The sequence below is a fragment of the Lytechinus variegatus genome, chromosome 10, assembly GCF_018143015.1.
Source record: "Lytechinus variegatus isolate NC3 chromosome 10, Lvar_3.0, whole genome shotgun sequence".
In the NCBI taxonomy this organism is placed as follows: domain Eukaryota; kingdom Metazoa; phylum Echinodermata; class Echinoidea; order Temnopleuroida; family Toxopneustidae; genus Lytechinus; species Lytechinus variegatus.
In genome coordinates this window covers 34953515-35079169 of record NC_054749.1, presented here as the reverse complement: position 1 = coordinate 35079169, position 125655 = coordinate 34953515, and the positions used below count along the sequence as shown (strand labels likewise).

The 125655-nt window shown below is 35.7% G+C and overlaps 5 protein-coding genes and 1 long non-coding RNA gene across 9 annotated transcripts; 2 read left to right on the top strand and 4 right to left on the bottom strand.

Annotated features, from left to right (window-relative positions):
• Positions 1–680: 680 nt before the first annotated feature.
• LOC121422919 (clusterin-associated protein 1-like) lies at positions 681–13071 on the bottom strand. The gene is made up of 10 exons (XM_041618161.1): positions 12964–13071; positions 10587–10698; positions 9754–9838; positions 8859–9038; positions 7395–7490; positions 6817–6900; positions 5774–5965; positions 4379–4462; positions 2970–3183; positions 681–1864 (listed from the first exon to the last, which is right to left on the bottom strand). Exons 1-10 carry the CDS (start codon positions 12983–12985, stop codon positions 1659–1661), a joined length of 1275 nt encoding a protein of 424 aa, XP_041474095.1. The 5' UTR covers positions 12986–13071; the 3' UTR covers positions 681–1658.
• An 8194-nt stretch (positions 13072–21265) lies between these two features.
• LOC121422520 (formin-like protein 3) lies at positions 21266–74097 on the bottom strand. Of its 4 annotated transcripts, XM_041617647.1 has the most exons (26): positions 73640–74097; positions 72268–72667; positions 55908–55963; positions 41253–41336; positions 35757–35944; positions 34641–34839; positions 34071–34121; positions 33587–33685; positions 32963–33109; positions 32410–32526; positions 31588–31725; positions 30892–30963; positions 30597–30665; positions 30060–30243; positions 29180–29320; positions 28665–28756; positions 27760–27931; positions 26998–27125; positions 26577–26645; positions 25850–25936; positions 25279–25347; positions 24203–24283; positions 23554–23680; positions 23062–23162; positions 22513–22677; positions 21266–22119 (listed from the first exon to the last, which is right to left on the bottom strand). In XM_041617647.1, exons 2-26 carry the CDS (start codon positions 72305–72307, stop codon positions 21643–21645), a joined length of 3153 nt encoding a protein of 1050 aa, XP_041473581.1. In that variant the 5' UTR covers positions 72308–72667; positions 73640–74097; the 3' UTR covers positions 21266–21642. The 4 variants fall into 4 exon arrangements, with proteins under 4 accessions (XP_041473581.1, XP_041473582.1, XP_041473584.1 ...); XM_041617648.1 differs by lacking the exons at positions 72268–72667; positions 73640–74097 and adding an exon at positions 62736–63366; XM_041617650.1 differs by lacking the exons at positions 72268–72667; positions 73640–74097 and adding an exon at positions 57213–57683.
• Positions 74098–76965: 2868 nt separating this feature from the next.
• On the bottom strand, positions 76966–81501 carry LOC121423376. Its single transcript, XM_041618736.1, has 4 exons — positions 81131–81501; positions 80060–80311; positions 78703–79545; positions 76966–77334 (listed from the first exon to the last, which is right to left on the bottom strand). Exons 1-4 carry the CDS (start codon positions 81429–81431, stop codon positions 77051–77053), a joined length of 1680 nt encoding a protein of 559 aa, XP_041474670.1. The 5' UTR covers positions 81432–81501; the 3' UTR covers positions 76966–77050.
• A 6950-nt stretch (positions 81502–88451) lies between these two features.
• LOC121423101 (hornerin-like) lies at positions 88452–98642 on the bottom strand. The gene is made up of 10 exons (XM_041618390.1): positions 98484–98642; positions 96405–96643; positions 95463–95561; positions 93061–95085; positions 92129–92635; positions 91324–91569; positions 90980–91015; positions 90709–90894; positions 89271–89726; positions 88452–88786 (listed from the first exon to the last, which is right to left on the bottom strand). The coding sequence occupies exons 1-10, from the start codon at positions 98543–98545 to the stop codon at positions 88506–88508; spliced, it is 4137 nt and encodes a 1378-aa protein (XP_041474324.1). The 5' UTR covers positions 98546–98642; the 3' UTR covers positions 88452–88505.
• A 1869-nt stretch (positions 98643–100511) lies between these two features.
• On the top strand, positions 100512–105289 carry LOC121422902. Its single transcript, XM_041618141.1, has 3 exons — positions 100512–100581; positions 102535–102978; positions 104279–105289. The coding sequence occupies exons 1-3, from the start codon at positions 100518–100520 to the stop codon at positions 104485–104487; spliced, it is 717 nt and encodes a 238-aa protein (XP_041474075.1). The 5' UTR covers positions 100512–100517; the 3' UTR covers positions 104488–105289.
• A 10588-nt stretch (positions 105290–115877) lies between these two features.
• LOC121423119 lies at positions 115878–118670 on the top strand. Its single transcript, XR_005971237.1, has 2 exons — positions 115878–116497; positions 118485–118670. It is a non-coding gene; the product is annotated as an uncharacterized LOC121423119 (long non-coding RNA).
• The last annotated feature ends 6985 nt before the right edge of the window (positions 118671–125655 follow it).

Here is a 125655-nt window from a genome sequence, read left to right as displayed (position 1 = left end):
AGTTCCACTTCAGCTAGTCAACCCATGGCATTTTTAGTGATGGAAGGCAAGATGATAATGAATTAATCATATGTGAGGAATATACTGTGAATATGAGATTTGTTTGTTATGGAAGTATCCAAAGTCCTGGATGGAATACATACTTCCTATAAATGCATAATTGGGGTAAAAACAGTACATATGAGATGAGAAAAAGATGTGTTTCATCGTCATCTTTTACTCTCCTCATTGGCACTGCTACATACTGCTACTACATGGAAGAGCCATGGTGCAGTGGTTCTGACTCTCGCCTTGTAAACAGAGGGTCGTGTGTTTGAATCTCACAGCGGTCTAGCGTCCTTTGGCAAGGCATTAACCCACACTTTGCCTCTCTCGACCCAGGTGCTAAATGGGTACCCGGTAGGATGCGAAAGATATTGTATGTTTGATTTTGCCAGCGCCATAATGTGGCTGCGATGAATGCAAGGAATGCTCCCCAGGGAGTGGAAATTGTGCACTTTTCGTGCTTGATTGAAATGCATCCAATGACCGGGGTAATAATATGCTGTAACGCGCTTTGTGCCATTCTGGGAAAAGCGCTTTATAAAAATTGGCTATCATTATTATTATTACATATAAACACATAATCTGACACATTCCAAATACACTGTACTAAAAACAGAAATTTTGTTATAGTTTAGTACTCTGTTATATTTATCAAATCTAATATTTACATATACCATAAGCTGATAGGCTGATGAATACACACACATGGGAAACAGAAGAATATCTAACACTACATAGATATTCTTTATAACATTATTAATTTAGTGAGACAACGCAATCTGGGACAAAAGTAAAAGCAATTTTCAAGAAATTCTTCGAGAAAATATTTCTAAAAGAATTGTAAGGTCAACTGAGTCATTAGAAAATTACTTGATTGTAGTCAAGAGAAAGGTCGGTCAAGTCTTAACATTTAGTATATTAGGGACTGCTCGGAAAAGGTCTTCTAGTTACGACACCTTAGAGTAGCAACATCATTTTGCCTAGAAAGTGTTCTCTTCAGGAATAAGGAGACTGTTTTCAGACAATAGGAGATTGCCATCATTGCTATAATTTAAAATATGCAGCACATCCTGAGCTGTCCTCAAAACTTTCAAGATTTAAGATACAAGGTTTCACAACCCACAGAGGATGTGTTTGTTCAGCCCAAGTGTAGGAAATAGAGGCAATGTTATGTTAAACATACTATATACTCAAAACTTGTGGGAGGTCAAAACTACAAGCATGGAATTTTCCGATTGCTGAGGTGCTTGGACATCGATAAGTATCAAGCCACATGGTGAGTGAGCAGATTAACTGATCTGTTTAGCAAAGACTATGCTGGAAAAAAATAATCAATCCTATCTTCCCGGCACATGACATCTTGGCATTCCATAATCCAGTTTGTTATCATGAAACGAAGCCAACACCTTCAGGAAATAGGCCCTCCACAGCTATTGTGAGCCATAAGGCTGAGTGCACAAAAACATCCACGTTTGAAGAAGTGTCGTATCACAACTATGCGAACAGTCTTCAAGCACTCTTTCAGAATATCAAGAATCAGAGCTCAAAAAGATTCATGTTCAGGTGATCTGAGAGGATTGTCTTCAAGTCAATTAGTGATTTGAGAAGAATACCTAGAAGTCATCATCGCTATCTTCATCTTGTTGTTTCCCTGGAGGTCCGTCAACCTTCAGGTCATCGCTGTCGCCATCCTGATCATCGAGGAGATCATCATCGTCCACACTGATGCTGTCACCATCATCGCCGGAGGATCCACTGTCATCATCACTCAGACCGGCTCCCATGTTACCAAATACCCTAGGATTCTTCTGCTGTGGGGCTATAGAAAACAATTGAAAATGGAGTTAGAGGAGATCATTCACTCTGGCCGAATGTTGAAATGATTTTTAATCACTTGGTCTACTATCATTTTTTGTTTCAATTAAAAAGATCTAGAATGATATACAGTTTTGTGCAGTGATATGGGGATAAAACTCCAATGTTGAAAAATTGATTTAATGTTAAGAAGGTAGAAATTTAGTCACCAGGTGGGTGATTCATAAAGCTATTCATAAGTTGAGAGTGGCTTCAAAAACAACTGGTAAACTTTTCTTATACTCTAGATAATCCCAAATGAACATTTTAATGGTCAATATCATTTACCACAAGGAAGGATCACCAGTCATTCTTAAAGTCGCTCTTAACTTACAATCAGCTTTATGAAACAGCCCCCGGATCTAATTATACCCATCATTATAATATTCCAAACAGTTGATTGGTCTAAACCCCATCATAGTGAAAGAGAGTCCCAATAAACGTCACAAAATTTGGCAAGATGCCATGAGTCCTGACATCTGACATCACAAAAGAAAACTATTTACAGATTCATAGGTAGGGCTTGAATGAAACACATGGACAGAGAGTTTGTATTTGATAACAATGTGCGTACATGCAGTGATCAATCACCTTTATCAAATTCTATTAATAATTTCTCACTCAAAGACCGGCATTCCTTATAATTATTCATTCAATTACATTTCCAATCTGTTGTATTACTATTGATGGCTGTAATGGATATAAAACTAAATGTATACGGCCTTCAACCAGAAGTTTGGTGAAACGAAGGTCCCCTCAGTGATGCGAATGCGACCATTTCCTTTAGGGATGCGCCCCTTAAGAAAATAGTTGCATTCCGTCACTTCGGGAACCATAGTTCAAACCACCTTCTCTAGCGGCTGTACATATGTATTCACTATCTTTGCGAAGGAAAATCATATTGTGATCCTCGAGCTCTGACTTGGCCTTGAGATGGCACAAGGTCAATTATGTAGCTTTGGCACCATGGCCCCAGACAGTCTTGCCTTTACTTTAGGGTCTTGTACACAACAGTAAAGATCCTATGCACAATGAAATGTATTCATATTTAGTGACGTGAATCAACCTACCTTGTCTGAACTTTCCTTTTGGTCTTTGCGATGGACCCGACTCCTCTTCATCGTCATCCTCATCATCATCATCCTCGCTCTCGCTCTCCTCGGCATCCTCCACGACATCCAAACCGTTCATGTCCTCATCGCCAAGGATCTCATCTGACATCTTTATCCTGTCATCCTCTTGTCGTAATCTGTTCTGCATCTGTTTTAAGGTGTTCTCTGTCTCCTGCCGGGCGGAGAGTGATGAAATTATAATGTATATTAAGAGGAGAAAATCTCTGCATTACTGCAATCTCATAAAGGTTCCATGACATCAGGTCCAGCAACTATAAATTTCATAAGCTGCTCCAATGATTAACTTTAACCCTGGATTTAACATTATACACTAACCTAAACATAACCAATATATAAAACCCTATTGCAACCCTTACCTTACAACTTTATAGACAAAATAAAGACCGGAGTAATTGTCACACGAACAAATATTGTATCATTTTTAAAGCTGATGTAAAATACAATTAAAGAATGATGATACATGTATATTCGTCTACATAAATTACATTGTGGTCTCCTACCACAGTCGGGCTTTCCTAGTTCATCAGAATATTTCTGGAAGCAGCTAACAAATTAAGTTTTCTTGAAAATCATGTAAACAATGTCAGCAAAATCTGTGTAATGTAATCTGGATGTGCATACAATGCTATGCATGCAGTATTCCTTGCATACAAAGAATACAATGTGCTTTGTGTGCATTGTAAAATGTGACTCGAGTCAAAGTTGGGAGTATGCTGCATAATCTGCAAATCAAAACGGATTGGGAAAATGGTTAAAGGACTCTGCGCCAATCTCAAAGATGATAAACGTAACATGTTCGTTCGTGTTATGAGGATTGGGGGCTGTTAGCAGATTTTTTTCTACGAAGATTATGAAAATTTAAGTACCGGTACTGCACTGAAGATGGAATTCGTAAGTTTGCATGCTGCAACATATCGTTGGGTTAAGGCAATTTTTTTTTCATTTGTGAGTTCTTGATTCATACATTCAACAATAGTCTGTAGGTAAGTACGTCATAACATTCTGCTTTGTGTTGATGGTATACAAAGTCGGTGGAATGAACACTGCTCTACACAGAGCATGCACGAACAGTTAACATCTATTGCCAGAACACTATCCTAGTAAAAGAAATAATTTGAAGCAAATCCATACCTGGCAATGACAGTCAGATTTTGTCACGCTCAGAGTCGCACTTTTATTCACTCGACTGACTTTGTATCACAAAGCAGATTATTATAAAAAAGCAGATTATTATAATGTACTTGCATAGCAGTCAACTGGTGAGAGTTCCCTCTTTGGCAGCACTGGGACTGTAATAAGCATGGGTTTAGCACACAATGAGTTGACAAACACTCCCCTATTCTTACCTCAAACCTATCCTGTTCTGCTCTGCTGTATTCTTCAAGCTGCTGTTCTAAGTAGGTTAGATTTCTGTATCTCTCAATGAAAATCTGGAAAAATGAAATTAATAAAATATTTATAACTCAGACATAATATTCAAATGGAATATTAAAGAAGCGGCATCAATCAACTGCTGACTAATACCCTTTTCATAAACCTATCCTCCAATTAGCCGCCTAAGAGTAATGCGGATAATTCAATAAAAATTGCGTTCATAAACTCCGAAAATAAGCCGCATTATTTTTACGAGCGCCCGTCCTGAAAAAGGCGGATAATCACCATGAAAACTGGACACGCCCCCTCCGATGTGGTTGTGTTGGAAAAGGGTGACCTTGTAACCGCACCATGGCAATTATCCGCATTATTTGGAAATGCGTTCATAAACTCAAAATCTTATCCCGATGCCACTATTATGCGGATAATAGCAGCATCAGAGTAATGCGGATAACTCTTGTCCTCCTCCAATTTTACGACCAAATTATGCTGCTATTAGCCGCCTAATTCATTTTAATTTGGTTTATGAAAGGGGTATAAAGCTAAAGGCTTGCTGAAATGCGACATGAATACATGTTTGTTCAAACATAGGAAGTATACAAAGCCACAGGTGGGAAGAAAATGTTATGGCAATGGAAGAGGAATTTCTTCATCTTCAGGTTAGCAAAGCCCTAAAATTAAGTGTAAAATATGATGTTGATTTATGTCTCCTTTAGCGGCAAACTACAAGTTAATGTGAATAATAGAAGGGGAATCAAATCCCAATCAAGTCATCTTTAAAAGAAAAAGCAAAAATGAGATAGTATAAGCAGATGGGTGGAAGCTTTAACAATATTGGACAAACAATAAGACAGTTATGAAATTTTAAGCATAATCCCTATATCTTAGAGACTTCAAAATTTCTGGTATACTTACAGAGTTGCCATTATGAAATTTACATGGTCTTAGGGGGTGTTGCAAGAAAATATTTGCGATCAATTGCAAATATTCTGTTGCAATTTTACAACTGATCGATCAACGTTAGTTGATTAAATTTCTTGTTTCTAGGAGCAGATGGGTAATCAATCACTAATTTTCAATTACCTGCAAGACATTTGAGTGATTTAGGGACCAAAAATAGACTTGCAATTGATCGCAAGTTTCTAGCAACACCCCATTAGTGATCTCATTATAAAAAACAACTTTAACTTTATTATCACTTGTCTGATTTCATCTATATAAAACAATTATCAGCATATGTTAGTTTGTGCAAATTCAAAATCTTGCAAACAAAACAAATGATATATATGGCACAAGCCACACCAAGAATCAATTGTATTATCTTGATAACTGACAATAAAGAAAAGCATAATGTTTTTCTATGGTACCTCATACTGCTTTTGAAGATCACCCTCAAGCTTCTCGTATTCATCCATGAATGCTGGTCGGACCGACTGTAACGTCTGGAGACGTTTCTGGTTCCTTTCCATCTCCGATTTCTTTTTATCAATCTTAGCTTCAAGGTTAGCCTCATCTGATGCCACATTCTCCAGCATCTTCTGCGTTTTCTTCACATTTTGCTGTAAAATCAAAATCCATGACATTCGTTCAGCTGACAATTACTTCCTTAGATCATTAATCCAAACAAAAAAATCCTCACCTCAGATCTTATCTCAGAGTGATTTTTTAGGAATATTGTAAAATGCTACTGAAATCTGGGGAGCGTTTCATCAATATTTTCATCTGACAAGTTGTCAGATCTGACATCTTTCTATGATTTTGATTGGCTGAGAGGCACTGTTCCTATGGTAACTGTCGGATAAAATGGGACTTGTCGGATAAAACGTCCGACAAGTCGTTTCATGAAACGCCCCCCAGATTGACTCAGAACAAAATTGTTGGTGAAAATCCCTGGCAAGATGCTTCATAGAAAAAAACTCCGTCTATCTCCAAGTTATTCACATCTATATTACCTCTCACTACTCTAACTCACATGAAGTGTTGCAACAAACTTTCCTTACCTTTGGTAAGATACCGATTTTGAATTGACTTGCATTCAACTGCAACTACCAATTATGTATGATTGTGGGACTTGCATTTGATTTGCAATCAACATGAGTATATAGCAATGCATCATAAGTCTTCAGAGATATAAAGCAGAAGTGATTTAAAGGATAGAAATCAATAAGGTATACTTTGGAACCTTTTTTTAGCTGCAAGGCCTGTCATTAATTTTTTTTTTAAATATGGAGCCAACAATGTAAGATGTATGGTTTTGGATTGGTTATCAACAGCTGTGACAAAAACCACATCAAGATTAAGAAATACTCAGTCAATACAGAAAAAATCTTTAAATCACATGATAAAGAAATAAAATATACTTATGCAAAGAAAAATGAAATATTTTCTCAAATCTGAAAGGTGTTCTCACCTCCACAGCCTTGATGCTGTTCCGCAAACCTTTCTCAATCTCATTGATCTCTAAAGGTTTATTGATGGCCATCGTACGAATTTCCTGAGGGAAAAACAGAAAAATTGTGAATTTCAAATTTAAGTTATACAGACAAAAAATCTATGAAAATTGAAAATACAACCTAAAATAAAAAGATAAACTAAAATGTAAAATACATAACTATCAAATATCAACTACTTGCTTTTCAAGTAAAATGAAGCCTTTCATCAAATACTGGTCACAATATCTGCAACTTAGGGTATTAGGCTAAAAAAACCTTGATAAGTGTCCAACCCACGTCTTTCAGCAATAATCCCACTCAACAATCTTTCTCTGCCGGTCCTTAATTTTCATTATAGTCACAACTACGAGGCATGGTGGAAAGTATCTTTCAAAGAGGTTGAGGGGCAAAGACATGTGTTGAAGAATATTACACATGTATATATTTCAATAATTTCAATATGCTTATTTAATGCATTAAAGTATCTTCTATTTATTATTTTTTATTAATGGACTTCACCGAAACACGTAGTTCTTTAGAAGAGAAAACTTCTTACTCTAAGTTCAACTTCTTTGCCTAGTAAATCATATAAACTAGCCCCTTTAGATGTGATCTCTGATGCTAGTTGTCTGGAGGCTTTCAAATCTTGGATCTAGAAACACACAAGAAAAATACAAAATGAAAACAAGTTTACAAATTAATTTGCTGTGATATATGAGCTTTTTACTGATATAGCAAAATCAGTATGATCCCACACTCAAATTGTTTATCAGTTCAATCAAAAAGGAAGAAAGCCTGGCAATGAAAACAACATGTCCTGCAAGGAACTCATACTTTATTCAAAATGTCATCTCCTTTCTCTCTTACAGTGTACAAATTTATATGGTGCCAGACCATTTTAACAAGCTACATGTACTAAAGAGTTCTTGATAAAGCTACCTGTATGTCTTTAAACATGCTAGTTACAGCTAGGAGAATTTTCAAGGATCCTTTGAAGACATACTGTACTGTATCTCTCTTATTCTCTAAAATAGTGCATATTTGTGTTTTGTGTCAAAAGTATTCTTTTCCATATGAGATACTGCGCCATTTTACCTTTTTCTATAAGGACTCAAATTGATTTTGTTTTTTACATGCCTATACCTCTTCCTTCTGCCTATTACCTGTTTATTTCTGCCACATTCATTTTGCCCACTTTGTAAGCTTACACCAACCAATGCGAGAGCCTTTCAACAGATATGATAATAATTGTTTAGGTAATCGCCAGGCATTGGTTATTGTCAATTTTCGTTATATGGATATTGTTAAGTTTCCCATGCAGGGTTGGGCTCAATTACAATTACGTAAATGAAGAAATGTTCAATTACAATTACTTTTCAATTAAATTACATTTTTTCAATAACAATTACCAATTACTTTGGTCAATTACAATTACAATTATTTCTACAAATGTACTAGTACCACCTATTTCAACACAATTCTATTACAGAGAAACTGACAAGATGAAGGTTTAGGTCATAGAGAATTGATTTTGTTTCTGTTACTCTCTTTGATGCTAAAGCAGTTGACATGACAAATGAAATTAAATCATAAATTAAGTAAGTTTATTGCAAAGTAAAATTAAGTAATTGAATGTGATTAAAATTGACAGTAATTGAGGTCATTTACCTTTTTTTCAATTACAATTACTTTCCCTTTCAAAATTTCAAATACAATAACAACTGCAATAAGTCAAAGAAATGTAATTAATTACGTAAATAATCAATTGCCTTGTAATTGAGCCCAACCCTGTTCCCATGAAATTTGTAATCATTTCATTGTATTGTTAAATGCTGCTGGTAAATTGAATTAAGATAAATATGAACAAGAAAATAATGGTTCCTTACTATTAGTGTAAGGTAATCAGCTTGCTTCTGTACCAGTAACCCATGCAATAATCCTTATCAGAACTATGATTATATAGTTGCATTTTTACAAACACATCATGTTAAATACTGTAAACCCCTTCATTGTGACCTACCTTTGATGATATGTCAAACGACATTGCCGACGCCCCATCATCATCATCAGCATCTTGACCTCCGACCTTTGTCCTCATTGCATTGTAAAGCACTGACGTGACCTTCAGGAGCTCTTTGACTGCATACCCATCGGCCTGGTATAACTTCTTTGTATTCAGTTTGATATGTGCCTTGGTTGCCTTCCAAAGATAAATAATTTTTATTGAAAGGTTGAAATTGTTAAATTATCTCACCTGTGCCTCTTGATATGATCTTACTATCCTGAGTTGTATTAACTCAGGGAAAAGTATTTTTTCATTAAATTCTCTCTGACTACAAATTTTGTTCAAATTTGATAAACTTCATCCTATTCAATTTGATTGAAAAGGATGTAAAAGAATGTCCAGTTGATTTAATACATGAGATGCAAACAATCGACATTAAATGAACAACAATAAATCAAAATAATCATTTAACAATTCACATCAATGAAGAAAGAATAAATAAACAATGTTATATATTAAATGAATTTGTAAACAAGCAGAACAAACTGCGATGCAAAATCATATGTTAGACCCTGAAAAACAAGAATGGCTCTCAAAAACTGAAAATGGCTCTCATAAAATGAAAAATGGCTCCCTAAAATTGGAAAGAACTTTTAAACTGTATTTAAGTATATATACAAGATATCTAAGCAAATCAACAAATACCCGCCAAACGAAAATCACTCATTCAACAGATATTATTTTTCAAATGCTACCATGAAAGGGTATCCTATGAATTTAGTAAATGAATAGGCCTACTATTTACAACGCGTAATTCCTTCTTTTAAGAAAAATGATTGCATTTTTTATCATTCTCCTCCATTACAAGATCTCTGAAATTATGTTTGTAAAACATGATCCCCAGGCTTACCATAAACTGTGCAGCTGATTTGATGAAAATAACTCTGTCTTGTTCTGAGTCTGTGTCAGTAGGAATGTCAGCATTAGGATCATACCTACAGAGATTAAAATACAAAAACATGATCCAAAAAACTACATACTTCTTGTCTGGACAATCAAATCTATGACAATTTAAATATTTGCTTGGATTTAATATTGAAGTTTAATCAGTGTAAAATTTTCCGAAAATCAGTATCGAAGAAGAAAATTGCAAAAAAATTCCTAGATAACAAAGGAAAACTCTCCCATTTTTCCATACATATTTTTGTTTTGTCATTTGATTTGGAAGGGGTCCTAAAGGTTTGTACTAGATTTTTCATTAAAAGAAACAGCATTTCCTATGCCTCAATGTATAAGAACTATTCATATTATTGTACATGTAAGACAATACAACATTCAAGAATACAGAACTTCAACACCATAAATAGTTTTTTCTCTACATTTTGCAAATTATTGATGGCTCTGAGGAAATTTTTCATTGTACATGTAGAATATGAATCATTTGTCCCACAAAAGTTAAAATCCAAGACAAAGAGTATGCATTTTGCCATTGAAAAATTACTTGCAATAGGTACATGTAGTGCATTATGTGCATAGCTTCAGGACCTGCATAGAATTACAACTTAAAACTCTCATTATTTTCCTTCACTTTCAAAATGCTTTCTTCAACTGCTCAAGAAAAGCTGAACATAAAGTGAAGAAAAACATAGTAACAAATGACATAACATAATTCCAACATTGTATGAATGTTTTTAACAGAAATATGGTGCAATATAAATGCTTTGGATCATCTTAATGGCTTACCTCTTGACGAGCCATATGAGCACCTCAGCTACGAGAGCAAAGTTTGGGGTACGGAAGTTCTCCATGGATATGAGGCGAGGATAACCCAACGCCCTCATCATCTCAGTAAAATCTATAGGAAAAAAAATAGGGAGAATTCATGCGAAAATTATCAGTTTATTTTTAATATGAGACCTAATGTAGGAAGGGGCCAGGAGCTCTTTGGTAGGATGGGGTCCAGTGTTGGGACACTTTAAAATTTTGCGACCTTCTTTTTAGTCTATGGATTGAACAAAAAAAAAATCAATAGTGGTAACTTTGTTCAGTTTTGTTCTCTATAATAGTGCCTAAGACTTTGCATTAAAAATTTATGAAATATTGCTTAACTTTTTATGGCTGTGTGAAATGAATTGTTGGGCCACACAGCCTGTCCGGATACACAGCAATTGGGTATACAATTAGATTCTCAGAGCATGAGAAAAATGAAATCTAACCTGAAACAACTGAAAAACAAGAGGCGAATGAGGAGGAAGAAAGTCCTTTAAGTTATATATGATTTATGCTTGTATTAAGTTAGTGAAAAAGGTCAAAATATGAAATGTAAAATATTATGTTATGTGTTTTGAAATGTTATGTATTTTTGTTCATGGAATCAGAATAAAACAGTATGGAAAAAAAAAAAATCTGCGCGATTCTAGTAAAAGAAGATACGCAACGAGCACGAACTTTACACATGCAATATATAGACAGGTGGAAAAATAATGAATTCAGACAGGGCATTTCATGTGACGTCCTCAAAATGCAGCCTTTCTCATCAAAATCCCCGAATCGTGTGCAAAGTGAATGAGTGCGCAGACATGGGGTACCATTTTTTTTTCAATCTGAAAATGACTGCCCAAGTTTTTTTCAAGAAAATCTTTATTTTCTTTCATTTTTAATGAGAAATTTGGTAGGCACTTACTCTTAATAACATAAGGAACACTATTAACCAAAAGATTTTTTGAAATAAGAAGAAATTCATGTTAAATCTCAACTCAAATTGTTAGGTGCGCAGACTTGGGGCCCACCATCATAGTATACCCAGTTGTTGTGTATCCGGACGCCGGGTTGTGTGTCCGGATGATCAATTTTAGAGTGTCATTTGGAAAACTTTAGGCCAAAGCGAAGTTTTATTATTAGTACAAAATGTTAGGAAATATTATAAAGAACAAAATAGAAAATTATTACAAGTAATGAATTAATATTTTTAGTGTAATCCACGGCGCTAATGCAGTTTCGCACCGGTCGATTACTAGCACACCTAGGCCCTAATTACCAATACTTGTTCCCAAATGTCATGACAAGTCTCTCAGTCACATTTTGATGTCAATATATCCACCACTTTTCAAAATATTGTGATCGGGAATGGCTGTATTTCGGCTTCGATCTCAACGTCATTGATCGACACGGCGTACACATCGCTTCGCGGATCGCTTGGATCATTCACCGTGCATTCACCGTAATGTTGATATGAACTGAAGTTAGCAACCTAATCATGCGAAAATGTGGCGAACAAACTGCCAGCATGCCGCATGCGAATCTATGTTCGCATGATTTGGTTGCTAACTTTAGTTCATATCAACGGTGAATGCACGGTGAATCCAAGCGATCCGCGAAGCGATGTCTACGCCGTGTCGATCAACGACGTTGAGATCGAAGCCGAAATACAGCCATTCCCGATCACGATATTTTGAAAAGTGGTGGATATATTGACATCGAAATGTGACTGAGAGACTTGTCATGACATTTGGGAACAAATATTTGTGATGAGGTATGCTGGTAACCGACCGGTGCGAAACTGCATTAGCGCCGTATTCCACAGACAAAAAAGAAGGCTACAAAAAGTTGGGGACTATATCACGATTATGCCAAAGATAAAGTGTCCGGACACCCGACCCCCCATCCTACACAAAAACGACAGTGATCTCCGAACACACCCCAGCCTAGTCCAGATTGGACCTTGTTGCTTGGAAATGCCCTTTCCCAAAAGCTAACATAGAGGGCACACGTCTCCCAATCTCTCATCAGCGACAATCCACTCATCTGAGCTAAGATGAGTGGATTGTCGCTGATGAGAGATTGGGAGACGTGTGCCCTCTATGTTAGCTTTTGGGAAAGGGCATTTCCAAGCAACAAGGTCCAATCTGGACTCACCCCAGCCCCGTAGGTACGGGTAACACGCAACTCAATTTACGGTAAACAACATTCCACAACATACCCAACATGTCATTGCCCTCAACCTCAATCTAAAAGTCTTATTGTTGATTTATTGTATCAAAACAATCTCATGTCAATCACTACACAACATATTATCAAAAAATATATAATAACTTCACAATATCATGAAATTTTAGCTTACTTCTCAGATCTCTGTATGACATTTTGACTGATCTCGAATCACCGCTGAAAGAATGCTGCTATAGTTACCCTACGCTATCGTAGATGGCGCTCATCCAATGCTGAAGGCAGGTAGGTTAATGACGAAGAGAACTATTATCAGAGAGGCGGAGTCCATACACCTGCAAGGTTTTTTTATCACATACTCTGTTTGTTTGTTATTTACATTTAATATCAAAAGTGCTATATTTTCGTGCGATAAGACATTGACAAGATTTAATTCATCTTTTCAGGAGTATAGAAACTGCCCCCTCTCCAAGTTGTCCACTTTAGGGTTTATCAGCCTTCATCATTATCTTTCATGAATCATATTTTCATTTTCTTCATTTGCCTCTTTCCTTTTCATTCTCATTGCTGTAATAACTAACTTGATTTAATAAATTACTAGTAAAGATCTGAAGCGAAATATATTATGTACTCTCAGAACCTCTTCACGGCATAAAACATCGAAATGAATCACCAGGATAAGACAATAATCACCCTTTCCGAATTTGAAAGATTTTTGTTTTGTTATCACAAGTTCCATTTGTACTATCGTATATTTCTGACCTTGAAATATTCCTCATATGCCTGTAAATTCTACAACAAGTTCCCTTTGTTTGAGTTGTAAAACAACATAGAACACAAAATTTCCAAGATAATGAAAAGCAAACTATCTTGTGTTCTTCAGTAAGCTGAAAAAAATGATTAGAAAATAATGCGTGCCCTTGCTTGAATTGATATTAATTCAGCATCAATATGAAAATCACCAAGTAAATTCATATTTCACAGAGAAAGAGTCTTCGTTCATTAAGTATGAGAAAAGTTTAAGATTACATTATTTAATTTCTGAAATATCGAACTAATATTGGAATTCGCTTGTTAAATCTTTAGAGCAACATTGGTATATTGTCTTAAAGGACAAGTCCACCTCAACAAAATTTGATTTGAATAAAAATAGAAAAGTCCAACAAGCATAACGCTGAAAATTTCATCAAAATCGGATGTAAAATAAGAAAGTTACGACATTTTAAAGTTTCACCTATGATTTCACGAAACAGTTATATTCACATCTGTGTCGGTATGCAAAAGTGAGGAGACTGATTACATCACTCACTCACTATGTCTTTTGTATATATTTTATTATATGAAATATGAAATATTCAATTTTTTCCCTGTTGTCGTGTGAAACAACGATTAATTCCTCTGAACATGTGCAATTAGCATAGTTTAATACTATATAGTTCAATCAAGTTGGTCCATATTGTCAAATCTGTGAAAAATGAAATATTGTATAATTTAAACAATAAAAAACAAAAGAAATAGTGACTGAGAGACATCATCGACTGCCTCATTTGCATGTCACTGAGTTGTGCATATCACTGTTTTGTGAAAAATGAGCAAAACTTTAAAATGTCATAACTTTCTTATTTTGCATCCGATTTTGATGACATTTTCAGCATACTGCTTGTTTGATTTTTCTATATTTAAAGGAGAATGAAACCATTGGAACAAGATAGCTTGTGTGAAAACAGAAAAGTCAAAGAAACAGATCAATGAAAGTTTGAGAAAATTCGGATAAATAATGAGAAAGTTATGAGCATTTGAATATTGCGATCATAAATGCTATGGAGATAACAAATTGGCAATGCGACAAAGATGTGTGATGTCATCCGTGAACAACTCTACCCATTACTTTAGTATATATTTCACTTGATTTGCCTCTTTTATCACATCTATCCATAGATCATGTGTTCTTTCTACATGAGGGCATGTAATACATACAAATTTATCATTACCACCCAATATTTATTTGTTGTAGTTTTATAATGAAACTAAGTACAAGCTTTGCTTTTTTCGGCAAGTCCCTCCGTTTTACTTTCAAATACAAATGTCATTTCAGATAAATTTATTTACTCAATTGTGTTCTTTAAATTTATGATTATTTATATATACAAATTATATTTCGTAGTATTTTCGACCTTGTTTTGTTATGTTTATTATATTATTGTTATGTTCATTATATTACTGTGAAACGGAAATAAATAAATCAAATCAAATCAAATCAAATCTAATACATATTTTTTAAGAATACATCATGGATAGAGAGTTTGTATCATCATAAGAAAAAGCAAAAAGAGACATTTTGAGGGTATTTTATAGTCCACCAAAGGGAAAGTTGTTCATCAGTGACATCACACATCCTTGTCGCATTGCCAATGGGATGATCTCCATGGCATTAGTGATTGCAATATTCAAATGCTCATAACTTTCTCATTATTTGTCCGATTTTCCTCAAACTTTCTTTATTCTTATTCTTTGATTTTTCTGTTTCTACACAAGCCTATTTGTTCCAAAGGTTTCATTCCACTTTAATAAAATCAACATTTCTCTGGGGTGGACTTGTCCTTTAAGAATGAGATGAAAATACAATTAAATGCAGCATACGCTTGGGATATTCTCAGAATGGTATTTTTGGGGAGGGGGTTCTCTTTTTGTTCTAGCTTCCCTCAAATTCTCTCCATTCTCTATTCTATCCTTTATAAATGAACTTTGTAACTCCTTCAAAATTTTCTTCAGCCCCTTTGCCATTCGTTTATCTCTCCATGATGCGTTAGCTTCATTTACCTATTTACTTTTAACAACTACCTGTCGTTCTTTCCTTTGCAAATGCGTTTTCTCACTCAGTTCCAGTATATTCTAATTGCAAATAATTGCTTACGTTCTTTATTATTGTCATTTATCAAATTTAATGACGGAGTTGCCTTGGTGAAGTAGGGCCTAAACACACGACAGCCTTTCCTTGGAGTAGACTCACCATTCGTTCATTTATTCCTTCGTCAGTTCGTTCGTTTCATTCATTCATCCAGGCAGTCATTCGTTCATTAATTTATCCGCTCATTCATTCATTCATTCTTTCATCCACTCATCCATTCATTCATTCCTTCATTCACTTATTCTCATCTTGAGTTATGTGCAATGGCGGACCCAAGGTGGCACAACCGGCCCGCCCCCCCCCCCCTATAGATTCATAGTCAATATTTTCAATGAAAATATGCCGTTGATAATTAGTGTGCCCCTCCCCCCTTGAGAGTCACAACTTTTATATTTATTTGGAAAAAGGAGTTCATATAAAAGTTATGACCTTATTTTTTTTCTTGTCAAATTTTTTTAAAAGGAAAATTTGCCCCCCTCTTGGAAAATCCTGGATCCTCCCCTGGGTACGTTCTTATCGTTCTGGCTTCGGTTTCAACTTCCCTTACACCCCCTTCACCTCCCCCCCCCCTCTGTCTCTCTCTCCCTCTCTGGTATTAATCACATCTATATCATTAGCACGATTGGTCCTCGTCATATCTCTTCAGTCTTCGTAAAAAATCACTATCATGTAGGCTTCAGTATTGACATTACTGTTTATTTTGGCATTATCGTTATTGCCAAATCAGAACTCCTATAGGATGACAATATTTAGAACAGAATTACACTATCTTGATTGCTCTTTCTCTATGTAAGACCCCCTACTTCAGAGAGGTAAGATATGAAAATATCAACCACTCAGATTTGATTAATTTGCTCTCTCTTACAATAAGGAACAAAATCGTGTGAAATATTTTATTTTGATAAACGTGGAATCACGAGTTAAAGGAACGTCCGACCCTATATAAAGTTGCTTGATTTTTTTCTCTCTCTTTAATCACTTTTAATGAGGGTGTACTTGTATTTTGATACTTCATAGGACCTGTATAGATCAACCTATCAGAAAAAAATCTTCCTTTTTAACTGTGTCTTAATTGAATTACATCATCTTAAACTTCTTAAATTGATACAATTTTAGAAAGCATTTCTATTCAAGCCTTGTTAACTATTGATAAGGCCTGTGGACAAATGCAAAATAGTTTTATAAACAAGACTTCTTTTTCTACTTACAAAACACTAAATAATATCATTTTAAAAATGGATTACAAATATTACTTAGCTAAAGATTTCTAAGATTGTATTAAAATGATTGAAGTTTACTTACGATGACTTGATTTAAAGGGATGCTCCGGGCTGAAAATATTTATATCTAAATAAAGTAAAACTCACAGAACAAAATGCTGTAAATTTCATCAAAATCTGATAACAAATAGCGAAGTAAGTGAATCTCAACGTTTAGCAATATATTGTGAATAGAGTTATATGCACGTCGTCATGAATAGGCCTATTCATTAGATGTGGCTGATGATGTCATATCCCCATTTTCCTTTTTCTTTTGTTATTATATGAAATAATAGTTTTATTTTTTCATACATGTGTGAATGATGTCTCCCTTGTAATGAAATAAGCTGCGGCAGTGAATATCCAATGCACTTAATCAGTTGTTATTACAATATTTTGGGTTCTTGAAGGAAAAAATCAATAAACATAATTCCATATAACAAAATACAAAAGAACAAGTGGGGATGTGACATCATCAGTTTGCTCAATGCATATTCATGAAGACATGCCTAGAACTGTTTCACCGGAACAATGCAAATCTTTAAAATGCCATTACTTTCTTACTCCTTGTCCAATTTTGAACAAATTTTCAGTGTTTTGTTTGTCTAATGTTTAATTCTTAATCTGTTCAAACCATATTATTTCAGCCAGAAGAACTCCTTTAATGAATCACGTCGTTCTTATTAGAATTTGGTCATTAATAATGTACCATGCCAGTCATCCAGTACTGTATTCATGGTAACGAAATAAATATGTATAGAGTGACCGATTACGTTAATTTCACAACAAAAATTACCCATTTTCTGAAATATATCGGATGGGAATAGATGTATCATTGGAGTAATAACTGATACCGACTTGATTGTGTGGACGTACCATTGTCATTATGACTGATACCGAATAAATGCGTTTGAAGATTAAAATAGTCCATCCATCTTTTTTTTCTGATCAATCAATGTAGGCTTTCCTATATTTAGCTCCCAAATAATATTGAGTGTTTGCATGCTGATTGGTACATTACACGTATACACATGGGTGTCGATCACGGGGGGGGGGGGGGATATATCCCCCCAATATTTCAAGTGGGGGGGATGGCCTGTATTATCATCCCCCCAATAATTTAGGGTAGAAAAATTATAATAATGATGATGAAAAAATGAAAAGTTTGATCATGATGATTATAGTATGCCATCAATCAGTTTGTTTCCCTCGCAATTTGTGTATATTGTTATTAAATAAAAACATTCTTTTTCAGGACTATTAAACAGATGGGTGGAGGTTCAAGATGAAAAAGAATGAAAATTTTATGTATCTGATATTTTTTAACACATGACATAAAAGGACCCCAACGAAAATCAACTTTTGTTGATAGGGTGTTCCATCCCACCAGTGGTGAATAAATTAATTTAAATAAATCATTAACTCAAAAGGGTGGAAAAACAAACGGGAGTAAAAGGGTGGCAAGATAAATAAAGGAATGACGGTAAGCCCGATGGCGCACGAGAAGCCACACAGGTTGTAATTTGTGCTAGTCTTAATTGGTCCGAATCTGCATTTTATCATCATGCATTAAGAAGAATAAAGATATTGCCAGTCAGGCTAGATTTAAGAGAATAGTTGTATACACAGAGGCGTCGATCCTGGGTGGGGGGGGGGGGGGGCAGGGGGCGATCGCCCCACCAATGAAAATATTGGGGGGCAAACATATCGTTTTGCCCCACCCCCCAATAATTCCGCATGTGCAACTACAAAATAAAATAAGATTGTAATGCTACACTGAAATCAGCAAGCGAGATTGAGATACCAACTCGATTTTGATTTAAAATCGTGCTCAAAATGTCTGCTTTTCAGATTGGAATATAAAAATTTTCAGCTCGCGCTTCGCATCATGTACCAAAACCCATACTTTTCATGATTATATAGGTGAATATAATGTCCCGTTTTCAATTCTTAACCTCAAAAGAACTTTGATTTTGCAATAATCGTTTGTTGGATATATATCTTCCATTAAAGTGTCCTTTTTTCCAGATCAATATATCAAAATTTTCAGCTCGCGCTCGCATCTATTGTTCTTCTAGATACCCATCTTAATCATTGGTACCAAAAATGCTTAGAATATCAAGCTTTCAGGTCAGAATATAAAGAAATTTCAGCTCGCTCTCTAGTGAGATACATGTATCGACCCTCCTCATGAGTTACTACAAACAAACCTAAACAGGTACATTTTTCCTGTTTTCATGTCATACTAAAAAAATTTAGCTCGCGCTTCGCGCTCACATTGTTGGTGAAGGTGAGATATGTGTCTCTTTCTCATGAGTTTTATATATATATATATATATATATATATATATATATATATATATATTGTGATCGAGCGCCTTTGGAACGTTGATTCATAATTTTGCCCCACCCCATCTGAAAAATGGATCGACGCCCCTGTGTATACATCATGCTCAATAAACAGATCACTATGTACATGGTCCAGTCAATTTTTGTCATTTTTTTTCTCGGTATGAGTTGAGAATAGGCTTACTTGTAACACAAATTGAATTTTCAAAAAAAATTATACAAGTATAGTACACTACAACAATGAAGGAATTTCCAAGAACACAGTGCATATCAACCACTCCCAAATGTCCTAACTTGTGATTTTAGTGGGGGTAATGTTGAAATATCCCCATCCACAAGAACATTTGTGTCAATCATCCCCCAACCAAGAATACCGATCGACACCCATGCGTATACAACATTGAGGCCTGTAAATTTGCCTCAATATTCGGTGCTTAAAATAGCAGACCGATAATGTTGCAAGAAACACCAAATGCTTAATTTAGAATTTCAGAACAAAAATGTGAATACAATGCCCTTTGTCCCACAGCGAAGTGATAAGAATACATGAACTGTTGTATGTGTTTACACATCATATATCATTTACATCATCTTATATACAATAACCATTAGATTATCTTTTTGATATTATTTATAGTAATATTTATAATATCTCGAAAATACTGCGGAGCATGAAGAATAATATAATTCTATAAAAATCTATTCCCCTCTTTTTCATTATGTACATGGAGCAGCGTGCATTATAAATAGATCACAGACATAATATCGGATGAATTGCTTTTGCGAATATATAATCTTATATAATATCTTACTGTTTTGGATGAAAGGAAGACTTATATACAAAATGTTTCGTTCTTATTCAAACGGAACATAAGGTTGAAAATTAGGGTATTTAAATTTTAAATCCATCTAAACGAAATTCTGATATGAAAAAAGAGAAACAAGCATCAACATCGAATACATTTTTACACAATATAAAGAAAATGATATCATATTTCATTGCTTTCCCTTTCCTTTTCTCCTTTTTTCCCTTGGTAGTGAAAACTTTTTATATAGGTATTGCATCTATACGCTGACCTTGGCCAATGGATCCACGTACTGATACTGGAATATCCTTTTTATTCCTATCCTATTTTAGGGGATCATGGGGTGAAATTTTTGGGAGTGATGGCAAGTGCCCTTAGCCCCCATCGATACGCCAGTGATGCTGAGTACTGATAATGGAATAATTCCTTTCATTTTTCCCTTTTCGGCCTTCTAAGAAAGAATTTTTCTACATAATTACCCTTTTTAGGTACATTTCCAACTTTCAAAATTTCATCTTACATAATATAGTTTAGCTGTTCAAAAGAAAATGGTATACAAAATTAAAGGGCTCGGGGGCTTTTTCACTGAAAAAATATCCTGCTGCAGTCACGAATGAATACAAAATGATTAGTTGTTCATAAAGGTTTTAACTAATTTTTGTCAATCCATTCAAGTAACATGAGCCATAAATCACAAGCCATCACTATGTCTGGAAAATAAAATCCCTTTTTAATAACTAGGAGATTGCAATATCACAGATTTTGACTTATTGGTATATATTTTTTTTAAAGAATGATATCACTGGACATTTAATTCATAAGGAAACATTCTTAAAGGTAAACTTTTGTATTGTTGAAACATGTTCCCTCCCCATTATCAGTTTAACCCTCTTTGCATACACATAATTATACCCTCACACAAATGCATACACATAAAAAACTGTGGTGTTAACCGGTGTACATAGAGGACGACACCCGTTATTTTAGACCGGTGTTAAATTGGTGGTGTTAGTTTTACACCTATAGGTGTTATTACAACACCTATCTTTTGTGTTATGTTCAATCTCTAGGGTGTTATTTTAACACCTCAGGGTGTGGTCCTCTATTAACACCAATTGGTGTCAGTTTTAACACCACAGTTTTTACAGTGTACGAAAAGCCGCTGCACATAATTATCCACCCCCGCACACATTATCAACATGATCAACTGCTAAACCATAGCTATTACCCATTATGATACATAATCTTCCCTTGAAATACACTTATATTCAACAGTGCCCATCGTCTTAAATGTCGGAAATAGTCAGGTCCATAAAGAGCAGGGCCATCATGATGGAAAGTAGATCTGTTCGACATCACAGTGAATAATGCAACGTTACATCATAATCTTCCATATTAATTAATTGGCAATGTCAGAAGAAAGATGCACACATAATAGCTCTTCCAGCGAAGCTAATGTAAAATGAACCTTCTCAAAACATTAGACTGGGGTACAGGGTTAATGTCTTCAAAACGTTTCGCTGAAGATGATTTCACTTCAATGAGCTGAATATCCCCCAGAAATTTGAATTCCCATCTGCAGCCTTGTCCCCGCCACCACCCTCACCACCAGCCGTCTGCGCATTTCCATGTCCATTCGCTGTCATGACAACCCCTCCAGTCTTCGATGAATCCACTGACACGTACGGGATGCTCCGCGCCGAACCACTGTCGCCCGACGACGCCATCGACGCTATACCCGAGTCGGAGGACGACGGCGAATCCCTTCTCAAGTTCGTTACCGATTCGTCCGGTATCGTGGCTGACGATGGTGTTGCTTTACTCTTGACTTCATAAGAGCCTTTGTTCTGGGTTGACCGGCGGAAGAGCCCTAGACGACCAGTGATACCGGCAGAAGGCAGTTCTTGTGTTGGTAGTCCATATTGCTGGTTGTTTGATCCCTTTTTCTTTGCTGGTTTGCGTTTAGGAGCAACCTCAATTGGATTTTTACTGTTTGCTCTTTCAGCAGCCTTAAAATGAAAGAAGAGAAAGACAATAACCTTTTACCAATGCAAACCGGCAATGCCAAGCAAATGAACATTACAACAGGGTGAAAAGCTGAGAAGAATATTGGCCTATTATTAATACAACGAAATGGAATTTATCCCCCCCCCCTTTATCGAATTGCTGATGATAATATGAATTTAAAAGATAATTGACAATTGCATGTTTATTAAAAGGTAGTGCCTCCCATTTACATCACCTGGGTCGAGTGCAGCACAATTTGGTATTTTTCTTGCTGAAGGAAAACAGATGGTCTGGATTCAAACCCATCTCCATCCATTGTAAAGAAAAGGATCAGAACCACTTGACCACGACGCACCCGTTCCTTTAAATTCTGGATCAATACACAGGTGTCTTACCTGATACTGGCTGCTAAAGTCTTTAAAGAGCTTGAAGAAGTTGATTGGTTCGACATGGTCTCCGTTCTCACCAAACATCTTGGTAGTGTAGTGGTAGATCTCTTCCATCTTCTTGAAACCTTCAGAGAGTGCATGGATGGTGTCTGCAGCACCCACATAGAACTGGTGGACAGAGCTGTCAAGGATAAACGCTTCATGACAAGGATTTCACCGAAGATGGCTCAAGGGGGACGCAGAAACTTGATATGATTGTTATGATGACGATGATTACAAGAGGAAAGAAAGGGTATGATAAATTGCAGCTATTCATGCGTTTCTGACTTCCTTATATGCTGATTTATAAAGCTAAAAGAATATGATCTAAGACTTTGAAACAAATGGAAGAAATGGAAGAAATGGTCGTGGGTATCAAGCAGAGCAAATCAAATACATAACATCCACAAAACATCTATAGAGCAATGTGCTATGTCTTATTCATTTCAAAGTGATTGAATAACTTTAAGACTAAATAACTTAATGTATATAAGAGTCTGATTTAACAAAGGATATTCCAATAATAGGATTGTCCATCTGTCGTTCTCGTTCAAACTTGGCAAGTTCCAGGCCCTTACGTAATCCTTGGATATCCATAGTCAGCGCTTCAAGAGATCCTGTTAATGATGAACAGATAGGAATCATTGATCAGGGCCTTTTTCACAGAAATATACTTTGCGTCTCTATGTGACTCCAAATCGATTTTTTTTAAAATGAAGACCAAACCTAAGGAATCAAAATAATGTAGACATTTATCCCCTTCACATGGAATCCGTTTCGTAAAGACTTACAACATTACTAGTGTAACTTTGTCATTATTGTAACAACCTGATTGTGATTGGCTAAAGAGGCAAGAAACATGTGCAAGACTAGACTGGAAAATATCGATTGATCATTATTGTCTAACAAGTTGTTTAACTTCATTCTCCTCACAACATATTGCGATGAACATTCATATTTTCAAGGAATGTTCAAGAAAAAATGTATTCAACATGTAGAAAGATATACCTGACTTGAGATCGTCGAATTGGAGGTCGTTGTACCAATCCTTGATTTCTGGGTAGCATCGGTTGACCGCTTCAACAAGGTAATGAAGGAAGTTATGACTACGATCTGATGATTTCACGAACGTCAACTGGTCAAACACAGAAAAAGAATGCATGGTTTGTGAAGGTTAGACGAATAAAATAATTGTAGACAACACCGATTACATCGAGTATTCGATTATTAATAAGGAATTGGAAGATGATAATTGCTCGAAACTATTTGCCAGTATTCAAAGCAATTAACGAGTCCGTAACGATCGTTTCCGTGACGATGATGTTCGTCCTTCGCTTGAAAAACGATCACACTTTTAGAAATTCCTGTGGACTCGAAGATGGCTGAATAGCACATTTTTTGGCCGAAAGTGTCTATAGCAGGAGTATTCAAAGTCTAAATTATCGGACAAATCTTTATTCCATGAACAATTACATCGTTAAAAATTCTCCAGACGAATGTTACACTATAATTATTTTTAAAGACTCTTTGGTGTTTCTATTCTCTATGTGATAATTTTGGCAAGAAGACTTCACATTTTTTAAGGCAGGCTGATTCATCATCAACATCATCTGCCGAATTTATCTTATTAATCTACTGTATAAATAGTAATACTTACCCTTTGTAGAGATTCAAGTTTGAATCCTATGGCTGGTCCTCTCTTACTGCTGTTCATGTAGTTACCGAAAGCAAGAACAATCTGAGGGATAAATTCAACATAATCATTAATGAAGTACATGTATAATCATTAATGAAGATATTAGTTTGCCAGTTATTTTCCATGCACATTCAATCAATATGAGGATTCTGCAAACAAGATGAAGGCGAAAAGAACGAAAAAAAATCAGATAAAAAATGATCTGCCCTGGCATCAATCTGAAGACGCATTATCGAGCATTATTTTAACACTTTGCACGCTGAATTAATTTTTGGGGATAAAAATGACGATTGTTTCCATGTAATTTTCTTAAATTCAAGCAATCCATATTGCACCATTCATACTTAATATTATTATGTAGATGTTATCCAAGAGCTGTTGTATTTTATTAGCTTATCTAATTTGAAGTTAGGGGACAAAACTAATTATTACAATTGTTGATTGCAATTGTAAGAATGTGCAAAATTGCAACATCAGCGCGCGCAAATTCATTTATGTCATCCCATCTTTTATGTCACCCCCTAGGCCCTACCCGTCTCGCAAAATAACCCATCAGCTCTCCATGTGTTTCTCCCCCTCTAGGTGGGTGTTTCATAAAGCTGTTCGTAAGATACAAATGACTTTACGCACGACTGGTGATTCTTTCTTGTGCTGTGTGATATCCCTATGTAATTGAGCTATGACCTAAGAACATGTTCCAGTCGTGCGTAAAGCTGTTCGTAACTTTACGAACAGCTTTATGAAACACCCACCAGTGTCCATCCTCATTTCCATCCTTTCCACCTTACATTATCTCTCGTGTATTCTCCGATCATTCGTATATCTCTATGTCTTCAGTAATACAGATTTATATCAACCACACTGATTAGCTCTAGCAAGGAAATTATTTTTTTAAATATCTCCAAAGGACACAAAATTGTGAACTTTGTTGCACGATTTTATGTCATTTTGTTGTTGTTATGTTTGTGTGAATTTTTCAATAATCCACTAAAGAAAAATAGTCATGAAAAATAAGGAAGTATTTTTATCATTCTTACCTCGAGTAATTTCTTGAGTTTCCCGCTCGTGACGATTGAATCACAGGCTTTTACTATTGCTTCAATTTCCTGAAATATGAAACAGAATCACTTAAGGTAAACTGTTCTTGTTTCTGATATTAAACAGAAACTATATAGAACGTTGTAGATTATTGGATTGATAAATCTATCTTTATTTCAAAACAAAAATATGCAGGAATAATTATGCTTAAAATAAGGAAACGTATGTTACCATGATGATTGATCTAAATGGCAAAAGGATCGTGATAAACTCGCTATCACGTATGGCTATAACTCAATAATCTATGGGAGTGAAGGAGACAGATTATCTTAAAGAAGGTTATCTGAAATTAGAAATCATATTTTCATATTCAGCGAATGTAAAGCAAATAACGCCAGAAATTATGACATGTTTAATTTTCAATGAAAATATTTAAATTCATCCAAACAAAATGATAGACAATGCTGATAATACTGACGACAAATAAAACTGGTTTGATGCGATTTTTCTTGATTATTAAAGCTGGTGAACTTTTTAAACTCTTAACTAAATTTTGAAAAGATGACTTACTGGTTTGAGCGTGACGACTAAGTCACTGTAGATACCCATAAAGGTCATTAACCTCAACTTAGATTCGTATCGGTCCACTCTCGCCATCTATAGTGAGGAAAAAATGTAGCATTAGTACAGATTTGTGAATTTTCTGCATTCATATCCAAATTTGCACGCCCAACTCAAAATATAATGCAATTCATACTTTGAAGAGCAGAACCATACTATCTTTTCCAATGTAGATTGCATTATAACATAATCAGTCATGTCAGCAAATTATTTTTTAAACTAAATAAAGTTAGAATATAAATGGTTTTATAATTAGTTAAAGAGAATGGATTATTCTTCTGATTTATTTTCATGATAACAATTAAGGCGTATGCGTCATTTTATGAATAGAAACGAGATATATTTGATTTAGAAGTTAAAAAAAATGCAACAAGAGGCGTCAATCAACTGATTTTATCAATACAGGTGGGTGTTTCATAAAGCTGTTCGTAAAGTTACGCACTACTTTACGCACGACTGGTACATGTTCTTAGGTCATGACTCAATTACATAGGGATATCAGATAGCACAAGAAAGGATCACCAGTCGTGCGTAAATTCATTCGCATCTTACGAACAGCTTTATGAAACACCCACCAGAACATGCATCGAACAATGAATACTGAGCAGTATTTGACTATCATTTTGCTGCCTATGTATATGGAATTATAGATCGATAAATATGTTGATGACAATACCTGGAACATAAACTGTTCAGCCTCTCCCATATCTTCATAGTTATCTGCATTCTCTGCAAGTTTCTTCAGCTGGAGATAGAAACAATAAAAGTTTGTTTCTACATTTCAGTGCCAATTTCCAAGACGAGTGCGTGCATTCTAAAATTTATTTGCATACAATTACGGTAGTATTCATCTAACAATTTCTAGGGGTGAGTGTGGCAACATTCGGACCTATCGACCCTAAAAATCGTTAACATAACCTTAACTATGATCTTTGGATACTCAATGTTTGATTTATTCAAACCTCGTACAGTTTACCTCGGGTAACTATAATCATGAAAAAAAATCAGATAAGTCAATGAGGTCTCAGACATTATAACAGAAAATTTGAGATAATCAAAACAATGAAAACAGTATTTTGTAATAAATGGAAAGTTACCTCGTCCTTTGTTGGCACAAAGTTAAGAAGCAGTTCAGCGTATTCTCCAGGAACACCAGTGATGTCACACCGATCAACGAAACCACGGATATCCTTCGGGGATAGCGCTATCCGACGCTGGGTAATTACTGAAAACATATACAGAAATAATTATCAATTAATAGGACAAAAATATTGCCATGGTGATAATACTTAGCAGAGAATCGGAGGCATAGAGAAAGTAGAGGTATTGATATGGTCTCCTAATATCAATAAGGAAATAATTGCTCGAATAGATAAATCACAAAAGAAATAGTCCGTATATGGATGTTGCTTTTCTTATTTTGAGATATTATCTTTCAGCGCTACAGGGTCTTTCATGACTAGTTTGATTATTCTCTTTTTTTTTAGACAAAATACCACGTTATTGGGGTCTAATTAACTCCATAAGGAGAGTAACATTAACAACATTTGAACAACTATGTAAATTTGGAAGACCTGAGGATTATATCAAGAGAAACCGGACATGGTGGCTCAGTGGTAGAGCGTCCGCCTCATGAACGGGAGGTCGTGGGATCGATCATCGGCCGAGTTATACCAAAGACTTATAAAAATGGGACCTTCTGCCTTCTTGCTAGGTGCTCCGCATTTAGAATGTAGAATGCATAACATTATATAACATATAATGTTATGCAGGGCCCGCTGATAGAGCAGTTTCCTAACTGAAGTGGCTACCCTGGGTAAATAAAACGTTATTATTAGATAAGTAAGTTAATATCTTACTAAGATTCTTGGCGCGATTGTTGTCTACCACTCTGATCTTCTGGGCTTGTTTCTCTTGTAATCGTCGGAGTTTCTCCATCGTCGCTGTCGTTGCCGAGGTTTCCTTCAACCGGAAATGATTCTCAAAATCCTCAAAGTCCATCTCGTCGTAAACATTCTCGTCATCCAAAACCTTCACAGGAATGTATGGAGAAAACGCCAAATATGGTTAACTTCAAAACTTCCAAAAGACGCTATGACACGTTTGTAATTTCAGAGAGAATGATTGAATCTGGTCTGTGTCAGTTTGTGATGAAAACATTAAATCAGGAGATAAAAGAAAACTCGAAATATTCTTTTCAAAGGCATGGCAGCAATATTTACTGACAGGCTTCTTGTTAATATTATATAACAAAAAGTAATATTTTGTTTGATTACATTGGGGCCGTCATGTATTGGGTCCGTGCAGTGCGGTGTATTGTAATGAGATTTCCATACAATTTCGACGCTAAAGTATATCATGTTAATAAGAATTACGTAACCATTGTCATGGCATCTTTGAAAGACAAACTTGATATCAGAAGGGGAGTTGACTCTATAATGTTATAGTTTTATACTTGATTTTATTGAACGGCACTTTTCACGTGTTATAAAAATAATTCATATGCTACATATCTCATTATCATATAACCATGCGTTTTACAGCTTTTGTAAGTAAACATTTCATATTCATAGTTAAGAAATTTGACGTTGTACTTAATGTTTATAATAATTTGATATGAAGAATATTCAAAAGCCATAAGGATTTATGAATATTCAAAAGTCATTTAGGAGCTGGTAAAAAGTTAGCCACTAAAAAACTCGGCTGCATTTAGACGAATGACAGTTGACTATTATGAACTTTATTTTCTGTATTGTTCGATTACCTTAAAGATTGTGTTTCCCGGTGTAGTGATTGTATTCCAATTTAACATTGGCAGTGCATGTTTGGACATCAATCGGTTACGGTTCTTCCTCACTGAAATAAAATAGATATCACATTTTATTACATGACTCGGAACTTCAAGAATTTAAGCAAAGTTTCTTGAAGACATCAAAACAAAGTCAGAGGCGGGGCCACATTGGTACAAGGGACAAACGTCTCTATGATCTGATGATCATCATGATATTTCAAGAATAGAAGAAAAAATACATAAAAGAGTAGCAGGAGAAGTAGCGAGGGTGCAAAATTTTTAATTTTGGTCGCTGAAAATTAGAAATTAGATACATATAGTACCAACCAACAAATCAATCAATCAATCAAATAAACAATCAAAGAAAAATAGGGCCACATTGCCTCCCATATATCAATTTAACCGGGAGCCACCCTGTTCGATATGATTATACAAATACATCAATTCTCAATGTGTAAAACAAATTTGTAGACATGACTTATACTCACCTGTACCGATAAGAGGTGGAGGTAGGGGTACACCGGGGGCTCCTGGTACTGTACTAGGTGGTAGATCGGGAGGGGCAGGTGGGGGTGTAGGAGGGGGTGGGGCTTTGGCCTTCTTCGATGCGGCGGGCTTGGAAATGACAACTGAAAAGGTGTTTGAAGAAGTAAAAAATATTTTATTGAGGATTAAATAGAAATATAAAATCTTAAATGTCTTGTTTGATAATGCTCCATTATTTACACCCTTCGTGTAATGGTTTTTGTGCTTCGTTTCCTTAATTTTTGTTCAGACACATTTATTTTCAAAAGTTTTCCAAAGGAACTTTCCAAACCCAATATCACAATTGCCATTATATTCACAGTAAAACCACTGTTCAAAATTCATTCAACACTGTTATATGAATCGCATACTAGCTGTTTAACCCTTTAAACAACTGTGCTTAATTTTCTAAGAATTTAATATCAAATTTCATTTCTAAGGTCACTTCTTTAAACAGTTTAAACAACTACTGTAAGATTCAAATAGTAAACTGCATTATTATCATTTTTAAACTGCGATTTTACTTGAGATATTGAAATGTTAATCATATTATGCGTTATGACATGATACGATTTGTTTTAGTTTTAAAATTTTGTTCATTGGATGTGCATTTTTATTTTGTTTTGAGAAACATTTTGTCAATCGGCTATCAAGCTGCAATATATATATCTTATTTATTTATTTCTTTCTTTCTTTCAGTCATTCATTCAATTACTGATTAAATTTATATAGGAAACCTTTCACAATTTTTTTGAAAAAAAAAATATATATATTGTAAATTATGTAATTTATTTTTTCCAGAAGAGAAAATCCTCATTAAACAAAAGTAAACTTATAACTCACTTTCCTTCTTCTTTTCACCGATAACAGATTTCTTTCTTTCTAGTTTTCTTTCTCCTGTTTTCTGTGGTTCGATGATGACAGTCACTTCATCACCCTCCTGTTCGGGTTCTAGAGGTTTCATCAAATTATCAAAGTTACGAAATTGTTTCTCCGCATGCTGACCGGTCTTCTTCGTGTATTCCCGCTATACATGAACCAAACAGAGCATTTGAAGTAGTATTTATTATAAAAGTGATATTTATTTTGTTAGATCGTCACAGTGATCGTTCTATATATATCTTATCAATATGCCTCAATTTTCTTAAATTTATTCAACTTGTTTATTATTCAGGTTCTTAATTTTCTATTCCATATAATTGCGTACCGTCACACGGTGCAGCACATATTTTTGTGAATGTATTGGAAAAGAGCATATGGGTAAATACTGTTATACGGGGCTTGGTCACTTTGCAAAATCCTGAAATGTCCTCAACATTATTAATGACTAAATGAGAATATATTTCTAGTGGGAACATGGGGGAAAGAGCTTCATCTTACCGTCAATTTTTCAATAGTGTCTTGAAGTTCGTTGACCCTGTCTCTGTAATCATCTGACCTAGCAACGAGCTGCAATTCAGAGGAGCAAAATTATATCAAAGATCAATATATTTCATTTTGCTAATTATGGAGAAATGTTAAACAAGCATTGAGATATATATAAGAAACACCTCATTTAATTGTTACCCTACAACTTGTAAAGTTGAAATTAAAAAAAAAAATCAGTATCATTATACATAAATCATTTTGAGTTATTGATATTTACAATAAAGGTGGGAAAGAAGGTGAAACTTACATCTAGAATTTTGGTTTGTAATGCTTTGTTCTCAGCCTCGTAGTCTGTCATTCTAGACCCTTGTCTGTCAACCTGTACAATAAGATACAAAGATATAGGTTCACGTTTTGAACTCACACAACTTATGGCGTTCGCAGTGCTGAACATGATCAGCAGAATAATAGCAAATGTTTGATCGAGGACACTTGCCATAATGACTAGGAAATCAAATACAATTATGGACGGGAAGTGGGCAAACGTCCTATGTTCATTCCTATGGGACCATTATCAAAGCTGTATGGCATCGAATGTTGATCATTATTCTTCCGATCTGAAAAAAAATCTTTCTAGTTTATGTATCATCAAGAAACAATAATAAAGATAACAAAAAAGTATTTTGTATGTTTTATACACTCTTAAAAAGGATTGGTCAAAATGACCAATCTGTTGGTTAATATGTGTCCGACCGATAAAATTGGTCAATATAAACCAAAATTTTTGTCGATTTAAACCAATAATTTGGTTGATTTTGACCAATTTTATCGCACGGACACATATTAACCAACAGATTGGTCATTTTGACCAATCCTTTTTTAGAGTGTAGTTAATCTTACTATTTCATTTTTTTCTAGCAAGCGTAATTTTCAACTGAAGTTTAAACTGGAAAGCAATATCAATTTCACTATTTCATAGAGTTAAAATGCTAAAAAAACATACCTCTTTTCTGAGTAGAGCATTCCTTGTTTCTATGGTCGTTAGGTTCTCTTGAAGTCTCTGAATACTGACATAACGACTGTGCCACGCGTCTAATTCTAGTTTGATTGAAGGAGGTAGCTCACCTTCTAGACGATACAACTACAGACGAAAGATGATAAGGAGAGGATAAAGTAGAGTAAAAAAATAATAAGATTTCGATTTTTAGAAAGCTCTGAATAACATCATTCTAAATAATCAAGTCAATGGTTGCAAGAGGTACACAGCAAAAACTGTGGTGTTAACCGGTGTACATAGAGGACCACACCAGTTATTTTAAACCAGTGTAAAATTGGTGGTGTTAGTATTACACCTATAGGTGTTATTACAACACCTTTTGTTGTTACATTTACACTCTTTGGTGTTATGTTTAATCTCTAGGGTGTAATTTTAACACCTCAGGGTGTGGTCCTCTATTAACACCAATTTGTGTCAGTTTTAACACCGCAGTTATTACAGTGTACTGGCCATGAGAGTCTCAGCTTTTCTTCTTTTTGAGGGGGAGTCACACAAAACTCAAAAGTAAAATTTGATAAATGAAGAAAGAAATGATGGGGCGAATAATGAGACTACATATAACAGCAAATTGAATTTATCATAATAGGCTTACTCATTAACGTATATGAGATGCGAAACAAATTTATGTCATATTCATATTGAACCTTAATTACAATCGTTTACTTTAAATCAAGATGCAAATATAGACTGGAAAGAAGTTGTTTTTATACAGTTTGAATGAAATAAAGGAAGAAGAGTGATAAATATCAAAAGCAGAAGAATATTTACCCTTTCTAGTTTAATTGGATTAAATTCAGCCATCTCTAGCTCATACTGCAGGTAAACCCGTTTGTTCATGTCTGTTGTGGAGCTGAGCATTGTGTTGATAAACCGAAGACATATCGTCTAGAATATGAAGAGATAGATAAGAAAAAAGATTATACAGTTATAACCATCATGAGAATCGAGGAATATAAATGTACAAGGAAAATTGCAAACTATGATCACATTTGGAAAGTTTTGATTAAAACCTAAAAAAACGATATCAAAGTTCAATTTCAAGCATAATTCGTTTTTTTTATTCAAACATCAAAACGGCATTCAAAAATGCGATTTACAAAGTTGCATTGAAATATATGATGGTTCGATCCTGACGAAAGCAACATTTGTTTTCATGAAGTGTCATCAAACTTAATAAGACCTTCATAGCAGCTACAAGACATTACAGAAAGAATGAAATTCTTTTTTAGAAATGGAATCAGATTAAATTCATTTAAATTTGATTTGATTCAATTAAATCAAATTTATCCATATTGCATCAATTGAAGATGAGAATACTTACCACCAGTTCAACTCTTGATTTCTCAAGGAACATCATTTGTGTGATGGCATGAAATCGAACCTTCTCATTTAACTTCTTTCTGAAGGCACTCAAAGCTGTTAGCACTCGATTCAGACCGTCTCTGGATTCACAAACTGCGATCAAAACCTGAAACAAGAGGAAGAAACGCATCACAACCGAATGAATATAATTATTAGTGGACATGACTGCTGGGAGAGCATAAATGCTAGCTAGTTATCAACCAGAGGACCTTTGGATTAACATCCACTCCGAAGGACGAGGTAACAGATGTGTTAAAGGGCCAAATAAAAGTCCGGATTGGCCCGGGTCGTTGGATTGCGAGACCGCCAGGTCGGTAAAATGCCCAGTCAAAATGTTTAATATTTGTGATCACTCTTCTACATATTTTGAATTGCAATTTATTTTTTAATTATACATAAGCTGCGTGATACCAAAGACAAATTAAAATATATTTAGACCCCGTGATTTCCATTTTTGGGGGTCTACCTATAACCTCAATAATACATCGAATCAGTAGAAAAATTGAAATATGGCGAAATCATTCTCTTTTCAACTTCATTTGTGGTATGCATAAACTTCGTCAGCTGTGAATACTTAACTTACCATGAAAGCATAAAGTCTAGCTGATAATGACCTGCTGATTATACATGATGTAATGATTTCTAAGACATCATCTCCTTTTATTATGATAGAAAGCCCCTCCTGTTAACATGAATAAGGAAGGAAAGAAAACAATGCAACATGAAGTTTAATAATACTTTATGTTATTGCTGCTGAATGAATTAGATGGTCACATTTATGATTTCGTGTTAAAATTGAAGATCCAATATCCTTCTCAAATTAATGGGATTTGAATCAAATCAAGGTCGACTTAGTTTAATGGCCAGTCAAACTAAATTTAATTCAAATAACATACATTTGTTTTTTTAATATTGGATAATAATTTTTTTTTCAAGACATTGCATCATTTAGAATCCAATGCTCGGTTGGTCACTATAACAATGTTCTGCTTCGATCTGTATTTTATTGATAACAACAATAACAACAACAAAACAATAATAATGATGAGTAACGATAGAGGAATTACCTTGTCTTCGGATATTTTCCGCAGGCAGTTCATTGCGTCTGATTCTTCCATCTATAACACAGGTAAATTTAACAATAATCATCATAATAAAACAACATAAGATAATAATTATCCATTTCAGGCTCATGTCCACCGCGAAATAGGCTGGTTTAGACAAGAAAAATATGAACAAGCATTTGTTGTTTATCCCATACGATAAACTCAAATCAAGTCATTTCGTGAAGAAAATGAGATGTCAAAAAGTAACGGATGGGAACATAGGGCAAAAAGTAATGCACTTCAAAGTCACTATGCAATATGAATTTGAAGATCTTGAAGAAGAAAAAAAAAACAAGCCAAATCAAAGAATATGTTCTGACGTAAGTATTAAAGTAACTGCCCGGTTTAGCAAGATTCTGGCTAAAAAAAACCTTTATCTGTCAATATTTTGTTTTCTTCAAAATCAGGCATTGGTATTCTCTCGTGTAGAGATTTTAGTCCTTGCAAGAGAAAAGGGTACTCCCATTGAAAAGTCAACCCCCCTCTCTCCTTGTTCCTATACAACTATTATTAAATTCGTAATAAATTTACTGTTGTGCGTTTGATGTTTTCAAGGAGCTTGAGTTGTTTCTTATCGAGTGTTGATGTACGGCTTGGTGGCTGGATCGAAGCTGAGTTGTTAGCATTATGTTGACTCCTATCCCTCTCAATAAGGGTTTGGGTTTGACTCAAGAACTTGGCAAGAAGGAGGACACCACCTACTTTATCTGCGATAAAAGCTTTGAGGAAACTGCAGAAAGCGTGGGGCGGCAAATAAAAAAAAAGTGAAAATACAGTTATTTCGAAATTGCACACACAAAATAAATTCACAATATCTTTATTTTGGTCGTGCCAGCTTTCAGTGGGATACTTTTGGGTCTACGAGAGTATTTCCCCCTATTTTTGGAGCTATTTGACATTGTATAGCCCTCACCTTCAATACATATTTCCTTTCTCCATTGCCCTCATTATTCTCTTCTGTCATTAGCATTGTACTCATTATTATTTTATAATTTCACGAAATTATTCATTTATTATTACTTATATCTTTACATGCCGAGTTTGATATTAAATCAAATGCAAATGAAATATATCAATACACGACTGAGTAGAGACCAGGGATGGCTGAAAGAAACTCTTTAAGAAAACTTATGACGTAGAATACAGAAATTCAAATTTAATGAAGGTTAGACGAAAAACAATCAAACAAAGTGTACTATGAATACTTATTAAATCTTGCAGGCTTCTCTTCTTAATTCTCTTTTTCTTAAAAAAATCTTTGAAAATTTTATTTTCTCAAGAAAACTAAATTTCATTTCGACTTGTGCAATAATATATTACAGTATAATCCGACATGTATTTTGAAAAAAAGATATACAAACGCAATTGTACGGAAACAAAACCCTGAATAGTCATGAACCCTTGAAATAACATGAGAATTCATTGAAGGTAGTTTGGGGCTACTTGAAGTTATTACACGGTTGAAAAAACCCCACTTGTTCGTAGGTGGATTTCGCCTAAACTTCATGAATATCGTTCTCTCATTTCTGCTTTAATTAAAACCATAATCATAACAAAATATTTCCTTCATTATAACAGATTCTCCCACACTAGTCATTGTTTACCCATAATTAGAGGCAGTAGGAACCAACATTTTGTCGGACTCACTCTGTCTTGGCTGAATGCAGATCTTCTTTGAGGTCCTCGATGACCTCCTTGACGGGGGCAAGGGCCTTCACCATCTTCTTCCACGATGACTTCTTCATGGTTGCCTCTTGATGGATTGTCGGGTCGATGTGGCCTTCCAGCTGCGTCTTGTAATACTTTACATCGTGCAACGACGACTTCAACGACGGCTTCATCGTGGAGTTGGTGGAGAGAAGAGAAAAGGTTAATTGATGAGTTATCAAAGGGTGACGAGATGGCCTAATCCGATTTGAATGGATATCTACACAGCAAAAACCTTATGTTACATAGAGGAACGCACCAGTTATTTTACACCGGTGTTAAATTGGTGGTGTTAGTTTTACACCTATAGGTGTTATTACAACACCTATGGTTGTTACATTTACACTCTTTGGTGTTATGTTCAATCTCTAGGGTGTTATTTTAACACCTCAGGGTGTGGTCCTCTATTCACACCAATTGGTGTCAGTTTTAACACCACAGTTTTTACAGTGTAATAAGATATAGGCCTATTATAATAAAACTGAATAGTAGGAATGACAAGCAAGGCCCTGCGAACAATTTTTTTTTGACTGGAGTGCTGATGTAAATTTGACAAGCAAAAAAAGGGGGGGGTCTTACTACAAAATGAAGGTTATTCTGGCTCCGAGAAATTTGATAAGCAAAAAAAAGGGGGTGTCTCAATACAAAATGAAGGTTATTCTGGCTCCAAGAAATTTGATAAGCAAAAAAAAAGGGGGTGTCTCAATACAAAATGAAGGGTATTCTGGCTCCGAGAAATTTGATAAGCAAAAAAAAAGGGGGTGTCTCAATACAAAATGAAGGTTATTCTGGCTCCAAGAAATTTGATAAGCAACAAAAAAAAAACATACAAATCCAAAATATAGGTCATTATGGCTATATTTATCCACATTTAATACTTACATAATTCCAGGGGAACGGTTTTCAAAGTGGGGGGGGGGGCTGAGCCAAAAGTGTGGGGGGGGGGGCTGAACATGCTAAAAATCACAATTGTATGGTAATTTTTGCGTTTTTGTACACGGTTTTGGAAAAAAGTGGGGGGCTGAAGCCCCCCAGCCCCCCCCCCCCCCCCGGTTCCGCGGCCCCTGATGACAAGTATCTGTCATTTTCTTGTCAGGATCTATATAAAAATCATGTCAAGTGTTCCATCGGTATTGATGGGTGGGTGATTTTATCAAGTAAAACGGAGGTGAATTCCTTCGGAACTGTTCATTGTTTGCAATTATAAATGATAGCAATCTTTGTCGATTATGGTAAAATACTTTTCTACCATCATTAATCTACTGAATCAAGTTATAGATAGATCAATGAATTTCAAATAATGATCTTGAATTCGCTTATAGTGGATTTCGCTCTCACTGAAACATTGTTCATATTAATATAAAAAAAACAACTTATATTTACCATTTCTCATACGGTCTTAGCTTCTAATTCGGAGAAATAGCTCATGTTTGACATTAAGGTAAGAAGTTTGGGGGCCGCTTAAAATCGCAGTCCCAATCCAAATAATGTTATATTTTAAGTCCCACACGCCCGCCACAGGCCTAGCCATGTGGCGGATTTATGCGTTGTGTATTACTGACAGAGAAGGGTGCCAAGTACATGTATTTTGCAAAATTAATTTAAAAAATAGTTATTACAAAATTAATAGCCTAAAAGTTTTAACCAAGAGGTAAACATACTTCATGATTAATTAAAATGCATTAAAAAAATATCACATTATTAGTTTTGGGGTATTATCCAGAGAGTGCTCACCCCTATATATATATATATATATCATATTTCTCTAATATTTTATTATGTGTGTATTTTGCTGAAAATATATAGCAAAGTGTGTGTAATCGATACATTTTTGTTAATCGATTCCCTTAAATTTCTATTTTTTTTTAAAATTGTATCTGTACCGAATATATAACTTTTATCCTGCTTTTAATTGCAGTATTGTCACATTTTTATTTATAATATTGACGTTATCATTGCTATTATCATCATACTCATTCATTGCATTCGATCGTACTAAGCACATATAAAAAGATGATTTGCTCATAAACGTACCAAGCTTAATAAAATAGTGTAATTTGTATGTTCACCTTGTATCATGGATTCTAATGTGTAAGTAGCCTTGTTATATTGATTACATACCACAATTGAAAATGATTTATAATCAATAAACTTTTTTTTTCAAACGAAAGTATGACTAAATAACGATGTGCAAGAGGCAGTCACATACCTGGAGTAGGGAATATTTGCAAATGTAATCGATTATAATTACGGGGTACCTAAAAATGGCTGACTCTTTAATTTTCCTTCTGTTTATTCCCAAATCCAATCAAAAGGTCAATTGATATACCGCCTTTCTCTTTCGGTTACAAAGCGCTGAGCACCATGTTTGGGCCACTAAAACAATAATTAGACACCTCAGAATAGTTAGATAAGATACCTCAGAATAGGAAGCTTAGTTACGTTTTCAAAGTGTTTTTTCGAAATGGAAATTTCTAATTTTATGATTTCTATTTCTTTATTTTTTATTTCCGATTTATTACCTTGCATTTTGTAATCGTGCAATGTGTTTTGTATTTAAATTTTCAATTCTTCATTTTACTATCATCTCATATTAATAAAAAGGAAATCATACTTCAAATGTGATATTTTATATTAATAAATTGTTTAACTATATTCTTCACTAATTTTTTACAATATTTTTAATGCAATTCAATAATACGTTGCATTTTTGATTTGTAATGATTTATGAATCATTCAATTCAAAATCAAAGTGATGGAACATTGTAAAATATAATAATTCAATATCAACAAAACACTTCACAAAAACAAATAATTATTCATTTCAATAATACAAATAATCGTACAAAATGTCATGGTATTAACACATTCATATACAGTGGATTAATTCAGTAACAAAAATTAACCATTTATAACCAATATTAATTCACAAAATCATACAATAGTTATGCATAAATTTATTGCTCAACATTGATTACGCTGAATGAACTGTAACGGTTCTTATTTTTTTATTGTATATTTTTTGTATATTTCATCCAATCTTTCATTTTTTTTTTAGTCTTCCGCACAATTTAGTTATTTAAAGATCTTTATTTATTTTGTTCTCCGTCCTTGCAACACTAAGGCCCTACCAGCTGAGGAAGTCTGGTTTGACAGAAGCCATTGTCTACCAAGCTAATGCTAAAACAATAAAAGCCACCTCATCTGACGATTCTTTTTTTTTTTTAATTAGTAATCGATTACAAGTTATTGTTCATTAGTTGTAATAAAAAAGGTAGGTCCTGATTAATTTTCGTTTCATTATTGTCTTTATTATGACAATAAACATTAGATGTATAAGAAATAATGTCATGTTATTATCAACATATAAATTCATTTATTTTATTATTATTCTACATTTTTTAAACTTATCTATTAGCTCATCATCGTCCAATTAGTCACATTTGAGGGGGGGGGGGGGGTTACAGGGGAAATTTGTCAACCGAATTAGTGTTCATTACTAGTTGTTCAATATGCAAGCTTAACAGCTCACAAGATCTGGGGATATGGTTTCAATGCCTCGTCGTAGCATCTGTGTTCCTTTTTAAAAATATTTTAATAGCTATTTGTATCTACTGAGCATTGCTTTGACATTCTGTAAACTAAGTACGTGTCAGTATCCAGATCACTTTACAATATATTTAAGACAACACAAAAAATCAATTAATTTGATTTGAACAAAAAATAAATTAGCAGGTTCATAAATTCAAATGATGGCGACGAGTGCACAAAAAAATCTTACATGCGAAGTGAAGGATCCTCAGGCATACACGATCATGAGATGATTGCAATTTGAACTTCGTCATATATTGATATGTGATCAAAATATGTGCATGGTTGCAATAAAGCTGATATTTATTTACATTAGCATCCATTTCAATAATATGCATACATATAATTATTTTTTTTAATACTTAAAAGACGATGTGAAGGAGATCATACGTTTAAGGGGGAAAACGTAAGGGTAATCGCATGTATAATGATTCGGGTAACAAAATGTGATCGATTACAAAATGCATTCACACAAAAAATCTATGCTTGCTATTTATTTTATTACTATTTCGTTTTCTCTTCTTTTTTATTCTTAATCATAATAATTGTACAATATTTCATTCGATTATTGGTCGATACTGACACAATTTCTCTTAGTCTGTGTCACAAAGTTTTATATGTATACCTATTATACTAGTAGTGAATGTATCATTTTTCTAAAGAAAAAAAAAGTGTTAGGACAAAACTGCCCATTTCTAAGTATTGAAGAAGTAACCATTGTTGTAATTGTTAATTTTGTTACTCTTTAATAAGTATCAGGATACTCAATTTTATGAATATGTTATAATTATCATCATCTTAATTCACTGTACCAAAATTATCATCATTGTGATTGCTATTTTACAATTTATAAATTAAAACCTGTTGTAATCGATCTCAAGTAATCACCTTCACATTTATTATTCGGATTTATCTTGATAAGAATATGCTGCTTTTTTCTCAAGATTAAATTTTTGCACACTATGAACGAGCCAGTTACATCCAAATGAGAGAGTTGATGATGTCACTCACTCACTATTTCTTTTGTTTTTCATTGTTTGAATTAGACAATATTTCAATTTTTACGAATTTGACAATTAGGACCTCCTTGTCTGAGGCACAAAATGTTAAAATAATGGAATTCCACGTGTTTAGGGAGGAATGAAACTTCATTTTACATGACAATGACGAGAAAATAACAATATTTCATATTTCATATAATAAAATACAAAAGAAATAGTGAGTGAGTGATGTCATCAACTCTCTCATTTGGATGTAACTGGCTCGTTCATATAACTATTTTGTTGAAAATAAGCAAAACTTTAAAATGCCATAACTTTCTTATTTTACATCCGATTTTGATGAAATTTTCAGTGTTGTGCTTGTTAAATTTTTCTCTTTTTATTCAAATCAAGTTTTTGTTGGGGTGGACTTGTCTTTTAAGGAAAACATTGCTTTAATTACCATATCTATATCCTAACTACCAAGTACGATGTATTTTACATCTTAAATTATCTTTCCATTTCTGCTGTTTTGTCTTTTTTCCATTTATCTATATGCTACAGGCCTGCGCCTGTCATCCAAGCTGTGGGGAGGTTACAAATTGATGCAGAGGTTCGAGGTTCGAGCCATGGTCACGTCTTTCGGATGGTGACATTAAAGGTCGGTTCTGACGTAAATAATCATATCTGTTTGATACACGTCTGAGAAAACTCAAATACACACACACTTTGTGAATTATTTAGGAAGTTAGGTAACTCTATTATTCACAGGTATACATTTTATATATGTGTATCTATAGTAATTATATTATATAGCTCGCTATAAGAGCCCGCATATGAAATGAAAACTAATAATTCAGCATACCTCATCATTGATAATTCTCCATTTCTGTTCAATACTGAGACCGTCCATGTGGAGGATTTGATCTGGTCCACCCTGCATGTTGCTCTGTAAAGACAAAAATATAAGCTTCACATCAAATGCCAGTACACACTAAATACACTGAAAAAAATATTGGGTAAAATTTTAACCAGCACGAGGGTAATTGTGTGTCTAACCAATTTGGGGCAGTATTTTACCCAATGCGTATTGTCCAGTAAGGTTAAAGAAATAAGCAGAAATTACTTTAGAATAGGCAAAATTTTCATCACACTGGATAAACAAAAATGCCTCAAAAGAAATATCCAATGTTGTTTAGACAAATCATTACCCTCATGAAGCATTTTACCCAATATTTGTAGACTACGTCACTTTTCTCCCGAATGAATGACGAGGGTGTTGTTTAAAGAACCATTTTATAATCTTTTTTTTCCTCTTCCTTCTCCCTTTTTGTTTGTTTTTTCAGTCGCCTCTGTCTCATGTAGAACCATAACGATAATCCTGTCAGCCTATATATACAATCCTTAAATTGGCAACATTTCTATTCATTTTTCACACACACATATCAAAATTCAATTCAATTGAATAAAAAAGAACAGTTATATCATGTAAAATCTCAATTTAGATTGCTGTGTTGAGCTTAAAAATGTCAATGAGCACTTGTAAATGATTGGTTAATATTAGTCAACATTTTGCTTTGGGAATACATTTATTTGTTTTTTACCTCGAATTTATCACTTCATTAATTTACGGTCGTAATGCAGGGTTTTAAGGAGCTAAATTGATCCTGCTCAATTTATAACGAGTTCTGATTTCGAAAAATACTTTTAATACCCCCTCTCTAGGCCTACATATTCTCTCTGGAGTCATTTTATATAAGAAAAAATGTGACATCTTTCATTGTATTCAGAACATCAAAAATACCATGTAGATTATAGAACTCATTCTTTACCGCGAAGACAACCTGTGGACATTATGAATACTCTGTACAGCACACACTGTTCCCTTATAGCCTTGACCATAATATATACGCGATACATTTTTCAAATTTAATTAAGGGTGTTCTCAAGTGATTACACACGGCGACAAAATCGACCAGACGGCTGAGAGGAGGACACGAGTCTTTGTTAGACTTACTCACCAGCCTTTTCTCTGAATGTTATAAGCCAAGTATTCTTTATCAACAATTAAACTTCTCACTTCTATGTACTTTCCAAAATTAAGAAACAGATGATGATGATGATTATGATGATGATGATGGTGGTGGTGGTGGTGATGATGATGGTGGTGGTGTTGGTGGTGGTGATGATGATGATGATAATGATGATGATGATGATGATGATGATGATGATGGTGATGATAGTGTTAATGACTTTCTCTTAGCGTTTGGCGAACAAAGTTTACGTTGATAAGATATTCAGGCTTTCAGTAAAAGGTCTATTTACCTCAGAAGCAACTACGTCACGTAGGTACTATCAGATAACGCTGCAAACCTCTTTCTCATTGCATCTTCTTCGAATAAACTCGCTAATATCATTAAAGAGATACGATTTCAACTCGCATTTTGCTACTAGATAGATTTCAAAGTGTAATAAACCGACGTGCAAATAATAAATGTAATTATGTTTGAGAAAAGAAATCATCTAATACCATGAAAGAACTTAAAAAAAAATCTTTGCCGGGTATAATGCGAACCGACTACCGAATGAACGTTAAAAGGCACATAGCCTATGATTCAGCCATGCTCATTGACGACCTTATAGACCCAAGACCTATTAACGAGCTGATCCGAGACCGAACAAAACAAAACAGAGGAAACGAGTTACGTCGACCGATGTGACATGGTTTCCTCCAGAGTTCGATCTCATAATGTACATACACTCTAAAAAAATGGTCAAAATGATGTGTCCGACCGATAAAATTTGTTGGACACAGCCGTGAGAACGGTCGTATTGACCAATCCTTTGTAGGTCAGTAACATGACATTCGAGAATCAATCGTGAGAGAAGAAAGAAGAACCTTTTAAATACATTAAATTCTATCATTTCTATGTCTATAGAATAAAGAATTAATGAAAGTCTTATGTCTGAAATCTATCCAATCAAAATCTAGGGAATTACAATTATTTATGTACAGATCGTTCCTATATAATGTATTACATATATTTTTTTACCCTTCCCCATGTCCCCAGCTGGTGTGTATGCAATGCGATCAACCATACTTTTAACTATTGTAGAAATCGATAAAATCAGTGAAATATCCCTAGCAACCCTGGTTCTCATAACTTTAAAGGTCAGGTCCACCCTGAAATTAAAGTTCATATGGACAACTTTAATACTGAAAATCTCGTTGTAATTTGATGTAAAAAGTGTTGTTTTTACTGTATATTTCCCATAAGAACCTTTATTATGTATAACATTAGTGATTTATTTATTTATTTATTCATGCATTTATTTATCGATTTATCTATTTATTTATTCACTTATTCATTCATTAATTTATTCATTTATTCATTTATTTATTCATTCATTTTATAAATGAATAAATAACAGAAAATGGCACTGCATTATCCTACTGTAAAACACAGTAGGTGATATCATTGCGAGAGAGTTCTTTTACTTAAATGCCACCGATAACAATAATCGCGACCAAGTGTACTTTAACATAATTTATTGTTTAATAAATTGAAACATCGGCTTAGCATAATTAGGTCCCTTCATAAGAAATAAGAATAAAATCAGATTTGTTAATCGTACTGTATTTGTGTGGTTGACTTTTTTTTCAATAGTAGCTACATGCTTTATCTTTCCTCGCATAGCGACACGGTGTAATTACAATTGTCATGAATACCATATACAATGATAAAATTACATGTATAGGTAGCGGCTATGCGGAAGGCATACAAAATTATCTCCGTTAATCCTTGAAATTTGCATGTTAGAAAATGGCGCCCAGCAGGCAGATACATGGATTGAACCAACATGATCAACTCGAGTTCCGATGCGGTTGATGCGAGAAAAAAACATATTTTGTGACGTGATTAAAAATTTAGGGGAATTATAAGATGAGATAGGTAGCAGTGTTATGAATAAAGATAGAACAGATTGGGAGAGAGGCGGGATGGATATTAAAGGCTAAGTCCACCCCCAACAAAAAGTTGATTTGAATAAAAAGAGAAAAATCCAACAAGCATAACACTGAAATTTTCATCGAAATCGGATGTAAAATAAGTTTTGGGTAATTTCACTAAACAGTTATATGGTCTGTATGCAAATGAGGAGACTGATGACATCATCCACTTACTATTTCTTTTGTATCTAATCAAATGAAATATTCTAATTTTCTCCTCATTGTCAATAATTGAAACAATGAATAATTCCTCCCTGAACATGTGGAATTAGCATTGTTTGATTAATACTATATGGTTTAGTCAAGTTGATTGTCAAATCTGTAGAAAATGAAATATTGTTTAATTCAAACAAAGAAAAACAAAAGAAAAAAGAATGAGGGACATCATCGACTGTCTCATTTGCATGTCACCGAGTTGTGCATTTCACTGTTTTGTGAAAAATAAGGGAAACTTTTAGACGCTATAACTTTCTTATTTTACATCCGAATTTGATGAAATTTTCAGTGTATGCTAGTTTAATTTTCTCTATCTATTCAAATCAACATTTTTTCTGGGGTGAACTTGACCTTTAAAGAACGGAGATAGAATTGAGAAAGAGAGTGAGAGAGGGGGATGGGAGGGAGGGGGAGAGGGCGCAGGGAGGGGAGAGAGGGGGGGGGAGAGGAGGGGAGGGAAATATTTTATGATGATAATGTAGGCCTATATAGACATGATAAATGGGAGAAACACAAACCACCAACCAGTGGCGTAAATGAGGCAAGCATTTTGGAGGCCAGACATGGCGAACGGCAAATTTTCGATACAAAAACGCTTCTACAGAGCTAAGCGAGCGAGCACAAATGCTGATCTTTTCAATACAGAAAGTCAAACTTCGTGATATAATTTGACAGAATATAATATCATATTACACCAACTTTCCTTCCCTTTTCTCGGAGATACATGGACCCTAAGTCTTATATTGTTGAAATTAGAAACATTAGCCTACCTATACTGACAGATTTGTATTGATTTTCTATAAAAACACAATTTGGTAAATACATGAAATATAATCATGCAACATCGAAGTTTTTTTGGGGTGTTTTTTTTTGCTCACTCTGTCTGGCTATACACGTAAACATGAAAAAGGACGTTTTAATAGTGTAGAGGTTTCACGGTATACCAAGTAACGTTCTTGGGCAAGTGTTGGTCCTGAAAAGGAACACCTGAACTCGACGTTTCGACAAGTGTGTTCTCCTGAAGGACAAGAACACACTTGTCGAAACGTCGAGTTCACATGTTCCTTGTCAGGACCAACACTAGCCCAAGAAAGATACTTGGTATACCGTGAAACCTACTACACTATTCTTCATCGCCATGGAAACCTTCAGATTTTATATAAAAAGAGGTTATTAGGTGATTAGACAAATGACATATTTTTGGTGTTTTTCTTCTTAAAGGGGAAGTTCACCCTGACAAAAAGTTTATTGTAAAAATAGCAGAAAAAATAATAAAAAATATTGCCGAAGGTTTGAGAAAAATTCATCATGTAATTAAAATGTTATTAAAATTTCAGTTATTTTGATTTGTGACGTCATATGCGAGCAGAATTCCTACACTAGCGAATGGTAAAAAATCAATGAAATTATATATTTTTTTAAAATTGAAAATGGTTTTCACTGTACATTTTGTATATCAATAGACAAATCATTTCACACCCGACCATGAAAAGAAAACAAAATTAAGTCATCAGGAACCATACAAAATTTGAAATTCATGCATTTTATATTACATAACACATGGGGCAGCTGCTCGTTTATGACGTCACAAATCCAAAACTTTGAACTCTAATAACTTTCTTACTCTTTAACGGATTTTCCTCAAACCTTCACCAATATTTTTTACTATTTTTTCTGCTATTTTTACAACAAAGTTTTCTTCAGGGTGAACTTCCCTTTAAGTCTTTAAATTAGACTACTATAACGTTAAACATGTTAAAGAGGAGTTGAGGGGAAATTCTAAATACCTGTTAAATGAATCTTAACTGTATTAATCTACACTATCTTCCCTTAATACAACATGTAGAAATACCAATCCACCACTTAATTCGCTTTATTAGTGCTTACATTTAGACAAACGACCCTCTGTGGGAAATTAATTGCTTTAATAGGATCCCGAGTGTATAGCAAATTGATCAATGTATATAAAACAAAGCTTGCTTTGTTGATTAATGAATTGGTATTAAAAATAGCGCGTCGGTAATAGAGCCATGGTATGTGCAAACCTGTACGATTAACCTTAAAAGCTATTAAGCCATAGGACAATGTAAAGTTGTTGTTGGCTATTCTGGGATAACAATTTTATATTTTCTTTAAAAAATAGCAAACATTTGGATATCATCAGCTAAAGCACTAAACTTATATAAAATAGTTCTTTTTTTACTCAGAATGCATCGAGATATTCATGTATGGGGCGATTCCATGCTAGGAAAATCAGCCATTTTCACATTTTTCAACCTGCTGTCCAAACGAACGAAGAACTTCAATTTGCTTTGTGGTAATATCCCGGGGTAATATGAAAGTTCTACTAGGTAAACATGCAAACACTGACAACCAACAAAAATATGTTGTCCATAGGTGAATTAGAGCTTAAAATGTTGCGTGTCGCACGGGACATTTCTGCGTCAATTTACCCATAATCAATTTTTTGTGTGTTGGTTATTAGTTTTTCACATGACTACCCTCTATAGCTTTATCATTGACAAAAAAAGAATATTTCATTGCTCAAGCATTTGGCTATTAAAGTAGAAATCGTTGTCAAAATGTCATGTACGACAAGTAGTCGCCCAAAGACCTATAGGCCTGTAATCTGAACATACGTGCTCAACAATTAATATAATCATTAGGCCTATATTTCCACCATACTCTTTAACGATTCCAGAATATATTCATCATCATCAGTCTGCAATTATTTTGAAGAGCATCATGATTCAAATAAGCTTCAAAGTGACCCCGTTTAAATCTTAACAAAATTATACATTATGTCTTGTATTTTTTATGAAAAGGAATATCAAGAATAATCATTAAGGACATTATTTAAGGAGACATTTAATATTTCGTTGTTATGTATTTGTTAAAATATAAACTCACATTGTTAGTCTTCGGACTTTCTGATGAGTATTGTTTAAAAAAACCGAATCGAATTTGAATTTGATTACTGATTTGATATTTTATTATAAGTATAGTTGCATTAGCTGTGTCGTTTTCCCCTGCCTCATCTCTTTCTTTTCTTTTAATCCCAAGTATAAACCATAAACAGAACACAGTTCGCTTAGAAACACAAGTAGTAAGCGCCTTATAGATGTAATGTATTATAATTTAAATAATTATGTAAAACCTCATCATTCGAACAATGTTTATAGACAATAGACTAAATAAGAATCTCAATAGATTGTTGTTGGGGAAACTTCCGTGTCTAATCTAAGACAACGATTACTTATTTGTATTTTCTTAATAAAGAGATCCATCTGATCCTACATGTCCTACCTAACCGCAATCTTCGAGATTAATATCGTAACTATGATAAGATTTCTTTCCGGCACGATAATGCAAGATATAAATATATTTTATTTGGTATAGCCTAACCGATTTGATTTATTTCAGTGCATCCAAAGGAAATTTATCAGGTCTTTTTCAAAGATATTGCATCGCTGGAATACGTCAACATCGTTATTCGGCGGATGATTTTAATAAAATAGCTAAAATTTTTACCAAAATTAAAACAAAATTAAAGATAAATTGCAATTTTGCTTTTTGCTCTGTTATTATGGGATATTGAGGATTATAACGGCAGTCCATCTTACAAAGTACAATAAAATAAGCATATACTTACTCTGCTTCTAGATTTAAACATGGCGCCTTTTACTTCGATTCTAAATCAGGTTGATCAAAAGTGATAATCAGAAAATAACTTCCTAGAGTGGCACATCACAATATCAAGACAGGTCAATATAATATAGTGATAGCTAGAGGAGACTATGCAGAGAACAAACTTCTACAATGTCATATGTTTTTCTCCACAAAATAGTTCAGGATGGTCCGTGCTGTACTGCAGAACAGCGATACCTTTATTCTCAAAATATGACACATTTGCGCTCAAAATGATAGTAAAGCAACTCCTTGTAATTTAGGTCCTTCATCTTATCTTCTCGAGATAGCATAGCATCATAGCCGAGAAAATCGTTACAGGACTTATATGTATTGCGATGTCGTTGTACTCATGGCAGATACTGAGATGCTTTCTCCTTTGCTACCTGATTTGATGGGATCTAATATGATAAAAGACAGTGCACCGCTCCGCGATAATGTGCGTCCGTCGTATAAGATATCCTTTTTGAAACATCAGAGTTTTTACTCGACCAAAATGCAGGAGATTGAACAGTCCGTGGTCACTCCGTTTCAAGAAATGATGCGTGGTTATGCATGCTCTAAAGGACATAGTCGGGAGAGAAAACTATTCATTGTTAATGCCACAGTGGGCAATTATAGGCTCAGAAGACTAGTGTTAAACTATAACCGTTAAATATTCTAATCACATATCAATGAAGATAATTATTGGTTTGAAGTACTCTCGTTAATTGACATTGAATTCACAAATTAATTTTGACGGTGAAGGGAGCTCTCTATACTGCGTGCCGATTTGGCAATTTAATTTCATTATCATATCACTATTGCACTGAGTATAAACTTCTGTCCATCGTCTTTTATTTAATATTAATAGATTGTCAGAAGTTAACTTCGGAATAATAGCGCGTCATGCAAGTTAGTTGAACACGTTCTTGATTTGGAATAAGGAGACAGAAACATATTACATTTTCATTCATTAGTTATTAATGTTTTTTCAATGTTCTATTTTTTATGTTAAAATAACTACTTTAGAATAATTGTTTTAAATATAATAATCCGTTAAGTTTTATTCGTAAGCACTAATTTCACCTTTATAAATTATGAAGACGGTACTACAGAAAGCCAACGGTGCACCTGCTGTCTTGACAAAATAATGTTGGTACCTTTTTTCTTAAGCCTTGTACAATATTAATCATTACAAACAATTCAGGATTAACACTTTCTGAGATTTCGACCTGTGAACAGAATGCGGGCAAAACTTATGAGCGTTTTCTATCTTGGCGAATCTGCTGCTTTCCGCCATACTTTCGTCTAAGCATGGACATATTAAGTACATTTTAAAACGAAATAAAGTCGTGTGATAGTCATGCTATTGACTGCGTACGTGACGTATCGATACTTTCGATAGTTCATCCACTGTGATTTGATCGTGTAAGAGTACATTCGAGGACTCTTGATTTGTTCACAATGAAGTCACATAATCTTCACACGTTGCATTTCTACAAGACGTGATCAATGATTCACGTTGTAATCCCGTCCATATCTTCCTATTTACCATTTTAAGACTATTAAGTCACCTATTTGTAACTATGCAATGTCGTACGTCCGAGGACGGAGATGAAAAATCTATCGTGATGTTGTATTGCTCAATCCGATTAAAGAGACATTCCCTTGTTGATGACAATTAAAGATGACACATTTTTTGACAAATGATTTGTGACAGAAAAAGAAGTCATGAAAATCAGGCCATCCATTAAAATGGAACATGTTCCGGTGTAAAGGTATCGCCTTGATTTGCTTGGACGCCAAGCAAAGAGTATTATCAGCACTTACTAGACCACCTTCAAGATTTCTCACATAATGTTGTGAGATTGTTTGCCGCTGAAATACATTAACCTACATTGAAATACAACATCGACCAATATCCACTGAATCAAAATGATATAACCATAAAATGATATAACCACTCTCTGACTATATTACATTTCCGGGCTCAAGTCGCAAAAAAAAATCCTATCTATATGCCGAACACCCACAAAGCCGCCACTTTTATAAAGGAAAGAGACAAAACATATCCGAGAAAATGTAATAACCAAGAATACGCCGCGAGATTTGCTTTTTGGCATGAGTTGAGGTTGTGAGTGTGCACTTGGTGCTAACTACGACATATCAGTGTCGACGTGAGAGGGAGCTGATTTAATTTGTCTAGTCAATATGAGTTTGTTGACATAAATCCTTTGATTTCTCTGTTTACCTATCCTGTGGGATTTACTCTCACCTTTCTTCCATTTTTGTTTAACCTTTCCGGTCTTATTTTTTTAGATTCTTCTTTCTGCCCCGATTCAAGCACACACATTGGATGTTTGATTTCAAAGTTCATGAATGCTAACGTCTATTCGAATCATTACAGCCATCATTATAATAGTTTGTCTTCGGACACAACGCGAAAGTGAATTACAAGGTGGAAATCGCACTTCAATAGCAGAATAAAACAAATAAATGAGTCAGACTGCTCCGAGAAATCAGGTCAATGTGATGTAAATAATAACTGGTCTATAAAGTTTGTTCTATTTACTATTTGTCATCAAGCCACGCCCATAACCCCAAATCGACCACCACCACTACCACTACCAGTTTAATAACTCCCTTAATCTGCCCCTCCCATAACATGGTAGCGAGACACGCCCACTCTTTATTGTTATAGTCATAGTATGGGTATTTCCTCACCGCAGAGTATTGTGACGTCACCTGTCAAACAATCAAGAAAATAAACAGAATGTATATGCGTGTAAATTGATTCAATACACCTCCGCTCACGTATTTGTCATGGAAATTTAGTCATGGGTAATACATCTACACACCTAAGCAGTAGGCCCATCAGACCGTGGGGGTTGGAAGAAACCATATTTTAATAGCATTGTGATGATAACAACTCTAACTTATACCTTGGTCACATTTGTTCTAAGGCGGTCGTAAGGCGAGTCGAAAACAGCCGTTTTAACTTTTTTGACCAGCTACACATAAATGGTTTGTATAAAAATGAATAAAACGACTGTTTTCGACTCGCCGTACGGCCGCCGTAGAGCAAATGTGACCAAGGTATTAGGGAATTCAACAAAAGTTATTATTAAGCGTCTGTATTTTTGTTTAATATTGTGCGCAAAATAATCATGGTAAAATGGGAAATATTTTTGTAATTTGCAAAATATTATTAACGCTTTCTACCACTTGGTTATTGATTCAACGAGATCTTGAACAGCCGCGTGTGCTTTTCCGTATCCAGATTTGCGATTTTGCATGCTTTGAATGCACTGTTTTTCATTACGACGCGTGGCGACGTTTGGACTGTTATAACTATTTTGCAAATGGAAGAAAAAAAATCAAGTTAAAAGGGTACTATATTGTCTTCTGATGAGTCGAATCAAATACTAGCGAGAGAATGACATGCACGAATCCGTAATAAATTGAGGAATATTGAAGTCTTTTCATTCCATTCGACTGTCTCGGCTGAGAGGTGAAGTTAAGGTCAGAAAAGCATTATTGTCAATGATATCTCCGCGAGACAAGAATGACAGTATTCATGTTTATTATGACGTCAGATTACGTGGCAGCTACGGACATAATGGCAGTTTCGGAAAAAAACAAATACATTCATATTTGATTACTTTCTTGGGGATTTTTACTCATCTTTGGTATTATGTTATCATGTTCTAACTTGAATTATAATTATCTATCAATGAAGATGAAACTATTATCAAATGAAAATTCTTTGAACCATCGCGCCTCAAGGCCCCGAACTATAATTGATTTTTAATAGTTTTTAAATTCCTTCATTATAGATATAGACTCTATATATATAAATCTCGTTTAGGACAGTTGTTTTCGGAAAATTTTTTTTTGGCAAACCGACTTGTATTTAAAAAGGGAGCCGAGTCACCATCATGAAACATGAAACTACCGAGCTAAACGTTTCTGACACAACTTTTTGTGCAAACTTTATACCATTAATGATTATGTATTGACCTATATAGAGAAAGCATTTCGAACCCGAACACAGAATTCCCATAACAAGTCCAATTCCATGATGCATGATTTCTCTGCTAGCCCCTTTGATGTTACAGAATTATACAACAATCCCTGGTAAATTAAAGTTATCTTAACAATGTAGTGCAAGTTAGAGACAACATGAGCTACATCAATATTATTTTTATTTCCCTCGAAACCATACTACTATACTACTACTACTACTACTACTACTACTACTACTAATAATAATAATAATAATAATAATAATAATAATAATAATAATAATAATAATAATAATAATAATACTACTAATAATAATAATGATAATAATAATAATAATACTAATAGCGGCGTTAATGGGGCGTATGGCAATGTGGGATTACATTTCTTTCGTCATGCGTAGTGTTAGCCGGACATTTTTTTATATTAGAAGACAAAAAAGAGAGTAACACAAACGCCGATATATATTCATGTGCTTGTAGATCTATCATGCATAAATCGAAATAGGTGTTAGCATTTTAGGATGATAAACGAATACAAATCCGTCATCGATCTTCATGAAAACAAAGACACGCATCATGCGCATTGAATCAAACCACTAATCAATAGATTCCACTGACCAAGGTCATGTTATTACCAATTAATAAGGAAGTATAATGGGCGAGGTTAATAACAGACGATATGTGAAGAGTTCATGAACACACAGTGAATAACAATATTTTTTTTCTTTCCAAAGTGATAAAGATTGAAATGATTTACCGATTTATTCATGCACCGAATGTTATTTTTATTTTCAGTATAGTATATTAAAAGCAAAATGTGTTTGTTATTACTATTTTAGACAGAACTGTAAGAAGGGGTATCCTCCAGAACTTAACTAGCTCTTGGAAATCAAACATCGGGGATAGAAAGTTTTCTGTGATGTGTCTGCCTCCTGAACATGTGGGTAATTTTTTCACATATAATCTTGGGTTTGGGTCTCATCTATCCAATGAAAGTAAAAGTTTTGTCGGAATGAGTGAGCACTGTCCATTTTTGTAAAGCTTGCAGAAATCTGTTTGCGCAGAAATGCTCGCTTTCATGCTGTGTCAAGGGGAAAGGGCAAAATCAAACTTACCCTACGAAAGATTTATCATACATTTCCTTTGCACTTTCAGTCAATTGAAATAAAACGGATATAGTCAAGCATTTTTGTAACAATTTGCCACCCAAATTGAAATTTCAACAATTAGTATGCACAACCTTTACCCTATTTATGCCAGCTGGATCTGAGGACATAACTGAATCTGGACAAAAGTTTATATCAGACATCTCCAGCATTTTTTCCACTGATTTTTTATCATTGAAAGTGGGTTTACATTTCATTTTTAATTTAGTACTTGTTTCTTCACATTTTTCCCAAGCTTAGCAATGATTAACAAAATAAAAAATCAAGCTTAAGCCATTCCATGTAAATCACAGCTCAGTGTAAAGCAAATTTCGTCACGATGGCCTCGGTGTGTGGGGGAGTGGGGTGGGACGAAATGCACTCTTCGAAGTGTTTTGGGCAAGGAAACAGTCAAACAAGGTAGAAGATATCTTCAAATCAATTTTACTAGCTAAATTCCATGTGTTCTTCATGATTAAGGTCTACTTTTATTCGCATAACTATTTCAAAGTTCTGCGCAAATCATTTTCACTAACTTTTCAAAAGTTAGTGGTGCTCACTCAAGCGGAAATATTTTTCGACAGTTATAACGTCATTTGCTTTAATGGATCTGTACCAATGTTAAAATGTGGAAAAATCTTCAGGATATTACAAATGCATAATTTTACAGGATTTTGTCAAAGTGTAAACTTTTTTTGATACGCACTGTACAATGAGACATCCATTATCATCACAGTATATTTTCATAAACGGTATGATTCAGAATTTCAGATTGGGATGGTTTGGGTGGACCAACAGCAAGAATACAAAGTCCGGATAAACGAATTACGTTATCAAAATGAACGATGTGCATCACACTTAATTGAGGTATATATCTACCTCCGTGCACGGATATACCATGGAAATGTGAGTTATATACCAATGTGATATTTGATTGAGAACTGGCTCTATATTTGGAGAGCACCCCAGTGCTTATTGCTTAACCTCTGATGTAAACAATGCATCCCCAATTCCCTTTCTCCCTTCACAAACATCTGCCCTAAAGATAAGAATGTATACACAGAATTGTAAGGGAGTCTCCCAGCGTGCAAAGAAGCATGTAAATACAAAGTAACCTTCGTTTTCCTATCTCTGGATTAAACGTCGAAAGCGGCTCAATATTTTTGCTTGTCATCGTATGATATCTAAGAATACATAATAGCAAGGGCGGCGAGTGGGTTTTGATTACCGACATGATGACCTATATGGTGACAGGGTATTTTTCTTCTCAATTGAATAACAGGGATTTAATAGAGTTGCAAGACCATGAAGATTAATAAGCTCTATTTTTATGCTCTTCTTTCTTCTTTGCCCTTACGTGAAAAGTCTCAGGGGCGGTCGACGGTCGACCCCCCCCCCACACCTGTGGAGCTGTTATCGGATAAAAACAAATGCGCGAGTTTTCGATCATCCCAAGCTGTTTAGCTAAACAAAGGTACAAAATAATATTCCACCTTCCCTTCTGCAAATGCGCTTTCCCTTTTGTATGCTTTTAAACCCCCACCAAAAAACCCTGATACTTAACTTTATCTCATTTTTTCCTCTTTCACGTTCTTTCACCTCTGGCTCTGTTGTTGCACTGCACGTGCTTTATCAGATACCTTGTCTCAAGTCGTAAAATCATTACTAATGTTTTCTCATTACATCTGCGGAATATGCCAGGTCGGCTTTGTTTCCATTTTACATCAAAGAGGGAAGTCCCCTGATTATCTTTTTAAAAAAAAAAGAAAAATAGGAGAAAAAGTTTATGGGGGTTTAAATAAAAACCTATCACAGAATAACGGAGTTTTGGATTAAAAAAATATATATATAAATGACGTCACAGAGGAGCAGCTCCTTCGTATACCATGTGATGTTTATTCCCAAAACTGCCCTTCTTTCAAAACACTGAAGAGTGATTTTATCGTGCGATGGAGTTATCATCAGACATATCATTTCTTACCCTCGACTATAAGAAAGATATTTGTATTCATCACATTATGACGTCTGAAATAAAAAAAAAAATAAAAATCAAACAAAAAATCATAACTTTCTTATATTCGTTGATGGATATTCATCAAATTTTCACTAATATATTCAATTATTTTTCTGCTTTTATTAAAACCGACTTATTGCCATGCAGGGCGTTGGGGCGTGCGCCTGTAATCCAAAATGTGGGGAGCTTACACATTGATGCAGAGGTTCGAGGTTCGAGCCCTGGTCACGTCTTTCGGATGGTGACGTAAAAGGTCGGTCCAGACGTAAATAATCATATCTGATTGACACACGTCTGACAAAACTCAAATACACACACACACCATCACACACACACAAACACAGGGTGAACATCCCTTTTAAAACATTCAGTTAAAAGTTAAAAAGTATACATTTCTATAGAGTCTACATGGATACATAATGTCAGATATTTATCAATTTACCTTCAGGCGTGTAAACCGTCGCTCTATAATCTCTGGCCTGGGTTGCGGCCGTATATCTGTTGAATAAAAAAAAGATAACACATAATAAATCAATGAAAGGGGAAAATAACGAATCAATAAGAGAGATTACTCCTTGATTTTGAATAGTCAACAGAAAGAAAATGATTATCATTCTATGAAAATTCCTTCATTAAATCCTTCAGGGAACTTCAATTTTTGTTTTAGATTTGGTGTTAGGACCGCAATCATCTTTTTATAATTGAGATATTTCCCTGTTTGTGGGTGAGGCCTTATTAGCCCAAAGAGGTCGCCTTGATTAGCCACCCAAAACATTTTGGAGTGCAAGATTTGCAAATATATTTATAAACATCAAGAATGCAACCAAGGGATGGTGACTATCAGTATTACAAATCAACGTATCCCCACCCACTCTAGCTCTCCTTATATTAGTAGTAGTAGTAGGGTAGTAGTAGTAGTAGTAGTAGTAGTAGTAGTATATTAGTAGTAGTAGTAGTAGTAGTAGTAGTAGTAGTAGTAGTAGTAGTAGTAGTAGTAGTAGTAGAAGTAGTAGTAGTAGTAGTAGTATAGTAGTAGTAGTAGTAGTAGTAGTAGTAGTAGTAGTAGTAGTAGTAGTAGTAGTAGTAGTAGTAGTAGTAGAAGTAGTAGTAGTAGTAGTAGTATAGTAGTAGTAGTAGTAGTAGTAGTAGTAGTAGTAGTATAGTAGTAGTAGTAGTAGTAGTAGTAGTAGTAGTAGTAGTAGTAGTAGTAGTAGTAGTAGTAGTAGTAGTAGAAAGTAGTAGTAGTAGTAGTAGTATAGTAGTAGTAGTAGTAGTAGTAGTAGTAGTAGTAGTAGTAGTAGTAGTAGTAGTAGTAGTAGTAGTAGTAGTAGTAGTAGTAGTAGTAGTAGTAGGGTAGTAGTATAGTAGTAGTAGTAGCAGTCGTAGTAGTAGAGGCAGAAGTAGTAGTAGTAGTGGATTTGCAAATATATTTATAAACATCAAGAATGCAATCAATGGATGGTGACTATCAGTATTACAAATCAACGTATCCCCACCCACTCTAGCTCTCCTTATACCCCCCCCCCCCCTCCCCTCTTATCACCTCACTCTTTCTCCCTCTGATTCGAAGCATTAATGATTTCAAGCCTAGATTTCGACTATAGAAGATAGCAAGTGACCGTTGCTATACGATTTTACACACGGACGTCTTACTGCATATTGTAGCGTAGTATCTGTGGCGCCTCGATTACACCTGTCCATCAAACACCTGTCGCACACGGTGTACTCGTATTCTACATATAATTACCTCATACTCTTGCCGACAGCAAAGTTTTGAAGACACACGATGATCTATCCGAGGTAAAAACCGATGAACCATGTGCTAATTCAACATTTACCAAAGAATTTGTCCTTCTATTTCCTCCCAAAAAACATTTATCACAGGAGATATACGTCAATACCGTGCATGAAGTAACGTCCATACTACTTGTTCACCACAATGTAAGTCAACAGTCATATCACATGCTCAGATCGGTTGAATTCACTGCCTTTTTCCAGTAGGTTGCATGTACATATGGTCGAAGGCACTTGAATCCATGCACAATGAAAATAGAGACTTTTTAAAAGGGGAAGAGGTAAACAAACAATTCACGCGCTGGATCTATTTTCACATGCCTTTTTTAAGCATTAGATTGACTGGAGTATGCCTCATTAAACAGTTTGTATAGTGTCGCGAGCCAATGTGATATATGTATAGTATAAAACAGGGAATAGAATAAGGAGACCGGTAATTGAGTGAAAGGGAGAGGGAGAGAGAGAGGGAGAAACAGGTAGAGAGAGTGTGGGGTAGAGATAGTGTCACCTGCATGTCGTGGGAGGGGGGGGGGGTGGATAAATATAGGGCCTATATGAATATAAACAGAGGGAAGTGTGAGATAGAGATAGTGAAATATATACATGTACATACATGTAAAGAGGGAGGGAGAAAGAGTGAGAGAGAAAGAAGGGCGCGCCGATTTTAGGTACACTTTCGAATATTTTCCAGACGCATTCGTCGTCGAGCAATAATATATTGTTACATGACTTGTATTGTTACAAGTGAATGGTTAAAATCGGATTAGTTTGAGGGCAATCAGAATGGTTAGAGATTTGCTGTCTCAATAACCTTAAAAGCCGCTACATCATTCTAAAGGGACAGTGTGTAAAACTTGGGTTTTGCATGCCGTCTCTCAAAAAATATACCTATAAGTATACCTTCAAAACATGTAATTCCATAAAGAGAAACATAAAAGATATAGAAAAAGAAGAAGAGGAAGAAGTAGTAGTAGTATTAGTAGTAGTAGCAGTAGTAGTAGTAGTAGCAGTAGTAGTAGTCGTAGTAGTAGTAGTAGTAGTAGTAGTAGCAGTAGCAGTAGTAATAGTAGTAGTATAGTAGTAGAAGCTAGTAGTAGTATAGTAGTAGCCAGTAGTAGTAGTAGTAGTAGTAGTAGTAGTAGTAGTAGTAGTAGTAGTAGTAGTAGTAGTAGTAGTAGTAGTAGTAGTAGTAGTAGTAGTAGTAGTAGTAGTAGTGTAACAGGTCGGAAAATGTATGTACAAAAAGAGAGATATGTTTATGTAAGACTGATTTGTTGAGGAGGTCCATGAAAGCAATGAACTCATCCCTTTCACACAAGAAATACTTCTGAGGAGATCCCTTCAGGGAAGTTCTCCTGGACCTTGTAATAGCTTTCTTGATGGTGGCTTTCTTGACACATGACCAAATGAGAGGAAAATAGACTGACCACCCTCTTGCTTTGGGAGGTCAAGATGATTTAGCTGCATTAATGATCTATTTTTAAGGGATTTGATTGATCTTCAGACTTTTAAAACTATGTATGGGGTGAGTTTTTCATGCTAATGATATTTTAACATTTATTTCAATGCATTTTTTTTACTTTATGAAGAGAAAGGACTTGATTGCATAAGCAGTTCTAGTGGTCAAATACGAGTGTAGAAGTGTTGTAAATTATTTTTATATTGCCGTGATATGTATAATGTAACAAGAAAAATTATTAATGGATCCTTTCTGTGTAATGAATCAGATTGATTGGTATTTGGAATTATTTGGTTGCTTTTTTGTGCTATTTCATGTATTGAAATAATGTAGGAAAAGCCATGGATTACGCATGTCAGGAGTTGTTCTCAGTACCAAGCCTTGTGGTATGAATCTCTGAAACTCATATATGTAATATTTGGAATTGATTATGAAAGAAAAGTACACATAAGTAGAAAATAATTCGTTATATTTGGTATAATTTAAGATATTTATCGAAGTTGTTATATTTATGTTTTTACGGTGGTCGAACCTTCGATCCGTCGACGATGCTATGTAGGTGTCTATCTCATGTGACTCTGTCAATCTGCATGTAGTTTTCTCCTCCCTGAGAACTCACATGTTCAATCCACCTGCCTGTGGGGAATATACATGTAGGACTATGGTATGCCAATGCAGTACACAGCACACACTTAAAAAAAAGTTCGTTAAAATATAACTTTTGTAACCAAATATACTAATTTCCATACAGTTGCAATTTATTTTTCATTAGTAACTTTGGGATAATTTTTTGTATTCACCAGAGCACTCAAAAACGTGAATTTTTAGCATATGTTCGTGTATGCCCTCTAGTGATAGAAAGTAGAAATTGCAATTAAGTAGTCATTTTTCAATCTCTATTTTTAACTCATAAAAAAAAGAATTCGATTTACCTAAGAGCCAAATTATATGATGAATAGCTGTAATGGAAACTGACAGTGTCAAAAATCAAGCATTTGTCCCAAGAACAATGGAATATAAGCAGAACATTGCCAACCTTATTTCCCTACAAAGGGTTATATCATAACCTTGGGTATTTTTTAATGACTATGAGAACTCAAGAGGTGGTTAATATTACGATTAAAGACAATTTATAGAATTATTGTATTGATTTTTTGAAGTAATTTATCTTGTATATTTTCTTGTTTATTGAATCTATAAAGTCAGAATTATACATCATTTTTATGTTGATTTATTATTATGAATAATTGAGATGACCCAAACTTGCAAGGGTATGAAAATGTTATTGATGAATTACAGTATAATAATGCTATATCAACATATGAACATGTTGAATCGAAATGACTGATTAAATGAGTTTTTTTTTATGAATAATCATAGAAATAATTGGATGATAATCTTAAACAGACCGAGGTTTCGAATTGTTTAAGAATACTATATGTCATTATTGTTTGTGCTGATGTTGTAAAAAATTACATGTACTCATCTATTTGCTTTTTTAAATATCTCTTTTGCATTGGTTGATCTATACCCTTAAATTAAATGCCACATGAATATTACATGACTGTGCCATGCGTCATTTATACCAGGGGCCTGTTGCATAAAACTTTTTACCTGAGAAAACTCTGGTAAAAACTGGAAACTAAGGTTAGTCTGATTTCTCCCATTGACTTTAACACAGGGCAAAAACTCTGGTAAAAACAACCTGAGTTTTCTCAGGTAAAAAGTTTTATGCAACGGGCCCCAGTCACAGATGTAGTATTAGCAGTGGCATCAGCAGAAGAGGTAACAGTAGTAGTAGTAGTAGTAGTAGTAGGAGGAGTAGGAGTAGTAGTAGTAGTAGTAGTAGGAGTAGTAGAAGTAGGAGCAATAGTAGGTAGTAGTGGATGCCGCGGTATTGTAGTAGCAGTAGAAGTAATATAGTAATAACATTTTGATGATAATGATGATGATGATGATGCATGATGATGATGGTGATGATGAAGATGATGATGGTGATGATGATGATGATGATGATGATGATGATAAAATTGATAATATTCCGCATTTATTTAGTGCTTAACACATCGGAACGACGCGTCGCGACGTCTCTAAGCGCTTTACATGGTATTCCCCTGTCATCGGATCCTTCCATTCCCGCATACAATGCATGCACCTTCTCCACTCCCTGGGGAGCATTCCAACAAGAGTTCCAAGACTCAGTTGGTGGGCATACTACATAGGCTTTCACATCCTACCGGGTACCCATTTAACACCTGGGTGAAGAGTGGGAAATTGTGGATTGACGTCTTGCCAAAGGACGCTAGGCCACGGTGATGATGATGTTGTGGTGGTGGTGGTGGTGATCATCATCATCATCACCTTCATCATTATAATTTTCGCAATTTTTATTGAAATTGTTAATAGTATCATTGATGTTTTATTGTCATGATGATAATCATGACTACAATACATGGTAATATATTAGTATAATTATCATAATTGTTTTTATTGTTAGTACCATCATACGCGTTGAGTAACGTTCCCACTCATACAATCATCACCAATTTGCATAAAGTACATTCCCTAGCTAGCAACACAAATCGAAACGATATTGATCAAGTTCATTATCTTCCGGGAATCTAGCCTTCATTACAGACAGTCCCAGTATATAATTCGTGCATGGGCAATTGTTTAGCATTATTATGACTGAAATCAGCCAAACCTTGTGTTTCCTTTTGCAAGTTAAGAATGTTTATTTTTCGAATCTGCCACAGCTCATCTGAATAATGAAAATCAAATTTTTGTTTAGATTCATAAGGGAGTTATACTTGTACATTTAAACACTATTATTTCATGAAGGCTCTTTTATATAGTTTTGATAATTAGTACTGTAGGGGGTAAGGACAATCGATCGATAGGCTCGACGGTAGGACTGCAGCTGGTCTTTTAATACTGATTTCAATAGAATTATGCTTTATATCATACTCCTTCATGCTAATGTACAGTATACCTTATAAATGATTCGAATACAAAATACATAGGCCTATGTGAGATAATTGAAAATTAAGCTTCCATAATCATGTTAACATGTTACACGGATTATTGCAAATTTTGGTTTTATTGTTACATGAAATAAAAAAAGGGTTGTTGATCATGATCAAAATAAACTGGAATGATAAAACTCCCTATCCAGAGAACAACAAAGCGCTGTTCAAAACAAGGCATGATTACTAGAATTTATGTTTAGAGTATTGCACGTGAATGTCTTTGATTCTTGAATAACGTTTAAATGGTCAGGTAAAGGTAATGTAAAAATTAGATGGATAAAAAAAAACATGAAGTTGGGTGTTAGGAGGAAGTATATCTAAAGTTGTATTTTAATTATCTGCAATGTTATGAGCTTTAACGACGCGTTACGGAGGTCATGTCAAGGTGTCTCATTAAAAAAAATAGTCAGCATAATGTTTATTACTTTTATTGAATATCATGACATCAACAACATCATCACCATTTGTTTCGCTATTTCCTTTGAATTAACTGATATCGGCAAAATAATCGTCCTAATGCTCATAACCTTCATCATTGCCATCCTCACCCCCCCCCCCTGTTTCTATTCCTCCTGCTACTCCTCATCCTTATCGTTACCATCATCATTTCAACAACACATCATCATGACCACAGGTCCATCACCAGAAGATACACAAAAGTTATCTCAAGCTCGAAACTTCGTAGATTTGCTAGTGTACTTTGATAGGAGGCTACTCCTCATCATCGAGGCCAGCAGTCCTCTGATAGTTTTTACCTTCAAACATAAGTGTTGCTTTTTGCAATACAAATTCACCATTAGCAACACAATCACCACCAAAAATAGAAGAACTGTGCTCTAAAATGATAATAATAGTAATAAAAGAATGAGAACAACCTAACAACTACGGCATGTATTTCTGAAAATCCATGCACATGTATGTAACTGATGACATCCGATATCAGATATCATGATGATCTGATCATGGAGCTAGGATCATAAATACTTACATCTGAATTGGTAGGTATCGCCTACTTGAGTCATCTTGCTGTTCTATGATGATATCCAAAGAAATAATTAAATCCACCTTATAATAATTGATAACTCCAGCTAGTATATCCACGTTCTCTTCACCGCCGCATTACCTCGTAAACTTGAAGGTTGACTGGTTGCAGAAACCGATTCGATAAAATACTCATCCATTATCGTGATTAATTAACAGGACTAGGGGATTTGTTAGAACGCTTCTAATGTGCTTTCATCTTAACTAATCTGTCAAGTCACGAACATCAACATCTAATGATAAAGACCAAGTATCCACACGCTCTGAAATCGGCCGATTAGAAAATACATGAGATTGGTGAATATTTTCCCGCGTTTTTTCTGGTATTCGCTGTTGTCTCTGCTTCAAAACGCATCAAAAGGATACCATCCACGGTGATACCATGTAATCGTGTGCACAATACACTGATAACATCTGATTCAGAATAATTGTCACCTGCACGGCCAAACGAACGTTGTATCATACCGAATATATAAGATCGACATATGTTCATTTCCATTGTTGTCAATATTCCCCCTTTTTCATATGGGCGTTCCTGATGAACCCATAGAAATGCGCGATCTTTTGCTCTTGGTTCTAGGATTAATTCGCAAAAGAGGATGACCTATACACCGATCTCACGGGTATCCAGGGTGAGCGCTGGCGTGGAAAATGAAAATGAGATGAAAGTAAATACTCCTGAAGCCATCAAAATCACTGATTGTGTTTGATGATGGAGACTGGGTTAGAAAAAGGACCTGATATGTACTATATTGGTAGACGGCAGCCAGAAACGGTAATATATTCTGTGTATTCATTTCCATGTTGACAGGTGATGGAAAGAATAGAGCTATACTAGATTATGCAAGTCTGTTTTGATATGATACCATTACCATGTCATATACCATTATTTTGCCTCAGAGCGTGAGAAGCGAAACGGGAATTGAAAACATCAATTACAGAGGTGTGTGTCCCTTCTCCATCTCCCTCTCTCTCTCTCCTTTCTATCTGTCTCTCTCTACCCATGTATTTATCTATCTATCTATCTTTCCATCCATCCATTCATTCATCCATCTATCTTTCTATCTATTATATATCTATCTATCTATCTATCTATCTACACAGCAAAAACTGTTGTGTTAACCGGTGTACATAGAGGACCACACCAGTTATTTTACACCGGTGTTAAATTGGTGGTGTTAGTCTTACACCTATAGGTGTTATTACAACACCCTTGGTTGTTACATTTACACTCTTTGGTGTAATGTTCAATCTTTAGTGTGTAATTTTAACACCTCAGGGTGTGGTCCTCTATTAACACCAATTGGTGTCAGTTTTAACACCACAGTTTTTACAGTGTATCTGTCTATTTATCTATCCATCTATCTATTTTATAGCTATCTTTCTATCTATCTACATGTATCTATCTATCTGTCTATCTATCTATCTATCTATCTATCTATCTGTCTGTCTGTCTATCCCTCTACCTCTTTCTCTACCTGTCTAGATAGCTACCCCCCTTATATCTATCCACCTATATGTCGTACTGTCTGTCTCTGTTTTCTTTTCTATCTTTGTAGTCGGATTTTTTTTTCATTTAAAAGTTTTACCGCTTTTATCATCATGACCCATGATATTCTGTCGACCAAATTTTTATTCATCATGTTCATGAAGAAAAATTCCCATTTTGTGCATGTATGCTTATCAAATTATTGTTTGCTTCATGCCTTAGCAAAAGGAGTTGCCTCAAAGAGTGATCCTCTACTTTATAGTTGTATATTGAAGATCATGACCATTAGGCCTACTGTATGTCAAAACGAACATCATAACGAGGTACAATCCTCATCCCTATATACCGCATTATCTAGCATAACACCGCAATGTTTACCTTTAAAATTGTGAATTTTATCCTAAAATGATGAAATAATATTTTTGTCAGAAAACGCTATGATGACGAATAAAACAAGCATATATCCAAATATATATTACACAGCCATATATGCTGTGTTTCTCAGACAGAAATCGCTATTCACAGATTCAAGTGTAAAAAATCTTACAATCAATACACTAATAATATACCTAATATCATGCTGTGAAAATTATGTATTGCAAGGATGGCATAGAACACGCCATTGTTTTCTAAAAATAATATGAAGACCAATTAATAAAAGCTGGAATCTCTTTCTTAATTGCTCCCCAATGGAGTGGATAAAGTGCACATATTGCGCCCGAGCAAGCAAGGATCCGTGTTATCTGTCTCTCATATTTCTACTAAATCTCAAATGTTCAATACGTTGAACCAATGGCTGAAACGAGCGAGCAAAATGTACAGACGTTCAAGGTTTCACCGGTGTGGGAGGAGAAAAAAAACAACACAGACGCATTTTGTTTTAATTAGTTTCATCATCATAGTTGCCATATCTATACGAAAGTAACGTTGAAAATTAACTGAAATACTTTGGAATTTGTTAGTGTCTAGGGCATCTATGGTGGAATACCTAAAGTGCATAATAACATGTAGAGCAGCGCTTCTATACTTTTTTTTACTCGAGGACCGCTTTGACTCGGTTTGACTCTCAGATTTGTTTTCGAGACCCACTTACCAACATTTTAGGGGAACGTCAATTTTGATGAAAAATGCTTTGTGAATATTGAACACAAAGCTCTGAAGAACTTTCGAAACAAAGAGTTTGAGAACTAATCTGCATTCGCAAATGTCTGGTAAATGGGCGACAAAAACTACAAGTCATACAAAATATGCATCCACAAGAGGTTCACATCAAAGTCAGATCGAAACCATCATAGTGTGCATGTGCAAGCTGTGCAACATGCATGATACCTAAGGATGCGTTCGCTTTGTTAGACCCACGTAGAACGACCCGGCAGGTCTGTGCAAATATTGTATACTATAGTTTCCCCCTATTTTTTCTCCCTCTGGAGCTTCTCGCGGCCCACCGGTTGAGAAGCGCTGATTTTGAGAGTGATGTGATAGGGTTACACTTCGTAATCCCGAAGGTTCTTTATTCCAAAGGTTCGTAATTCCGAAACACGTAAATTGCCTATACCTCGATTCTCGTTGATCCGAAAACGTAAAAGGGTTCGTTAATCCGAACATTTGTGGCGTTATTCCAAAGGTTCGATAATCCGAAACGAAATAAGGTTCGATATTCCGAAGGTTCGTTATTCCGAAGATTCGTTAATCAGAAAACGAAATAAGGTTCGTTGTTCCGAAGGTTCGTTAATCATTTCGCTTTCGGACTAACGAACCTTCGGAATAACGAACCTTCGGAAAAACGAAGCCTCGGAATTACGAATGTATATGCGTATGATAGCATGGGTCACTTGGGCATAAATTCCAAATAGGTACTTGAGTAGACCGATAAGAAAAGCAAATACAATGCGTAGGTCTACAAAAGTAGAGTTTTGGCGTCTATTCGGATATGTTGAAATCTCTCCAGAGATTGTTAGTTAATGACACGATAACACTGAAATTCTTTTTACAAAATAATACGTAGGCCTAATCCTGAAAAGATGTTGCTTTGTGACTAACATTTACGCTTGATTAACATGTTGGATTCTTAAAAAAAATCGAATATAATACTTTTATCAGAGTGATAATAAATTGATTCTTCCAAACTTTAGGAAAATTTATATGAAGGTATGTAAGGTAATTTAAATGGATCATATAACACTATTGGCAGCTATGGCCTGTCCATAATCAATTTGGTCGTTTTTGACAATAATTTCAAGTGACGAAACATATTAATTCAGTATTTTAGCCTAAACAGAATGAAACAAATTTGGTGTATGATCAAATTCATAAAATATCGAAAAGAATAAATTTAGTAAGTAACTAACCACCGACGGAGCGCGGTAATGTTTTTTTTTAATCAAACCGGGTTTTCTATACTGACCTTGTTTTTTTTTAATAACACATCATATTAAACCCATATTCAGCTTTCGCAATAAGGTTTGCCTGGCAACTCTGGGTCACCGTGCACCTAACATGCCTAATGACTCGGGTCTAAATATAGCATAAGTCGGCGATAGCAAACTTCTTTTCATGTATCAGTTTATTTACGTCATAATGGTAGTATGAGGCTTGTTCCATGAGCATGATAGGGCAATATTAGGGTCAGAGTTTTCTCAACTACTACGCAAACGGTTTCTGGGACGTAGAGTATGCATTGTCAAAAGCCCTTTATTAAATAAAATGGTGAATAAAAATCAGCAGTGTCGTCTGTTACTCTGGAAAAAGTACATATTTACAATTTATCGTTAATTAAGGATCTTAGGATAATCTGCTGTCCCGTTTTACAAATTTTCGACAAAGACGTCTCACCGGTCCATTGAGAGATGAAGGGCGTTTTCAATGCAATTACTATGAATTGTTCTAGAATCCGTCGTCGTAGCACTTGCAAAATCTGTATGATTTCTAAGCCTTCCCATCGCTCGTCCTTCCTCGGGTAGAGAAAATGAAAAGAACTAAAAAGAAAATATGTTATTGATATCTAAACTAATATATTTGTTTTTTTAACTCCCAATCCCAAAGTCTTACCAGGACAAGGGCAAAAGGAAAGTCAAAGATATTTTGATCCTGACAAGTACGGATTCATTTAAAATTTATTTAATGTTTAATGGATTTGATAAAGTAGATGTTGGTCTATTGCTTCAACAATTTCTTTTTATTCACACCCCTATTTTTCACATCCCTATTTTATGACAATTACCATGTTGTATAACTTTTTGTATTCTAATGTTTCACTCTAATGGACTGAACGAGGTACTGCGTTGGCTAAATATTAAGGTATTTATGGTATTTTAAAACCCCTAGAGAATATTATTTTGTTTTCATTATTTCTAGATAATGTATACATAGTATAATGAGTCAACATTAAGGGGCTAATATAGTGTTTCATCTAACCTATGTATTAACCTTAAACGTATTAAAAGATAAGTATTTGATCTAACCGAAAATATAACATGCACCTCACAACTATGACAAAGGCTTGATATAATTAATATATATCTAATGCTAAAGACGAGAATTACAAAGGTTATATATTACCTAGTCTAATGAATTCAAACCAATCAATTATGTGGACATGTCGTGAGTCTATGTAGTGAGGCCTATATAATGTTCAAAATGTCAGTATTAAAACAAGAAAAAATGAATACGTTTTTATCTTGAGATGATCGCTGGACGTCTAAAGCACTTTTTGTAACAATGAACAGGATGGGTATCTAACTAACAATTAACATGTTTTATATTCAGCAGTTTTCTTTTTAACATGTTTAAATTATGAACATGCAGGATGCGTATCGCTATACAAATAATGAAAACTCGAATCATGAGAAAAACAATTTGTGCATATTTGACTGAACAGAGGATGTTTAACCCCCATGTTATCCTATTGAACAGATAATTTATTTATCTCAATCAGCAGCCACTGCTAGCGCGAAGCGCAAGCGTAATTTTGAATTATCAACAATGACCTGAAAAAAAAAAAAAATGTTAGTGACTAGTATTGTTGGGAGCTACTTCGCAAAATTCAACAAGTGGAAAATGCTGTTTTGGAGCTCTTCACAGCTTGAGTAAAATGTTTATGACAGCATTTACTATACATTTATTTCAGCTATCAACATTTTCGGGGGGGGGGGGGTAAAGTGGGGGACAAATGCCGGCCTTGCCCCCCCCCGTGCCGCTACTGCATAAACTTCGGATCACTTACATCATGCACTTATACATGTATAAGAAGGATCATGCTTACACATGAACATGCATGGCAAGGATCAACTTGCCATTTTTGCTAATCATTTTTATTCTACCAACATGACCAAACAATTCGTTATGAACAAAATACATTTCAGTTTATTGTCGTAAGATATATGCCCAACGTATCACGCCTGAGGAAAACGAATATCAAACGGTCGTATCGACCTTTAATTCGTATGTATCCAGACTCCCAGGTATATGTTTGCACTATTACGAGACTTCCTCATTCGATTGTAAACATAACGTAATTCATGGGAGTCATACTATTGAGACATCATTTATGTTTTGTTCCAACTCATAATTCACGATGGAACTCAAATGCATATAATCTTTATGAAGAGATTTCTTCAATGATAATAGTCAAATCTAGACAAAAAAGCGAGGGAAATTATTTCGACCTTACATAGGTCAACTGAACAAGGGGGTTGCATTGATTCCGTTCAAGAAACACAGCAAGATCGAGTTTTTTTATTCATTAGGTATTCCGTAATTCAAAATTATTCATTCAGTTCATTTGAAGTTGATTTTCTATTCATAAAAGAACAAGAAAGTATTGTTCTTTTTCTTATCAAACAGGGAACTAATCTCAATCAAATATTTTCGAAGGGTATATAAGTCTAGATAAGGAACGCTTACGGAATACAAGCACAAAATCTGGACAAAGTCTGTGAAAAAATGATATTCAGAATCCAAAAATTTAACGGGTGCACGCTTTTAGAATGATGATCATTTATCCATCTTTAATAGTCAAATTAACTGCAATATATTCCCTCTGTCAGCTTTGCTATAATGATGTGTGTATGTGCGGACTAAGAGGGTAGATTTCCTTATTCGCGAAAGGGTATCTTGATATTTTGAAACAATTTTTTTGTATATTCTTAAAAAATATATATAATTTTCCTTTGGCCGATTTAGGTGTGTATTTCACAAGGAAACTATTTCTTTGTTAAGGCTAGACAGATATATCATTTAAACCTAAGATGCATCTGATCTAATAAATTTAAATAGTTTGTAGCCTCTCTCCCCCATGCACCCCAAACACTGCATCATCAGATCCCAAATGTAATTTTCCTCTACTTCACTGAAAACGCACAAGTAGGACAAGCAAGGCTCACCAAATGTTGATCACAATCAGAATATTCTTAAACAAGCAAATTTGAATAAGGGACATTATGAATTTAGTGGACAATAATCATGTGAATTTACCCAACTAAAATAGCAAATAATTAAATCTGATTCATTATACCCGGTCACTCTTAACCGGTTCGACTGTACATTATTTATAAGTTTGTCAACACTAAACTATATTTATTTCATATCAGAAAGCTTTACTCTCATTCTAATGATGTATCTTGTTAATCCTGAATAACAATCGTTCATTCCAAAAATAATTTTCTGATCTGACGATAAGTGTAAATGATGGAGCATGATTTATACAAACGGGATGATTGACAGTGTCATGGTGCCATAACCGTCGTCATAACGATAGAAAAAATAACAAAAAAAAACGAGAAAACGATACTTGACACCTTAATGTTTGGTGACGTCACTATGTATTCAGTTAATCATAACATATTTCTTCTTCTTCCAGTAGTGTGCATAAACCTCCACGGAGTATCGTCGCACAACAGTTGGTTGTCTATCGGCTAATTAAACGTGTTGCTCGTAGCAAAGCTCGATGAAAATAAGTCCAAAAACGAACGCATATACACTATATACAAATTGTTCTCATATTTTGAGTTAGTTTAAGACGACATCTCTGACTCGTGTCTTGAAGATGTCGATCGATGGTGAGATGACCACATTTTCAGGTAGACCGTTCCACAAACGGATGGTGTTTGGGAAGAACGTATCCTTCAGTAGTGATGTGCGTGATCGTGGGATTAGAAATCTCTTGCTGTGGCCTCTGGTTGGAGTGTTGAGCGGTACCAACTGGTCGTCGGGGATGTCAATCAGATGGTTGGTGATTCGGTACATCATAGTAAGCTTTGACACTGCTCTACGATGTTGCAGGGTCTTCCACTGAAGCGCATCAATCATGGTTGTGACGCTACATCGTCTTGAGTAATTGTTCATCACATAGCGAGCTGCACTCCGTTGCACAGATTCTGCCTTTGAAATGGCTTTGCTGGTGTGGGGATCCCACACACAACTTGCGTACTCCACGATAGGTCGAACAAGTGTGTTGTAACAGGCAGCTTTGGTTTCCTTGGAGCATGACTTACCGGACATTATTTGCTAGTCTCAGTCTGCACGTCAAATAAAAGTCAATGGTCTAGCTGTAACTTCATTTTATTTTTAAAGATATACATTAACAGAGAAATATTCAGTTGTTATTGTTCAATTAAAGAAAGGAAGGAAGAAAAGCAGCTGTTTGAATGAAACTGGACGCTTGACATTCCCAATGGCCCTTTCTTAACAGAAATGATATTTTATATATTATCAGCAAGGGCGGCGACAAGGGGGTAGGGGCGACTACCATCCTCTATCTGTCTATCTATTCGTAACAGGAACCCATACCAAAATTGTAAAAGTAGCTGACGTAATTTTTCTAAAACAGCCCTGTAGTATGTAAATATTCGATATATAATATAGAAAACAAGTCGTGTGATGATCAGACTCGATCGTTCTGGCGTGACGTAGGCCTACTCCAATTTGTGTTTATTTCAGATTGTAAGATATCATGAAGATGATACCAGAGAATTATTCTCTGAATGATACCATAACACCCGAAGTGTTTCATAATCTTACGGCGATCCAAAGAACACCACACGTGCACCATAATATTTTTATAGTATACTACTACTTTGAATGAATTGTCTGGAGTTGGATAATAATTATTTTGCTATAACACCCATCACGGTCAGATGGAGAGGGGGGGGGGGTTCTAATTCCAATCTGCCCCTGGCTAATCATGGATCCCCCCCCCCCGACTCTCGTTACATGGCTGAATGCACTGCAACTATTAATATAACCGCTTTGGGGGTCTGTTGATATCACTCTCTATTATTTTATATTACATGAAATATTAAATTTTCTTCTCGTCCTGTGCATTGCACAATGTTTCTACTCCTCCCTGAACATCTGGAAGTACTATCTTTTAAGAATTAATGGTTCAGTTAAGTTGGCCTTTTTGTCAAATCTGTAAAAAAGATAGTGAGGGACATATTTTATCGACCGTCTCATTTGCATGCCACAGATTTGTGCACAAAACTTTAATTTAGAACGTCATCATGGTCATAACTTTCTTATTTTACATCTGATTCTGATGAAATTTTCAGCATTATGCTTGTTTGATTTATCTCTCTTCATTCAAATCATCTTTTTTTTCTAGGGTGAGCTTGACCTCAAAAGAAACGCAATCGGATGAAAAAAAGTATAGGCCTAGCAGCAATGAAAACAATTTGAATGGTATACACAGCAAAAACTGTGGTGTTAACCGGTGTACATAGAGGACCACACCAGTTATTTTACACCGGTGTTGAATAGGTGGTGTTAGTTTTACACCTATAGGTATTATTACAACACCTTTGTTTGTTACATTTACACTCGTTGGTGTTATGTTCAATCTCTAGGGTGTAAATCTAACACCTCAGGGTGTGGTCCTCTATTAACACCAATTGGTGTAAGTTTTAACACCACAGTTTTTACAGTGTATACCATGCATGAGATAAACGGATGAAAAAATAAGCTAAATGCAATAAATCATGAAGTAATCATGTACCTGTTGATGTCTTCCTCGGAGCTCCCGGTATGGTTTCCATGACGATGTATTCCTAATAATAATTCCCAGATAGAAACAAGATGAATGCATTAATTTCTCGAAAAAAAAGAAAGTAAATGAAATTTCGGGTTGGTATTTTTCATATGTGTCCCATGCATAATAGAGGTGGCTCACTCTCCGGCATCACCCGGCGAGATTCCAGACTGACTACCAACCAATTCATACATTATTCCTCTGTGTTTGCATGTTGGTCCCGTACTTTTTCCCGAATCAGTGCGCCTTGTTTTAGATTTTTATTGTTGCCGAAATGTAAACCTGTACACTTCCTCCTCATGCTTGTCAGTAACACTGAATAACAATTTCCTTGTCCAACGTTCATTAAGATGCAGACATAAGAGTTCTGGGGGGTGTTTCACAAAGATTTAAGTACGACTTAGGTCGCACTTAAATGTCGACGCGTACATTAATCTTATTGATCAATACGCAGTAGTGCGCGTCCTCTTGGCATGATCTGACCAATGCTGTCATGCCTTTTATACGGCGCGCAACTAGACATTTAAGTGCGACTCTAAGTCATACTTAAATCTTTGTGAAACACCCCCCTGCAATGGTTGTTCACCTTCCTCTGAACAAAACACTGGTGAAACCTCACAAAGGCAATTTCCTTCAGTAACTGCCCACGACAATTAAAATCCAAGTACTTTGGAGGAAATAATTTTGTCGTGTAGCCTTATCACAGTTTTAGGACCAGGAGAAGAAAAAGTGAGCGGGCTGGGTTTTTTTTCTTCTCTTCTTTGACAGATTATGTTGGTTTTCCTCAATGAAAGGAGAACAGGAAAGTCAATTCAATTCAATTGTAATCCTTGATACAATCATTCACGTTGCGAGCCCTGCCTCACGAACAAAATCAATATCAACACTTCTTTCAGAGATTTCTCCAGACCGCACAAGAGACAGATTTGGCACTGCTTAATCCAATCTACATTTTAGAATGCATCCCGTTATCACAATGGACTGGTCGGGAAGAACCACCACAAATTAAACATCATTTAAGAACAAATTTGGTGTGTACGGTTGATCGCAGATTATTGTGGGTGAAGGTGTAGGTGGCGTGACGTCAGTGAAGTATATTGTTCCTAAATATTAACAGGTTGCAATGACCTTGACGGCTAAAAGAATATCAAATACTGTCGGACGCGAGATATAGAGCGTGTATATTACATAAAGATGATATTTAACCGCGATGCCGTTTCTGAATGTTTATAGATGAAAAAAAACTAAAAATCGCAACAAAAATAGAGTTTGGATCCTTGATTAGTGTATCGGCCCTTTGTCAAAATTTCGCAAATTGTCCAAAAAACGATAAGTTTACCTCTGTATGTTCGACGATTGTGATCACAGCGTAAATTCCTAGAATAATATCAACGTCTAAATTTTTTTAATATTTCTTTTAAGGAAAAAGGCGTGTTGTTTCGGAGAGCTTCTTGGACTATGCATAGAGCTATAGCTCCATGGATTATACAAGATCAAGATATGTTGACCTCAGATGAACAGTGTCAGGTGGTGAATCCGAAGACTAGATGAGATGGCATCTTTGATGATCCGTATTGGTTACTCTTCATCATTTCTTTAGTGATTATACAAGTTCAACGATTGCCCATCCAATCAGATGACAAGATTCCAGCAACATGCTTTTTGTGAAACGGTGTTCCTTTTTGAGGACACGGCGGGTAAGCCTGGAAGTCACTATACCCTGCTTTGTTTTCATACCCAACCTGTAAACAAGAATTATCAAGTTAGTACTATAGCTACTGTCCTTATACCAACCCATGCATGGGTCTTAGGGTTAGCTATTATAACCTGATATGCTTGGTTTTCTCATCATCATGATCATGAGCAAAGTCCAATCTCTGAAGGTCTAGTTGATTAAAGTCGAGTGGATGAAAACGTGTCGTGGTTATCAAATAACGTAGCACCAGTTTAGATCATTGCATGTAGTGGTGGAGTCCACGATTGGCCAATGGGGGTTAGGGCCAAGCCAAAATTCAAAGACACACCGACCTAGAAACAATTGCCCCCTACCCCCCCCCTCAAAAATTGGCAAGTGAAACAAAAGGGGTGCAGGGGCGACCACATAATAAAAATGACTGAGAAGGGGATGTAGACATGGTAGACGGAATATATGCAGTAGGAGAGTCTTGGACTGTATAATTCTTTAATCCTCATTGAGAATATATGACGTCACTCTTAGGTCGTTTTGTGAAGATTGTAATCATAAAGACGATGGACAGAAAAGAAATGAAGGATAATTTGAAGAGGGGTTCGACATGTTCGAAGGGAGCGATCCGACTCAACGTATTCTTAAATATCCACCGAGAGATGGCGTATTGCTACATAAATGCTTCGCTTATATTGACTGTTTAAAATTCATGGCATTTGAAAATCTGCATGATACGTGAATCTTCAACCGATTACCCTCAGACAATTTCCACAGATACCTTTCTTCTATCTAAACTAAATATTATGATTTGCCTACAAAATGTTTTGTATTATCTTTATATGTTAATGATCATGATTATCATGAATGTATTGTAAATATTTGTTATGATGTATGAATAATGATCTGTAACAATATTAATGTCATTTCTAATGGAAATATATCTGAAAAAATCTGACAATATTCATTTGTTACATATGTAATTTGTGCAAACCAATGGTTCGCAAACCCACTGTTTTTGTAGTGTAAAACAAGGCTAAACGATCGTGCGATACTAAGGAGAGAAACTTTGAAATATATCAGGGTATGATACTGATTTCCTGTCTTATAACATACAATGTGGGGCAAGTGTCCATCTGCTACGAGAACATGGAGAATTAAGATAACTCCACGTTTCCTTTTTGTTATTAATTTTTACAATTTCGTACCACTACTCATTAAAAAACAACATAACCCATTCAATCAGGTATCCTTGATTCTTTATTGACAAGAAAAGAAAGGAATGTATCTACACCATGCTCTTTAACAAAATTATAATACACAAGACACACACACAAAAAAAATCTACAGGTAATTAAAGAAGACATTACATATCAAGGATGATTATGAAAGATGAATATTAACCAGTTAAATGCTACGATTCTTTACTGGATAGACAGTGGGGTACCTAGGATTTTCCACAGGGGGGGGGGGCAAAACCGTCCGCCAAAAAATTTGACAAGCAAAAAAAAGGTCTTCAATCGCAAATAAAGGATATTGTACCAGAAAAAAAGTGACAAGCAAGAAATAAACAAATAAAATAAAATAAAATAAAACAGGGCTTCAAGCTCGTCAGGGGAGGGGGGGGGTATTCATGCTCGTCAGTGGGGGGGGGCAGGGATACGCCCTTTGCATGGGTTGCGACTCGTCAGGGGGACAGACTCCCCCCTCCCCGTAGGTACGCTGGTGTGGATAGATAAGATTTTTTAAAACTCTATCGACCCCCGATCGGGAGCATGAGAGTCTCAACAAAAACAAATTTACAATCATGTGCATATAAAAATGAATATATTTACAATAATGAATATGCATATAAAAATGGATATATTTACATTAATGAATATGCATATAAAATGAATATATTTACAATAATGAATATGCATATAAAAATGAATATATCTACAATAATGAATATGCATATTAAAATGGATATATTTACAATAATAAATATGCATATTAAAATGAATACATTTACAATAATGAATATGCATATAAAAATGAATATATTTACAATAATGAGTTTCTGTATAAAAATGAATATATTTACAATAATGAATATGCATATAAAAATGAACATTATTTACGATTATTAATTTGCGTAGAAAAATGAACATATTTACAATAATGAATTTGCGTATGAAGACGAACATGTTTACAGTAATGAATATGCATATAAAAATGAACATAATACAATAATGAATATGCGTATAAAAATGAACATATTTACAATGGAGAAACAAACAATAAAATAAACAGAGCAGAAAACGATAAGTTCGATGTCCTGTCGTGTTGAGCATAAATTTGATTTGTCAAATCATGAATTCTATAATATCCGTGATTAAATGCATAAAATCATTTAAAAATGTATAGCTTACCAAATCAAATTTCTAATAATTTTTCAGCATTAAGCTGGCAGATCTACGGGGGAAGGTAGGGGGTTTACCCCCCCCCCCTGTTTGCCAAAGTAAAAAAAAAGAAATGACCTACATTTCGGAGCCAATCCCGTATTATTTTTGCTTCAGAGCTAACTTTTTCTTCTTCATTTGGTAGAGAAACGCTTTTCTTCAACTCAAATTTATCAGTACCAAAATAACTTATTTTGTAGTGGAGCCTTTTTTTTCTTGTCAAATTTCTCAGTCAAACCCTCTCCAACTCCGAGTAGGGTGATGTTGTAACGAGTAATTTATTTTAATACATTATCTTCAGGATAATTTGGCAGAGAAAATGAATCTTGGCATACTGGTGATCCGGGAAAATCCTGTTCTCCTCCGTCATGTTCGTATATATTATTAAAGACTATCTTCTAATACTTGGAATTATTAAATCAAGATGATTACCTACAGTATTACTCATCCATTGATCAAATATGCTTATGTTCTGTGCCATGTGTATATAATGTTTCCAACTCTTGTTTTTTTAATTATCACAACTTGAAATTACAATAATTCCTACACCACTTTAAACGAACTAAATCAAACGTTCATCTTCCACGAATCAGAAATGTGTCATCCGGGATAATGTTAGTTTCTAGCATTCTTTAGGAGAGAGGCATTTTCTTTTAATGATGTCAAAAGTTGAAGCCTTCTTTCTTGGTTCTAAACTTGCAGTTTCAAAGAAGGAGAGCAGTTTTATCATGTCCACGTTTGAAATCTCCAAATCTTCGGACTTTTGAAGATTTCCGCAGATGAGTACGGTATGGGCAAACTTGAACGTTGAAGGTTGCGTTTCCTGAAAGTAGTCCATCCTGTTACGAGCGACTCCTGGACTCCATCCACTAATGTCATGGACGATTAAAGCCAACTTCTCCTTCCCTAGAGAACAAGAGAAAACATAGACAAAACACCGGGGACATGCTTGATTTTCGGGTCTACACCCAACGAAAATAATCATGAGTGAAATAAATCTAGCTATGCTTCTGACGAAATAAATATTTTTGTCTTCGTTGATGAAAAAAAAAAAGATTTATCAGGTGCTCTTCACCTACTAGGTGACACCAAACACAATAGTAATAGCAACCTTTTTATACCGCCTGTATCTACAAAGTCGTTCGAAACATTACAGAAAATAAATGTATTTTTTAATTTAGGTTTACCCTGGGTAACCTTATCTTGAACATTGCTTTTCTAAAATTACTGTGAAAGATCATATAATGAAACCAATATGCATGGAATCGACTGTCCCCACTGCAAGTTACCCCCAATTCGGACTTTAATAACTATTTGTCTAAACCATAAGCGCCCCATGGGGTGGGGGACCACCTATATGAGTCAAGTATTGGGGGGTAATGAGGGGTAAGAAAGGAGCAAGATTGAGAATTCTGGGCCTTGTAACTATAATACACCTAGTATAATTCATTTAAATTCAATTTATAAAATACATATCGTCATGGTTAGATAGTTTTGTGCCCCCTCCCCTTCAAAATAGGCCTATTCTGATACATAGATTTGAATGTTTAATATTCAAGATATTTAGAGTTGAATATTTGATACGAGTCCAGTCAGTTTACCCCTGCTGAAAAGAACACACGGTCACACAGTTGTGATCACACTGCGTTTACATAGTGGAAATATTATTCAAACCGTTGAAATGTTAAAATTTAACAATGTGAAGATATTTTCACACTACTGTGGACACCTCGACAGTGTGACTGTTCACAGCGTGTCTACATTCTACTTTATCTTGTTTTTTTCGCTTATTCGTTTTATTTTGATATTTGTGGATTACTTGTTTTAAGTTTGTCTTCTGTGTTTGTCTCGAGTTTTGTATATAGTTGTATATATAGTTTGTTTATAATCAGTATTGAAACTAAGTTTAGGGGCTTGCCTTCTCTACAGGCTTTTGCTTTTCTTGGCAAGTTACTCCGTTCATTTCTACTTTCTTTTCATTGATAAAATTTCTGCAACAAATTGTAGTTTTGTTTAATTTATATTCAACATTTGTTACGAAATTTCAAAGATTTGTCTGTCATGTCTGTATTATCGATTATTGAACATGTATTGTTACTTTGATTATATTTTGAAAAAAAATGTTGAACGGAAATAAATCTAAATCTACATAGTCGATAATTTGAATATGTTGAAATGCTCAAATTTAACAGTGTGAAAGTCTTTCACATTGCGTTCCACACTGTAAATATACTGCCACTGTGGGATACTGTATTCTTTCCAGAAGGGACTTACCAATCTCTTTGTTGCAGTACTTCAGAAACTTGTCGTAGATGGAATTCGTGACGTCTGTGATTTCAAATCCTCTGTTGTTAACTGAATGACAGAGTACCATCACATCAACAGGGTCGTTGGAAGGAAACTTGAACGAATCGATATCGTTGTATGGTAGTCTCCGGAATCGGATGTCGGCAATAAAGGGTGCACTATCGGTTTTCAGCTCGTTTAACCGGGCAACCAATCCCCCGATGTTGAACTCATCCGAAGAAGTACAGATTGAAACATTGATTTGACGGGATTGTGGCACTGGTCTCTGGTGTGATGATGCTGCATGTTGCTGTGGATGATATTGAGGCGGTTGCTGAGGAGTGTATTGTGGTGGATCGTGTGGTTGATGTCCCGAAGGAAGCTGTGAAGAGCGCTGTCCAATGGTTTTCCCATGTTGGTGTGGCGAACATTCTGCAGGATTTTGTTCTTGTTTTCCGGACAGTTGGGCAGGATTTATTCCAGTTTGCTGTGCAGGAGTTTGTGGCAGACGTGGTCCTGCAATCTGACCATGATCATGTTCTGCAGTCTGACCATGATGCTGCCCAACATTATGCTTTCCTACAGGCTGTTGTACTGGTTGCTTGGAATATTGTGTGAGATGTCCCGGTTGCTGCACAGAACTTGGTGATGGATGTCGCTGGGACTGTTGCATAGGATAGGGACTTTGCTCGCCTTGTCCGTGACTACGTGGGGGAAGTTTGGCGGGTTGATTGATTGTGACAGGATGTTCCTGTCCCCGATATTGCACAACTCCTGGTTGGGCAGGGCGTTTACGACATAGGTGAGAGGAATCCATCGATGAAAGATTTTCTGAAACATAACCAAAATCGGTTATATCAAATGTTATAATTTTGGTTGTCCAATTACCTCGAAGAAAAGAAATGTTATCTCACAAGTTCCGAAAAGACGCGGGGGGTATAGCCCTTACACCACTGCATATAGTGTGATTTCGAAACAGTTTTTAAATGTTGATCTTGAGTACGTGGACATGAAACTCCTTCTACTTTGGGCTCTGATGTGAAACCTTTATTGTGTTTTTGACCAAATAATATTCATTGTATGAAACATCAACTCCTTTTCAATAAAATATATTTAACCATATATACAGCCACAAAGCTCCGGAAAAGATTGATTCTTTCCATTCAATCATCACGAAATTTCATGGTTATAATTCATAGAATATCATTTATAATTCAAAGAAAGTAATTAAAAACATCAAAAATAATACTTCCCGTTCCCGAATCTTCATGATCTTAGCAAACCATTAATGTTTATTTTTTTCGCAAATGGAAACATCTTTTCATACATGTATTTTTAAACATACTTTTAATGCTTGAAATGAAGCCTTGCTCTCTTTTCTCAGGCTGTTGGGTCGCCATCTTCAAGAACTCGAGTAGTTGTGCTTCATCTTGGCCTCGGAGTCTTTTCCCTTCATCTAGCTTTCCAGATATCATGACGAGACCTGAGTTTCTAAACGTCTTTGGTTGTTGATGTCGAAGAGTCACCATCCGCGCCTGATATTCTTTCTCACTCATATCCATGAAGTCATGAGCAATCACCACAATCTTCTCTTTTCCTGAAAGAAAATGTTAAGAGAATGATAAATGATTGAAAAGATGCTACAGTCACTAGAGTCACACCGACAAACCGAATAAACAACCAATGTTAGAATAGGTCATTTGCACTGCAAAAACTCTGGTGTTGATTTAACACCAGCCTCGAATGTCCACACCAGAGAAGTGTTAAACAACCCCAGTTTCGTTTTGGTCTAACACCGGATAGGTGTTTATACAACACCAATTAGTATCAAAACAGCATCGGTTTGATTCTAAACTGATGTTGTTTCAATACTTCTCTGGTGTGGACATACATAGATTCCCGGCTGGTGTTAAATCAACACCGGAGTTTTTGCAGTGTGGGAATAAGGTAATAGCATTTGTCGGATTACATTTTGTGTCGCCGTGTGATGTTGGTCAAAATTTTCGGATCATAAACATTTCCATTAATCTTAAGTTCTGTCCTTTGCCATGTTTGCCAGGATATTGTGCAGTTAACCAGTCGATTATCTTTAAAAGAGGATACCAGCAAAACAGGTAATACATGTCAAAAGCGAAAACCCCAGATCAAATCAGTTAAAATACTTCACATGCTTCTTTAAAGTGGTTACACAAAAATAGACTAATCAAAGTATACTACCAAATTCATCCTATATCGTTATGATAACATATAATTGACAGAATTTTCTTCTACATTCTGTACAGGGACCACTGGGTTCAAGTAATGAATTTTATTATCGAGTGCTGAATTATGTAACTCCTTTCTTCTTAGTACAGGGACTATTCCTGGTTCCAGTAGGCAACGAGTTAAACACGAAAATGTCCATGACATGACTCACCTAGAAGCTCCGTGCAATTCGGGAGGAACTTATCATAGCAAGCATCAGGTACGTCGGTGATGGCAAGCCTTCTATTCGTGATAGAGTGACAAAGGATCATCACGTCGACGTGTTGTTCCTTGATGAATTTATGCTTGTCTATGTTGTTGTATGGGAGCTGATGATAGGACACCTTCTTGATGACCTGGTGTGGGTGCGTCTGGAGATTCTTCAGTTGATCCATGAGACCTTTGATGTTATACTCGTATGAGGATGTACAGACAGTGACGGAGACTTGACGTTGGTTATTAGATCCTGCCATGATGTCTCTCCCTTGGAGTTCAGGTTAAGGTTGCTGATATTCTGCTTCGGAGTAATGACCTAACGTGATTGATCTTGTTTTTTGGTTAAAGAGATGCTCCAAGCTGAAACAAAAAATGGTATAAACAGATGTAGAAAAAACAGATAAACAAACACTGAAAATTTGATCAAAATCGGACAACGATTAGAAAAGTTATGGCATTTTAAAGATTTGCAGTGTTCCCGTGAAACAGTTCTAGGCAAGTCTTCATGATGATTCAATGAGCAAATTGATGATGTCACACCCACTCGTTCTTTTTATATTTTATTATATATAATTGGGTGAATTCATTATTTCATACCAAGAACTGAAAAAAAACTGGATTGACAATTGATTAGTGCATTGGATATTAATTGCTGCATAGATTATTACAATAGAGGAAACACATTATTCACTCATGTATGACAAATGAAACTATAATGATTTCATGTAATAACATAAGAAAAGGGAAAGTGGGGATGTGACATCATAAGCCCACCTAATGAATATTCATGATGACGTGCATACTATTTTCACAAAATAATGCTAAACTTTAAAATTCGATAACTTCGTTATTTGTTATCCGATTTTGATGAAATTTTCAGTATTTTGTTCTGTGAATATCATTCTATTTAATTAAAAGATGAACATTTTCAGCCCGGAGTATCCCTTTAATTAGATGCAAGCCTTCTCTTTCTACACTCTTTATTCCGGATTGAATCAAAGTTTTGCAGGTATATAGATCGCTTTAGAAAGATAATATTTCCTTATCAGTTAACTCTCGTGTAAATTTAAGGCGTAGCCACTGAGCACAATTACCCCCCCCCCATATTGACAAGTGGACATGCTCATTTTTAAACCACAGGCATGCAATTCTTAGGTAAGATTGTCAATGAATATAAAAAATATGGTTCATAAGTTGCAAAGAGAATAAAGGTCAAAGATAAACGGAAAGTAGGATTACAGTCCCACAAGGAGGAAGATTTGATATCGACCTTTGTATAAATTGTATAGATTCTAGTTCTATTGACATGAATATCACTTGAGATAGCATTAACTGCAGTATAGACCCATAAACAATGAAGAAAGCGTTTTGTGTTTTTATCCAATAACATAATAAAACATTGCACCATCAACAATAAAATATAAAATAAGGTCCTACATATTAAGTCATACCATAATCGAGTGCGAATTGAAAGAAATTTATCATGTCTTAACTAAAACTCATTTCAAGCCATGGCAACGTAAAACTTTAGTAAGCATTCGTCATGTTTGTATCTGCTTATCATGTCTTTAAATATTAATAATAATGAAATAATTCATATTCACCTGCTAACTGCAACGGAACTACGTGTATAAATTCTAGAAGATTATGGTCTTTATATACCATGTATACGTGTCACATGAAAATGGACGAGTTTCATGAAACGGGGAATTCCCAGTGTCACAAACAAAACCATAGTCTATAAATCAGGCTAAATATGTTATCGACGTAAACGTTGTACTTAATGAACGATGCTGTTTAAATATTGAGTTTGGTTATTTATTTTTTTTGTACATCGTGCGTGTTAGGTGGCAAAGGAAAGAATGTGTTTCAAGCTATATAAAGTCATGAAGGTCAAGCTCCAGAATGTCCAATTTCCTTCTTGAATATGAAAATTAATATAAATGAGGAAAATCAAGAATTTCGAATACAGTTTGACCATCTCGCCCACATTTGGTAAGTACAAAAGGGCTAGAGGCCTATCACTGTATCAAGAATGCCGAAAGCAGGTCTGGAGACGAGCTATGGTGGTCTCCCCTGCTGAATGCATTTCGCCCCACCCCTCCTCAAAAAAAAGAGGAAGAAGGAAAAAATGAAGGAGAAAATACGGAAGCTTCCACTTTTTGTTGTGAATTTTATTTGTCACCTCGGTTGTAAATCGGTTCCTTGCTTGCTCCCTCGCTTTCTTGTTTCTTAAAAAAAAAAAAGATTTCCTGGGAAATTCATGCTTACGGCCCTATAGAGGAAGCCGAGAATTTCGTACCTGCTCCTCCAACATCCAACCGAAATTGTTCGCACATGCCCCAAATCCCCCCCCCCCCCCCGAGCGGTAAATTGCCAATTCGTCCACTCACCGCATATAGTCTACCTTCATTTAGTCTTATGCCAATTCCGTCCATCAACGTTTCGTCTAACAACCATTTGGTCCAATAACCATTTGGTCCAATCATCACTTTGTCTAATTTCGTCTATTACCATTACATCTAATAACCAGATGGTGGACCAACTGGTTATCAGGAGGAATGGCATTAGACTAAATGAAAGTAGACCATGTGGTGAGTAGACGAACTAATGATAGACCAAATGGTAGTAGACGAGTTGGCAATTGGACGAACTGGCATCAGACGAATTGGAAATAAACCCCTAGAGCAACCATACTCCAGTATCCTAGATAACAGGGTAGTAAAATGTTACATAACCCTGCCCTCTCTTTGGGGATTTCTTCCTCCTCCCCTTCTTCTTTTTTCCCCTCACCTCAACCCCCCCCCCTCCACTATAGGCCTACTTGAAAAAAAAATCATGAGTCTGCACGTGACACCACCAGATTCAACACAGCAACAAGTGACTACTATTCAACAATACATTCAGGACCAATTAGCACTTTTATTCCATCATTTTATCACCACAAAAAAATACAGCTTACAGAGCTGCCGAGTAGTACGATTTTCCGTATTTCATACGGAAATCAGTTTAAAATACGGCAGTACGCTTTTTCATGCTGCTTACCGATGAAAATATGACATGATAAACTGATAACACATATCAAGAAAAAATTAAAACCTTAAAGTGTTAGGGTCTATATAATACACTTCACATAACGTGCATAGTGAATAATTATTTTACATGAATATGGTCTTAGTCCTTAAAATACTTGCCGCGAATTAGATTTAATGTAGGTATACATACAGATGAGCATTACCTTGATCACCGCATTAAAGGGGAAGTTCACCCTGAAGAAAACTTTGTTGCAAAAATAGCAGAAAAAATAGTAAAAAATATTGGTGAAGGTTTGAGGAAAATCCGTTAAAGAGTAAGAAAGTTATTAGAGCTCAAAGTTTTGGATTTGTGACGTCATAAACGAGCAGCTGCCCCATGTGTTATGTAATATAAAATGCATGAATTTCACATTTTGCATGGTTCCTGATGACTTAATTTTGTTTTCTATTCATGATTGGATGTGAAATGATTTGTCTATTGATATACAAAAGGTACAGTGTAAACCATTTTCAATTTTCTTAGAAAATGGCATTTCATTGATTTTTTACCATTCGCTATGTAGGAATGCTGCTCGCATATGACGTCACAAATCAAATAATTGAAATTCTAATAACTTTTTAATTACTTGATGAATTTTTCTCAAACCTTCGGCAATATTTTTTATTATTTTTTCTGCTATTTTTACAATAAAGTTTTTGTCAGGGTGAACTTCCCCTTTAATACCATGAGAAAGTATCGGTAGGAATTAAAGGAGAAGTTCTCCCTGACGAAAAGATTTTGTAAAAAAAATACCAGAAAATGTAATGAAAAATATTGGTGAAGGTTTGAGGAAAATCCATCAAAGATTCACAAAGTTAATATGTTCTTAATTTTATTGATTGGTGGCGTCATATACGATCAGCTTTTCCGTATGTCATGTAATATACAATACATATATTTACATTTTTTAATGGTTCATAATGAATGAAAATTGTCTTAATTCTTGAGCGGGAGTAAAGTATTTTGTCTGTTAATATACTGAAAGTACAATAAAGCCCATTTTTTATTTTTTGTATACGAAAGAACACTTCTTTTATTTGTGTTTTTTAATTAACGATACATAGGAAGCTGCTCGGATATGACATTACAAATTAATTAGAATAAAATTGTGTGGAGCGTTGTGGCCCAGTAAATTAATCTTCTGACTTTGAAACAGAGGGTCGTGGGTTCGAATCCCAGCCATGGAGTAATTTTCTTCAGCAAGAAACTGATCCACGATGTGCTGCACTCGACCCAGGTGAGGTAAATGGGTACCGGTAGGAAGTAATTCCTTAAGAAGCTGTGTGCGCTATGAACGCCTAGCTTAGCCGGGTAATATAGGCATGATAAGAGCGCCTTGAGCACCTAACAAAGTGGAAATGTGCGCAATATAAATATTCTATATTATTATTATTATTATTATAACATTTCAAATCTCTGGTGGAATTTCTTCAGTGCTTCACCATTATTTTTAGGTTTCCCAAGTTTTGTCAGGGTGAACTTCGATCCCTTTCAAGGAGAGAACTAGAGAGGGGAATATCACAGATGATGCATGAGGTGAGGCATGGTGCATGGACTTCATAGGTGTTGAACGTACTCGTGGCTGGATATTCATGATAACTTCAAAATAGACCATAATTATTTTGTGCTTTAAATGAAAAGTTGTCCATACTGAGGCCTCCAAGCATAGAGTGGAACATTCAGGATATTCAAATTTTAAGTAATAACATTGGTAACACGTCTTTGCATGATAGTTATCAACAATGAAATGTCTTTTCTGAAAGCAAAATCTGTCATTCATAAACAGAGTTGTAACCCCCTGCAATAAATTTTATTCTGATATAAAATGAATTGTTTAAATACAAAATAGGTAGAGCTCATGGAAGCAGTACATCAAATGCAAAGAAAACATTCTTGTTTACATTTATTTTTTAACAAGTGGAATGCCTCTGGCCGTCTCACCTGCATCACGCGGTTCAATATAGCAGCAGTGCTGACTTTGAATACTACTCTAACTCGCACAAGATGTTCAGTGATACATGGTTACTCTTATGTCCACTTTTTATGAACTAGACCAATCAACTTACAGAGATATGATGGTTATTCAACAATAAACCCCAACATGGCCAAAGTTCATTGACCTTACATGACCTTTGACCTTGATCATGTGACCTAAAACTCGAACAGGATGTTCAGTGATACTTGATTACTCTTATGTACAAGTTTCATGAATCAGATCCATAAACTTTCAAAGTTATGATGGTAATTCAACAGATACACCCAGTTCGGCCAAAGTTCATTGACCTTTGACCTTGGTCATATGACCTGAAACGCGCACAGGATGTTCAGTGATACTTAATTACTCTAATGTCCAAGTTTAATGAACTAGACCAATAAACTTTCAAAGTTATGATGGTAATTCAACAGATACCCCCGATTCGGCCAAAGTTCATTGACCCTAAATGACCTTTGACCTTAATCATGAGACCTGAAACTTGCACAAAATGTTCAGTGATGCTTGATTACTATTATGTCCAAGTTTCATGAATCAGATCCATAAACTTTCAAAGTTATGATGGGAATTCAACAGATATCCCCAATTCGGCCAAAGTTCATTGACCCTAAATGACCTTTGACCTTGGTCATGTGACGTGAAACTCTAATAGGATGTTCAGTAATACTTGATTAACCTTATGGCCAAGTTTTATTAACTAGGTCCATATACTTTCTAAGTTATGACGTCATTTCAAAAACTTAACCCCAGGTTAAGATTTGATGTTGACGCCGCCGCCGCCGTCGGAAAAGCGGCGCCTATAGTCTCACTCTGCTTCGCAGGTGAGACAAAAACTAATAATACAGCAAGCATCAAATATTGTATTCTTTTCTACATGGGCGGGGCTTATAATACCAAATCTACATCCTTTCGATCAACATCGTAGAATAAGAGCTAGCGTGTTATCATAAAACTTGTGATTAATTCTATAATGATCCATAATTTTGAAACGAACACAACACATGCTACCGATGAAAAAAAATGAAAATGTAATGACAAACTCTTAAAAAATTAAAGGGGTGAGGGGTCTCCACTTCGTCCAATCATGGTTCTATTCGAGAAAAGGGGTAATGATTTTCCTCCCCGAAACAATCTGACGAGCAAAATATGTACAATAAACGTTGGGGACTTTCCTTTGCTGCAGGACTCCGACAAGCTAAAAGGTATATATATATATATATATTTCCTTTTGTTCAGGGGGCGCTTGAGCGACGCCCCCCCCCCCCACTCCCCCTTCACCCCCGTTGATTCGGCTCTGATTTGTAAATGGTGAGATAAGTTCACATTTCATAGTCTAGTATTGTCTGAATCACGATCACGTAATGCTTTTAACAATCACATTCAACCAGTTATTTACAAAGTTATGTACATGTAAATATACGAGCTCATCTTTACAAGATCAAGCTATAGCCTTCACACAATACAAAAAAGAGAGACATGAAGCTTAATTTGATTATTTTGTTTTATCATTATCGGTGAATAAGCCTAAATGTGGATTTGATTCCAGTTAACATGTTAAGTGGTCCGTTTCGTATAAGGATTTACAACTATTGAAACTTTGCCAGCATGGTAACTAACATGGTATTAAACAGGCTCAGCTGCCAATTGCAGCCAATCAAGGCTACCATTGTAGTTATAATAATGGTAAGTAAATAGTTACCATTATTGTAACTACAACGATGGTCAAAGTTATGATGTTTCAAGTAATGAAAAGAGGGGGTCGAGTTTAAAGGGGAAAAAAGAACGAAAGAAGAGTCTAAAATGGTGATGCGTGAGTCGTTTATGTATATTTCCCATGTTAAGGAGAAATTAATATCAAACAAAATCTTCTGGCGCCTTGTTAATCACTTAACTTCCTTAAACTCTGACCATAACCTTTTCTAGGTTCCATGGTTTACACTCATTTCGATTACATAATACTATACTACATTTATGGAGTCAGGTAATGCAACTTACTAAAGAACTTACTAAAGAACTATCTGTGAAGTGTTGGAAAAGAAATCTTGGCGCAATTCGGAAAAAAGTATAATATGTTCTTTATCATGTTTATTATGCAATCCTAAACATACAGCGTATAGATTCGCTTTACCTTGGAGTTAATGTAATCATCATATGTGAAATACACATTTATATTATATTCATTAATCTCATTTTCATCTATGTATCCTTCCCTTTTTTTCTTTTAGAACTGCTCCACTTGGTATCTTAGTAGTATTTGCTGATATTACCAGAATGAACCCAACCAGCTTTTTGCAGTTCCTTGTGTTTCGGCATTGTTCTCTTTTGGTTCAAACCTTGCCTGTTCCAAGAATCTTATTAGTTTTGTCCAATCCTCATCTCTGATTTCCACATTGCCTTTGTCATCCAGTTTACCACATACCATTACTGTGTCAGCAAGGTCAAATGTTAAAGGTTGTGACCTCTTGAATGCGTTCATCCTTGTCTCAAGGATCGTTGGCTTGCAGTCACTAAAGTCATGAACAACTACTGCCACCTTCCTTTTACCTGGAGTGATGAAGAATAAAAAAAGATTGTGACTTATCATTATATCCCGAAAGCAGGCATGAATTAAGGGGATAGAGTTATATACGAGGGACGTATGACCCGATATTTTGCAGAAGTTGTATCAGATTCCTGCATTTTCCTTTACCATTGACGAAGGAAAGGTATCCCCATATACCATTTTCATAATCGTATGGAAATGAAATAAGTACCTAGTACAAATATGAAATTAAAGCGTAATTGCTTATATCAAGAATCGGGGCTGGTGGAACATTTTACAGGTGATTCTAGTACTTAAACCATCCAAGATTGTTGAAATTTACTTTTTCATTGGTGCAGCAATTTTAGGCCCTAAAATCGGGTCCTCCGACAGAATTGGTCGGGATCCCATGTGTTAGTCCGAATCATTATCCGGGCCGAGTAAGCATGAACATTAGTTTAGAAGCAAGTATAATCGTAAGGCCTATTCCCCAACCTCAAAGCTTACCAATCACATCATGGCAATACTGAAGATATTTTTCGTAGAGAGCATTCACGACATCGGTGATTGAAAATCCTCTGTTATTAACTGAATGGCAGAGGACCATCACATCAACAGGGTCTTCTGGAGGAAACCTGAACTCATCGATGATGTTGTATGGTAGTGGGCGAAAACGGACATCAGAAATAATATGAGGCTGACTTGTTTTCAATTCATTGAGCTTGGTGATGAATCCTTGAACGTTGTGCTCGTAGGCGGATGAACAGACCGAAATTGAGATAGGACGGGGCGCTGCTCCGCCTGATTGTTGTGCCTTCGGCTGTGAACCTTGAGCATGTGTCTTTGCCAATGCGTTGCTTGTGTCTTGCATTTGTCCTTTGGTGGATGCAATCTTCCTTTTATCTGGTCTGGTCTGAGCAGGCTGGTGAGAACCACTGGAAGTGCCTGTCTTCGACACACCTTCTAATAGGAAATTAATCGAGTATGAGCGATCAAACTAATGAGATATATAGTACCAATATATATTTGAATTAAAGTGCTCAATATTTCACGTTTTATTGACGGATACATTCGGAGCTCAATTCAATCGGTGAAAGGACAGACCAAAAAGACCATATCGTCCACGATTGAAAGTAAAATCGATATTAATTTCATATTTGCTGCCTACTTCTAGAGGAAAAGAATAATATTCATACATTTTTTTATGAAATTCGATTACTCTCTGGAAGCGAGCATCAAATACAGTGAATAAATTCAGTTGCATCTGATCTAACGATTTTTTATAAATAGAGAAATACGGTTTATATTCGCCAACCCTTGAATACTTCATGGAACGATATTGTCATTATTTTTTCGTCTTCAAGAACTGAATTAATGTATTCTTTTAATTCTGTAATTAAACAGCTGAATGTATACTGATGGGTACAAACAATTATTTACAAAGTTGATATAATTCCACTCAGGCGATAAGCTTATTTCCTAAACACTCAGATGTTATTTTGCCGTTGCAATGGAACAAGGTTTACTCAACTTTTACCGTGTTTACAGATCGGCTTTTGGTTCAGAACCAAAAAGCCGATGCAGAATCGGCTTTTGGTTTAACTTGCACAGCGCGTTTACACGCTGTCACAGCTCGCGGTGCAGAATTGGCTCGCGTGGCAAAAACCTGAATGATCCGCGCACCAACCATATACGTCAACGCTGGCTCCTTGTGCTTACAGGTACGTCATAATGGTAAAGTAAATGAAATGCACATCAATTGCCGATGCAGAGTCGGCTTTCTGTTTACACGTAGAAAAAAGCCGATTCTGCATCTTCTCGCAGTTCTGAACCTACTACTTTGGTGGTGCAAAATTGCCGATTCTGCACCGAGAGCCGATGCAAGTTAATCGCGTTTACACGCAACCAAAAAAGCCGATGCAGCATGAAAATTACAATTACTTACGAGGAGGCCCACATGAACGCTTAGCGTCATAACTTTGAGAATGGTTATCATCTGCCGGACGTTTCGTCTTTCCATTCTGATCTTTACCAAGATCAATCCATCCCTCGTCTTTAATTGGGTCCACACTGGATCCTTCCCCTGTGCTCTCCTTACTGCCCATTGCTGACGAAATGGATCGCATAAAAGCTTAAAAGAGAGATATGAGATGTACATTATGATCAAGGGGAATTGAAGTTTTGATAATAGATTAATTGGCAATATTTATAAGCACAGAAAAGAATGTTGTAGCTGCGATGAAGGACAGAAGAACTAAAAATAAATATTAAACATTTTAAAAAGGATATGAAATTACTAGGGATATGAAACGAGATAAAAATTACTAGGGATATAAAAAGAGGTAAAATTACTAGAGATATGAATACTTCTGATGTTTTGATCTGACTTGTCATCCGATGAAAGGGGTGCTGATAGGCAAATACATGTTAATTATACAGAATTCTAATAATTAGCACATCAAACAACAATCTGAGTTTGCTGTCTGCATCGCTTACTTACATGACCATGATAACTTGCTAGAAATTTTACCCCTTGCATTAAATCGACTGTCATCAAGTTGTTCAGTTTTCATGTCTTCTGGCCATTTTGACGCATCCTTGATGAAGTTAATCAGCTTGTCCCGGTCCGCTGGTTGCATTTGTTTCTTGACCTGCTCATTCGTCTCGATATGTCCACATGTTATCTGAAGGCTAGTAGTCTTGAAGGCAGTCGGTTGTTTGTATTCAAATGACCCCATTCGAGATGATTGAACTGATTCTCTCATGTTATCAAAGTCATGGACGATGACTCCCATTTTCTCCTTTCCTGTATATTCCGATTATGAATTTCATGAAAGCACAATGAAATATTCAAATTATTAAACTTCGGAGTTTATTAATTCAGCCAAATAAGCATACAAGCGCATTCAAGCAATTTCATTGTCAACAATGGCATCTTTAAACCGTTCAGGGATATTAACCACTTAATTGCATACATGTCATGGAAAGAAACGAATATTGCTACAAACATGACAAATAAAGAATGTTGGGTTTTATTTGGAGGCCGTATCAAACCCTCATCCTCCATGAAAATGTCCTTCAAAAGATCTGGTAGTTTTTTATGAAAAGATCTGTGAATATTATTCCCTTCATAAAACACTAAAAAAAACTCTCTTCATGAGAGGTGGCATTAATCTGAAATTTGTCGAGAGCAGGTGGTATCACTAGCAGTCTTAATATGGATTTGATTAATATGGTCGTTAATGAATAATTTTACCATAGGTTAATTTATAGGATGTGAACATCTTTAGCAAGACCTAAGCCATTACTTGGATTTCTCTTTCTTTAACAAAATTATCAGTACCCTATAACTGGACTGTAATCACCTATGACCCGTTGGCAGTATGGAAGGTATTTATCGTAGAGGGCGTCCATTACATCTGTGATGGCGAACCTTCGATTGTTGATAGAGTGACAAAGTATCATAACATCCACCGGCTTGTTTGCTGGGAATTCATAATCATCAAGGTTGTTGTATGGAAGTTCATGGATCTTTACGTTTTTAATCAGGTTATGACCATCCTTGAGCATAACATCTTTCATATCTTCCAAGAATGTCAACAGACCTCGGACATTGCTCTCATATGCCGATGTACAAATAGAGATAGATACGGGACGTTCGGTGTCCTTCGTTGTTGGATCTTGGTGAGGCTGTATAGCACCGTTTGCAGCACCGGCTTCACTAGCAGCAGCGCCCTCATTTTTCATCTTTTCTTCATTGGCTCTGTTTTCTTCTCTCATTTTTTCTTCAGACGTAGTCATACGTCCGTCCCTATGGACTGGTGATCCTGAACTTGGTTCTCTAGATTGGTTCGTATATGGATTCTTCGAGACTGCAAGAAAATCACAATTCATACACAAGGTTTTGAGGAATCAGAGATTTTTTTATTGTTCTGGCCAAAGTCTTTGTTGAAACGATGAGCATTGGTTATTAAAACAACCCAAAATCAATCACTACTGAATAGTATAACAAAGACAGAATGAGTCAGATACCTCTGAATTTTGTAAAAATTTGCGTGAAGTTACCACTCTTGAATTCACTGACCATAGTCCTAAATAAATATCTAGATACCAAAAACGCTGTATTGGTGCTTATAACTGACTAAAAATTCGTACTAATATGTGGGTAAATGAAAAAACAGGAAACTGCAAGTTTTGAGACATTAAACGGAAAATCTGTTATTCTTTCATGTTTGCATGCATAATGCACATGGTCTCTTAACGAGACAGGTCAAAGCTTCCTGTATGAAGATCTTACCCTGATTGCTAGGCGTTTCTGGTTTCTGTTGGGACCCAATTCCCCCTGTCCCAGTCTGTTGGGTACTCTCATCGGGATTGGTAGAAGTTCCAGATTTATGTTTTGTCGCACTTCCAGCTGTCCCAGTCTGTTGGGTACTCTCATCGGGATTGGTAGAAGTTCCAGATTTATGTTTTGTCGCACTTCCAGCTGTCCCAGTCTGTTGGGTACTCTCATCGGGATTAGTAGAAGTTCCAGATTTATGTTTTGTCGCACTTCCAGCTGTCCCAGTCTGTTGGGTACTCTCATCGGGATTAGTAGAAGTTCCAGATTTATGTTTTGTCGCACTTCCAGCTGTCCCAGTCTGTTGGGTACTCTCATCGGGATTAGTAGAAGTTCCAGATTTATGTTTTGTCGCACTTCCAGCTGTCCCAGTCTGTTGGGTACTCTCATCGGGATTGGTAGAAGTTCCAGATTTATGTTTTGTCGCACTTCCAGCTGTCCCAGTCTGTTGGGTACTCTCATCGGGATTAGTAGAAGTTCCAGATTTATGTTTTGTCGCACTTCCAGCTGCCCCAGTCTGTAGGGTACTCTCATCGGGATTAGTAGAAGTTCCAGATTTATGTTTTGTCGCACTTCCAGCTGTCCCAGTCTGTTGGGTACTCTCATGGGGATTAGTAGAAGTTCCAGATTTATGTTTTGTCGCACTTCCAGCTGTCCCAGTCTGTTGGGTACTCTCATCGGGATTGGTAGAAGTTCCAGATTTATGTTTTGTCGCACTTCCAGCTGTCCCAGTCTGTTGGGTACTCTCATCGGGATTGGTAGAAGTTCCAGATTTATGTTTTTTCGCACTTCCAGCTGTCCCAATCTGTTGGGTACTCTCATCGGGATTAGTAGAAGTTCCAGATTTATGTTTTGTCGCACTTCCAGCTGCCCCAGTCTGTAGGGTACTCTCATCGGGATTAGTAGAAGTTCCAGATTTATGTTTTGTCGCACTTCCAGCTGTCCCAGTCTGTTGGGTACTCTCATCGGGATTGGTAGAAGTTCCAGATTTATGTTTTGTCGCACTTCCAGCTGTCCCAATCTGTTGGGTACTCTCATCGGGATTGGTAGAAGTTCCAGATTTATGTTTTGTCGCACTTCCAGCTGTCCCAGTCTGTTGGGTACTCTCATCGGGATTAGTAGAAGTTCCAGATTTATGTTTTGTCGCACTTCCAGCTGCCCCAGTCTGTTGGGTACTCTCATCGGGATTAGTAGAAGTTCCAGATTTATGTTTTGTCGCACTTCCAGCTGTCCCAGTCTGTTGGGTACTCTCATGGGGATTGGTAGAAGTTCCAGATTTATGTTTTGTCGCACTTCCAGCTGTCCCAGTCTGTTGGGTACTCTCATCGGGATTAGTAGAAGTTCCAGATTTATGTTTTGTCGCACTTCCAGCTGTCCCAGTCTGTTGGGTACTCTCATCGGGATTAGTAGAAGTTCCAGATTTATGTTTTGTCGCACTTCCAGCTGTCCCAGTCTGTTGGGTACTCTCATCGGGATTGGTAGAAGTTCCAGATTTATGTTTTGTCGCACTTCCAGCTGTCCCAGTCTGTTGGGTACTCTCATCGGGATTGGTGGAAGTTTCGGATTTAAGGTGTGTCCCATATTCCTCAGTATTGATTTCCTGTGAGTGCCCCGTTTCCTCTGTTTTTGTCTGTCGGAAACTCTCGTTGGGTTCAGTTTTCTGTCTGTGCTCATCTTCCGGTGGATCTGTGGGTTGAGGGCTTTCACCGGAAGTGGCTGCTGATCCAGTACTCAGTGACGTTTCACTTTCCTTCCCATCAGTCTCTTCAGATCCTACACCGGGATTAGTGGCAGATTCTGCTTCCTGCTGATGTCCACTTTCCTCTTCTTCTATCTTCTGAGACCCTTCACCAGGACCAACAAGGGATCCAGAAGTCGAATATTTAACTCTTCGGTGATCCACAGAAACATCTCCAACTTTTTCTAGGGATTCTTTAACACAAGCGCCTTCATGACCAGAAGTATATCCTGATTTTGTATTCCCTGAAAAGAAAATATATTGAATGTTAAAGTTAACTTTCTGTCAGGTCCACTTTCAATGTCTACAACCCTACTAGGAGACCGATATAAATGGTTGTTATGACTTTAGGTACAAAGCTCAAATAAAAAGAAGTGTGTTTTTTATGAAAAAGTGATTATTATGTGTCATATTATATTTCCTGTTTTGATTTCAATTGCCATGCAAATATGCCGTTGAAAATATAAAAAAAAATCAGAATGATTATTCATCACTGTCATTATCTTCATCAAATAATTTAAGATTTTGATAAAATGAAGGACTACTAAAATTACATTTCATTATTCTAGATAAGAGATACTGTGGAAGCTTGCCAATGGATTTATGATTGGATGCAACTCACCCGGACTGGGTAAATGTGTTTGAGTCATACTATTAGATGCTGAAGTCTCTCGTTTGATAGATTGAGATATTGGTTCGACTTTAAGCTGATTAACTGGTCCTTTGATCAATGAAGATAAAACAGGGCAAAATTAAAATATTGCTGAATAAGCTCAAGATTCTTGGGGCCAGTGACATTTTTTTCAGCTTAAAAAAATGTAGTCAAATTAAAAACACACCCAGATATAGGCCAGTAAAATACCACGAGTTAAGTTATTATTATTAAACATTGTCTTAAATTAATTCTAGAATTTTGGGAAAATAAAGGGGGTATAGAATAAAGCGATGAGAGTGCTATGGAGTAATGATATTTTACAGTAATTTCAAATCTGAAAATTAAGTTATAAAAAGCAGGGTTCATTGATGTTGTTGCTTCGCATGAACTCACTTAGCTGTTCGTAAGTTAAGAGCGACTTTAAGAACGACTGGTGATCGATCCCTTCTTGTTGTAAATGGTGTACTCATTGGCGATGATTTAGCGCATAAGAAAAGGATCACCAGTCGTTCTTAATATAAAGTCGCTCTTAACTTACGAACAGCTTTATGAAACGGATTATGACGAATATGATAGAATCAATCAATAAATGGTGATATGACTTCCTACATGTTGATGATGCTAGGTTGATATCATAACAATATAATACATATCACCTTTAACTTGTTTAATAAAGCTATTTTACTCGGGGTAATGATAATATTATTTACTAAATTTACCACCACCAGCATACTACTACTTTCATGACTATAAGTGGTACTACCGTTATTACTAGTAATATCACTTGACTATACTACTACTACCGATGCTGCAAAAATGATATTACTACATGTAAAATAGATGTCAATTATACAGATGATATCAGAATAACATGAACAAAATGGATTGAAAGCTATCAAATTTGCTTACCTTCATAACTCTCTGGATTTGTCTTGTTATAGACATTTTTGGGCACGTCACTGTTCTTACTCTCTGACCGGGCTACTACTTTGTTCTTCTCCTTGTGACAACTGCCTATGGCGGACCTACTTTCTCTATCCTCCGTGCCATTTTCTCCTTTCTTCTGCCCTTCCTCATTACTTCCTTCCATGCCAACCGAAGTTATCAACCATGAGTTTTGAGTTCTGAAACTCAACAATAAAGATAACCTTTTCAGGCATAGTTTATTCATTTATAGTGTTTTACTTTACATTAGATTTACATTGAACATGTTGAATAACATGTATACCCTAATTTCAAATCGTGAATAATGAAATAGATCACGAACACATATTGAGACTTGTAGAGCAAAGCAACACAAACAAAATGGATCATGACTTTGTGTTTGATAAAATAAAACACATTAAAAAACTGTCGATATCCAAATTTGTGTTGTTATACATGTGCTTTAAAAAAAATATAAATTAATCAGTTGGTGTTTAGGGCTTTGTTTGGATTTAAAAAGACATGTAAATGTATATCGATCTGATTTTTCAGTCTAAGGACCGACCTTTAACGTCACAATCCGAAAGACGCGATGAAGGACTTGACAAGAATCATGTACAGGTGGTAAGTGCAACAAGAGCATGCATGTCACCATAGGCGGAAATCCCAGGGGGGCAGGGGGATGTGTCCCCCTTCTCAAAATAGAAGGGGGGGACACAATATCAAATGCCCCCTACTATTTTTGGTCTTTTATGATGGTAAGAAATTATAATTCTTCCAATATTGAATTTTGTTCATGCTATTGTTTATTTAAATTGAATCAATCTATTTTGTACTTATTTGTATCATTTTGAAGAATGAAAATAAATTTGAATTGAATTGAATTGAATATATCAATCTAAATCGGAATAAAACGTGTATTTTAGGGCGAGATGACCTTACTTTGGGGATGACAACCTTTTTTTTGCCCTCGTCGAAACTGTCCTTGAATTTGGGGTGATAACCTTCTTTTTCTAACACTTGCATAAAAGTGAATATTTTTTTATAGTGCATGAATCATGTTCATTATTATTTTATCCATAGGCCTATTACCTGAAAGGTCATTCCCGTACATTTTTCTGTATACATGCATATATAGCCAAACATCTTACATGTGTTACTAAGATATCTTACAATGGCCATTTTATAATAACAGGTAACGCATGTTTTACCAAGGAATCTTCATTGACTTTAGAATATACATCACATATAACAGAAATTGGCAAAGGTTTAACAGGGGCCTCATAAACCGGAAAGGCAGGGGAGCTTCGCCCACTCCCCCTCTTTTTCTTTCAATACACCTGACTGTATAATAATGATGATAATGATAACAACAACAACAACAATAATAATAATAATGATAATAATAACGATAATTATGATAATTATAATAGTGATGATAATAAATAATAATGATAATGTGATGCAACATTCACATAGCGCAATACACATGTTTCTAAGCGCTGCATACTATTACCCCCGCTTATGCACGGCTACCCTAATCGCGGGCGCATCGAGCATAATCCTTTCGACGGGAACCCGAAGCCTGGGTCGAGAATGCCAAATGTAGATAAACGCCTTATTGCCAAAGGACGCTAGCGTTGCGGTGAGATGAACTTTGTGTGTTGTTTTATTTTCATGATCAGGTGCCCCTGCTATTTCACCAATATGCCTGAAGTTTAACCTTGACTGTGACCGTACGATACCATATGCCTAAAGCTGTAAGGATTAGCTTTAACTGGGTATGGACCATCAGACATGTTAAGCTGCTGAAAGGATCTTTTAGAAATTATATGCCAAATCTTATTTCTATACATGCTTATAATAGCGATTAACAATTTCTTTTATCTGAAACTATTTTCTGAATATCACATTCCGAGAAGTTCCTGCAATAAATTTTGCATACATTAACATTCCCTGGGCTGCCCTAACTAAAGGTTTTTTTTTAAATAGCCATACAACAAAAAAAATTTAATGTAACCTGTTTTTTTAGTGTGTATCTTTTAAAACTCACCGTTCAATTACCTTCGGTCAGCTGAGTATCGAAGTCTATTATTTTCGTCGTCTACCGGTGTTTTGTCGCACATCAATCTCCATGAAGAATCGGGAATATTGCGGTAGATGTATTATGCTTACGTGTAGCTATAGCCGAACACAGTCGTGTTCTGCGCAGTTTGGACGTACAGCTATGACATAAAGGGAATTCCCCGAAGATGAAAGGTCACGTGGGAATACCCATTGCGCCTTAGTCTTTGTCCAGTCTGCAGTGATTTTATAACGTCTTGCGAAGTGAGCAGTGAAAGGATCAATCAAGTTAGTCAATCATTATTGTAAAAAGAATGAATAAATGAATAAAATCAGAAACAATTAAAGGAACATTTGTCTATATAAAAATCAGTCTATCAACATTTGATACATATGCTCTCCCGTGTCCATCAAAGTCTATATTGCATTGATTTATGATTATATGTTTATGCAATCTGTTTGGATTTATATTTTCACTCATCCGCATTTAATTGTTTTTCCTTCTCAGTAATTTTGAAAATCATAGAATTGAGAAAAAAAAACACTAGGCTACCCGGCCGATATCCAATTGGCATGATGACCCCCCCCCGGCAAAAAAATGAGGGAGCCAGATATGGTACATCAATATTTACAAAAAATTTCGAGCGAGCAAAGCTAGAGAGCCAAAATTTCGAAATCGTTTATTACAAAATCCAATTCTGTGATAGATTTTTAATAATATTCAGAAATTAACATAACCATTAATAATAAACGAACGCCTGGGAAGAGACCAATATTGTCAGGAAATATTTACTGATGAATGATACGTGTCGAATAAGCAAAAACAACATCATCATCATCAACGAGCAGCATTATATTCGTTCATAACATGTCGCCTATTCATCATGCAACTCGTTTATTTTGGAATGCTAAACATTGACGACTGCACGACTGTAAGTAGTTTCATTATCCAATTCACCGTAACTGCACAAGCCATCACTTTTTGCTAACACAGTAGTTATTAAGTTTACTACATATTAACAGGTTCTGTACTTCTGACAGAATTGTTTTATAATGTTTATTAGTTTTCGTAGGAATTTGTGTTAGTACTTGATGTGCGCGATAAGGCGGAGTGCGCTAATGTCATGATTATTGCTGTTGTAAAATGCATAACTTTATGAATAGTATCTCTATACTATGACTTGCAGAATAAAAATCTTAAAGATCTTATAAATCAATGTCATGATACTCCCTGAAATTGATATGTGAAGAAAAAAATATGTGACTTTTGAGGAGCCCCCATATTATTTCAATTACATTCTGAAGACCCCCAAATAATTCATTTCAAGTTGAGCATAATATCCAATGTATCATTCAACACAGGCATTTTTTCCAGACAAATTAAAAGTCGCTATAGGTTATACCAGATTTAAAAATGGGAGATACAGAAATACTTGGGAATTAGAGTCCAATTTTTAGCTTTTAATACTCGCGATTAACAAAAATATTTGAAAAAAAATAGTAAATAAATGTTTGATGAAATTCATAGAGAGGAATTAAACATTGTATGAGCACCAATATGGATATGAATATGGAAATGTGATAAAATAAATAACAAAATATACCGATAAAAGGAAAGGTGAAAGTACGAATATTCATTGATTTTGCTTAAAAAAAAATAAAAAAAAGATTTTGAAGGAAAAAACAACTGACTTTGTTATTCAGTTCCTTACAGACTGACCACAGCTATACGCCGATCATTTTCATCTCTCATAATTTCCTCTATGTGGCTGAAGAGCTATCAACTCCATGTCTCGGAAACTGCAGCAATTGAAGCGTCATTTTAAAAAGCATATTGGGTCTCAGAAATGTTCCGAGGACAAAACTGACGGTCACCCTACCAAGAAAGAAATTCTTACTGATGACACTCTCTCAAGCTCTTCAAAGATGTCTGCTGTCCAAGAAAGCTACCCACAAGGACTAGAAACTTTATCTTGTACACATTTAAAGTCTTCCTCGCCAGTTTTTCCAAGTCTTAACATGCTTAAATCAACGATGTTGCAACAGGAAGATTTCGACCTTCACACTCTATCAATGGAAGATGATAGACCAGTACATGGTTTTTTTTTTGTCTTTTCTTCTCTTTTCTCTTATTCCCTTTTATTTATTTATATATATATATATTTTTTATTGGAGGTTAACCTCTGCCTGTTTGTCAGGGGAATCACATAATACCTAGGGATTAACCCCCCCCCCCTTCTCTTTTGTCATTTGAGCAAGTAAGGCTGATAATCGATTTCGACAAGATTTAAACAGCTATGTCAAATTCTAACCAAAAATCTATTTACCAATTACCCATTATTTACGAGAATTTTTAAGAGCATGTGTGTTTCTGGAATAACTATTATCTAACTAACAATAATGATAATGATATTAATGGTGGCTACTTAATTACATTGCGCACAGGTCCACCTTGCGGTGCTCATGGCGCTTTAAAAAGGCATGCACTGCTATTATTATTACTAAGAGAGGAGCATATCAAAATATGCTTGATCATCAACTTACCTCTGTTTCACAATGCATAGGATGAATATTGAAGCATAAAGAAACACGATTTCATTTGTAAAATAAAAGAAGTGTTGTTTAAAGGACAAGTCCACCCCAACAAAAAGTTTATTTGCATAAAAAGAGAAAAATCCATAAAAAATTCATCAAAATCGGATGTGAAATAAGAAAATTCTTTTAAGTTTAAATTATTTTTAAAACATAGTTATATGCACACGTCGGACGGTATATGCAAACGAGGTAACTGATGATATCAAACGCTATTCTTTATGCTTTATTATATGAAATATGATAATTTTCTCTCCTCATTGTCCTGTGAAAAAAAAAGTTTTATTCCTCCCTAAACATGTGGTATTACCATTGTTTAACATTTTATTGTTCGGTCAAGTTGGTCCTTATAGTCAAATCTGTAAAAATTGAAATATTGCATAATTCAAACTAAAGAAAACAAAAGAAATAGTGAGGGACATCATCGATTCTCTCATTTGCATGCGACTTGAATATGCATAGGCCCTATCTATTTTGTGAAAATTAAGCGAAACCTAAAAACATCATAAATTTCTTAACTTACATGCGATTTTGATGAAATTTTCAGCATTATGCTTGTTTGATTTTTCTCTCTTGATTCATATCAATATTTTTTTTGAGGTGGACTTAACCTTTAATAGTGTATCGGAACACTAATTATCACTTCCGACATTGATCTCTCTAGACGTATTTAAAGGACAAGTCCAACTCAACATAAAGTTGACTTGAACAAAAAGAGAAAAATAAAAAAAAACATAATGCTAAAAAAATCATCTAAATCGGATGTAAAATAAGAAAGTTAGGACATTTTAAAGTTTCGCTTAATTTCACAAACAGTTCTATTTACATCCTGCAAATGAGGAGAATGATGACGTCATCCACTCTCTATTTCTTTTATATTTCATTACATGAAATATGAAATATTATAATTTTCTCATCATTGTCAAATGAAACTGATTAATTCCTCCCTGAACAAGTATAGATGGCATTGTTTAATATTATATGATTCAATGAAGTTGGTCCTTATTGTCAAATCTGTAAAATATGAAATATTGTACAATTCAAGCAAATTTGCATGTCACTGAGTTGTGCACATCACTGTTTTGTGAAAAAATAATCGAAACTTTAAAGTTCCATAACTTTTTTTATTTTACATCCGATTTTGATGAAATTTTCAGCGTTATGCTAGTTTGATTTATTCAAATCAACATTTTTCTGTGGTGGACTTGACCTTTAAACTCTCCAGTGATAGTCTTGTAGACCTACACTATACTCTCATTTCACTATAATTATTTTCGTTCATTGATTAGAATTAGATATTACAATCCGTAATACCCGTTGTACCGTTTTACCCGGTCATGTATATGTGTTTTGACTGCAAACTATGAGGGCCAATTGAAGTTTTTGTGGAACTGTAGGCGGCCTTTTCACGATTAATAAATTGGTTACGCCAACGTGATTTTATCCGGTCATTCTTTAGATTCGATGCATCCATCGCTGTCACCGAGGGATGAAGAATTTCCCACGTCCTGCGAGACGAGTACCAAAAAATCTCCCACGGATGGAAAGAGTGAAAAGTCACACGAGGTCCAAAATAAAGAGAGCACAACACTTTCTTGGTTGTTTGGTCGGTTGTGGTCTTTCTCACGCCGGAAGCCACACATCTATCTTTGTACCTCCATGGATCCCAGTACCATCTCAGGACTCAAGGAGCATTTGAAGCCGAAATGTGATCCATGCAGGAGCATCCTCCAAGAGCAGGAACTCCCTCACGGTGGACTGGATGAGTTCAGGTTGCCACCAGAGGCAAGCAGAAGGGATGCGGTTATTCTCTGCCATTCTGTGCAGAACCGAGGATTGGCCATCACTGATGTCGAGAACTCAATCTACGAGGAGTTCCTCAAGCACTGCAATGCGGTCTTTGGTAATTATTGAACCAGGTTGGAAAATAGGTGGAGGCAGTCCCTGTGGTGCACATGTTAAAATGTTCCATTAAGTAAAGAGAGAGGGGGGGGCAAAGGATACGAGCATTGCAGGAAACACTTTACATACAAATGAGTTCTGTATTACTTTATGCCTAATAAATATATATAAAAAAAGAATTGACACTGTAGCAAAACAAAAAAAGAAGGTCCAAGGGCAAGACCCCTTGGTCAACCCCTTAAAGACCCCAGTAGACCCCTTAAAAAAGACCCCGGTGTGAAATGAATGTGAATGTCACCACTTTCAATTATTTTCAATATTTCAAGTACATCTGGGCCAATTGAAACCAAATCGCTGATTTGTACCAGGAAAGGGGCGGTGTGGGTCATACATTGTTTTTATTATTATTATTATTATTATTATTATTATCATTATTATTATTATTATTATTATCATTATTATTATTATTATTATTTTCGATGGTCAACTTAATTATTATTATTCAAGTAAACTGGCTTGATGAAAGACCTGCAGCAGTACGATATTGCAGCTGACTACTAGCAGTGTATTTTACTTTTTTATCCTTAACCATTTATTACTGTATGCTAACCTTTACCTCATTTCATGGTATACGTATTGTCATATAATTAAATAAAACAAACAAACATAATGGTCCTCTATACTTTGTTGAAAAAGGGATAGGTATTATGATAGGAATTGAAAGCGATGGCCCGTATACTGAAGTCGGGTTTAAAGTTGTGGTTTGAGTATGGACAGCCAAGTGATACATAATCACTAACATAAGAGATATCATACTTCAGCTCATTCAGCTCTCAGCTCAATCATTGGGTAGGAAGTATAAATAGATTATTTTCTTCTCCATCGATGAATCAGGAAAGAGCACAGTAAACATAGGAAACATGCAACTTAATAACAATTTTGACACTTTTGGCTTCCCATACTTAAACCACAACTTTAAACCTGGGTTTAAGTTAAACCAGATTTCAAAATACGGGCCATTAAATGTTTTACGTGTTTAAAAATAGGTTAAACGATGAGATACACAGCCTATCCATCCCGATATTGAGATGTAAATTGGAAACATCTCATCGATTAAAGAGGTCTTCATGTGACTCATTGTGTTTCATTTTGGAATATCATTTTGTCCAAATCATTCATAATTTCTCCTGGCCTATGATAAAAGCGGGGATAAAAGATCCCCTTTCTAATCACCACATTTTCGGAAGCTCTGAATGAATATAAGTGCTAGAAGTTCTAACTTTCCTTTTCTTCATTTTCAGGGAAAGGTCACGTGTGTGTTATCGTGCATGATTTTGAGTTCAATTCAGGAGCATTAAAGGGGAGTAGGGCGATACTACAAACAAGACAACCGATGACTTTCAAAATGGCCGGTCTCATTATTCTCGCGGGAAAGCTTGCTGATGGAGAACTACAGATCAGTAAAGAAGAGATTGAACAACTGAAAAACTTTATCACGGGGATTCGTTAAACATATCTCTCGTTTCAAAGGGAAATCGATAAAAAACAAAGACTAAAAGTGTTAGCAATTAAAAAAGGCTACAAAAATAAACAAAGACTAAACGCCTTAATAATAACTACTCAAAAGAGAAGGAGCGTTTCATCAATATTTTCATCCGACAAGTTGGATCAGATCGGACATCTTTCCATGATTTTGATTGGCTGAGAGGCACTGTTCCTATATGGTAACTGTCGGATAGAACGTCCGACAAGTCCTTTCATGAAACGCACCCCTGGTTGAACCTTTTTAAAGGCTGAAATGACTAAGGAGAACTACTCAAATAAAATCTTTGAAAGATACATCCCTCCCTTTTGGCAAACGAAGGAGAGAATGACAAAACTATAGCCACCTATTTCTACGTCTGATATAGCGTTTCGCCACCACTGTTTTGGGGCTGTTTTATTATTATTATTCATGTTTGTGTGACTGTGTGTGGATCGGAGAAGTGCATATATAGAGTGTGAAAATATATGGTGCTTATATGTTTTGATATTTAGTGTAAATTGTTTTATTTTTATATCAAGTTTGTGATTTAGAAACAATGTCTTACATTACAATATGTGCAACGTGGCTTTGGTAATTATTAACTGATTGTGTTTTGATCGTAATTCCATATTTTTTTTATACGGCAGTTCTCATAGAAAAAAAATCTACAGAAATGGGAAATTTTATTGAAAGGACTGGGCTGGTATAACTAAAATCAGGGGCCCGTTGCATAAAACTTTTTACCCGAGAAAACTCAGGTTGTTTTTACCGGAGTTTTTGCCCTGTGTTAAAGTCAATGGCAGAAATCAAACTAACCTTAGTTTTCAGTTTTTACCAGAGTTTTCTCAGGTAAAAACTTTTATGCAACAGGCCACAGATGGTGCCCCTACACTGTAAAAACGCTGTTTGAAATGTTTAAACAAGAAGTTTAAGCCGGACACTCTTACAGCTGTTGTTTAAACTTTTTAAACAACTATTTAAACTTTTTAAGACCACTTTTTAAACAAGCTGTTTAAAAAGTTTAAACAATTACTAACAAGATAAAATAATTGCAATTTGTTTTTAAAGAATTACAATTCTTTGTAACAAAAACTTGTTGCTAGAGAGCAGGTTTAACAATCTGCTATTTTTTTTACTTTGTACAGGACCACACCGTAAGATATTATATTAACTCCTTATAGGGTGTTAACATAATAAGACCAACAAGTTTTAAGTAACAACCGTAGGTGTTGCAACATCAACACCAATGTATTTTGACCCTATAACACTGGATTAAAATTACTGGTGTGGTCCCGGTGTGTACACCATATCAATACTTTCAGATACACTTTCTTCAAGTGTTTGTAGCTCATTGTTGATTGACCAATGCCGTGGGCTGGGCCTATTAGATGTTCAGATACCAAGAAGAGCTGTGACCATGGTGACGTCACACTTTTTCCCAGTTGAATAAAACAGGGAATATAGAGTTATACATGATTTAGACCTCACATTTTATACTCTTCTTGTTTATCCCCCTCCCCTTTTTAACTACTTTGGAAATCATAAGGGACACATGTGATGCCATCCCACTATCAACGATAAGAATATGACGTGAACAAAACAACTCTTTTGTCGACAAGCATGTACAACACCATGTACACACTTGATTCTTATAGAGGTGGAATTTATCCGGCATAACATGAAATGTAGTTTGTATAATATTTGTTTATATGATATATTTACTTTTTTGGTACATTTTGATACTGATTTATTTTAAGGCAATATAAGTGTTACTGTAGGTCAATGCCGACCACACAGAAACGTTGTTAGCCTAACAGAGCGCCAACAGCAAGCTCAGTCATATCATTTATCATAGTCATTTCTTTCAATGTTAACCACTGCCACATCACCGGTTGTAACAGGGCCTCTGTTAGTGTACTGTTGGCGCTTTCATCGTTTTTGTACGGTCAAGACGGAGCTATTATCTGCATAGGCGGATCCAGGTGGGTGCCCGAGGGGCCGACCCCCCCCCCCCCCCCCATTGGCGGAGCAAAAAAAAGAAAAAAAGGAAAGAAAGAAAAAAGGAAGGAAAAGAAAGGAGAAAAAAAAGAAGAGGAGAAAGACGAGTAAATAATATACGATGAGAGGAAGACTTGGACAAAATAATTGATGTCACTATATAAAGTTTTCGCTCGCGCTTCGCGCTCGCATTGCCTGTTAAAAGATTCACACATCTTGTTCAATATGGGGCTTAAATGAAAGTTTCATTAACTTGTGTGATTTACAAATTAATTTTTAAAAAGTGTTCTGTAAAAATGTCAGTTTTATGGTCTGAATATTAACATTTTCCATTCGCGCTGCGCGCTCGCGAATTTTTATTCATCAGATACCTATTGTTTTCATGTATTCCATAAATCCCCTCTTACTCATCCTTTTCATGTTTTACAAAACATGAATAGTGTCCCGTTTTAGGTCTAAAAATTGAATTTTCCGCTCGTGCTTCGACCGCGCTCGTATCATTTGTTTAGTTATCCTGTTTATGATTACAAAAATTGATTAAAGTTTTCCATTCTTTATGTAGAAATGTCAATTTTTAAGCATGCGCTTCGCGCTCGCATTATTTGATTGTTGAAATTTGCAACGTCTTCATTGCTATAACTGAAAGCAGTCTTTAACAGGTAGGCCTACCTTTCTGATCAGTTCAAAACGTGTATCAAAAATTTCTGCTCGCGCTTCGCGTTCGTAGTAGTTATTGCAGGCACACCTTTTTTCAGAATGTTCAAATTTTAGGAAAAAAAATACATACAATTTAACGAAAAAATTCCTCGCGCTTCGCGCTCGCATTATTATGTTGATTCAAAGAATAAAGCTAAGAAGTGACTTATAGGACTACCCCCTTCAAAGAAACAAACAAAAATCATCTTCGAGCGGCCGATCGGGGGAAAATATGCCTGAAAAAATCGCCCCCCCCCCTCATTGGGGAAGGCTATATCCGCCCTGATCTGCATTATTTTTTTAGCAATATGTAGACCGAGGTAATGTAGATTGGTCCCTACTGCTTGATCTGTGAACCTTTGTTCATTTTATTTGTTTAAATGATTGGCGGAAAGAGTGACTTATTTTGAAATAAGTGATAATTATTAATGTTTATCTTTTGCCGGGTTATCGGTTACTCTCAATCTATGCATAAAAACAAAAGAAAGTGTGAGCTAATGATTTCTCAATATTGCATATTTTTTGTACGTCATTGCCACGAACATTGATAAACTGATTGTGATAAAATTATTTTTGTCGTAACCTGATTTAATCTGTTTTCGTTGAAATGTATATACTGACTTGCATTGATTTTAATGTTTTTTTAACGTGTGGTTGGTGTATAGCCGTATAGGTAACAGGCTTGAAATCTAATTATTATAATGGGGGGGGGCTTGTTAATTACCCTTTTACAGTCAAGGACTATGGGTCACGTCTTGTTACCTTGGTAACCAACTAGGTGTCACCCGGGCAGAAGCGCGATCAGCCAACAATTTGAAGGGGTCAATTATGGCCAATTGGGCAAAGTATCTTAAAACTTGCCAGCGAAACGAGTGAGCAATATAGAAAATCGCATTTTTTATTACGAAAATCCAATTTTGTGATGGCTTTTGACAAAATACTCAGAAATAATAGATTTTGCACTTCTCTCTTTCTTTTTTCTTTGTTGTGATTTTTTGGGGAAGCGCCCCAAGGACTCCATTTTAGCACAACTGCACCCATATTAGTACCAGTCATTGTTATGTGATAAGTTACAAAAGTAATATAGACACGCCAATGTTTTAGAATAAAAATGCTTAATAGCAGTAGAATACAGTGTACCGTCTTGACTTTTGTGAAGAACGTTTAAGATGTTTCTTTTTTAAAATTTGTATGTTTGAGTTTCTCTTTCTTTTTCTTTTGTGTTTTGGGGATTTTGTTTGTTTGTTTGTTTGTATTTTTTAAGGTTTTGGCCGGCAATTGTTTGATTCTATATCAGAAGAACACACATTTATTTTTTTTTCTCGAGTAATATAACTAACTTTGACGTTTTATTACGAGCAACAAAATAATCGACCATAAACGAAATTGTATGAAAATCAGGTAGATGAAAAGATATGAGACCTTTCATTTCTCTAACGCACGGGGTGTACAAGCATTGTCGACCCAGGGTAATCGATCAATATTGGAACTCACAAATTCTTGTTTTCATTTTGTGTTGACCTCACTGATCTCTCCCTTATCTGGATGGGAACAATAACGCTGATTGGCCTATTCCGTGTTGAAGCACCGGAAGTTGGTACCTCCGCACGCCGAGTTCCCCCAAAAGAGCCAAAATCGAAGTAGAGTCTGGTTCACGACAATAGTATCAATCTTAATTATACTTACCAGATCAACTCTTATAACAGCACTTTTCAATGTGAATTTATACCTAATACAAAGTTTAAGATGTCGTCCTGTGCCACGTATAATTGCACTTATCGTGACGACCGTGGAAACAGAGAAAAGGGGATTACTTTTCACAGATAAGACAAGCTGGTGAACTGCATAGTTGTAGACTTAATGTAGTCCCATGTGCTCAAATTGGTAATTCTAAATTATATATAAATAATTCTAAATTACCAGAGCAAGTTTCCAAAACTTTAAAACTCCAGGGGGGGGGGTAATCGATTGTTGTGATTTATCTGGAAGCGTGATGAATTTAAACCATGATTCTAATAAATATTCAGTTTATTAATATTCACAAATGTCACCAAGTTTTATGAGTTTATCAGTCATGTTTGGACAGAAGAATATCACGAGACACGAAAATACTGACCGTGTAGCCTGTATTCTGAAATTTGATTTAAGTTAAAACTGAAAATCTGCCGTTTCAGTCGGAGGAGTTAAAAAAAAAATTGCGAAGCATAGATCCTGACCGAAATAGACTGATTTTTTGGACAAGGACTGGATCTACAAGGTATTCTGAAAATTATTTTATCTTTTATTTGTGAAAGGACAATAAAATTTACAAGCTAGAGGTACATGTACGGTAGGACTAGGACTTTAGGGGGTTATGTAACTTGTGGCATGTGAATTTGTGATATTTCTCTGTCAACAATAGATCGAATAATTTTTTCCAAGAACTCATTTTTTAAACAAAAGTATGTAAAAAAAGACATTAAGCTACAGAGACGGATTTACAGACTTCAGAAATTTCACAGAACTTATTTTGAGATGCCGAATGTCTTCAAAGAAAAATATGTCTCGGTGGAGCAAAAAAAAGGGGGGTTATCAACCAGAAATTTAGGGGGTGACGCAAGAAAAATAACCTGACAAGCAAAAAAAAAAGGTTATCAACCCAAAATTTAGGGGGATGCAAAACAAAAGAAATAATCTGACAAGCATCGAAAAAAGGATATCAACCAGAATTTTAGGGCGGACCACAATGATTTTAGGGGGGTCCACCTGAATTTAGGGGGGATGCAGGAAAAAAATTGACAAGCAAAAAGAACAAAAAAAGTTGTCAACATAAATTTTGGGGGTCTATCCCCTACCTAAAATATAGGGGGACAGGACCCCCCCCCCCCCCCCCGCTTCCGCTGCCTATATGAACAAACTCCCTGGGTAGAGGATAATTGAAGAGGGTCGATCGATGTGATAGAAGGAGAGAGAGAGAGAGAAGGTCAAGTCCAACTCAGAAAAATATTGATTTGAATCAATAGAGAAAAATCAGACAAGCACAATGCTGAAAATTTCATTAAAATCGGATGTAAAATAAGAAAGTTATGACATTTCAAAGTTTCGCTTATTTAAAAAAAATTGTGATATGAACAAGCCAGTTACATTCAAATTGAGAGAGTCGATGATATCACTCACTCACCCTATTTCTTTTGTTTTTTATAGTTTGAACTATACAATTTTTCAATTTTACGAATTTGACGATTATAGGACCTCCTTGCCTGAAGCACAAAATGTTAGAATAATGGAATACCAACCGAGATGTGCATATAACTGTTAAGTGAAATGAAGCGAAACTTTAAAATGCCATAACTTTCATATTACATCCGATTTTGATGAAATTTTCAGTGTTATGCTTGTTGAATTTTTCTCTTTTTATTCAAATCAAGTTTTTGTTGGGGTGGACTTGTCCTTTAAAGGGCGAGTCCACCTCACGGAAACGATTATTTGAATAGAGAGAAAAACCACACAATAATGCTCAAAATTAATCAAAATCAGAAGTAAAATATGAAAGTTATATTTTTAAAGTTTTACTTAAGCGATGAGATTTTCGGTGTTACACTTTTTTGGGGGGTGGACTTAAATTAAAGGGGGTTTCAAGCCCAGTGTTATAAGCCTGCATAACCTAGAAAATCGTCGCCCTATCGATCCTAAGAGGTTATTTGGCAAACCTCCAAAATACCCCTAGACAAGTCAAAGATTTCATCCATTCTTCCTTAGGTGAGAAAAACACCAATCCCTTCAAAATTATGTTTCCGAAATGTACTGGGAAAGTACCATGGTTTCAAGAAAAATGCGAATTCTGGCACCTTAAATATATGAAGTTTTGTTTAAAAAGCAAGCGCTTCAGTGTGCAGACAGCTAGCGTATCGCTCACAATGCATATGCTAATGGCGCGATCGCGTTCTTTTTGGGGGAACTGGTATGGCGGACAATAGAACTCGCTGGCTTCAAACAAAGGACCCTCCCCGCATATCCAGTTAGGGGAGAGATCAGTGGTTGACATAGAGATGTATATTGACACTAGAGTAATCGCTCGCATTGACGCGCGCGTAATGCGGCTGTGATTCCATGTATTGCGCAGCCGCCATCTTAAAGAGGGCAAGAGCGCGGATTTATAACACACGGCTCTATGGGAGAATATCACATATTTCACTTTTTTACATTATATTTTCAATTTAATGCTGTATGCAACGTTAAAATCACAAGGCAAAACATTTTTATGTTAAAATATATGATAACCATGCATATTTTATAAAGGAGATGGACTGAACATCCAGAAAACGGGGGAAAACGACGAGGTCGACTGAGTACTAGTAGTTATTCAATATATTAGCTATCATATAGCATATACCGTGACAAGGGTGTCAGATAAGGTCAACTTAACACTTTAGAGTGTTCATATGTTCTCTTGATTTGGTGCTCATTTGACACTCAGTGTTCAAGCAATATACTGTATTGAAACAACACTTAGAGTGTAAAATAAACACCAAATACTCAGAAGTGTTGAAACAACACCGTGACAGGTGTTGGATAGAAATATTTTAACAAAAATTATTGTTGAAGTTACACTTCACTGGAGTAACTCAACACTGTCTGTTGTTGGGGTATAAAAAATACCCTAGTGTTAAGTTACACCGTCAGGCTGCAGGTGTTGAAGAACTTGAACACCACTAATGGTGTGAATCCGAACCGTGAAACAACACCAAAGCTGGTGTAAGTGGTGTTGGTATTTTTTTTTTACACCAATGGGTGATTTAAACTGGCGTTTAAATGTTCGTTTCTGCAGGTGTTCGAGGGTGTCAAATGAACACCAAATGGTGTCAACTTCCTAACATTCTCCGACTCGTGTTCAAATTGAACACCAAGACTGGTGTTGATATATTTTAACATCCTAAATGTTGGTAATCTTAACACCAGTGGCAGTGTAACTCCAACACCAGATGGTGAGGTCCTTTATTGATTGGGCTGCTAGATTTAACACCCGTGGTGTTAAATATAGCTATAACGTCGCATAGTCTCCAATATTATATTTAATGGGATTATCAGTGATTCACCATATGATTTCTACTTTGATTTCCTCAAAATTAACTGAAAGGAGGGGAAACTTCAGACCAAGCCCTGATCTACATCATATAATGCACGTACAGCAACCTATTTTTCCCCCGTTTTCTGGATGTTCAGTCCATCTCCTTTATAAAATATGCATGGTTATCATATATTTTAACATAAAAATGTTTTGCCTTGTGATTTTAACGTTGCATACAGCATTAAATTGAAAATATAATGTAAAAAAAGTGAAATATGTGATATTCTCCCATAGAGCCGTGTGTTATAAATCCGCGCTCTTGCCCTCTTTAAGATGGCGGCCGCCCCGAACATGGAATCACAGCAATTTGATGAAGTCCGCCCTCTATACGTGTCAATAATATACATCTCTATGGTGGTTGACCTCTCTCAAAGTGAGCGCGCGAGAGCGTGTGCGTAGAGAAAGGGGAATCCCCGTGCGCGAATTTTTAAACCGTAGGATGGCCACTGAAGATCATGAATTATTCATGAGCGATTCGCTTGGCAATCCGCCTCCCTCAACACACTAGTCTGTAATAGAGGCCGTGTTTTTTGTCAGCGTTTAAATGCTGCTTATGTTATGACAGTTCTTTCGTATTTAAGTCCAATTTTGATGGAATTTTTACTCAATGATTCTTTGATTTGTCTCTTTTTAATCAAATAACATTTTTTGCTGTGGTGGTCTTGCCCTTTAAAAGTGATGGATAAATGTTAACAGCTGCTGAACATCCCTGATTTCCTGTATTCATATAAACTATTTTTTGTAGAGGAGAGAGAACAGAAATAAAGACATGTATGCTTTCATTATCGGCCAGTAAACATAATACTGTCTATTATCATGTTTCATTTTGTCAGTTGTGTGAAGGGATGTGTACAGTATCCTTACTACAACTTGGCTAATCTTGTGTGTCCTTCCGTTTGTTTGAAGCAGCTTTTCTCCGTGGTTTTCCACTCAAACATGGTTAAATTGTTCACAGATTGTCATAAGCTGTCTATCTTGTCTCTATCTATTTATCATCATATATCTTTCGGCAGCTTCTAAGTGTATCAATCCATCAAACTTCAATTTGTCTTTCCATTATAAGTATCTGTTTATTTTGATTTTGTCTGTCATTCTATTCATTTAGTTAATAATTTATTTTTAGAAGAAAAAAAAACTATCATAAACAACGCGACTGCAAAAGCATGTTCGGATTTCACTCCTGACTGCCGCTCTCTCTGTACATGAAGTGCCGAGGAACTCTGTGCTCTGATCAGTAACTGTGCAAATTGCATGCGGTGGTGGACTCGCCTGTGTCGCACGCTGCATGCAACCAGCGACGTGTGTAGACTCTTCACTAGTCGCTTTTTGGCTACTTTTCCGGAAAATGCCTTCGCTAGGGTGTAAAACGGAAACGCGCCCCGCGCCTGAGGATACCGCGCGCTACACGCGTCACTTGCACTTGTACTCTATACGCAGCGCAGCAGCAGTAATCGCATACGCGTAACAAATTACTCACAAGCGATGTGTATTTCTTGCGACAGTACATGTTGCAAAACTTCATCACAGAGGTTTTATCTCCCGATTTCTTTGACATACGAAAGTCTTACGAACAATATTCTCACTTCACTGTCACCTGCTTGCTGATCAGGTGAGAATGAAGTGAGAATATTATTTGTAGGCCTAGAATCTATGTCAACATCAGTGAAATCGGGAGATAAAACCTTCATGATGAATCTTTGAGAAGGTTACCTTTTCTTGATAATTAGGTCAATCCAATGACCTACCTATCCAGTTTCATTAAAAAACATCATTTATATTTAATCTTGTATTTTAACAGATTCAGCTACCTGCTACTCCGACGCTCCAAAATCAAACTGTGCCAGTGCTCTGTTGTACACAGTTCAGTGCATGGTTAGTATTTTGACGTAAAATGTAATATTTATATTGAATGATTGCATGATGCCGCAGTAAATCTAAATTCCAACATATGATGAAGTTGTTTGGTTGAGTCAGATAATCAACTCAGTGCTAAGTTCCAAAACCCGAAATTAAAATTGTCTTAAATAGATTTTCTTCTGCAAATTGGCAACACTGGCATTTTTTCTTTTTTTTGCTACACACATTCAATAAAATTAATGTCTGTAAAATTCATTTACAAATAAATAAACTATATTTAAACATTGTTTGCCAATTAACTTTATTTCTGTGTGATTAACAAAATACTAATGTAGTGTGATCGTAATAAACAAGCATTGGTAAAATGATTTTACAGACTGTCTCACTCATTTTATCACCCCCCCCCCCTTTCTCTCACTCTCACTTCTTTTCGACATCCTGTCATACTTATTATGATTGAGCAACCTTTAATTTAAAAAGTACAAACAACCGCAGTCTAATGTACATGGTAAGGTACAATGTACTTACATATTTATTTCTGACCCAATACATGTAATCATAACATTTCTATATCACAATAATTGCCTCTTGACTGCTTACTGAATACACAGTGTTCTAATACATTTTTCCATTTTATAGTTAGATTTGGATTTCACTCTGTAATGATTATTGAAGTTCTTCCTCCAGTTCAACCCAAGATGCTTAACTTAATTGAACCTCCTATCTATATTGAAAGAGAAGTCTGCTATGAATCAGTTGTCTAAATATATTTCATCAATAAAATGCTTGGCTTTCAGTGTGAATAGGCAGTCTAGCTACAAGATTGTCACCCCCTCCCCCATCCCCCCACGCACTTTGATAAAGACAAATGACTCCTACCCCCTGTGCTGCCACGGGTAATTGCTGCTAGTAAAGTTACAATTTAATAAACCGCAATACTAACTGTAATTTTATATATAATTATGATCAATGTAAAAGAAAGAGAGAGAGGAGAGAAAACTTGCACAGTACAACCACCCTTTCTGTGGCGAGTATACAACATAATATACACACTCAATAAATCGTTAAAATATAACTTTTGCATATATAAAAAAACATTTACATGTATAAAGTTGCATTCATTTAAATTTTGTTTTCATTCTAGACTCCTTGTCTAGACATACTAGGGATCATTTTTCATTCACCAGAACGCTCAAATTTTTTTGAGCATATTGTCATTATGAAGAATACTGTAATACAAACTGACAGTGTAAAAAAAATCAAGCATTTATCCCGACGAACAAGAAAAAGTAAGCCTAGCATTGTCAAGTCAACCTCATTTCACCACACATGTCATGCATGCACTCTAAAAACAAATCAATCAAAAATGACTGGTTAATAGGGTCAGTTGGGAGCAACTGTTATTCTAGTCATATTTGACTATTTTCTAGTCATATTTTACTAGAAAAGAGTTATTTCTGACTAGAATATATGTCAGAAATGTGAATATCAGTGATTGCCATATCAGTTGCTCCCAGCTGACTACTGGTCTAGTCAATTTGACTGATTTGTTTTAAGAGTGTGTGTAAATGGGAGGAGAGAGAGACTGGAGAGATATGAACAACACCACTGTCGTCACGTTGTACATTTAGTCAATAAATACAGACATATTTCTAATCAGAAGCTTCTAGATCCGAGTATTCCTCCGTCAAAAACACTAATTTACTTGAAAAACAAAATAAAAAACTAATTTTTATAATCAAAAGGGGTGACTAGGAATAACAACCAATTGCTTTAATTATTTTAAGAAGAGAAGCTCATAAGGGTCTCCTATACCCTTGAATCAAAGACTAATTGATCGCGAACCACTCATGAATAATTCATTATTTTTCAGTGGCCATCCTACGGTTTAAAAATTCGCTCCCCGCGCCTGGGAGGTCACTGGGAATTCCCAGCTGTCTAGTCTTAGAATCAGACGCGTATTGGTTTTTTAGTTCTTACAATATTGATTAATTTAGTTTGTATCGTAATATGCTTTGCCTGGCTTACTATTTACAGCTACAAACTTCTAAAGGTGGCTACTTTAACCTGACAGGCCCCTAATATCTAGTCACGATGGAGTGAGCTTTTGATAGGACAACAACACCTGTCTATAATATCATCGCGTTAAGCTACATGTATACGCATAGCGTATCGATAAATAGTACGTGCATATGTTGCCAGGACGTGCGCAATAATAGTGTAATTTGCTCTCCAACAATACGCTACTCTACGCGACTCCAATTCGAGGTCAAGTGCACAACATTGATTGGGTTGTTCCTCGGCAGTAAAACCGGAAGTGTATCATTTTTTATATCAGTAAGTAATTCTTATATCTTCTTAATTCCCAATTCAATGATTACCTTATACCCTTTTTTTTACTTCCAACTATTAACAGATTAAAGGCAAGCCAGCCATGCCAGCGGGGTTTTTTTTTCTGGATCTGGATGTACAGTATACACCGTCTGCTAGAACATTTTTGTTTTCTTTTTACTTAATTTAATTTAATTGCCTTGCTTCAATTTAATTGGCGGAACCTGTGTAAATTTGACTGAAATATTCGCAATGACATTGCTTGTAGATCTGGGAGTATTAAATATGAAATTTCCCGGCAATATCCTATCAATTTTGTTGGATCCTCCAGTTCTCGTCTTTATGTTACAACAATTCTGCCCAATATTAGATCTATTTTATTGTTTTTAGAATGGAATTTTATAATTTCCGGGTATGATTTGTATCAGTGGCATGCAGTGCCCTCTGTTTCGGCCTCGGTTGAGTTTAATGATTCTTGACTAAACACTGCGCTACTGTGAAAAAAAAAATCATTCCACTGATTTGATTGAGCTGGATTGACTCGGGTATGGTATTTGGAAGGCTGAACAGATCTCATTTAGGTGAACATTTTTTAGGGCCCCTATATCTACGTTAACGCTCTTATAATTATACCCCGAGTGGGGTCAAGATCGAGGGACAATTAAGAAAAGAAAAGAAAACTGTCCTTGTATTCTATGTCTATACTACTATACTGCTGGTAAAAGCCACCCACACGTAGCAGTAGTAGAAAGTAGTAGTAGTAGAATTAAAGTATGGTCAGTTCCCCAATGTCTGCGCGGTCTCCCAAGTCTGCGCACCCGCGGATCTGCGCGATTCTAGTAAAAGAAGATACGCAACGGGCACGAACTTTACACATGCAATACATAGGCAGGTATTCATTAAAATATCCGACTCAAAATGGTGGAAAAATAATGAATTCAGGGCATTTCATGTGACGGCCTCAAAATGCAGCCTTTGTCATCAAAATCCCCGAATCGTGTACAAAGTGAATGAGTGCGCAGACATGGGGTACCATTTTTTTTTTCAATCTGACTGCCCGAGGTTTTTTCAAGAAAATCTTATATTTTCTTTCATTTTTTAATGAGAAATTTGGTACACTTACTCTTAATAATGTAAGGAACACTATTAACCAAAAGATTGTTTGAAATAAGAAGAAATTCATGTTAAGTCTTAACTCAAATTGTTAGGTGCGCAGACGTGGGGCCCACCATCATACATGTAGTAGTAGTAGTAGCAGTAGTAGTAGTAGTAGTAGTAGTAGTAGCAGCAGCAGTAGTAGTAGTAGTAGTAGTAGTAGTAGCAGCAGCAGCAGCAGCAGCAGTAGTAGTAGTAGTAGCAGCAGCAGCAGCAGCAGCAGTAGTAGTAGTAGTAGCAGCAGCAGTAATAGTAGTAGTAGTAGTAGTAGTAGTAGTAGTAGTAGTAGTAGTAGTAGAATTAAAAATAGTAGTAGCCGTAGTAGTACTAGTAGTAGCAGTGGTATAGAAGTATTAATAGTGGCAGTACTTAGTAGTGTAGTACACTAAAAAAATGAAGTGCTAATTTAGCACTTATAGTGCTTCTGATAAAATATTTCAAATTTAAACTAGAAAATCGGCACTCGAAGTGCAGTCTTTTTACAAGCACTTTAAGTGCTAAATTAGTACTTCGTTTTTTTTACAGTGTTGTAGTAGTAGTAATAGTAGTAGTAGTAGTAGTAGTAGTAGTAGTAGTAGTAGTAGTAGTAGTAGTAGTAGTATAGTAGCACAGGGGTATCAGTATACACATTTACTCTCTTATTATTTATTCTTTTATTGTTTCAACCTTCTTCGTTATGAATGGTCAACAACACACGTGCCACCCCCTTCCTACCCCCTTGTTCCCACCTTGAAAGCACCCTTGTTTCGACCACGCAACATGTGTGATGTTTCTCTATGAATAATATTGTACCCACTTGTATTATCCACTGAGTTATAAATTTTTCTGTTTGATGCAGGTTCTTATTTTGGTAATTCTCTTGTAATCGATTCCAGTCCATACATCATCAGATGAGCGTATCATTCCCTAAGTATCTACTAACCAACCGGTTCATCAATGTCAGGAATAGTACAAAGTTTAAAAGAGAGGTTCGGAAAACCATTTAGAAAACGCAGGAAATTAGGAGAAGATGAGGAAGAGTGGTGTGATGCCCTGAATAATTTGTCAGTGGACAGCAGCGACGATGATGATGTTTACTATGACGCGCCGGTAGAACCGATTGATGTCACAACAACGTCGAAGAGAAAACGAAGACACAAACAACAGGCGGAAAATAAGTCAAATAAAGTACAAGCACCAATGAATTCATATCATTACAAGCCCCCATCCTCTAGCTGGAGAACAGGATCCAATAATGGAACATCTAAACAACCCCGGGTGAGTAACGGCACTCTGCAAAGTCATGTCAAGATGATTCCATTCAATTCAATATATTTCAAAACTTCTAATCGGATGTGAAAACTCAGTAAGCAAAGCTTGCAACGAGTGCACCGTAGAAATATAAAGACAATAGTGATATTCAAATAAGGATTAAAGAAGATTTAAAAAAAAACTTTCATTCAAAAGTGCAGTACATATAAGAAAGGAAAAAACAGACAACAAATTTCGTGGATTTGGCGCGATATAAGTATTATTATTATTATTATTATTAAATCAAAATCGGGGCAACTCAAACGTAATAAAAATTATGTCAAATGAAACAGTCCATAATTAATCAATATGATGTTTTGATTAATCTATTGATATTGGTATGACTCCTAATTCAAAGAACTGCAAACCTAGGGAGGTCCTATAAATGATTTATACTTGATAGCAACTTTGTCATTCTCCATTTTCATGTGTTTTAAATGCCTTAAGCTGTTTGACATCGGTTATCTACATTTTAAACATTTTTTTTTCAATACGGTTAGAAAAAACGTGCTATCAGCCGACAAGGTTGTTTCTCATCAAGTCTGTAATAATCAAAGTTACAAAATAAATAAATTTAAAACAACAAAACAAATTCAAACATTTTGTCTCACCCACCAGAGGTAAAGGCGAGACTTATTATTTAAACAACTCCAAACCCCCTGTAATTGTGATTGTATTTTATTAGTTTTGTCTTATCTTCAATTCTATCTTCTGTGTTTTTGCATTGTGTGATGATGTGTGGGTGGGTGTTTTTATTTTATAACCCTTTTTTTTTAACTGGTTATGATATTTGTGTATTTGTAGGGCCCCGGCTATGAGCAGTTTTGTTTCTTAAGGGTCCTGATCATTAAATAATTTGTAACCTGTTATATTTTGTATTAATTTGTTTGTATCATGTTATTTTGTCAATATTTTGATGTCTTTTTAATGGTCAATAAAATTGAATTGAAATTGAATTGGATCCAAATGTCGTCCGTCCGTCACACACCTTATGACACCTAACTCCGCAACCGTAAGTCACATTTCAACGAAACTTGGATGGTATATGAACTGGGAGACCTGCGTGATATGCTGCAGTCGGAGATCATATGGTAAGGTCAAAGGTCATTTTCAGGTCAACGTTAAAGTTTACATGCAAGACTCTTTTATGACACCTAACTCCGCAAGCGATAGTCACTTTTTATAACCAAACTTGGATGGTAGATGTACGTGAGAGGCCTGCATGTTATGCTACAGTCGGAGGTCACATGGTAAGGTCAAAGGTCATTTTCAGGTCGATGTTAAAGTTTACATGTAAGACTCTTTTATGACACCTAACTCCACAAACGCAAGTCACTTTTCACCAAAACTTGGATGGTAGATGTATTTAGGGAACCTGCATGTTATTTTACAGTCGGGGGTCACGTGGTAAGGTAAAAGGTTATTTTAAGGTCAATGTTAAAGTTTACATACATGTAAGACTCTCTTATGACACCTAACTCCGCAACCGCAAGTCACTTTTCACCAGCACTTGAACTGTCCATGTAATTATGAGACCTGCATGTCATGCTGTAGTCGGAGTTCACATGATAAGGTCAAAGGTCATTTTAAGGTCAACGTTTAAGTTTCCGTGCAAGACTCTCTTATGACACATAACTCTGCAAGCGATAGTCACTTTTTATAACCAAACTTGGATGGTAGATGTACGTGAGGGGCCAGCATGTTATGCTACAGTCGGAGGTCATATGGTAAGGTCAAAGGTCATTTTCAGGTCAATGTTAAAGTTTACATGTAAGACTCTCTTATGACACCTAACTCCACAACCGCAAGTCACTTTTCACCAAAACTTGGATGGTAGATGTATTTAGGGGACCTGCATGTTATGTTACAGTCGGGGGTCACGTGGTAAGGTAAAAGGTCATTTTCAGGTCAATGTTAAAGTTTACATGTAAGACTCTCTTATGACACCTAACTCCGCAACCGCAAGTCACTTTTCACCAGCACTTGAATTGTCTGTAATTATGAGACCTGCATGTCATGCTGCAGTCGGAGGTCACATGGTAAGGTCAAAGGTCATTTTAAGGTCAACGTTAAAGTTTCCGTGCAAGACTCTCTTATGACACATAACTCTGCAACCATACTTCACTTTTCAACCAATATGCATGCTATTGTGTTGGGAGGTCACATGGTATGGTCAAAGCCCGGGGTCATAGTTCATTTTGAGGTCAACTTTAACGTTTACGTGCAAGACTCATAAGACAACTGTTATTCCATCCCAGTCATTTCACAATGAAGTTTTTATACAATTCTGTTGCTTGCCCTCATAAATCACGATATTTCTGGTTATTTTCATAAGTGGGCGAGACACAAAATCGATTTTATCTAAAGTAGGGTTCTTTCTATATTTCTTAATGAGTATGAACTAGTTTTTGTACATAGCCTGGAGCATATAAGATCAGGTGTTAGATGATTTAACAGTTTGAACATGGGAGTTACTACATCCTTCTCATATTTAGAACGCTCCTAGTCACCCGCGAGAAACCGGTTTTAAATATAAGAAGGATGCATCGGATTCCCCCATCGACAACCGAACAAGAGCAGGTGTGTTTCACTTTGGTGTTGGAGGACTGTCTAGCTCTACGACGTCAGAACGGGACACAACACGACCGTCTGCCCTCGGCACCCGGTCATCAACCAGCGCAACCCGACAGCATTCAAATATTACTGAAATGGGTCGTCCATATCGAGGTGTGAAAGTGTTTTTTTTATGATATTTTTATCTTATAATTGGATTGTAACTGGTGGTAAATATTGAAGTAAAATTGGCCCCTTAAATCAGATCCTAACTTGTGACAATCAAATCTGTTCACAAAAGAGAAAACATTATATCTATAGTAGGCTTACAAAGTACGTTAGGGTCGCGTTTCATGAAGACTCGCTATAATAACAAGTGCACAATTTATTTAACAAGTTCATTTTAGCCATTCAGATTGAGGGATTTTTGGTAGCATTTAAATGTTATTGCAAATTTTTTATTATAATAAGTTTTATGAAACAGGTCCCTGAGTCGTGAAATGAATCATTGATGAACAAAATCCGTATCGACATTGGGCAATATTTTATCAAATTCATCGATATCGTTTTTCTTTATATCAGAACATGATACTTTCGATCCTTCATTTTATGCGTGTTTTTCTTCTAATGACGATTTTTTTCTCTTTTATAGGAGCAGGGCGAAAATCTAATAATGTACATTACAATGTTCACTTCACATTAAGGCATTAAATAAAAATATACTGATGTTCACCCAATCATCAAGTGACATCGATATGGTCCTCCGTCTTCTTCAGGAGTTTACAGTGTAAACTGTCGAAAAATTCGAGGAAACAATAGAAACTTTATTGGCAATGAAAGCATTATCTTCAGCATTATTTATATATATATATATATATATATATATATATATATATATATATATATATATATATATGGATCTTTTAAATCCTTACGGGGAATGTGATATGCCTTTGAACAGGGGAGTGTCTCATCTAACAAGTTGTCAGACAAGCTTTAGTATCTTGACATGGTTTCTTGGCAGTGATTGGCTGAGAAGTACTGTCACTATGGTAACTGTCGCATGTCGGGTAAAAAGATTAGTGAGATAAAATGTCCGACAAGTCTTTTCGTAAATACTCTCTTGGTTTCGGAATTATGTTTGTTATGTTAGTAGAAGTCAATCTTCAATAAGACCGAATCAAATCATCACTTATATGTGATATTTCTTTCTGAGGCACGCTGTTTAAAATAATTTATGTTAATTTTGTATCAAACCATGCTGGTAGGTCCATGATCAAACAACACCAACTAGTTGGAATATATGATATTATCAAATGAATATAATTCAAAACCTGAAAAGCCGTCGTGATATGTATCAAACTGTTAAATGATCATGCCGAAATTTTCAGATTTTATTTGTCAACCCGTAAAGTTTACCGTATGCGATTCTTGTCATTTCTTCAAATCATATCTAGGGGAAAATAGCTAATGCAATATAGGGCCTATACTCTCTAATTTTCCAGATGGAATAACTGACAACAAGATTGAAAAACTAGCAACATCACTCATGGATATTGACAGACAAAGAGTCATTCGCTTTGGTCAGGAACTTGGTTTAAAAGATGTTAGAAAGTATTGTGGATATGGATATAAACCAAGCCATAAATCAAAAATACTTCTCATGCTGCACAACTGGAAAGGCAGAACCCATGTTGCACAGCAGGTCCAAGGTTTACTACAGGCTTTGAAGAACGCGCACCTGGAGCAGCTGGCAGTGAATCTACATTTACAAGAAGGTGAGATCTATAATATATTCGAGTGGTTTCTGAAAATTATAACCTGATACGCGATTTGTAATTTAAGTGATCAATGGTAAGGCACTATAATATAATGAGCCGAAGGGGCAACTCATTATTCTTTAATACTTTTCTTTTGTCGGGGAATTACAGGGGCGGATCTAGCCTTCGTCATCAGGGGGGCGGAATTTTTTTCACCTACGTTTTCCCCGATCGGCCGCTCAAAGTTGATTTTTGTTTGTTTCTTTGAAGGGGTAGTCATTATAGTCACTGGTCACATCTTAATTCTTATAAATCAACATAGATGCATAATTATCTCATAAATCTTATAAAAAATAGTGCGAGCGCGAAGCGCATTTTTTTATTTCATGCATTTTATCTAAATTTTAACATTTCTGGGAAATGTTTGTTATTCTAAACAAGATGTGTATCAAACTAAATAATTACAGCGAGTGCGTAGATAGTAATCACTTTGTAACAAAATTAGTGCAGATTAATTTCCTTTAATAATAATAATAATACTTCTCTTATATAGCGCATATAAACTGAAAGTTTCCCCACGCACTTTCCAATAAAGGTTACACATACTACAAACAAAGAAAAAAGACTTGGGAATTACAGAATTGCTTAATATTTAAACTTACAATTATTACCTAATAATAAATACCTATACTACACCAAGTTATGAGTTTCGGAAAAGATGAGTTTTAAGTAAGGATTTGAAAGTTGAATAAGTGGATGCCTGTCTAATATGTAGGGGTAATTTGTTCCAAAGGGTTGGTCCAGCTACAGCAAATGATCTGCTACCATTAAAGCTTATGTGGGTTTTGGGAAATTTGAAGAAGTACTTGTTTGCTTGATCGAAGGTTACGGGGTGGGTTGTAATCATTTAGTAAATTGGACAAGTATGATGGAGATAAGCAATGCTGAGCTTTAAAAACTAAACAAAGAATCTTAAATGTGATGCGCTTTTCAACAGAAAGCCAATGTTATTTCTTCAGGGTACTGGTAATGCTATGTTGTCTAGGAGTACGAGTTACTAAGCGGGGGATTCGTATTCCAGTGACCCGGGTTCGATTCCCATGCACTTGGTGCGCTAGTGCCCTTTGGTAAGGCAATAATCCTCAATACCAGGTCCTTCGGAGGGGACCTTAAGCCGTCGGTCCTCTGGTTGCTTGCTTACAAGCATTCATGCTTTCTTAGCAATCAGGTAAATAAAAATCGCCAATCACCATCACTAGCCTAGCTGCAATATTCTGCAGCATCTATATACGGTGTATGTCTTTTGGGGAAGATCAAATAGCAAGCTATTACAGGAGTCGATTCGACTGGTGACAAATACATGGACCAGGCTTTTTGTTGCCTCTTTATTCAGAAACCCTCTTTTTCGACTGATACATCTAATTGCTAAATGTACTCTTTTATTTTCATCGCACTGAGAGTTGATGTACATTGCTTTGCAAATGGCGGAAAATGTTTCATTTCAGTACTCAAATATGTTTTCTCGCCTGCACAATAGAGCGAGACTACTAGGCGCCCGTTTTCCGACGGCGGCTATGTCGTCAACATAAAATCTTCCAGGAAAATCTTAACCAAGGGTTGTTTTTTTTAAATGTCATCATAACTCAGAATTTATTTTGGCTATTAAGTATATCAAGTATTACTGAACATCCTCCAGAGTTTGAGGTAACATGACCATGGTCAAGAGGCATTTAGGGACAATTAACATGGACCATGTCCCTCCATGTTGAGGGAATCAACATCAAGACCTTAACCAAGGTTAAATTTTTTGAAATGTCTTCACAACTCTGAATGTTTATGGATCTAGTTCATGAAACTTGAAAATAAAGGTAATGGTATTTCACTGAACATCCTACCTGAGTTTTAAGTCACATGACCAAGGTCAAATGTCATTTTGGGTAAACGAACTTTGGTCATGATGGGATATTTGTTGAAGCGCCATCATAACTTTGAATCTGTATGGATCTAGTGCCTGAAACCTGGGGGTGTTTCACAAAGATTTAAGTATGACTTAGAGTCGCACTTAAATGTCTAGTTGCGCGCAGTATAAAAGGCATGACAGCATTGGTCAGATCATGCCAAGAGGACGCACACTACTGCGTATTGATCAATAAGATTGCGCGTTGCATATCATGTACGCGTCGACATTTGAAGCCGACCAACGAACGTAAGTTATACTTAAATCTTTGTGAAACACCCCCTGGATAATAGAGCAATCAATATTCACCGAACATCCTGTACGAGTTTCAGGCCACATGACCGAGGTTACTGAGATAGCGTCAGTGAAGCTATATTGGGGGAATTCGTTGAATTGCCAGAACATAAAATGTTCATGGATCTAGTAGAGGCTTGGATGTAAGAACAATC

What these genes read in the sequence shown, in the direction of transcription:
- LOC121422919 (XM_041618161.1), bottom strand. Translation starts at nt 12,985, where the DNA reads ATGTCATACAGAGATCTGAGAA. An exon ending in GTCATACAGAGATCTGAGAA is followed by an intron (nt 10,699 to 12,963) that starts GTAAGCTAAAAT and finishes TTTTTCCTATAG; the next exon opens with ATTTTACTGAGATGATGAGG. An exon ending in AAAAGGAAAGTTCAGACAAG is followed by an intron (nt 1,865 to 2,969) that starts GTAGGTTGATTC and finishes TGTTTTCTATAG; the next exon opens with CCCCACAGCAGAAGAATCCT.
- LOC121422520 (XM_041617647.1), bottom strand. Translation starts at nt 72,307, where the DNA reads ATGGAAACCATACCGGGAGCTCCGAGGAAGACATCAACAG. An exon ending in CGGTGAAAAGAAGAAGGAAA is followed by an intron (nt 29,321 to 30,059) that starts GTGAGTTATAAG and finishes ACACCTTTTCAG; the next exon opens with TTGTCATTTCCAAGCCCGCC. An exon ending in CGGGAAACACAATCTTTAAG is followed by an intron (nt 27,932 to 28,664) that starts GTAATCGAACAA and finishes ATTCCTGTGAAG; the next exon opens with GTTTTGGATGACGAGAATGT.
- LOC121423376 (XM_041618736.1), bottom strand. Translation starts at nt 81,431, where the DNA reads ATGGCAGGATCTAATAACCAACGTCAAGTCTCCGTCACTGTCTGTACA. An exon ending in GAATTGCACGGAGCTTCTAG is followed by an intron (nt 80,312 to 81,130) that starts GTGAGTCATGTC and finishes ATTTTCTTTCAG; the next exon opens with GAAAAGAGAAGATTGTGGTG. An exon ending in CTTCATTTCAAGCATTAAAA is followed by an intron (nt 79,546 to 80,059) that starts GTATGTTTAAAA and finishes GTTATGTTTCAG; the next exon opens with AAAATCTTTCATCGATGGAT.
- LOC121423101 (XM_041618390.1), bottom strand. Translation starts at nt 98,545, where the DNA reads ATGTGCGACAAAACACCGGTAGACGACGAAAATAATAGACTTCGATAC. An exon ending in AGAAACGCCTAGCAATCAGG is followed by an intron (nt 92,636 to 93,060) that starts GTAAGATCTTCA and finishes ATTTTCTTGCAG; the next exon opens with TCTCGAAGAATCCATATACG. An exon ending in GCGTTCATGTGGGCCTCCTC is followed by an intron (nt 89,727 to 90,708) that starts GTAAGTAATTGT and finishes ATTTCCTATTAG; the next exon opens with AAGGTGTGTCGAAGACAGGC.
- LOC121422902 (XM_041618141.1), top strand. Translation starts at nt 100,518, where the DNA reads ATGTTGCAACAGGAAGATTTCGACCTTCACACTCTATCAATGGAAGAT. An exon ending in AGATGATAGACCAGTACATG is followed by an intron (nt 100,582 to 102,534) that starts GTTTTTTTTTTG and finishes GTCATTCTTTAG; the next exon opens with ATTCGATGCATCCATCGCTG. An exon ending in GCACTGCAATGCGGTCTTTG is followed by an intron (nt 102,979 to 104,278) that starts GTAATTATTGAA and finishes CTTCATTTTCAG; the next exon opens with GGAAAGGTCACGTGTGTGTT.